Source organism: Desmodus rotundus, chromosome 5 (assembly GCF_022682495.2).
Source record: "Desmodus rotundus isolate HL8 chromosome 5, HLdesRot8A.1, whole genome shotgun sequence".
Lineage (NCBI taxonomy): Eukaryota > Metazoa > Chordata > Mammalia > Chiroptera > Phyllostomidae > Desmodus > Desmodus rotundus.
The window spans coordinates 21090749-21197981 of NC_071391.1; the positions used below are offsets into that span (position 1 = coordinate 21090749).

Here is a 107233-nt window from a genome sequence, read left to right on the forward strand (position 1 = left end):
CCCCAGTATATAGATGAGGAAGAGGCACGGGCCATCTCTTGTACTCACATCCTCTTGGGCCCACCATTCGTTCCAGCCGCGGCTGCAGCAACCAGCATGGCTATGGTGTAACCTACCTAAGCACACTCCGTTTGGGCTGCACTTCACTTCTCTCACTTTCTGCTGTTGCGGAGGAAAAAATTTGTTTCTCTGCCCTCTTAGGCTCTGTTCTGGGGACCTCAGAATTAAACTGACAAAGACAGATGAACAGAAGAGAAGTTTTACTTGCATGTGGAAGCTAACAAGGTAGTAAGTAGCTAAGATACCTAACTTACCATAGTAAGGGAAGGGAAGACGTAGAAAAGGCTTCTATGAATAAATAGATTTCCTAAGGAAAGATGAGTGGGCTTTAGGAGAATAAACAGGAGATCAGAGTGTTGGTGACGATGTTTGTTTAGGCAAGTGTGAGTGGTCTTCCTCTCTTCTCTTTTTTTTAAAAAAGATCTTATTTATTTCATTTTTAGAGAGAGGGGAAGGGAAGGAGAAAGAGAGTGTGAGAAACATCAATGTGTAGTTGCCTCTTGCACCCTCACTGTTTGAGTCTTCTAGGCCAACAACTAAAATAAACTAGGAGTGGAAAAGAATAAGATAGTTCATAAAGTTTGAAAATGTGAAACTTTTATCTGGTTTCTTTGAAATTTTGAAAGTCATTTCCATCAACAGTTAAATTTGGAAAGTTTTTCAAAATACTGGTTTTGGAATGATTTCCTTGAAATTATTTGATTTGGAATCTATTTTACATATAAGTGGTTTTTTAAGACAGTGCAAGCCTGTCTTAAAAGCTGGTTTGTTTTTTTTTTTTAAACCAGGCCACTTAGGCAAAATATTTTTGTAATATTTTTATACTATTTAAAAATTAAAGAATTTTTAATCCAAACAATTTAAAAACTCTTTAGAAACCAATTTATCTGCATACCAAGATTTCTGGATTAGTTTCACACTATTTAACTTCAAAACATTTAGTCGAAATAGCTTGGATCTAAGACAGATTTCAAAGCTGTATACTTCGAAAATGGCTCATCTAGATAACACGCAGTGATATATGGACCATTTTATTGCCTCAGAACGTTGGTTTCCCATCATTTTAATACGAGCTTCAGCAAAAACTTCACATTATTGCAAAATCAGCCACATATTTTTTAAATTAAAACAGCAACGTGCAAATGGATTGAAACGTTTTCTTTATCAATATGAAAACTGTTTTGCAAAACTGTCATCCCAGCCCCCTTCTTTCTGCCTGTTGGGTTAGGGTTATGTGGAGTGTGCCTCCCTGGGGAGAGCCAGCACTTTGTGGGTTTCCCTTGTGCTTATTTGTTCACCAGTGTTATTGCTTGTTATTCACACAACAATGCTGTGAGGCATATACTATTATTATCCCTTTAAAAAGGAACACCCAGCATCAAAGTAGGTTTCAAGTAACTTGCCAACAGTCTTAAAGTTACTAAAGGGCACAGAGGGTTTCGGGCCTCATCTGTTTGGCTCCACATCTCAAGCTCGTAACTGTGGTGTTTCCTGCCTGGTACCCAGTATTCATAACTTTAACTTACTGTGCCACGCTATCATGTCTGTGTATTTCCCTCTTTCTAGTCTCTTTCCAGTAGATCTCAACCAAACACTTGCCATGTACCTGCAATCCATTGCCAGATATATTGCATGTAATTTACCATCAATGACAAATGCTGATATGAGCTAATACTGATTTATGGCGAGACGGTAGAGTAGATTTGGGACTACCTGTGAAGTAATATCACTCCCACACATTTCTATTGATATATGATTCTTGAGTGGGGACAAGGACAAGCTCTCCCCAGCCCTGCCCCCCAGGCTAAACGAATTAAATGAGTGCTGGTAGAGGGAGGATGGGTCCTGGAGCATGACCCGGTTTCTTTGGACTAGGGTAGGGTTGCACCGAAGGAGGTTGCAGAAGTTTACGGGAGAGAGAACAGGAGGTGCTTTCATGGACCGGATGACAGAAAGCAAGGCTGGGGATGGTGGTGTGTCCCTTCACAGGGCACTCCCTACAGGGCTTGGAGACAGGCCACTCCGGAACATCATTTGTTTTCTTCATGAATCATTTGGCCCTGGTACATCAGAGGGAAAAAATGTCCTGGCTCCCAAATTGAGCCCTAATTAAAATAATTTGTCATGGACAGATACATCTTAACTGCCAGTTAGGGCTCATGTCCCAGAATTAAACCATTCTGACTTGGTATAAACCTGTTAAACTAAGTGAAGAATTAAGACAATTATACAAATGATTTCGTCTTCAAATATAGTTTTCCCTGAAAAATTCATCTAATTAAGGCAAAGCATTATTCTTTTACTTGAATTTTCCCAAACTGCTCTTGGGTTCTGTTCATAAATCTATTGTCTGTGGGAGGAAATGCTGCTGGGAGTGGAGGGGTGGATGAGAGTCTTGTGTAGTGAGGGAAATGCTAATTTAACAAATGAAATGGTTGGCTGCATTTCTGCACCCCAGGGGAGGAGCTATTGTGAAGGAAATCACTCTAATTGGCCTTGATGGACCTTTGGATTGAGAAAGGTAGACACCCCTCCCCCCACTGAACCTGAAATTTGGATGGGCAAGCCTAAGTAAATTGTGCTGGAGTTCAAATCATAAGAATTAGGGCTTGGGAAGCTGACAGCTGGAGCAGAGTGAAGACCGCCCTAGGGAAAAGGACCCAAAGATGGAAGAAACAGGAATTCCTCTGGAGGAATTCCCCACGGCAGAGGATGAAAAACAGATTTTAGGGAAGAAAGTCCAAATATCGATCTCTGACAATGTATGATTGTACATGTTTTTGTGTAGGAAATATAGAAAACAAAGTCCGACCATACAAAGGATCTAGAACGAATCTGAAATGTCCATTGGGAGCCAGACTGCCTTTGTTTAATGGACTTCTGGTCCAACACTTTGTGGCTGCATGATCTTGGGCAGGAGGGCCCCCTAACCTCCCTGTGCGCTGTGTGTCCCCAGCTACCAGAACGGGACAGCGATGGCCCCTGCCTCAGCGGTGTTGGGGGAAACTCAACTGAGTTAACATCTGAAAAGGGTTAGGAACAGTATTTAACCTCTAATAAGTACTTCCTAAGCATCATATTTATATTAGTATCAAATATTTCAGAGATGCTTCTCTCAAACCCTCCTTTTGTCCCCCAGCTGCTGCTCCTTCTCTTTGGTTTGTAGCAAAGTGCATTAGAGCTCTGTTTATCTTCTCTAATTCCTCCCCTCACGTTGTCTCTTGAGCCAGCGTTTCTCAAGCTTTCTTTTCGCGTTATTGTTCCCCAGAGGAATCTTTTTTGGCCTTTTTTTAAATGGCCACCTCTCACCCATGACATTTTAATACCACAGATGTACTGTATAGTTGTTTTTGTACTATCTATTTATCTATGTTTTATACATTAAAAAAGCAAGATTATTTTCATTCTCCAAGAATAGATTTTTCCCTTTCTTGGGAATATTATCAGCCCCACTGAGCATACATGTCTTAACTCCACTCCAGCCCTTCTTTTGCCTTCACTGCAAAACAATTCTTGAGTTCAAGGTCAGGTTGCTGACCTCCATGTTGCTAAATCCACAGTCAGTTCTCAGTTCCCATTTTATAGGACCTCTCACCAGCATCTGGCACAGCCGATCACTCCCTCCTCCTTGACACAGTCTCTTCCGTGGTTTGTGGCACACCCCATTCTCTTCGTTGTTCTCCTGTTCACTGGTTGCTCCTTCTCAGGTCCTTGCTGGTTTCTCTTTTTGCCTTCCTCTGAATGATGGAGGATCCCAGGGCTCAGCCCTTGACCCTCTTTTCTCTCTGTATTCATTCCCTTGGTGATCTCGTCAAATACCCTGGCTTTCAATTAAGCCCAGCACCAATGATTCCCTGCCTTCCCTAGTGGCCTGAGGGTTCCTGTGGGAACAAAGGTCAGATGATGTTCCTCCTTCACTCGGCACTCTCCCGTGGCCCCCATCCTGCTTGGAGAAAACCCAACATCCCAATCACTGCCTTCTGGGCCCTCCTTTCTGCCCCCATCCTCCTCATCCTCCTCTCCCTCTCCTTCCCTCAGCTGCAGCCACACTGGCCTCCTTGCTCTCCCTGACACACCAGTCATGCTACTGTCGCATGGCCTTTGCACCGACTGCTCCATGTTCCTGGAATGCTCTCCTTCCACGTGTCCTCGAGGCTCCCTCCCTCCCCTCCTGCCAGCCTTTGCCCAGATGCGCCCTTCTCTGGGGTCTTCATCTTGTCCACCGATTTGAGGCTACCCCTTCCCACCCTGCACTCCTGAGCTCCCTGCCCTGCTCTACTTTTCATAGCACGTCATTTACTTACTTTTTAGTTGGTTGTTTATTCGCCTGCCTGGACAAAACAGGTACACGAGGACAGCGACTTTTGTCTGTTTTGTTCCCCGACGTGTCCCAAGTATCTAGAACAATGCTCGGCACATGTTAGGTGCTTAAGCAGAAGTTGTGGGATGAACAAGAGTCTCCCTATCCCCTCTGACTCCAGGTCCTTCTGTGTCATTTATGCTTCCAAGGATGTTCTGGTCATATACAAATATGGGATTAAAATTACATAACCTTATTAACCAATGTCGTCCTGATAAGTTTAATTTGAAGAAGAAAAAATTAAGCCCATTCTTATATTTTGCTATGCTGTAATTCTGTTGCTTACAACCTTCCATTAAGCTACACACAACTTTAGTGGTACTTGCGAGACTGAAGGAGTGGCGTGTTCAGGGTGTGGCAAGTAGGACAGAGAGGTGACAAATATCAAAGACGTGAGTCATGAAATGGAGAAAAATAATTCAATAGAAAAACCAAATGAGGGTAAGAGGTGACCAGAAGAAACATAGGGTCGCAAAGAACCCTTGGCATCACGTGAGTAATAGTATATATTCTGGTTGCCGGCTCACCCACTGTTCTGTGCGAACGAGAAGTGAAAGAGCCGCCATCCGCCAAGGCTGGAAGACGCGGTGCTGGCCAGAGAGCAGCTGTCTTGAGGAGAACTGAAGAATTGCCCCGATGCTTTGTGCCATCGTGCTGGTTCAAACACAACGAGGGGCAACTTTCTCTTTTCTTTTTTTAAAATTCCTTTTAATAGACAATCTCAGTTCTGTGGCCAAAGGTGTGGGTAGAGGAGGATAGGAGATGGTGGGACTGGTTGAGATTCTTCAGTGTCTTGTCCTGCTGGTGCAGAGACAGGCCCCACTCCCCCTGCCTCACGCTGCCGCGGTTGAAAACATGAGGACTCGGACTGCAAGGCAGGGCTGGCCCTCTCTGTTGATTTTTCAGCCGCTCAAGTACGTTTCCTTCTGTCTGAAACGGCTGGGATTGCAGGTCTGGAACATGTATTAGTGGAGTAACGTCTGGGGAGAAAAGGACGGTAACATGGAAACACTGACTGCTATGGCAACAGTTGGAATAATAAACAACTTCCCCCCCCCAGGAAAATCATAGAATTTGGCCTTGTGGCCACAGTAAGAAGGTGAATAAGTTTTGCCCAAGTCAGATCTTGTATTTGGCTTGATTTTTTTCCCCTCCATTGAAGAGGATTGCTAAGTGACTTGGTTGGGCAAATCGAGGCAATTATACATCTTGCAAAACCTCGTATGCCTCTCCAGAAACATTTTAAAACAAAGGTAACTCAGATGTATCGTTTGAAAAGTCCAAATCACCCCTTCCCTTCTCATTCTTACTTCTCTGGAGTAACAACTACTATAGGAACGGTCATAAACTTCATACATACATATGTACATGCGTATATACATGCATACATATAAATGTATTGCTAATTGGTTTGTTTTTTTGGTTTGTTATGGAGCAGGTGAGGCTTGGTTCAATTTCCCCCTCATTACTTACTTCAAAGGAGCTCTAATGATACCCCTTTTCAATCCCTTGGAGGTGTCTTAGACGATCTCAAAGCTTTTTGTTCTCTGGCAGGAATTAAAAGTCCAGCCAATATACATAAACTTTAGTCTCTCATTTCATTCAGTTTCTTGCCCCACCAACCCTGACCTCAGCTCAATGCTGACGAGAAGGAACGGAGGTGGTGATAGGATCTGGTATTTCAAACTTCTTGCACCCCGATGTCCTTTGTGGCTATTGGCTCCTCCAGCGTGGGGAAGAGGGAATTAGAAGAAAAAGGCGCATTTGTACTTGACTGGCACTGTTGTAATCATGTGGCAGATGTCCAAGGGTTGGCTCTTCAGAGACCCCATGACCCTTACTGCACAGGGAAATCTCCCTTGATGAATTTATTGCTCCCCAAACCTGAGCCCTACCCCTGGGGTATACTCTGAGCCCTGCTTGACCCCCAACCCCATTCATCCTTTATTTGGCCCTCAGTACTGTCCTCAGATTTGGGCCAGAAGTGCAGCAGCCATGGACCTCACCCTGTAGAGGAACCCACTGTCACCCCATTTTATCCAAAACTCTGCACCTGGGTGAGAAATCACCAACTACATGAGGACATTCCCACCTGATGCTCAAGCAGCATCTTGGGTAATGAAATCCCAGAATTCCTTGCCTGAATGGCCTCAAATGCATTTCAAAGCCTCTGCAGGACCTTGTTCTCCAGGTTCAGCTGGGCTTCAGTGCAGGTGCACACATCGCAAGACCCAAGAAGTGGCCAAGAGGTGCTGGGAATGTGGATGGAACTCGTGTGCATGTTGGGGGAGGAATTCCAGGTGGGAAGTGAAGGGAGGCTTGGTGGGGCCAGTTCTCACTGTGCTTTGCATTCAGGAGTGAACACCAGGATGGTGATGATCCTCTCTTTGAATCCAGCTTCCCAGGTCATGACGGAAGCATATTTGTCAAGGTAAGATGACAGAACATGTTTTATTTAGCTTGATTTATACTTTAAAATATTTAGACATAGGGTATGTGAGCCTCCATTTGTACTCTTGGCCTGGGCCCTGGAATATTAAGGGTGGCCATGACGTAGCCCATAGGAAAACTCACATGTCCATGACAGGTCCAACCTTGGAAGTACAATTGCGTTCTGCTGCTGTCTCTTTTCCTCTCTCCATCACAGGTAGCTTCAGCCAGCCTCCCACCTCTACTCTTTTCCAGGCTAGAGGCAGGGTTTCTAGCTCCCTGTTCATACTTCTCATGCTTTGAGAGCTACCTTCTAGATTCTCCCAGAACACTCTTGTGCCGTAGTCAGCTAGCAACACCTGGTGGTGGGCTTGTGACTTGTTCTCAGGATGCATTAGGTCAAAGAGTGAGACATGGCCACTTCTGCTGGTGGATGAATCCAGATTCCTTGAGTGGTTCTCTGGGGCGGTGGGAAGTGAGGGCGGGGGAGCACCGCCCTCAGGTTGAAGAGGAGGAGAAAAAACATGGCTGTGCTCTTTGTTCCTGTGAATTCCACTCCAAAGATCTTCTCTAATGGATGGCAACCTGTTCGTATATGACCTGGAGGTGGGCGAAGGGGAGCGATAGTGAAGGGCCTGTTTGGGTGCCTCGTAGTAAGACCTGTGTGGATGTGTCTGGAACTTCTATTTAGAAGGTGTGTATGCCCTCCCCCTAGTTGTTTTCAGCTTTGGGCTTTAGCAGAAGTCAAAGGCAATAGGAAAAGTCCCATCTAGTAATATGTTACACATTCGTTATCTACTCACGGATAGCCCTAAACTTGGCTTTTGTGTCTGGATGACAGTTTACACATTTCTTCAACAGCGGCACAACATTCTACATGGTACATGTGGCTGTAACACAATTTATTTAACCATTCTCATATTGACAGTTGTTTACCTGGGGTTTTTATACATTGCAATGCTGCAGTGAAGAATCCTTTAATATCTATTCTTGTGCCCGTATGTAAATATGGAAGTGTGATTGTCGACCAAAGGGTTCACGCATTTTGATAGGAAACACATTTTGTGTTTTAATAAGCGGGACCAAGTTACCCTTCAAAAAATTGTAGCAATTTCTGCTCCTACTAAAAGTACAATATATGGGTGTGTCCTTTTCCCCACACCCTTGTCTACACTGAGTATTGTCAAATTATATCTCACTGCTACTTTAACCTGCATTTCCGAGATCACTAGTGAGGTTGAACATTGTTTCATACATTTGCTAGTCATCTGTAAATCTGTGCATTATGTTTATATCCTTTGATAATATTTCTTTTCTGATATTTAGAACTCTATGTTTCAGTCATAACTGCTTGACTATAAAATAGGTTGCAAATATTTTTCTCTATATTTAAATCTCAAGATACTTTTATCATCCATAGACAGATTGTTGAGGCCCAAGGATTATTCTGTCTTGAATTGACTTTAGATTAGTGTCTCTGTGAAGCAGAGTAATGAATTATATTAGTCAGACCAGTCCAACAGGGGTGTTTATGTTCAACTCATTAGTAATTAGCCCCAGCACCAAGCAAAAGAAGACAGGAACTTCTCCCCAAACTCATCAGGCTCCAGTGATGTCGTTGACCTTGGGTATGTTCCTTTCTTCCCCTGGGACTGTTATTCCTGTCTGGAAAATGTAGTGGCATCTCTGTGAAGATTTGCTCTTCCAGTCTTAATGTTTTAGAAATCTACATACAATGTGTGAAAACCTGAGTTTGCAGGAAAAAGCGGGTTCCGCCACAATGTGATCAGAGTCTATGCCTTATTGAGTGTCTGTGCAGCCCAAACCTTAAAGTCTTCCTCATTACTCACCCTGGAAGACAAGGATGTCCAAGGGGAGTGCTTACTTCTCTGTTCCACCAGCTTCACTGCCCGGTTCTCCCCAACCTGCCAATCCCAACACATCTCTGATTTCTCTATCGTGGCCTCTCCTTTTTGTTTCCTCCTTTCAAATAAACCCATGTTGATGGTTGCCTGGCTTTACATTTTGGTCCTTCTCTATATCACAGATTCACCCATTCTTTCTAAAACCATACATCAAAATTCACAGTTTTGTTCTCACCAGACTTGCAAAGGCTCAGTGAGTACCAGGTGTCCCATGGAGAGTAACTGGGCGCCATAGCCCTTGCCCTTGTTTTTCTGCTTGACCAAATGGTGGAGAGTGGCAGATGGTGGTCAAATGTACCTTAGCTCCAAAGGGCCGAGAATCAGTTCTGTAAGAAGGTGATGTGAACAGTGGCCTTTCTACTGGCTAGGGATTTGGTAGATAGGTCCTGGGGCCGTGTTGGAGAATCCATTTGCCACAGTTTTGCTAAGATGTGAGGAGTTGGACAATCAAATAGGTATTAGCAGCAGCCAACAGGTCTTGAAGCTGGACAAAGACTAGAAGAGGTCCTGGCAGATGCTCTGGCCCAGTCTTGAGCCATTATTCTCTAAAGTTCTCCCAATATTTGCAGGTCCAGGATATTCCTATCATTACCCAAGCATCAGACTATACTGCTTGGGGCCAAATGTCAGACTACACTTGGGGATGGGCAGTCAAGGTGATTGAACAGAGGGCTGAGCCTATTTTTCCTTATGCCATGCAGCTCCTTCTAATTCAACAACTAGGGAAGGACATCAGTTATTGAGAGAAGGGTTATATTGGTTAATTAGCTTCGTCAGAATGGCTGACACAGTTCTTAGCTGATACCACTGTCCGCTTTGACCAGGACTTCATTTTCTCTACTTTATAAGGGCCCATCTGGGAGAGAAAGATGAACCACTCAACCAAGAGTGACAACTGTGGGAGAGAAGCTCCCAGGTGGCAGAGATAATTTTCTAGCAGAACTTTCTCATTCAGGAAACCCACCCTAGGCTGCGGGCTCCTTGAGGGCAGGATCCATATCTCAGTCACCATTGTTTCCCGTGCACATTGGCGGCAACGTCTGGAGTGAACAGGAGAACCCAGGGCTATCCTTGCCCCCCCGCCCCCCCAGATATCCATGACATATGCTAGCAGGGCTGAGGGGCCCTATTTGTTGTGTGAAGTTCCGCAGCGATTGCCCCATTGTTTGGCACATACTCTCCTATTCTTTTTTTGGGGGGGTAGTTAGTTGTCTTTCTTGCATTTTTTTATTGTTGTTCAAGTACAGTTGTCTCCATTTTCCCCCTACCACTCCGCCTAACCCCAGACATCCTCACCTCCCACCCTCAATTGTACCACCCTTTGGTGTTGCCCATGTGTCTTTTATACATGTTCCTGACAACCCTTCCCCCCCTTTCCCCCCATTATCCCCTCCCACTTCCCCTCTGGCCACTGTCAGTTTGTTCTTAATTTCAATGTCTCTGGTTATAGTTTGCTTGCTTTGTTGTTTTGTTGATTATGTTCCACTTACAGATGAGATCACATGGTATTTGTCTTTCACCACCTGGCTTATTTCACTTAGCATAATACTCTGCATTTCCATCCATGCTGTCACAAAGGATAGGAACTCCTGCTTTCTTTCTGCCACATAGTATTCCATTGTGTAAATGTACCACAGTTTTTTGATCCATTCATTTACTGATGGGCATTTAGCTTGCTTCCAGCACTTGGCTATTGTACTATCCTATTCTTTTGTGTTTTAAGTGTCACTCTGTTTCTTCCTTTCTTTTTCATTTAACATGGTTTTTGAGATCTATCCCTATTTCTAGATGTAAATTATGATTTTTGACTGCTGTATAATATTTCATTGTATATTTATACCAAACTCTCTAGAGATGGATACCCAGGTTACCTACAACAACTCGACTCCAATTCCTATACACCACCTTGCTCAAAATATGTTCTTGCACTTTTTCCGAAAGGCAGTCTGTCTCTATTTGTTAGTGTTTGCTCTAATGATTTCAGGCATGAATTCATTGCTTTCTTAACTACTTTGTAACTTCTTCTCGAGCAGATAATCATGTATCTACCTCTCAGGGTGGTTGTGGGTATAGATGAACTCATGTGTGTGAAGTGCTTAGCACATTATCTGGCAAGCAGAAAATTCTCTGTAGATGATATCAGTTCTCCAGAGCCTAGAACACATTAGGACTTTAATAAATACCAATTACAATAATGAATGCTTAAGTACCTCTGGTGATTTGCAGTCTTCTTCCCCATAAAGCTAGGTCCCAGAATACTTGAAACGCGAGGCATGCAAGAGATAGTAATTATGATAGCCACCATTAATCCTCTCAAATTATTCCCCTTTTACAGATGATAAAACAAACTCAGAGAGGTTATGCATCTTACTTATGATCATTCAGCGTAGCTAGTGGTGAAATTGGGGCTTCAACCCTAACTTCCAAGCTTTTATTTTGAACTACTGTGTTATATTGCTACCCCCACTCCTCCAGAGGAAGTCTGTTTAGATTATTAGTATTTCAGCAACAATAGCTTTTGTTTCTCTGTGTGTGGATAACAAAGAATTGAAGATCTATTAAAATTTACTGAGACTTTTTTGCTAGGCCCTGCCAGGACCATTTTTAGGGTGCATTTGTATAAATTACTGAAAGATGCTCCCTTTGGGTGAATACAGCTGTGGGCACATGGCTGGGTCAGGAGAAGCCAGGCTGGATCCTGGCCTCTGCTTGTCCCCTAACCTGGGCACCTGTGTGCATTACACCAACTGCCCAAGTGCCTGCCGATCCCCTGAGAAGTTGCTCTGTGTTTCGTCAGTGCCAAGTCATTGACGCTTCCTCTTCACAACAGTCCTGTGGGCAAATACAATTCTACTTGACAGATGAAGAGAATGAGGTTCAGAGTTGTGACACTTCCAAGGCTACCTGGTCTCAAGGTACAGATCCAGTGTCCAGGTTGGAGTCCTTGGACTTCAAGTACAGAGACTGATCACATCGGAAAGGAAAATAAATTCAGGAATCATTGGGCAGGGTTGACAGCTACTGCTCAGTTGATCCTCCTTCTCTGATGTAGCAGCCTCCTGGGTGAGTGATGGATGTGGTCCTGCAGAACTCCAGAGGAAATAAAGTTCCAGGCAGGCTGAAGCCCTCTGCTGAGACATCGCCAGTGAGCTCGGGGCTGTGGCATGTGGCTGTTTGAAGGACATTATAAGCTCCTGGAATAGCTTCAGGTTTCAGTGCACATACTTCTTCTGCACAAGGGATTAGTAAATGTACCTGCACTTGCAGAGTGGCATGTGCTTAACCAAGGACCAAGAGATCCTGCCAGAGGCTGAGTGGAGCCGGGCAGGCTGCGGGTAGAGTGGCTGGCATGCTGGCCTCGGAGAAAGCCAAACAGGGTTGCCACCTGGCTTGGCACTACGAGCCAGCCTCTCCGAGCTTTGGTTTCCTCACCTTCTCCCTTATTCTTCTATGGCTTTTTAAAAATTCTTTGGGAACTGAGTTTATCACCTCCCTGAAGATTCTTCAATGTCCCGAAGTCAAACCAGGACCTCTGATTTTGCAATGTTCTATGAAATCATTGTCTCAAAGAGACGCCTGCACCCCCATATTCACTGGGTCATCACGCACAGCAGCCAAGGTGTGGAAGCGACTGAAGTGTCCCCTGACAGATGCATGGGTAAGGGACACGTGAGATATATGGAATATGTTTTATTCAGCTGTTAAAAAGAAGGAAATGCTGTCATTTGCGACAACATGGATGAACTTGGAGGGCGTTATGCTGAGTGAAATAAGCCAGACAGAGAAAGACAAATAACTTACAATATCACTTATGTGTGGAATCATTAAAAAAAAAAAAGATTGCCAAACTCATAGAAACAGAAAGGAGAAAGGGGCTAGGGGAGGAAGAAATAGGGAGAGACTGTAAACGGGCACAAACTTTCAGTTACAGGAGGAATGGTATCTGAGGATCTAAGGTCTATTATGGTGACTATAGTTGACTCTGTACTGTGTCACTGAAATTTGTTAAGGAAGAGAATAGAATTTAAATGTTCTCACCACCACCACTACCACCCCAAAGAAAGAAGGAAAAGAAAAAAAAGAAAGGTAAACATGAGGTGATACAGGTTAATTAACTCTGGGAGGAATTCTTTCATGACGTATATGTATATCAAATCATCAGGCTGTATACTTTAAATATCTTACAGTTTTGTCAATTATACCTGTAAAGCTGGGGAAATAAAAGAATGTTGTTCTAAAGCACTGGGGTTTGGGGTTTTTTTTCCTACCAGTGAAGGAGAGTATATTTGGATGAGCTATTTTCAAATAAATCTTTGTAGTAGGTATTCCTTCCCTCCAATGCTGGGCACTTTTTTCTCTCAAAAAACTGTGCTAGGTGATGGAAACATCAGACTAATATGTCCTACTTTGAGAGAGATTATATACAAAGGGAAGCAGACTAATAAATAAGCATTCATAACCTAGTATAATGAAAGTTAAAATAGGTACTACAATGCTCTGGGGGATTCAGCAAAGGCCTCCTGGAGGAAATAATATCTCACCTGAGCTGTGAAGGACAAGTAAAAAGTGGAATGGGAAGAGTTTCCGGAGGAAGGCACAATCTGTGCAAAGGCCTGGAGCAAACAAAGTCAGCTTGGGTGGAAAAGAGAAAAGGGTGGGGAACAAAAGACCCCACAGAGGTTTCACATATATTATATGTATGACCTCTGCATAACCAAATGTGAATATATATGCATTTGGGCCCTATTCTGGGGGCAATAGGAAGCCTGGAAGGAATTTGAACAAAGATTAACCTCTTTTGAAGTTGAGAAAAACTACTCTGGCCCAATGGAGAAGGGCATGAGGGTGGGGCAGAGTTGTGGGCAGAGTTCTGTTAGCTGCCCAACTGTGGGATTATTATTATTATTTTTATTTTATTGATTGACTTTTAGAGAGAGAGAGAGAAACATCAATTTGTTGTTCCACTTATTTACACATTCATTGGTTGATGCTCATGTGTTCCCTGACCCGGGATTGAGCCCACAACCTTGGCCTATAGGGACAATGCTGTAACCAACTGAAACTACCTGGCCAGGGCCTGTGTTTATTTTATTTAAGGAAAACTAAAAACCCAAGTCTAACCATGTTCATTAGAAGAAAAGCCCCCCCACCCCAGAGTAGCTACGTCTGAAATACCAGGAATCCAAGGCCCCCGAGGCAGTGGGAGCCCCCAGTTTTCCTGGCTCCTAGACCACTGCTCTTCTCCAAAGCTTCCCTTATCCCCTTCCCTTCCAAGAATCAGTCCTCACCTGTGCCCCACCCTGCAGCTAATCTTTCCTTCCAACATCCCCTCAGCCTCTGGACCAATCACACCTATTTTTCCTGTGCCCTTTAGTTTCCCTTCTGATTCTCCTCTGATCTCTTTACTTCCCCAGGAGCAGACACAGAGACAAATCTGTTGGCTTCTTGGCCAGGGAGCCTGGTCTGGTTCCTAGCTCTGGCCTGGCACTTCCCCTTGGCTCAGTGGGGCAGAGGCAGCAGCTGCACTTGAGCCAGCGACCGGGCAGAAGGGCAGGGAGAGATTTCGGGTTGCCGAACAGTCTTGCTTAGACTCGAAGAAGGAAAGAGAAACTGATTCTGTCTCTTTCATGGGTGGTGTGATACCTGTCTCAATGGTTCTCAACGCTGGCTGCCCGATAGAATCACCTTCAGGGGACTTAAAAAGAACAACCAAACACCTGGTTCCCACCTCTGAGATATTGATTTAATTGTCATGGGAAGAATGCGGGCATCGGTCATTTTAAAAGCTTCCCAGCTCATTCTAAGGCGCAGGAAGGATGCAGAAGCACAGCTCTCTCAGCCTCACATTCCACAGATAAGCTGACACTAGGTGGAGCGTCATCTCTGGCCAGTGTTTTTTGCTGGGCTTACCTTGGACAAATCATAGCCTCTCTGAGCCTCTTCTAGTCCCTCTTCTGTATGGGGAGATTAGTAGCATCTACTTCTTAGGATGGTTATAAACCTGCCAAGTCAAACGTTTTCACATAGTTAGTGCCCAACCATGAGCGCTGACTGGTTATTTTCTTACTATTATACTTTCAAGTTAGGTATTGCCCTCCCCCTCTGGCTCTTTTTCATGCCCAGCTACTGCAGTGTGAGTTAGACGATTGGATTCTAACACTCACCTGTGAGAGGAGATGTTCTAAATGAGGGAGAAACGTGCAGGGTCAAAATTCTTGCAAAATAATTAAATACCTAAGTTTGTCTACATGGGTCCCACCCCCTGCCCTCTCTCTGTGCCCTAAGGGTTTTAGACAGGATTTGGGGCCAGTGCAAGTCCTGTGGTACCAAGCACGCATCCCCAAGGAGAATGGAGAGAGAATTCTTCTGGATAATTTTTCTTTAATAGCTGGTTTCAATGCCATTATAAGACTTTCCATAGCTTTCCTGCCAAAGCATGTTCAATCGGTCTCTCGATGACTACCTCCCTCCGGCGGACCTCTGTGGTCTGTCCTTATGGGTAGATTCTCATCTCCTCCCCCCTCTGTCTTCCTTTGGGTGCTATCGAGGGGGCTAAGGAAGGCGGAAGTGTGAGTCCCCCTGCGGAACACTCAGTTCCGCAGAGAACTCAGTCGGCTTGTTCCTGGTGTCATGGATATGTTTTGCTGGGCACAGCAGAAATGTCAATAGAGGAAAGAACGGTCAGTACAAACACATCACTACTCCAGGAAAAATAGCTCGCAATACACCCTTTATAGTGAGTCTCTTGCAAAAGATTTGAGACTCGAATCTTTTTTTTCCTACGGCAGTGCTCCAGAACAGCTGAAATTCAGTTTCAGAGAGCCGTGACAGCTGATGGGAGCAGCCTACGCCTTTGCAGCAGTTGTGATAATGTTTTTTCTCTGAAGAGGTAGCTTTATTTTTTTTAATATATAATCTTTATTATATTTTTTCCATTACCAGTTAGTCTCCTTATACCCCCCTCCCCTTCCCACTCCCCAGCAATCATCACATTGTGGTCCAGGTCCATGCAAACGATAAAATTTTAACCCAGAGGGTACTGCGTTGCCTTTCCGTAGAGATGGGCTCTCCATTAAGACAGAAAACAAACACTGCTTTCAAATACGAGCCCTGAGTGGATCACACTGAAGGGTCCAACAGCAATGCAGTGTTTGGAAGTTCAGCTGTTTCAGGAAGTGGCACTTCATCCCAAAGAATTCGAAAATGCTATCACAGCACCTGGATGTCCTATGTGTTGAATCACTTCATCACTCAACAAATATCCGTTGAGCCACTGAGCATTGGTTTCTGCTGGTTTTCCGCAGATGCATCACAAGGGCACGGACTGCAGGCATTGGCCGGTGATGGAGCCGCTGCTCACACAGGCACCGCCGCAGAGCAGGACCCAGGCCGAGCAGCCTCATGTGTCCTGGGGAACTGAATGGCCAATTCACTATTTAAAGATGCTTCCTTGTAAAATGAAAGACTATCATAGCTCGATATTGATTATTAACAATTATCAAAAATCATGACTTCAACATTAATTTTTACTGTTTCCATTAAACTTTATTTAACGATGGTTCATCATTTTCCCTGAGCCAACCCGGCAATAGAGTTGGTGAGATAAAATATGCCGAGTTCTTAGTACAGTGTCAGGCATTTAAAAAGCAGATGAGAAATGAAGGTCATTTTATCATGGGAAAACTATAATTTCTCCAAAAGAGAAAAGTATTTTGGAAAAACAATTTTTAAAAAAGGGAACATGAATGATGCTAGTGTAATGTCTAGTCTGATTGTCTAGGAATCAGAGTGTCTGTGAAGTTCGGGTCTACGCATTCACCGACTGACTTTTTGATTGATTTCACCCTTTCTTGAATGACAAATAGTATTACCAGCAACTACCGTCATTATTATTGTTATAAATGTTAATATGGGTGTAACAGTGGCCATAATCGTAGTTGGCACCGGTTGTTTTGCTCACCCAGCATCCCAGTCCCCTGCATTTGGTAATATCTAGATTTTTCTTTGGGTCATTACTGCCCTCCCATGGGATTTAGTCTTGGTTGGGACGTCAAAGTGGACACCCATCTTTGGAGGGTGACTCAGAATTGGTGGAGCTGCTTCCTTCTGAGAGCAACCCCTTGAAGGCGCTGTCCCTAGTTCCTGTGACTTACCTGAGGCGTCTCCTGAGTCCTGCTTCCTGGTTCCTCCAAAGCTTGGCCGTTGAGCGTACCCTTTAATTCTGCCAACTCTCCCAGAGACACCCAGTGCGGTTTCTTGTTTCTTTACATGTTAGCCAGATATTGTTTGTTTTGCTTAGTAATCAAAGAATCCTAAGTAAATCTTTGGGAGGTAATATTAGTAATTGTGGCTGTGTTTGTTATTTTCATAATTTTCAAAGTCGTCGTAGGCATAACTAACAGTTACTTATTTGTTGTGTTCTGGGCAGTGTTCTAAGCATCCTCGTGAATAGCCTGTGAGGCAGCGGATATGCACCATCTCTACCCCCTTGTGCAGAGGAGAGCGCGGTGGCGTGGAGAGATCAAGTAACTTGGCCTAGAGCTAGTAAGTGATGGAGCCAAGTTCCAAACGCAGCATCTTCACCTCTGGCACTTACACCCTTGAACACTATACTGCTTCTCTATTAAGCGTCTGGGACAGGCTGTGCCTGGCAATCACTTTACATCAGCCGTCTCATTTAATTTCCACGAAAGTAATCCAGGTTCACTGTGGGTTCTGACTGCAGCCATCCAGATGAGACAACGGGGGCTCCAGTGGGTTAAATGTGTTGTGCGAGGTTGCTCAGCTACTTGCATTCCCGGGCAAAGCCATCAAGCCGAGAAAGGCCTGAGCCTGTCAGGAGAGGGATGAGGAAAAGGGCCAGGTCTGCCCGGATTTAACTTCACTCACTGTTAACAGAACAAAGAAACCTTAAAATATGTTGCAAATCAGGCCACCTTTGGAGGGTTCCCAGGAGGCTAAAGCATAAAGAGAAAACTTCCTTGTATTGAGGTATTGAGATAACTTTGAAACACTCATTTCTAAGCCAGCTGTATTTTTTTGTTTTTGTTTCCCCCCCCCCCCCTTCCTTTCTTCTTTGAGAATTCCAGGCCTGATTAGATCATGATCTGGACTTGAGTCAGCCAAGGGCCACGGTTTAAATCACTAGCTCCTGATGACCTTACAGGAACATCTTAACAAGATAAATCTATTTATTTTATACTGAGATAATGGAAAATAAAGCAATCCCTGCTCCTCTCTGGGAGAACTTGCTTGCCAAGTTGGTTTTCATGACATACTTTTATAGTTAATTTATCTTCTCTGAAGAATGAGATTTAAGAGCTAGATTATAGTTAGTCGTGCTTGTGCCAAAAACAATGGTGAAAGCCAAGAGCGTTGTCATAGACCCTGTCACCAGCATTGGCAGGTTGACGTGTTTCCAGGCATGGGAACAAAGACCCCCAAGGATTCCACTGAGTCTGGGGGAGCTTTCAGTGGCTGTATTTTCAGGGCGGTGTCGGGAAATGAGTGATGTGGAGGACCCTTGTGTGGCTGCTGTTTGGCCCGCAACCATGACACCAGATCCCATCAGCACTGGAGGCCCCCACCCCCAGACTCCTCAGCCAGGGGGGGGGGGTTGGAAATTTGAAATTTGTACCCTGGAGGTAGCTAGAGCCATTTGGAGAGGGTCGTCTGGCGGCTGGGGTGATTTTCCAGAGGAGGCTGATGGGGCTGACGTGGAGAGTGGGCAAGGTGATGGCAGGACAAGTGGTTCCTGGTCTGCACTTTTAAGCAATTATTTGTTGACCCCAACGACTTTTCACAGCTTTCCAAAGCATGGAAGGATGGGATTGCCATTGACTTAATGTCCCTGTGCTTCATTTTGTCTTCTGTAAAATGGAGATAATCCAGTGCCTAACTCCGGCTAGACGGGAGGATTACGTGAGACAATGCATGTACAGAGTGCTGGGCATAGGGTAAGTAGGGAATAAATGGCAGGCTCTTGTCACGTTCCCCCTCCCATCTGCTCCTGAGCTGGATCATTCCGGGTTCTCATCTATGGCCACTGGTCTGCCTTCATGGGGCTCATGGCCTGCTTAGATGACCTCTAAGTCCCTACTTGTGCTAACATTCTATTCCCCAGGTCCTTCCCTCTCATTTTACAGGTGGAGAAAGAGATTGGTGCTTCGGGAGAATAAGTGACTTGTTCAAAGTCACAGAATTAGCAAATCTATTACTATTCTTGTGTATTAGTTATCTATTGCCACATAACACATTACTCCAAAATATAGCATCTTGACACAACAAACATATTGCCTCGCATTTTCTGAGCGTCAGGGACCTGAGAGTGGCTTAGGTGTATGGTCTGGCTCACGGTCTTTTTTGACTGAGTTGTCGACCAGGGCTGCAGTCAACCAAAGGCTTGGCTGCGCTGGAGAATTTTCTTGCAAGCTCATGGCTGTGGGCGAGAGGACGCAGTTCATGTGAGGCTATCCACAGGCTGCTTGTGACATGTCTTGCCCCAGAGCAAGTGATCCATGAGAGTGCAGATGGAAGCAGCAGTGTCTTTTATATCCTAATTGCAGACATGATGGACCAACACTTCTCCCATGTGCCATTGGTCACACGGATCAACTCAGGTACACTGTCAGAGGTGGAGCTAATCACGGGCACAACTGTCAGGAGGTGGAGATCATGGAACACTGTCTTGGAAACTGCCTACCACTTAAGAATGGCTACTACAAAAGACTTACGGACAGAAATCCTTAACGTGGTCCAAGGGACCTGCTTTCCACTCCTGCCTCCACTTATTGTTTCTCTCTGGGTTCCAGTTTGCTCTGGTCTTTTTACAGTTCCTCACGTAGACCATGTTCCTTCCCAGCTTACCTTTGCAAGTGTTGCTTCCTCCACTTGGAGCACTAAAGTAGCACCCCAGTGTCTCATCACCTGGAACACTACTGTGACACTCCAGTGTCTCATCATTTTCTCTTTATCCTTTAATGCTCAACGCTGCCAACATGTCCTCCAGAAAGCTTTCCCTGATTTCCTAAACTAAGTCTGTATTGATAATACTCGAGTCATCAACTAATTAGTTGGTCTGACTTGTGCTGTCTGAGTTACCACCTGGGAGCACAGATGATGAGGCCAGGCCTAGATTCCAGGTTTCTTTACTTGGAATCCTGTGTCCACACTCTTTATAACCACTTTTTAACTCCTATCCCTAGGGGGAGAAAAATGGCTGTTATTGTACCTTGTCCTTTTACAAGGCTCTTTTCATTAGTTCTAAAAATAGGATCATGCTGATTTTCCAGCCTGAGCATCTAGCCTGTGTTTTTACTTCCAGGTCCTTCCATTAACCATGAGAAACTACTTCCTTTACAATATGTTGTTTTATTCCCTTTTCACTTTGATTCATATTTGTCATCAAGTACATAGTTTTAAAAGTCACCAGAAGCCCTCTTTGCCACAGGTTTTCTTTGGAGATCAGTCTTGCTTCTAGACTGTGCTCGGGGGAAGAGATGGGGAAGAGAATTCTCTGTTTATACCCGGGACTGTGGTTTGGCATCCTGGCTGAGCCACTTGGAGCAGAGCAGTTAGTTCTCTACCATTACACACAAAACATTCTCTCTCTCTCCCCTTTTATTTATTTGCTAGGATGATGGAAATTACAGAATCATATATACGTTTGTGTATGTGTATATGTTGGTGGGGCAGAAGGCCTGTCTCAGCTGAGCTGAGGATGGAATTCAAGTGTGCCTGTAGAAAGGTATGGGGACCACTAGGAGCGGGGCTCTGTCACCCTCTCTGGGAGGAAAAGGGCAGGGAGGACCCCATGAAGTCAGACACAGATTGCATCTGAGTCCTGTAATAAAGAGGCTTCTAAGGGAAAGAATGAAGAACTCTTTGTACAATAGACTTGTGACCCCTGGGTGCATAATCAGACAATTTTGGAGGTCTGGCTGACCTCATATGATTGTGAGTGAGGGAGGGGGTAATCACCTCACTTCCAGGTGGACCAGAACCTGTTGGCACTGGGAGGCCCAGCAGCTGTAGGAGTAGGGGCAGGTGCTGCATGGACATTGCCATTGAACTAGTATCAGCAGCAGCTCAGAGGCCACACAGTGTGCTCTCAGGGCCTTTAGATGCAGGAACCATGGGTGAGTAGGGTGGGAGAAGAGAAAACCCCAGTGTCTGCAACTGGATGCATTGTGCCTCTGTTAACTGACTGGCTTGTGAGCAGCTGGGAGACACCTCTAGGGGACAGCAGGTTACATGAGGCTGAGCTCTCATGGAGCACTGATGTCCTCTTGGATCCTGTGGACAAAAGCCAGTGATGTGTGAAAATGGCTATAATAGGTGACCTGTTTTTGGCTATAGACCAGGGAGACTCGGTTAATTCAGATTTGTATAGAATAAACCACTGAAGTTAGGGACTGAGAGAAACCTTAGAGATCACATAGTCCAACCCTTCACTTTGCTGAGGAGGAAGCAGAGAACCCAGGCAGAAGGGCAAGACTTCCCAGGGCAGACAGCTGAGACAGAGAACTGAGTTCTAGCCTCACTGTCTCTAGGTAACTAAGGGAGTTTGGGGAACTTACTTATACTTGATGCTTCCTTAAGAGCACTGAGATTTGGAGGCATGGGCTGATGCTAAGAGGCCAGTAGGCCTCTAGGTTGGGTGGGCTGCTACATGTGACTGGAGGGACAAAAGAAAGCCAGCAGGCCTGAAATGTCTCCCCAATGACACACCCTGGACTCAGGAATGCCCTCTCTCATGTCATTCCTTTGGTCTGAAAGCTTGGGCTCAGCCATGATGCTGACGCTTTTGTTAGCAGAATTGGGCCCCTGGGTAAGCAGGGGAGAGGAGTTAGAGAAGGGAGTGGAAGGTCTGCAGCACCTGTCAGAAACAGCAGATCTTGGGGAGGCCTAGGAGGGGAAGTTGTAAGGACGCCAGGGAAGGTGAGCAGATGCTCAAAGGGGGATGGGGTGGCAGCGGAGGATAGTGACAAGATTGGTCACTTCATATTTTAACTGGAGGCTCCTGGCCCACTTCCCATTGCCCCCTCCAGGCAGGATTCCTGGGTTTCAAATGGCCTGAGGTGCATGAGCCATGTGCTGGAAACTCCCCTGTCCCCGGTTAAGTGAAGTGCCAGTCTGACCTCAGGCTCAGGCATTTGAGCCTGATTTCATTGCATGCAAAAAAGGGGGAAGAAGACAGGACAGGGGAGAACAAAAGAAAGGGGGAAGAGAAAATGGGAGTGGGGAGAGGGTGAGAACAGAGGAGGGGGAGATGTACAGAGACGCACTGAGAGAAAGCAGGTGTGGGCTGTAAATTGCTCCCAGGGTGTAAGGAACCACAGACACCCACCTTCAAGACCTCCTGGGGCCGCTGTTCAATAGCAGCCAGCCTCCTGCTGCAGGTGGGCCTCTCACCTGACTCACATTAGAGCTCCTTGCCTCTGGAAACCAGCATGATTTATGGGTCCCTCTGGGCTTGTGGCCAGACAGCCACCCCTCACCCATCACATCCCAGCCGACCCCCAGTTACCCTTCTTCTTGCACGTGGTCCAGCAGGTGGATTTGAATTTCTAATGACTGCAGACACCTGTGTTTTCCTGAGGCGCTCACCATGGTGATGGAGAACAGACCCAGGCCAAACCCAAGAGGAAGAGCACACTGGAGGAAACAGGAGACACAGACTTGTTGGAGGCATGAAATATCACTGAAAGTGTGGACCCTGTTAGATTTCATTAACTGTTTACATTTCCCTGCCTGCATTCCACTGGTCACCTGCCCAGAAACACAATTGAAAACACAAACCTTAAATGAGATCAGATTTTCCAATGAAATATGATAAGAAAAAAGAGGGTCCAGAGCCAAATCACAGGTAAATGGGCCCAGTCCACCAGAGGGCCATTCATGAGCTGCCCGGTGTCAATGCGGCTCAGGCCCAGCCTGACTTATGGTTGTCCTGAGGCCCTGGGAGGCCCACTGTCAAGGAGTAACGTAGGTTTGCAGAGCCCAAGGGAAGTACGTGTGGGCTTGGATTTATGGGGGAGCCCCCGCCAGGTGCCTCCCAACCTCTAACTCCTTTGGAGAGTAGTGTACTTCTGGTTATGATTCTGTTGCAGCTTGTGGAAACTCGGGATGGAAAGTCTGAGGCCCCTGGTCAAGCCAGCAATGCAGAGGGAAGAAAAGACGTGGTTATAAGACCCAAATCCCTCAAGATGCAGCAATTCATGCTGCTCACCTCCAAGCTGCTTAGCAAAGAGTAACCCCTTCATTCCCAGGGAGCATGGTTTGAAAACCCTCTTGATCAAGTCAGGCCCAGTCTGTGATGCCAGCTCTCAAAGGCCAGCTCTTTCTGGCTGCTGCTGCTGCATCAGGGGAAAAGTGTCCTTGCTAAAAACCTCTCCTGTGGAGTCAACTGAAAGAACTTCCCCCTCTCTCAGTAAGGCATATAGGCTGGAATAGTATTGCTAGACACAGAATGTCCCTCTAAGTCCAGCCTATGACCTTAGAGGTGGTAACTTCTTTCCTTTAAGCTCTTACTTCCCAAACTATAATTTGTAGACCGGTATCATTGGTGTCATTGGGCCCACTAGCATCATTTGGGTTCCTGTTAGAAATACAACACCTCAGACCCCTGCCCCAGTCCTGCTGGATCAGAATAGTGCCATATCAGGGGCTCAGTACTGGGCCTTATTGCCTGCAGGCTATTTGGAGGTGGCAGTCACCGATTGGCATTCCAGGCTGTTGTGGAGTGGGACCTTTATTTCTGCTGGTGTGGCCCTTCTCTTCATGTGCCCATTGTGTCAGGTCTGGGTGGCTAAAGACAAATACTGGCTAATGTCACCCAGCTGAGTCACTTTTGTCTACTTAACTACCAAATGACTTTCCCATGGTGGATGCTGTCTTGTCTATCGTGACCACAGTTTTGGGTCATATTTGGTGCCCACACCCATATGCCCAGCCACATGCCTTTACTCCAGACCTCCTGGTCTCCACTCCTTTCGTCCTTTTCATTTCAGGCTCCTGATCAGCCAGTGAGGCCATTTGTCACTGTCCATGAGTTATATATGATCTCACTTCAGGCCACTTTTCCTTCCACACAAAGCAAATGACTTGGTACACCACTCAAAGCTCCGCCCATTGGAAAGACTTTCCCTTTGCTCTGTCGTTCAAGTCTGCTCTCTAATACGCCCACCATCCATTTTCAGCTTGTACTCATATTCCGAGATGTTCCATCTGGGATTTTTCTCCTTCAGCTAGCTGTATTGGTAATGCCCCCTCGCCATCTGGCCGTAGGTGCAAGCTGAGAGAGGGGCACTGGGCAACCATGGAGGATGGCATGGGAGTCTGGGATTCCTACTCATGAAGCTTGATTGTACTCTCTGGTCCTGCCTGGAATCCATTTGGATGTCCCAGTTTCATCTTAGGATGGCCTTCTATGGCCCCGTATAACTTTATGACTTGGAACATCTGGTTAGAAGTCAGCTCACGATGGGCAGTTATATATTCGTGGTCATCTGGTAACCCCAGAATTAAATATCCCATGTCCATGAGGGCCCAGTAATACTCTAGGGTATGTTCCTCAAAAAGAAAATGCTGCAGATGGCCTTGGTCCAGACCCAGGGGTCTGTGTTGTGATTCTCCCACTGGGGTTTGCTATAAGATCCTCACTGCATCTTTTCCCACCACTGACATCTCCTACACCAGTTGGTCTGGTGGGTCATACACTCAAAGCGGCAGAGCCAGTTGTACTGTGGACTGACTGCAGATACATTTCTTGCTCCAGGCACCATGCAAAGCTGGCTACCTTTCAGGTTTCCTGGTGTATAGGCTGGAATAGTATTGGTAGATACTGAATGTACTATCTCCAGAACCCAACTCAAGGAGGCCTGACAGACGTCATATTTCATTCTTGGTGTAGGGGTGAAAAATGTAGCAATTTTTCTTTTGCTTTGGGCAGTGTTTCTCAGCATGCCCCTGATCTCTGGACCCCGGAACACTTTTACAGTGTGCAACGCCTCTGCATCTCTATAGGCTTTATCTCCACCATCTGAAGCGAGTTGCTTTACCAAAGCCTCCAGTGTGCTAGCCATCTCTTACTGTCCCCAGTCTGTCACTGATACAATGACTCAGTGTGATGTCCTGCAGGATGTCCAGGGGGTCCAGATTTCTTCCGACTACACAGTGACAGCAGGAGAATTAACAAAGACCTGGGACAGTACTGTAAGTTACTGTCCATCCCACATGAATGTAAATGGTTTCTAATTCTCTTCTCCGATTGGAATGGAAAAGAACTCATTGCCTGTGCAATGTTTATCTGAGTCCTTGGTAATCTGCCCTAGCAAAGATACCATGACTGGCAAGACGGCCATATTGGAACTACTTCTTGGTTGTGCATGTGACATTCTATAGTCATTCTATAGTATCCATCTGGTTTTTTCAGGGACTTGACTGGTGAATTCAATTAAGATATGGAGATATGAAGGAGGCCACCACCACTGCCTCAGTAAGATTTTTAAGGGTGGCACTGCTCTCCCGCATCTCCTAGGAATGTGATATTGTTTTTGATTCACTGTGGTGGGAAGGGGAAGGCAGTTTGAAAGGTTTTATTCAGCCTTTCTATCATGGTGGGACAGGGATCTCATGTAGGAGTTCAACAGCTGAGAATGTCAATCTCAGTTATACATGTGGAGACCAGACTCACTGGACTCCCTGTAAGCTGACATTTGGCCAAGACTCAATTTATTAAGTTGCTTTCATATGCCCCTAACAAGTGGCCAGGATGTCATTTCAGGTCTCGGGGTGTCCATGTCATTTTAGCCTCTGCATCCAATAATCCTCAATGTGTATGGGCATCTCCTTCTCCTCAGTGGTTGTAGGTCTTTTTATGGAACTACTAAGGGAATCATTATAATATGTACTTGCCATGGCATTGCTGTGCTTCCTTCTGGGGACCCATCCACCTCTGTAGCCAATTAGTTCTGGGTATGAAAACTGGCTCAGGTCTAGGAATTGAGCAGGGCTCATGACTTACTGTTGGGGTTACCCTCAGCCTCAGCCTCCTGCACATCCATTCTTGCTCTTCTTGGTTGAATATATTAAGCAGCACCCTCCTTGTCTATCTGTCTGTTTTGTCCCTAGGGATACTGTGTTCTACTGACCATCCCCACAACTCCTTGTGGGTTAAGCCCCCTCGGTTGCCCGTTCAAGTTGCTGGTTGTAAGGGTAATTGTAGGGCCCCTTTTTATGGTGGTTCAATAGCATCAGCTGGACTCTGTTGCTTCAAGTCCTCATCATTCCCCTTGCTATTAGTAGGCCAAGTGCTGTGACATATTTCCTATAGTCAAACCTAGCCTGTAGAGGAAAGCCACCGCCAAATGTCATCAGTGATCAGTATATTCCTGATGGCCTTGATGAATAGTGCGTTCTCTGCGTCCTTCCATGGAACAGCATCTCTGATGGATCTTGTGTCCTCTCATAATATATCCAATCCAGCATGCCTACTTCCCTGAGCCATTTAATCCTACCATCTCTGTGATGTCTCAGGCATTACCACTTTGTTCAGCATGGGCTATTACTTTCTCCAGGTTTCTATGAGTTACCTAGCAGCAAATTTGTCCATACTCTGGGTTTCTTGCTAGGGTGTTGTATCTCATGTTCCTGAAGAATACTCCCAAGTAAATGCACTCTTGCCTAACCATTCTTATATTCTGTACTTCTTTACTAAGAACCCTCCAAATCCAATTCTGGTATTCCCCTGGCCCCTGCTGGTACGTGCTACTTAGTTCTTGCAGCTGCATTGGATATTGTCTCTTTCTTTCCTGATCAGACTCGTCACTTCCTAAACTGGCATTATGTTGGGATTTAACCAGAGTTACTGGCCTAGCAGCCAGGACAATCTGAGCAAAAGTCCTGAGGAGGACGCCTGTTCTCTTGCAGAGGAGAGGCCCACAGGAACGAGTTCTAGTCCCTAACAGGGACTGGTGAGCCATCTCTGCAGGCAAGGAGGATTCAGGGAAGTCAAAGGAACCACAATCTTTGGGGGCGTCCATCCAGATGACTCAATGGCATGCTCAGGAGTTCAAGTTTTCCCAGCCGGGGCACTGGTTTTAGTGCAGCAGACCTGCCTTGATGAAGTATTCAACACTCTTGGAAGCCCAGTGACTATAAATATCAGAACCTGAGTTTGCTCCTCCACTGTGTCCATGCTCCTACTGCAGGAGCAACCAAAGAGGACCACTGGCTTTCATACTTAGTTTTTAAGTCTGTCAATTGCCATCAGTTTCTGATCACCCCCTGTAAGCATCAATTGAATTTAGTAACCAACTATATCCTTCTGTTGTCCTGAAGTGTGTTGCTTCTCCATAATGTTCAAAGGCCTGAATCATCATACCAGCCAAGGCATTCCCCTCCACCAGGGTGTTCTCTTTAGTAGCTACCTATGGAATTTTTGTCCCCTGAGTTGCTACCTTGCTACACCCCTGTGACAAGGTAGTAAGGTTCCTTTTTCTTGAAGCCACATGAATTGGGTTTGTTGTTATGGACAGCTGAACACTTCCTCATTGTGATGGTGACATTTCTCACCATTAAGTCCTTACCAGGGGTATCCAACCTTTTGGCATCTCTGGGCCGCACTGGAAGAAGAGTTGTTTTGAGCCATACATTAAATACACAAGCACTAACAAAAACAGAAGAAAATTCATAATGTTTTAAGTAAATTGATGATTTTATGTTGGGCTGTATTTATAGCCATCCTGGGCTGCATGTGGCCCATGGGCCACAAGTTGGACACCCCGCTTGTGGCTGGCTCAGTTTTCATTTGGCTGCGTGATTACCAAGGTAGTTTTATTATCTCCTCTAACATAAGATTGCTCAAGTCAGAAGCAATTTGTATTAGTAATTTATTTCTGTGTAACACATTTAACACCTTAAAACACAATTTATCATCTCATCCACTTCTTGTGGGTCAGGAATCTGGGAGCAGCTAAGCTGGGTGGCTCTGGCCAGGGGACTCACATGACACTCTTGTCAAGCTGTAGGCTGGAGCCACAGCCATTGGAAGGGCTGGAGAGTCTGCTCCCAAGCTCATTTGTGGGACTGTTGTCAGAAACCTTCGTTTCCCTCCCATGTGGGACTCTCCCTAGGGCTGTGCACAGAGCATGGCAGCTGGCTTCTCCCAGAGCGAGTGATCTGAGAGAGAGAATAAGGGGGCCCCTCCAGCATGCCACCATGCACCTCCTAATATGCACATGGGACTGCTCTATCCCCCACATACACCATAATCACTGAGCCCACCCTTTGCACCTCCTCAGGGACTCTCACATCAAGCCACTTCTCTCCATCTTGTTGCATGCAGGATATAGAGAGAGCTGAGTCTGAGGCAGAAGTCAGACCCAGAAGCTGGTCCTCAAATTGGTTCCCATTGCCCAAAGAATCAAGTTCATGGTTTCAAGGCCTGCCTGCATTCCAGCCTCTGTATTACATGGCACTCCTCAACACTATCCTCTACTCTCGCTTCCCTGTTTTTCTTCAGGTCTGAAGTTCAGTGTCACTTCCTTGGGTAAGCTTTTCTGATCCTCAGACAAGATTGCTGCCTTCTGCCAACACAGGCTTCCATAGTGTTCTGTCCTCCCTGTGTTGTTCATCACTTTTGCTCAATGTCTCATTGCTATCTGGTCGGTCAATCCACAAGGTGAGGGACACATAGGTGTAATTCACAGCCACATCCGAGGACCTGAAAGGATGCCTGTTGGGAACCGTCCTGCCTGGTTTCAGAAGCTGTAACCCCCATGGCTAAGGCTGAGTCAGAGACCTTGGGACCATAAGCCACTAAGAACACAAAGCTTATCTCCCTGGCAGGGGCACCGCCACTGCCCACCTTACTTCACCCTGCTTGGCCACCAGTACATGACTGGTTAGTCAATGACGGGTAAGATTCCTCAAGGGAGGGACGACCTAAGACAGGCATTGTCACGAAGAGGCCCTCAGGGAAGAACTTGGCGGGCTATAAAAAAAGGGGGTGATGGACCCTCACCCCTCAGCTTTGACATAGCCTGAGTCCTCATTCTGTCTGCAGGAAGTCTCCTAACCTCTTGGCTGCTTTACTTCCCCTGCCTTCCTTAAGCCTGAAACAATGCTGGAGATGGGTGCCGCCCTGTGCTGGCAAGGGCAGATTCCCCGGGGTGATCATGCCTAAGAAAGAATGCATAAAATCCTGTGAAACCTGCCTTGCTAATACCCTCAATTTAAATGATAAGGATCCAGGCCTGAAAAGAGCTTGTTTCCCCAAAGTTTTATAGCCCTTTAGCTACCTGACCCTGACTCTAAATAAGCCCTCACAGTTCTTTGTTTGTTATCTATTGTTTGATCATTACTGCCTGACAATGACTGATCTTTAAGTGTATATACATACACATGCCCTGTATTCCTATGAAGATTAAACCCAATGAAAGCCCAATGAGGAAAAGGCTCCTGGTCCTTCTCCTTTGAGAGATCAGCCACCCTTCCTCCCCAAGCAGATCATATCTTGGTAGACTTATTTTCATCTGTGGCAGCTGGGGGGCCCTGCAGGTGGAGCCCCGCCCCACAGATGCCTTGCATATAGGGGATATGCAGTAAATTGTGTTGAGTAAGTGAATGAATGATTTTTACTTGTTACTCTTTGTACTTTCTCCTTTAGCACGTGCAAGGAGATTCCATAGGAGGAGGCCAGTTGCTTTATATATAAATCCTATTCTCTCAGTAAACAGGTGGCAGGATTGAACCAGACAGCCAGTGCAACGCAGGGAATTTTCTGGGTCCTGTGACAAGCACTTTCTCTTAACCAAGAAGATCCTCCGAGACTTTTTTCAAGGAGGCCTTATCCTTGGACCTTGTCCTCAAGAGTAAACATCCTGCTAAGTCAGTTTAGGCAGAGTCCTCCGTGGTTGTTGTCTGATTACCCTGGATACCCTATCAGATTCCATACCCCACCATCCCCTACGTGACTGATCGCCCTGGCCTGCCTTCAGCGAGAATCCTATCAAATCAGTTCAGTCAGAATGTCCCCTTCCCTTTAATGCTTCCTCTTAGTAATTTTCCACCTGCTGAGCCCCACCCTACTCCTTAACTGTAAATTCCCACTGTTTCCTGTTGTATTCAGAATTGAGCCCAGTCCCCTTCCCCTACTGCAGCACCCTGCTGCAGTGGTCCCTTGAATAATGTCTTCCTTACTGTCTTTAACAAGTGTCAGAATAAATTTTTTTAAACACCTGGACAGAGCCCACTCAGGACAGGCCTCTCAATTTGTCTTCAAAACAATGCATGCTCTTTACCTAGACCTCCAACTAGAAGCATAAATGTACAATGAAATATATTTTTCAGTTGTGCATTTGCTTCAGTATAGGAATATAACCTAACTTACATTTCCAGACCTGGGCAGAATGGTACCTATGAAGTTTCTTTTCAGTTAAACTTCTGAAGGTGTTACAGAGCAAGGCAGGGGGTGGTTCACGATAAATTATTACAGAAAGGATCCCCCTTTCTGTCTCTGAAGGTTCCTTCCCCCACGCCCACCTGCTAGGTTCGAAATGCCCGCCGCCAGAGGAAAGACGTCTCTCAATGCCAGAGACTGGTGAAAAGGAAAGGAATTGTTTATTTAAAAGTTACACAAACTTAACAGTAATGACTTAATGTCTTCAATAAGATACTAAAGTCCTCTAGAATACCCACAGATGCACAGTCCTTCCCTCTCCCTGTGCCCAGTCCGGGGTACCGTGTCTCAGGAAAAGAAGTAGAAGTCCGTGATTCAGGCTCCCGGCACCATCAGCTGGGTGGCTGCTGCAATCTCCAGTTAATCCAAAGCCATGTGGCACCTTCTCATGGCCCACCAGCAAGAGTCCTCTCTCCCCTTTCTCTATGGCTGCAAAGTCTCTCCTGCTGCCTAAGCCGCGTGGCAAAAAGAAGCATTCCAAAACCACGTGGTCCTCTCTACTCTCCTTCAGAACTGCGTGGTCCTTTTCCCCACTTCAGAACCACATGGACCTCTATCTATCTACTTGCTCCAGAACCTCGTGGTTCCCCCATTTACTTCAGAGCCGCATGGTCTCCTCTTCCTTCAGAGCCGCATGGTCTCCTCCCCATTTACTTTGGAGCCGTGTGGTCTACTCCTTCCTTCCCCAAAACCTTGTGGTCCTCCCGATTTACTTTGGAGCCGCGTGGTCTACTCCACTCTATGGCTGCCGGGCCTAGGTTTAAATCCCAGCGCCCATCTTCCTTTGCAGCCCCATTTCCGACTCCTCCTACAGTCAGCTACACCTGCCAGCATCCCCGTATTCTTCCAGCTTTACTGGGCTGCCATAGTAAGTCTGGGAAGGTGTGGCCCCATGGCATGGAGCCAATCATCTCCACGCTCTTAAGCAGGCCCTGTAACCAGGGGGAGTTGCTTCCCAGTCCCATCTTGAGTGGAAGTCACTCCCATCCCCCTGGCTCAAAGCAGGGCCACAGCTATTTAACATATCTATGAAACCAGTTAAAGGTTATAGATATGTTAAATGACTGCCAGGGGTTACCTACAAAGCTGTTGCTACTCAAAACAGCTCTGAATGGCCCTGTTCCATGTGTCCCATCCCCCCTGGCTCAGGCCTGTGGGGGTGAGGACATCCTATATACATTTTTCTAATATTTCCTGGACACCCTGAGTCCTGGACCTCATTACAAATCCCTTCTTGGGGCCCTCCTCTTGGCTGCACCCTGCTTCAAAGGGAGGAGTTTTTGAAAACTCTACGATTACCTAGTCATTGATAGTGACAATAATAGTCAACATTGATTGAGCTGAAATTATGTATGCCAGCCTCATTTTAATCTCACCAAAATTACAAGACAGCTACTACCTCCTTCCTGCAGTTGAGGAAACTGAGGCTCAGAGGGGCCAAAGAACATGCCCAAGTTCACACAGCCTTGATCCCTAGTGGGGTCTGTGGACCACAATGTCTTTCTTTGTGTCGCCGTACCCTGATGCCTTCTTCTGGAGTTACCCTACTTTTTGTTCCTTTTTCACCCAAAATGGCTCAACTGCATGTAACTCTTAACCTAGCCACTTGGATTGTTGTCAGATTTGTTTTTGCCAGTGTTCTTTGTAATGCTTTGCGGTTCATTCGCATAACTGACAGCACTTTTTATTAAATTGAAGTTTATAAATATACATATGGAAGTCAGGAGTGGGTTTCCCCATGTGAGTCAGGAGCACATTGACTATGAAGGAGGGAGGCTCACTGGCTTTCAGTAATTTGAATGAAGAATGACATAGAGCAAGAAGAATGTGTCCAGAGAAAGAACCACAGACGCACCTACCCCCTTGCCTGGCTCCCAGTGGAAAGAGAGTGGAGCTGAGCCAGATCTGGAGGCAGAACATTATTGCTTGTTGAGTAGGTGAACAGCCGGTATTTATTAGAGCTGGAGACTTCCACGGTGGGGCCAGTTACAGCAGGCTCTGGTGGAAGGGCCCTTTGTCTTTTCACAGACCTGTCCTCCATCGCTGGCCCCGGTTGCCTTGTGCTTTGTGTGTTGTGCAGCTGATGGAAACCAAACTTAATTGCCAGCAGCCTGGGATGCCTCTCTCAGATTTGCAGACCAGGTCCACCCCAGCTCTTTCCTCTGGCTCTCCCACTCTGTATGGTTGCTGCTCAGCTGCTGACCTGGAAAAGTTACAGCTTGGAGAATAGGGAGCTGTTGGTATTCACAAGACAACCTTCTCTGCTATTTCTTTCTGTGCATTCACATCCAAACAGCCTTCCTGGGGGCACTGAAAAGGTGCAGGTTTTGTTGGGGTATCTCCTCCTTTCATGAGAAAATGGGTGGGTATTGTGACTTGTTATTAAGTGGGTGGTCTGACTCCATCTACTATAGCCACTTGTGGATTTCTCAGTACTGATTTTAAGTAGATAACTCTTAATTCCAGGTATCATTCCCCGCTTCCTAGCACGGCTTTTACACCCAAAGCCTTTCTAGTGGTTTATTCCTCCCAGAAGTGGGTAGAGGGGAAGGGTAGGAGGAAAAATAACCATAATAAAAATAGCCAATGTTGAGTGAGTGCATAGTGTCCTTTAAGCACTGTTGGAGTTCTTTACTCCAAGCCTATGAGGTAGGTTCTATTCTTCTTCCCACTTAACAGATGAGAAAACTAAGGCCATCATAAGTGAAATAACCTGCCCAGGTGTGCACAGGTAGTAAGTAGTCCACCAAGATTCAACACAGGGCATGTGATCCAGAGCAAGTGCGCTTAAGGTAGAAAGAGAAAAATGTGGGGCGGGGGGGAGGGAATGTCTCCAAATATCTACTGTGCAGGTTACATACAGCCCAGACTCAACAATCCTATATAGTAAACTACTTTTGCCAAATTCAACAAATATTTGGTCAACTTTTCAATGTCAACTTATGAAGATAAGTGATTTTTTTTAAAGTTGGGAGTCTGCAGATCTCCCTAAAGAAGACGATGGCTCCCTCTTACTCCAAGAAAAAATAAATGCATGCAAAATTTTGCATATAATTTCCAGAGGTACAAATGCCCTCTAAAAACTCCGTCCAAACAGACTTCAGGAAAGCCAGGTGAAGAACCCCTGATTTAGAACAATACTAAACTCTATCAGTATGAAAAATTGAGTTGCCCGTGGTGGGAAGAGAGGAAGCTAAATGGGTGTAGGGCCGGACAGCCTCTGGCAAACTACTGACCTTTGCCATGTAAACTTCACAGTGGCTTCCCTCTTCCTCTATCAGCCCACGTATGGATATCCTCTCTGCCAGTCTTGGCCCCCTCCACCCCTCAGACTGGATACCAGGGTGACAGTTCTTCCTAAGACTTTGCTTTGGCCCCAACAACCCCTGTTCCTAAACTGCCAGACGCCCCTCGCCTCCACCTCATGCCCCTACCACCTCCCATTAACTACAGAATAAAATCCAGCCACCATGGGCCACACTCTTCCTCTTTTCTGCTCCCTGTCACATCCAAACTATACGTATTGTCTATATTCTTGGGTTGGCTTTTGTTCGTACATATAAACTAATAAGCACTTTAATGGTATATGTTGCCATGGATCCTTGGGGAAAGAATAAATGTAAATTGTAATATAAACATGTAAATACTCATTATTCCCTAGTGTACTGGCCAAATTTAGTCTTTCCTTCTAGAAAGTTTTCTCTATTCCCTCCATGGATTGAGATTCTACTTCTTTCTCAGTCCCCAGGTCAAGCTTCCCCAGCCCAGAGAAACCCCACTGCTGTCTCTGGGCCTGAGTGATAGAAGTGACCATTCACCTTTGGTTCTTCTTCTTCTGATTGTACAAACTGGGACCAAGCACAGGACCAAGCATGGCCCGAAGCCCCAGCTCTTCCCTGAGTTAGACCTGGGCGTGGGTCCTGCTCTGCCACTTCAGCCAAGTGACCTTGAGCAAGTCACTTAATCTCTGAGTCTTGGTTTCTGCATTCATACTATGTGGGCAATACCATCTATTGTACATGGTGACTGTAATGGTTAAAGAAAATGCCGTGTACACAGCATCCTAAGAAGCAGGAGAGCCAGGACCTAGGAGCATAGGAAAGTTAAGGGTGAGGAAGAAGACCTCCTCTAGAAGCACAGCCTCTAGACCCAGGCTGCCTGGGTTCCAACTGTGGCTCTGGCCTTTACTCACTGTGTGAATTTGGATGAACTATTGTTCCCTCAATGACTCAGTTTCCCTATGTGCTATGTGGAGATAATAAGCTTATTGTGAGGACTAAGTGAGTTAATACATGTAAGGTGTTGATGTAAGAAACATCCAAACCTGTAGAGAATTTTTATGAGTTTATTTGACCTAAGTTGATGACAATTGCCCAGATGCAAAATCTCAATAGATTGAGATAATGTTCCAGCAAACGACAGTTTTGCAGCTTATTGGAATCAAAGGAGGAGACATGAGGAGGGATACATGAAATCCATTGGTAGACTGAGGGGGTGAGAGAAAGCAAAGTGGGGAAATCCCTGGGACTGGGTAAGAAGTGAAACATGGAGACACATACTTTCACATTGGTGGGTACAGGATAGTTAACCCTTACAGCACAGAGATGGCACGTGGAGAACACGGTAACAACGAGGGTTCTGTGGCCTGAGCCCTGGTTTGGTGGGCGTGCCCCGAGTGGACTGGGAAAGATGACTCTGGCATTTTAAAGGTCTGCTATCTTAGATGCAAATAGACAAGAGACAGGCTCATTCAAGGCAAAGATTGACCTTTGCCAAGGAAACTACAGGCCTAGGATGTGACTACCCACCATGACTCACTTTTAGTTAGGAATTTTTAATTTCAGACTATCCTACGTGGTTACTTTCGGTCTCTGAATTTGTAACGCCCACCACGCAGGCCTCCCCTGAGCGTGTCAGGTTTATAGTGTGTGGCTCCTTTTCCACCTAGGAAGGTCCCTGAATGCCTGGGACAAAGAAGTTGGTTAAAAATGTCAGCAGTTGTCTTGTAAAGCATCCTTCCTCCTCACTTCAAATGTCACTTGATGTCTCTGTGCCTAGACAGACCACCCTCACAACAAAGGCAGTGTCGCATGTTCTTTTATCCCTGAGCCCAGTGCTCCACCAGGCATGTGCGCAGTTGCTATTAATGCTGCTGTGCTCACATGGCGGGCATCATGGGAAGATGAATTTTTCCAGCACCCTATAGATGCACAAGACGAGGTTTCCAAACTGTGATCACCCGGAGCAAATGCTCAAGGGAAGGAGAGCTTAGGGGGAAAGAGAGCTTGGGGAGAGCGGTGGGAGGGAGAGAGGGGTTGGCTCCCTTTCTCCTCCCATCACCAGCCCAAGACCTCTCTTAGCGGGCAGGGCAGCTATCTCCCCTTCCAGGATACTGCAGGGATGGGGGTGGGGGTGGGGGCAGAAGGGGTAAATATTTGTTAGCCTCCAGGGCTCACCTGAGCGGGCCCCACAGCTCCGCCTACCTCTGCCCCACCCAGCCCTCCAGGGGCCTGCCAGCCATCACCCTTCCCCCAACCTGGCCGGGGAGCCCAGCCTGACCTGTGCTGGCCTCCGCGCCCTGCCCGCAGCGGTCACTTCCAGCCACAGCCCGAGCTTTCCCGCGTGGCCACACCTCCCCAGGCCCCGCAAGGGTTAAGGCAGCAGAGAGGAGAGGTTTTGGGGCTGACGTCGTTGCTCTCGCTGAAGGTGGTTCCCTCAGATGAGGATGGGAGAGCCCAGTGAGCTGAAACCGGAGCTCCCGCTCAGCTGGAGCTTGGGGACGTCCCTGTAAGAGCCGCCCGCCCGACGACCTCCCTCGGTCCCTCCCCTGCAGCCACTCGGGGCACTGGCCACTGGAACGATGGAGCTGGGCTGGTGGACGCAGTTGGCACTCACTTTCCTGCAGCTCCTACTCGTCTCATCCTTGCCGAGAGGTACTGTGAGTGGCCGTCAGGGCTCCCCAGTAAAAGGGCATCTCCCTGCTGGGGTCTGGTGGAGAGTGGGACTGGTGCGGGGCTGGGGGGTAGGCGCTTCTTCCTAGTCACACTCTTGAGGGCTTGGTGGGTGGTACTGGAGCGCCTGCCTCTGTTCCTGAGACTGTGACTTGGTTTTGTCATCCCAACTGGTGACACTGAAACTGCCTCAGGAAAGGGTACCAGCTGCAGCTTTATTTATTTATTTTATTGTATGTTCTAGCTTTTTAGGGCATAAAATTACCTCCAGGAATCTCTCCAGTCTGAGTTACCTACTCTGACTTGCAAAAGCTAAGTTTCCCCTGGAAAGAGCCGGCTCAGAGGTGAGTGGGAAGGAGAGAAATGAATCAGAGAGCAGCAGGTCGTGCGGCAGGGGTGTTCCTGCTGGTGTCTTGCTTAGTGAGAAGTTATGGTCACGTCCCTTCAGAGCAGCTCCCAGCCTGGGAGATTTCCTCACTCAGCATATATCGTATATATATAGTTCCTTACTGGTAAGAATGAGAAAGAAGAAGAAAAAGCTGAGGTTAAAAGTGCAAGTTATTTCTGGGGATGCACAGTCTGTGTAGAAAGAGCTCTGGCTTCTGTGTTTTTCACATGTGATTTTTCTGAGCCACAAACCCATGTCAAGGGAGGCTGAGAGCAGGCATGGAGCTTCTGGGGGCCTCTTGATCCCGCTGAAGGCAGAAGCGAGGCAGGCACTGGTGAGCAGGGAAAGGGAAGCTTCTTAGGAGCGTCTGTCCTTACTATGGCTGTTGGGGTGAGGTGTCAGGAGGTAAGTTGTGACCTCATGGGGTCAGTCAGGTTGAAGTGTGCAGATATGACAGAACAGGGTAGCTTCGAATAGGAGCAGGGAGTGTGTGAGTGTTCGCTGGCGACCTGTCACCTGTGTTAATTACCTGTCACCTGGGCTCTACCTGAAAGGTGGGTGCTCCATTGTTGCAATTAGCTGGCAATTTTCCTGAGAGTAAACGAAAAAAGTCAACTCATGACAAAAACCCCATTTTAGTCGATACTTTCTCTTGGTGATTTATTCTCAAGCTGGAGGGAGGGTTTCATTTGAATTTTGTCTCCTCTGGAACAGCCCAAAGAGAATAGTGAAGAAAGAAGGGGCCCACGAGTGGGCCTGGTAACCATAAACCCAGCCACTCGCCCAGTGGTGGGGTAACGACTGTGCATGAAGGCCTCTACCTGCTCCATCTGTGCCATTTGGATCCTAACCTCCAGGCGCTGTGTGGCCCCAGGCCAGGTCCAGAAGAGCCCTGTTCCTTCTCAGAGGACCAGTTTCCTCACGGCTACATCAACACTTCCCTCCTTCTTTTTTTATAATGTGGCAGGTGAGGCATTTCAAACCCATAAAAGTTAAAAAAAAAAACAACACAAAACAAAGCTCAGCTGTCCCTCCCTCCCCCCAAGGATCTGAAAAACCCATTTGTTCCTAACTCGAGAAGCTCTTTTACCTTCTGCTGTGGAAAAGCATCAGGGAGGGTGTGTGGTTTCTTGGCAGCGGAGCTGCTGACAGCCACAGAGCAACTTCTCGTGTCTAGCAAGGACATCTCAGCTGTGGAGGGCTCACATTGAGAGGGAAGGTGGAGAAATGGCGTGGAGAAGGAAAATATTTCCTTAAGCAGTGAATGAGTCCACTCCCTGCTGGACTCTAAATCCTGCCCCGTCAGGAGAAGCTTGGAAGTGTCTCTCCTCTAATTGCTTTTCTAAAATGAGGACTTGATGAGATGTGAGCCTCTGCTGGGATGGCCTGGGAGATGGCTGTTGCTCATCGGCATGGGACACATGTTGGAGGATGAGACACCGAACATCAGGCCAAGCGATAACCCAACATAAACAGCATGTGAGGGAGAAACCCAACTCCACTGACTTCACCAAATAGCAGTAGCTCTGCCAGCAGGATTCTGCCCAAGAGGAAAAACTCATTTAAAATATGTGACTCTTGGGAATGAAACCTTAATATGGATAACTTCACAAGTGTTGCTTCCAATAGACATTAGCTTGTGGGGAATGAATGTAAAGGCAATAGGGGAAGATAATTTGAAGCACAGATATTCAGTGGGCAAGAGAAGGAGCTGAGAGAGGGGGGGTGTGGAAAGGAGGAAGGGGAGAAGGAGTGGCAAGAAAAATTAGAGGTTGGTTTCTAATGGGATGTGTTAGCAAATTCCAAGGAGAGAGCTATGAAAACTAGGCCTTCTTGGCAAGGGTGGACTTTTGTGGGGACCATGAAGAGGGTGTTTCCCTGATATATACTCTGAAAACTCCTGGCTTCTCCAACCGGAAAATAATTTAATTGTGGGATCATGGAGTTTAGAGCTGGGAGTGACTTCAGAGATCATTTAGTTTGAGTACTTTGTTTTTTTCTTAGAGAATTTTTATGAGTTTATTTTCAAATTCAGGGGACAATAAAATTAAGCACCTATAAGGATTTATGATGTGCCTTGTCTTCGAGCCCCATGCTTTGCATGCAGTAATTCTCAGTCCACCCTCATAAGGTGGTGCTGTTATCCTTCCTGTTCTACGTGAGGGTTAGAGAGGTCCTGTGACATGCTCAAGGTTCCACAGGCACAGTTCCTCCAAAAAATTAAACATTTGATCCAGCAACTTCACTTCTGGGTGTATACACAAGCAGGGACTGGAACAGATATTTGTACACTAGTGTCCACAGCAGCATCGTTCCCAGTGGCCGAAAGGTGACAACTCAAACTGTCCGTCCACGGACAAACAAGACATGGTATAAAAATGAGTGAAATTCTGACACATGCCACAACATGGATGAGCCTGAAGACATTATGCTGAGTGAAATAAGCTAGACACAAAAGGACAAGTAGTGTATGATTCCATTTACATGCAGTACCTAGAGTAGTCACATTCATAGACAGTAAATAGCACAGTGGTTGGGTTGGGAGGGAGGGGACGAGGCGTTATTTAATGGGCATTGAGTTTCAGTGTGGGATCACGAAAGGGCTCTGGAGAGGGATGGTGGCGTTGGTTGAATAAGCTACTGAACGGCACACTTAAAAGTGATTAAAATGGCAAATTTTATGTTATTCATAACATAACAATTCCCACAATAACAAAATAAAAAGAATACACAGCAGATTAGTGGAGCTGGGGGTGAGCCCAGACTGGAGCCCCAGCTCACCTGGTACCTGGCTGACTTATCTCACTAATGAAGGCTTTGGGACACGTGGGGGTCAGAGGGGAGAGTCCTTGGTAGGTCCAGTTTTGGTGGCGCTGTTGCTCTGTCTTGGCTGGCTGTGGCGAAGAGACACTGTAGAGCTGAAGGTCTGCTAATGGGCAGCCTTTGGGCCAAAAGGCCTGAAGAAATATTTAGTAGGACACAATGCTTACCAATGTTTTGAACCTGAATGCTTTGAGGCAGGCCACGTCCTCCCTATGGCTTGACGCCTCAGCTGCTTATCCCACTCATGTGTTGTCATCTAGTCCCCACTGACAGTTGAGGTTTTGACCTCTGTTCCTGAGAGGGAGGGGCAGAAATGGAAAGTGAAAGGGAGAAGGTGAAAAACTAGGTGCCGAATGGGGAGAAACGCAAGTGAGTAAAGCCCTTAAGGACTGAGTAGCTGATAGGACTCTTAAAAGTAGGAACATGAATATATTTTCCATGTATGTGTTATGGAATATGGTCTCACCTCTCTCTATGACATCCAAGTCTTTGGGAAAATGTTTTACTCTCACGAATGCCCTTGGGTATGAGCTTTTGTGGAAGCTGAGAATGGGTGTTATGTCTGTGTCTGTAAGTTATGGACAAAGCACCCTTGCACATGGTCATCTAGAAGCAGAGGTGACCTAGAGCATTTAAGTCCCTTGGAAATATCCAGAAGTCTCTTAGGGAGGGCATTGGAATGCCATTGGCATGGACTGCAGGTTTGACTTAAACTTATTTACATCTGGCTAGACAGAAATGGCCGAGATAATGATGTCTGAGGGACCTAGTGACTCGCCTTAAGTCAGAAAACTATTTCCATCTGCCCCACTCGGGGCAGCCAATCTCGGTGCAGAAGAAAACTTGTCTACCTGGCTCCCCTGAGACCAGCCCTTGAAGCTACATTTGATTTGGGGCATGTGCAAATTGGGAAATGTTCCATTTCAGTGATCAATGAGGGGAGGTTGTGCCCATTCCCCTCACATGTGGGAGGACTTGTCACCCCCACTCTGTGGATATGTGAAAGTCACAAGAGCCCAGATCCCTCTTCTCTTATTTCATTTTAAAGGAGAGGGAAATGCAGTGTTTACAGTTTCTAGTTCCTGAATTCTAGGGCAGAGGACCCAGAGGCCAGCAGGAGCTTTGAAAGCTACCAGGGCAGTGGCAGAAAGTCTATCAGATTCCAAGCCTGGTTTATGTTTAAGGAGTTCTGTTTGTCAGTCATCACATGTTCTAAGCCAAAGCATTCAGTTTATAATAGAGAGAAAGAAGCACAAATGTTGGAAGAACCAAACCTCATACCTGTAAACGAAACCACTCAAGGGAAGCAGAGAGTTGGCTGGAAATATTCCACTCACTTAATCAGTGGGACTTATTACTACTCACCACTCGACCCTACTCCTTTCATTTTTCCTTGTTGCAGAGATCAGTAAGACAGGTTCAGAGCCCATGTAGGTTGAGAGCAGAGTAGCAAGGGGTAGGCAGTAGACAGGGGTTGCACATCAAATTCTTCCCTCTTGGTGATGGAACATCAATGGTGGAAGCCTCTTTGGAGGGCACTCCCATTCTATCATACCTAAGGGACCTGATTGGAAATGATTTATTGAGTTTGTAGTAAATGCTGGGCATTCTCCTTTAGGCTATATATATATTTATTTAATCCTCACAATAAACTTAGGAGGTAAGTAGTAGTGTTATGATCCCTGGTTCTCACATGAGGAACTTTGGTGTGGAGCGGTTCAGTAATTGCCCAGGTCACATAGCTGAACATCATATCTTGAACTCAGATACTCTGCCTCCATAATTTATGCAAAAAAGAAGCTATGAAACACTACACAACACTGCCACAAAAGCAGTGGGTCCAACTAGAGTAGATCTACTGACTGTATTTTGCCCAAATCATGAGACCATTGTATTAGTAAAGAAATCCAATTATCCCTTGGACATTCCAAGTGCTGAAAATGGCCTAAGTAAGGTCATGTGCTCCTTGGAGACAGAGTGGATGTGGGAAAGGAGAGAGACACAGAGAGAAGTACCCACTCATGGAGCCCACAAGGAGCCATTCCCTAAAGGAACAGGGATGGTAAGAAGACCAAAAATCCAACCGGTTTCTGGGATCTCTGCCCACAGGATCATGCATCTCAGTCTGATTAGATGTGGGAGGTGAGGATTTCTTTGTCCCATGATCAACTTTTAAAATCACAATCGTATCTGAGGGTCAGAATTAAGGATGAGACATGTTTCAAGCCTGGCCCTGACGCTTCATAGCCCTGCATCATTCTGGGTTTATTCTGTCAAGATCATCAGTGTGTAGGACTCTTAGGCTGTGGAACAGAAGAAGCAGGCCTGGAGTCAGTAAGGGGAAGCATTTTTTTCTTTTTGCAGAACACAGTTGATGGATATTGCAGGAGATGGAGATATGATCCCTTTCCATTAATACTAAGATGAGTTTCAAACAATTCATTTCAACCTCCACCAGATCCTGATGTCCTGGGTCTTATGTCAAGTGGTTAAGGGAGGTGCCCAGCTTGGCTGAGCAGCAAATGAAGACACCTATTTCTGTCACTCTTCTGCCTTTGGACTCGGGAAAATGCCTCTATTCCTGCAGTGTAGACATCTTTACCACCCTCTCTGAGGTTCTGGCTGTCTCAGAGGGTTGAGTTAGTGGTTTGGCAGCAAGTATGTGTGCAAGTAGAAGTCTGGTCAGTTGGTTTGGTGATTGGAAAGCCAGGGCTGCTGCTGCCGCCAGAACAGAGTGAGGACCACATTCGAGTAACGTTAGTTTATGGGGTGAAGCAGCATGTGTCCTCATAAGGTGAATTCATGATCCATTAAAAGAAGATTTCCAGCCAGTGTAATGGAAAACCACTGCATGGGAGAGGGATGTGGGCCCACTTCACTGTAAATCAAATGAATTGTTTGAGGAATCTGAGGAACTGAAGCGTCAGTGTTTTCAAACCCGGTTCCATGTCCATTTACTTCATAGGATCCCTTTGAAGATGGTCAGTTAATGCCCCATATCATGGGAATTCCACTGCAGGAGTCAACAGTGATGGTGGAGAACACCTAACACATCCTAGGACAAGTCGCCTGAGCTTAGCTTCTAGCTGGTAACATCTACTCCCATATTTTCCAACACACCCTTGACTCACCTGGATGGAAGAGAAGGAAGGGCTTGGCTAGTGTAAAGAATCTTTGTTGCAGGGCTTCTTGGTCTGGCTTTCTGCCTCCCAGTGGGTGGTTGACTGTCTGCTTCTGAATGATGTTTGACCTCCCTTGTGTGCAAGCCTGGCTCTCCTGGCCAACTCACTGGCAGAACAGACCAAGTGAGCATCCCAAGCCTTTATGGAAATGAGACACAGACTGTAAACAACAAAAATATTCAGCAGTAATAGACCCAGTGGATTCCCTGTACTACAAATAGAGACTCCAGAAGGCCACAGCAAAGGGCATTTCTAACATCAGTCTTTGTCATGAACACCCTTACCCTGGGAATCACACATGCCTCACATCTCCACATTCATGTGTTTATTCAGCAAATGTTATCAGGCACCTACCAGGTGCCGGGCATGATCCTAGGTGCCAGAGATGCTGTAATGAATGAGACAAAGTCCTTTTCCTTAAGGCACTTGCAATCTGTTGCGAGAGCGTGTGGTCCAGCCTGGTATTTCTCAAAGTAGGTTTCATAGAATACAATCTTGGGAGATATTCAGCAAAGACAAACACACAAACCTAGGATGTTAGGATGCAAGAAGTCTGGGGGATCTGGAGATTATGCACAAGGTATATCACAGACTCTGCAAAGCCCTGTAATAAAGAAAGCTGGTATTTGCATTTCACGAAGTTGTTTGGCCACAGAACCTTTTTTCACATAACACCTTATACCATCCAGTGGAATTGGTGCCCCATGGAATATAGTTCGGAAAACTCTGGTCGCTTGCCCATAATGAATAAAACATTGAAGAATATCTCATTATTACTGAGGATAGAGTACGAAGAGAATTTGAAAAATCTGCAGAACCTTGGCTTCTCTTCAGACTTCTGCTGAGGGATGGGCAGGGAGTCTGGCGTTCTTGTCATTTGAGACTTGTTGAGACGTTGAGAGGACTATGGGGGTCACCCCCAATGTTGCTGTGAGAAAAGTCCTCACCAGCATTGGCCTGCAAGGTTCATCAAGATAACTCATTTCTTGTTTTCAAAATGTAAACTCATTGCTTAGAGTAAGGTGGTTGGTCTGGGATCCTTGGACAAACTGAGGCGTGAATCTGATTAGTGAACACCCATGGTGATGTGGCAATTCTGGGGAGTGTTAAGAATGGTGACTTCCTGACTAGACTGTATCTTTGGTGACAGTCACACTGTCTCCTCTTTAAAAATAAGGATACTATTTGAGCATTTTGCTAATCCTTGAGAACACTGAATTAAAGGTCCAATTCATCAACAATTACCTTCTTCCCTCCCTCCTTAACACACACACACACACACACACACACACGTCTCCAGTCCTTTGTTATTTATCCTTATTTTGCCAGTTCTGGTATGGCCCAGTCACTGTGACCTTGATTTGCACAACTGGGTAGTGGTCTGGGCTGTTTACATTGGAGCAGTATCCCTTGGAGATAGCATGTGAGTTTGAGCTGTTCACCGACTTCTTGTTTGTTGTTCCTAGGAACTACTTTATTCCTGCATTTGTTAAATATTGTTCTTGTTGTCATGCAACACAGCTTCTCCTTGGCCCTAGCATTGCTTGCCTACTTTCTCTGCCCAGACTTGTTTCAGATTGGATGACTATAGTGGCAATGAGTGAGGACTAAAATCGGCTGCTTCTGTAAAGGGTATTCTGCCTCAGTAGACTTAAGTAACCTCTGAGATTCTCAGCAAAGGTTCATCCTCACTTGCCATATTTATGGAAATAATCTTTGATATGGATGTGTTGATGTAGTTGTGTTCAAGTTCAAGTATAGATGTGCATAAAACTGTAGATGTGGAAGTGTATGTATTTTTGTGTATATGCTTGAATATATATACACATAAGGTATTAGTATTATGTTTTAAAATATAGGCCAGGGTTTGAATCCTGGCTCCATCACTTATGGCTGGTTTTCTTGGGCAAATTACTGGACCTCTTAAATGTGGACTTACTACCTTCCAACCTATAGACTGAGGATAATAGTGTCTTTAGTGTAGGTTTATTGCAGGTATTAAATAGATAGTCTATTTAAAATACTTCATGTAATGCCCTGCTGAAAGGGACTACTCAGGGCATTAAAGTCACCTACTCTCTTTTCTACCATTTTCCCCACTCACACAGGTTTCACGAGGAATTGAAAAGGGAAAATACTGGGTGTTCTGTGTATAGTGGAATAGAAGTTACATGGTCCTCACGAGGCCCACTTTAGCTCCGTCCACAGTCCTATCCCATTCATCTGTGACTGTCAGGAAAAACAAATTTCCTGAAGATTCACCATATGTTTCTCTCTTTGAAACTTGCTTTGTCTCCTTGGTTTATCATGCATCTATCTCCCAACTTCAGGGGAAATTCTTCCATGTGCTGTGCTTTAGTTTCTCTGTGTTTGAAGTAGGGCCCCTGGTAGAATCTTGTGGAGGCTGAAGAGATGCTGCCTTGCAGAGTAGGTGGTTCTGGGTCAATGATGTTGCCTCCCAAACGGGAGATGTTGCTCATGACCACCTGTTGTGATTCAAGTGTGGAGCCAGCCAGGAATCCTCATGCAAAAAGAAGTTTCCCCTTTTCTTGTTCTAGCTTGCAGAGCTGGAGGAGGTGACTATAATGAGGGCTAGCCTGTGTGGAAGTGTGCTGCCAGCTTAGGGCTCAGTGAACCATCAGAGACGCCATTATCAATGCATCACCCTTGCTCAACATCCCTCCACACTTTATATCTGCTGTTCACCAGCTGCCTTTGCTAGAAGGAAAGCCTGGCTTCGGCTTGGCATCAGGTAACCTGAATGTGAAGACAATAACACTAAGTCTGGAAGCTCTTGGCAAAGAGGTAAGTGTAGTTGACTAAGACTACCCTGGAGTACCCCTGACACACTGACTCAGAAAAAAGGTGTCGAAAGTGTGGAATATTGGGGAGCAGGCATGATAATTTGTTGAGTTCTTGGGTTGGGGGAAAACCAAATTGGATTTTTAGGATATAGCTAAAGTTTTATTATTTTTTAACTTAGCTGTTCTATTACTTTGGTTGATGTAATGTTTACTGAGTTCTATTGCCAAGTACTTCTAGATGCATTATTAAATTATCTTTTTAATAGCCAATGCTAATGAAAAAATAAGATCTATTGAGCTCATATTACAGCATTTGAAATAACCCAGAAGCAGCTGTCCTTCAAGCATTTCCAGTAACACAGTTGTTGAAGATAACGGCAAATGGAGGCTCCTCCACGATGCTAGAGTTTGGGTTTTGTTCCCTTTGGCTGTGGATGTGTAATTTCTATTTCTAGAAAAGAAGCAGCAGGAGGTGAGGTGTGTCCTATTTAAAGAAGTATTTCAAGAGAGGGCATTAGAAAAACGAGACTGGGAGGTCTGAAAGCAAAGGGGAGGAACCCAGAAAGCCATGATCAAGACGTGAGCAGACTGCTTGAAAACGGATGCCGTGCAAGTGTGGGTCCCCAGAGGATACATCATTACTCATCCTCTTCCCTCCCCTGGCCATTTGTGTCTCAGCCAAACATGTGATGGTTTTTATTCTGTAGAGAATCATGGTAATGTCTTGACAAATATGCAGTTTTTCTTCCAAAGCCCTTTATGGTCATGGCCTTCTTCAACTGTAGTAACATCAACACCTCCATCAATTTATGTTCATCCTCTTGAGGTGTGGGGAAAACACGGCACCAAGGTGTCTTGCCTACGATTGTCCAGCAGCATAAACGAGGGACAGATTCAAGATTAAAATTTGGGCGGTTTGATTCTCAAATGTGTCCACTTTGCCGGTAATGCATTCTTAACCTGAATAGTCAGAGGTGTGAACTCTCTAGAATCAAGGTGGTGTGTGGGAAGGAATAAGACGTTGGCCCCGGAAGGAGCTGGATTCTGATCTTTCTGCTTTTACTTGAAAGCTGTGTCACCCGGTGCAATTTATTTACCCTCTGTGTTCCTCAGTTTCTTCATCTTTTCAATGAAGCAGAGGATACTTCAAAGGGTGGCTCTGAGGCTTAAGTGAGCCAGTATGTGCTCACTAGGGGCTCAGATACACTCGCTGTGGGTGCTGGGGGCCCAGGAAGCAGAGGAGGGTGAATGAGAGCCACAGCATGGAGTGGTGAGCTCAATAAAGGGTGAGGCGGGAAAGGAGGTGACAAACTGAGTTTTGCCTCCCTCCCCTCCCCAGTGTACAAGAGCCTACAGGCCAGATTTCAAGGGAATCCATGCAATTTCCCTCACTCCCAAAGGATACCCAAAGGAGCACTGAGAAAGGCCTCAACTCTTCAGCTATCATGAGCTTGTTAACAAGAGGAGCTATGAAAAGGGGAAGACTGAGGTCACTGAGACCGGGACTCCAGCCAGGCTGTGACAGAAGGTCATGGGGTGATGGGATGGCTCTTAAAGGCTCAGGAGAAGATAAAGAATCACCAAGGGCCCCAGTAATTATTTCATCACCCCAAGCTGCCAATCATTCCTGCTTGGGATTTGCCTATCTCTCATTGGCCCTACAGAATGGGCGGTCAGGCCCTCAGGTGTCCAGGAACGGCCAGTTAGATATCAGCCAGGAAGTTCGGCTTGCACAGAGGAGGTGGCGGAGTGAGTGGGGATGAGCGAGGAGCCCAAGCTGCCTCTGTGTACATCTCTCTGATTCATATGTCTTTTTTTGCCCCTCACACTAGTCTCATTTATAAAATGTAGGACAGCAAAAAAAATGCAGCAGAAATTTTAATATGGTTAGATGGGAGGGCTGTGGGGTTTTGGGGGGATGCAAAGGCAGACTCTAACATCCAGGATGAGGGAACTCATGATAAAGGTGCTTTTCTTTGCCACCTTCTGGGGCAGTCTTGCCTGGGCCTTTAATCTGACAACTGAGGTTTCAGTCATGTATGGAACAGGCTGACCTTTGTTCTCAGGAAGAATCCTCTGAGTTTTCCAGACTGACCTTAGCAGCCATCATGTCAACATATGGCCTTAAAATATGACGTTGAATATGTGGATCTTGGAGACTAAGCTGAGGGGACACAACCACTCGCCCCGCCATTCTGTGGCACTGAGCTCCTGCTTTGGGGGACTGAGTGTTCTCCATGTTGTCAGCGACAGACGTGGTTCAGCATTGGAGAGCCTTGCAGCAAACTGCCAGGCTGCTGAGGGGCTGCTCTGAGTACCGATGACGTGATGACAGCCAGCTCACTCACTCATTTGTTCGGCACCAGCTGAACCTGCGCCAGTCGGTCAGCATTGTTGTCATCGCCTTGGCATTCCCATTGCTAAAACAGGACTAAGGTTAAGGGTCTTGCACTTTCCAAAGTGAATTCCAGAAGAACCAGGGCTGGACTGATGTGACTGGACTCTCCACTCCAGATAGGGGACGAGAGGATGGCTGCCCTGAGCATAGCTGTTGAAAGAAGGGCTTGAGCAAAGCTTATGATGCCAAAGTACTTGAACTTTCTTGATATTTGCTCAACCTGATGACAAAAAGAAGGGAGGGGAGCACTGGTACCCATAGAACAAAGATGAAGCAATTTATTGTTTTTCATTTTTTTTAAATTTTGTTGTTCACGGAGAGTTGTCTGCTTTTTCCCTCCACCACTCCCCCACCCCAGCCATCCCCACCTCCCTCCCCTGATTCCACCCCCTGTTGGTTTTGTCCATGTGTCCTTTATAGTTGTTCCTGAAAACTCTTCACCCTTTTCTCCCCATTATCCCCTCCCATTTCCCCCTCTGCTCACTGTCAGTTTGTTCTTTATTTCCAAGTCTCTTGTTCTGTTTTGTTCATTTGTTTGTTTTGTTGATTGGGTTCCACTTACAGGTGAGATCATATGGTATTTGTCCCTCACCACCTGGCTTATTTCCCTTAGCATAATGCTCTCCAGTTCCATCCATGCTGTTGCAAAAAGTAGGAGCTCTTTCTTTTTCTCTGCTTCATAGTATTCCATCATGTAAATGTACCATAGTTTTTTGATCCATTCATTTACTGACGGACACTTAGATTGCTTCCAGCACTTGGCTATTGTAAATTGTGCTGCTATGAACATTGGGGTGCATAGGTTCTTTTGGATTGGTGTTCCAGGGTTCTTAGGATATAATCCCAGCAGTGGAACTCACCTTTAAAGAAGACTCAATGTCAAGAGAATGTATCCATGATCTACATAAAGAAAGAAAGCAGTTTTTAAAACAAAAATACTGTTACCAGTTTTGAGAGGCGAGAAGACTATGTATACACATTAGTACTATCTACATGGGGATATATATAATATGTCTTTTGAAAGAAGACAATATGAAGGATAGACAACAATATTAAGGATGCTTCTGATTATTTTTTCCTTTACTTATGATTTTATTATTATTTTTATCTTTTAAAGTTTTCACAGGGAATCTTTTATATGAAAACATATTGTGTTTTATCAAGATAAAAACAAATATTTTATTCAGTGAAAGAATAAGGGATGAAGCAATGTGTATGGTGCCGAGAATGCTGTAAGCCTGATTTTGCGATGTGATTATAGGTGCTTGCTTGCCGCTTTATCCCAGGGCAGTGCTCCATGAGCTCTTTTTGCTTTATTTGCTTATAGTAGCACCCCATTATCCACAGTTACACTTTCAGCAGTTCTAATTACCCATGATCAACTGTGTTTCAAAAATATTAAATTGAAAGTTCCAGACATAAACCATTCATAAGTTTTAAATTGCGCACCATTCTGAATCTCGTGATGAAATCGTGTGCTCTCCAGCTGTGTCCTGTCCCAGATGCAAATCATCGCTTTGTCTCGCGTCTCCACACTATAAACACTACCTGGCCGTTAGTCACTCAGTAGCCATCCTGGTTATCAGGTCAACTGTCCTGGTATCACAGTACTTGTGGTCGAGTAATGCTTATTTTACTTAATAATGGCTCCAAAGTGCAAGAGTAGTGATGGTGCGAATACAAACACACCGAAGAGAAGCCGTACATTGCTTCTGTTAAGTGGAAAGGTTCATCTGTACAGGAGAAAGGATGGTATACATAGGCTTTGGAAATGTCTGTGGTTTCAGGCTTCCACCTGGGGTCTCAGGACACATCCCCTATGGATAAGGGGGGGCTACTCTATTTCCAGGGGAACCATGACCAGATAAAATTCATTTGCAGCTTGTGTGAGACTTTGTTTTTAAATGTGGAAGGCAAGTTCAGCTTGTTCAACCCCCGTAGCTGGCGGAGCTGGAGGCTGTCCAGGCCGCTTTCCCCCTCAGCAGCAGGCATCCTCACGAGGCCTGGAATTCGGTGGACAGCTCTTTCTCCCAGAATTAGTTCTCTACAAAATTTCCCTCAGCATTTCTCTTTGCTTCTTCCCTACTTAGCCCTTTTCCTCACTGGTAAAGTGAAGAGGTGGACTAGATGTTTTTAAGATAAAAGAAAATATATTACCCACCTTACCAGGTCATTTTGATGATTAAATTGCACAAACAATATATGTAAAAGCACTTTAGCTAAACAAGTGCTAAAGTACTTTAGCATACATGTATGAAAACCTTCAATAACTTCTACTGCTATTGGTGGTTTCTCTAAATCCTAGTCTCTGGAGCTGGTGTTTAGCACCATATTGAAAATTGTATGATTTGTACAGCTAACTCTAAATGACCAGTGTGCCTTTTCTGCAAATAGTTCTAATAAGTGGACAAAAGTCCAGGACATGGCTCTTGTCTGCTTATTGGGTTTTTAAGTCTCTTTAGCTGGTTAGTTATAAATATTTCTCATCGAATATTTCACTAATATATTTATTTCTTTCTCATATTATGGGGACATTTAGCTGTCTCAGTGGGGAGAAAGAAGGGGGTGTATTTGCTAGACCAGAGGAGAAAGAGCCAAGTCACAAAACCATTGAAACCCTCACCTCCTCCATCACTTCCACATGCCTGAGAAGTGGTCTCATCTCGGTGAATAAAGAAATTTCTCTCTGTGATTTTATCTGCCCCCCCAATCATGTGAGTCTTGTAGCCTCGATGCTAATGTCCCTCTATGACCTTTCATGTATTCTCATAGCATCCTAAGTTTTTCTTACCACCATTAGTGATTATGTGCTTTGGGGGTCATTTATCCCACATCTACTCCTCTGCAAAAAGTCTGAGCTCTGGGAAGCCAGGGATGGTATCTGTTTTTCTTACCGTTGCATCTGAGCACCCAGTGTTCTATCGGGGACGTAGTGGACAGTCAATAAGCACTTGTGGGATGAAAGAATGAATTCATCGATTCACCCACAATTTCAGCACAGTGCTTAGTGGGGAACCTGAGGAACAGAGAGGTTAAAGACTCTGTGGGTTGACCTTTCAATTGATCTGTTTTTCTTTTGTTGCTCATGCTTTTGGTGTCATACGCAAGAATCCGCCGCCAGATCCAAGATCCTGGAGGTTTACCCCTATGTTTTCCCCTGCTTTCCTTCACTTTTAACCTTCAGGTTCCTGTCTAGATTTTAGAAGTCACTCACTTCCTCCAGTCAACATCAGAAAAATGGGAAGCTCAGCTGAATAAGTCCTGTGTCTGCTGGAGGGGCTCAGAGCAGTAGCGGAAACAAAACAAACCTCAGTGGTGACAAGATCTCGGTGACCTATGCCAATCATTCCCCAATGCCAGTGTGAGGATCTTTGCTGCTCCACCAATGTTCATGGGGGGAAAAATAACCTTATTGTTCAAGTGGTTCCTTTCTATGATGCTACATTGTTCTTATGACCTGATGGTAATGCTTTCTTTAAATGGTTCTACATGGAAAATTAAGAATAATCAACTTTGTGTCGGATTTCCATGTTTACTGGTGGGAAATAGAAAACTCAGCTATGAAATTCAAGAGGTTAGAAACCACTACAGGTGCCGAGGTTCATTTAAGGGGCGACAAGGCATGTTGGAGATCCCTGCCTGGGGCTTTTAGAAAAGGCTTCAAGGGGAAACCAGATTCACTTTCTTCTTCAAACATCTGACCTATTTTCTGCTTCAATCATCATCTTTGTGCAAGATTTTTAGAAATGGAGAGTGGAGAAAGAAGAAGAGTCAAAGCTAAGTCTGTTTCTTATCCTGTGTTCCTCTGGGCAGCCTCCAACTGATTCCTCTTACAGGTTTTGCCAGATGGTTTTTCTTTTTCATTTACTTAAGGTACATTTTTTTTTTTTAGAAAAGAAATACAGAAATTTTACCCAGAAAGGAATACTTTTTTCTCATGGGAAAGAACACTCAGTTGAATTTGGGGACTGAATAAAGTTCTGCCAATGAGTTCACTCTTGTAAAACATTGAAATTCTCTCAAACATACTAATTAAGATAGTTTTTGTCTTTTCTGTTGGTTTTAGCTTTGAAGATACCATAAAAATGGCACGCTGAAAAATGGAGGAGCCAAGTTTGGAGGAAATGACATGGTCTCTACTTGGCAATCAGTCTTGCACTTGAATGGCCTAATCTAGAGACTGGCCTACAAACTTTTCTGATGGCTCGAATCTCTGGGATGTGCTGTACGGCTGTGCACTTGAGTAGTTCCTCCTGGGGTTCTTCAGTGCACCACCTATGCAGTTGTAAGCAATTGCCTGGTGCACCCCAGCAAAAATAGAAATGAGCGCAGGCCCTCAAAAGACGTATACTTGCTTATAAATTATATATGTATGTATGTGTGTCAGTCCACTTAGATTATATATTTATAAAACATGAATTCTTTTTTCATTAAAAAATAAAAATGAATAGCTGTTCTAACAAATTTTATCTATGAAGCAATGGATAGTGTTGAACACCCTTTGAGATAAGCCACCTCACTTTGGAGGCATTGGCCTACAAGAATGCAAACGGGTGGTTGACGAGTGGTGGCTGAGGCAGGGGTACATCAAGGGATGTTCAGGTAGGTGCCATGGCGGATGGAGGCTCAGAGTGGGCTGATGGACGCATCATCAAGATGGAGGTAGACTACAGCACCACGGTGGATCAGTGTCTGCCTGAGTGCGAGAAACTGGCCAAGGAAGGAAGACTTCAAGAAGTCATTGAAACCCTGCTCTCTTTGGGAAAACAGACCCGTACTGCTTCTGATATGGTGTCTACATCTCATATCTTAGTTGCAGTAGTGAAGATGTGCTATGAGGCTAAAGAATGGAATTTACTTCATGAAAATATTATGCTTTTGTCAAAAAGATGGAGTCAGTTAAAACAGGCTGTTGCAAAAATGGTTCAACAATGCTGTGCTTACGTTGAGGAAATCACAGACCTTCCAACCAAGCTTCAGTTAATTGACACCCTACGAATGGTTACTGAAGGAAAGATTTATGTTGAAATTGAGTGGGCTCAACTGACTAAAACATTAGCGACTATCCAAGGGCAAAATGGTGACGTCAAAGAGGCAGCCTCCACTTTACAAGAGTTACAGGTGGAAACCTATGGGTCAATGGACAAAAAAGAACGAGTGGAGGTTATTTTGGAGCAAATGAGGCTCTGCCTCAGTGTGAAGGATTATATTCGTGCACAGATCATCAGCAAGAAAATCAACACCAAATTTTTCCAGGAAGAAAATGCAGAGAAATTGAAGTTGAAATACTATAACTTAATGATTCAGCTGGATCAACATGAAGGGCCCTACTTGTCTATTTGTAAGCACTACAGAGCAATATATGATACTCCCTGTACACAGGCAGAAAGTGAAAAGTGGCATCAGGCTTTGAAAAGTGTTGTCCTCTATGTTATCTTGGCCCCTTTTGATAATGAACAGTCAGATTTGGTTCACCAGATAAGTGGTGACAAGAAGTTAGAAGAAATTTCTAAATATAAGGATCTTTTGAAGATTTTCACCACAATGGAGCTGATGCGTTGGTCCACACTTGTTGAAGACTATGGAATGGAATTAAGAAAAGGTTCTCTGGAAAGTCCTGCGACCGATGTTTTTGGTTACACAGAAGAAGGTGAAAAAGGGGGAAAGACTTGAAGAACAGAGTTGTTAAACATAATATTAGAATAATGGCCAAGTACTATACAATGTTGACAGTGAAGAGGATGGCACGACTTCTGGATCATCTGTTGATGAGTCAGAGGCTTTTCTCTAGAATCCTGTAGTGAACAAGACCATCTTTGCTAAAGTAGACAGGTTGGCCGGAATTATCAACTTCCAGAGACCCAAGGATCCAAATAACTTATTAAATGACTGGTCTCAGAAACGGAACTCACTGATGTCTCTCGTTAACAAAACTACACACCTCATAGCCAAAGAGGAGATGATACATGACCTACAATAAGGGTGTCAATGCTCTTAATGCTTTTAGAAAACAGTTCATATTGGAAGTCAATTAAAAAAAGAAAAAAAGACTGTTATGGTGTACATGGTGGGTTATTTTTTTCCTATTCTCAGCTCCTTTGTCTAAAACTTAAAATATAGTGAATATGTTTGAGGCCCCTTATGACTATTCAACTCCCTGATTTCATCGTTAACTTTTCATTTGCAGTTAGTACAAAGATATACATTTTTATTGTCTGAATTCTCAAAAAATTGTGTCATAACTTACCCAAATGTTTTCTATCACTGAAAACCTTTTTAGCTATTATTTGTTTTCATTCAGCTGACAACCATAATTATAATAAAAGCAATATATGCACATTTATTTTCTATGAAAAAAAAAGAATGCAAATGATCTTCTCTGTCACTTAGGGAGGGTGACACCCTCTGTCATTTGTAGGGCAAGGTTGCTTTTTAGTAGTAGAGTACTTATGGGTCTTACCCTTCCTGCAGGACCTTTGTCCTTACCTGCTGGTTTCTGTTTCAGAGTACATAGTCATTAATGAAGCCTGCCCTGGAGCCGAGTGGAATATCATGTGTCGGGAGTGCTGTGAATATGATCAGATTGAGTGCGTTTGCCCTGGAAAGAAGGAAGTCGTGGGTTATACCATCCCTTGCTGCAGGAATGAGGACAACGAGTGTGACTCATGCTTGATTCACCCAGGTGAGTGTCGAATGGGAGACCTCAGATTACTTTGTGTTTTCTGAGGTCATGAATGGGACCAGGCTAAACACTTGAATTCTGGTAGACAGCCATCAGGAGGTTATGATGCTGCGATTGTTAAAAGAATGGCATAATTCAACTCCTTCTAACTGGAGGAATTGGAGGAGTTAGTACCCTGTTGGGTGTCAAACTTGTAAAGCTGTGAACTCATTCACTCATTCTCTCATTGAACAAACAGACTGATTTCAAACTATACTACAAGGCTATAGTCATCAAAACAGCATGGTACTGGCATAGAGACCAACATAGAGATCAATGGAACAGAATAGCAAGCCCGGATTAAATGCATACCTTTATGGTAATTAGTATTTGACAAAGGAGGCTAGAAAAAATAATGGGGTAAAGATAGTCTGTTCAATAAATGATGTTGGGAAAATTGGACAGATATGTGCAAAACAAATGAAATGAGACCACCTCTTTACACCATACATAAGAATAAACTAAAAGTGTATTAAAGACTTAAAAAGTAAGGCTCAAAACCATAACAATCCTAGAAGAAAACATACAAAGTAAAATTTCCTTGGGCATGGGAAACAAAAGAAAAAAACAAATGGGACTACATCAAGCTAAAACAGTACTGCAAAGTAAACCATCAACAAAATAAAAAGGCAGCCCACTAAATGGGAGAACATATTTGCCAATCATATATCTGATAAGGGGTTAATATCCAAAATTTGTAAAGAACTCAACATCAAAAAACCAAACAATACAATTAAAAAATGGGCAGAAGACCCAAGTGGTGATGGGGGTTTGCATAAGGGGACTAAATGGTAATGGAAAAAGTGCAATAAAAAGAAGAAAGAAATTATGAAACAAGCTGGAACAAAAACAAAAAAGAAACAAAAAAGGACCCAAGTAGACATTTCTCTGAAGAAGACATACAGATGACCAACTGACATGTGAAAAGATGCCAAACATTACTCATTGTCGGAGAAATGCAAATTAAAACCCCAATGAGATGTTATCTCACACATGTCAGAATAGCTATGCTCAGTAAGTCAACAGAGAACAAGTGTTGGTGAGGATGCAGAGAAAGGGGAACCTAGTGCACCGTTGGTAGGAATGCAGATTGGTGAAGCCACTGTGGAAAAGTGTTGGGGTTTCCTCAAAAAATTAAAAATGGAACTGTCTTATGACCCAGTGATTCCACTTCTGGGAATATATCCAAAGAAACTCAAAACACTGATTAGAAAGAATACATGCACCCATATGTTCGTTATAGTGTTACTTACAATAGCCAAGATTTGGAAGTAGCCCAAGTGCCCATCAGTAAACGAGTGGATAAAAAAACTGTGGTACATTTACACAACGGAATACTAGGCAGCTGTAAAAAAGAAGAAAATCTTAGCTTTTGTGACAGCATGGATGGACCTGGAAAGTAATATGCTAAGTGAAATAAGCCAATCAGAGAAAGGCAAGTACCATATTATCTCACTTACATGTGGAATCTAATTAACAAAACAAACAAATAAATAGAATAGAAACATACTCATAGATAAGAGAACAGAGCGCCAGCTATTAGGGAAGGGGACATTGGGAGGCTTGTAGAAAAAGGTGAAGGGATTAAGCACAAAAATAAAACACCCCTCAAACTCATAGACACAGACAACAGTAGGGTGATTACCAGAGGGAATCACAAGATGCTTTGTGCTCTTCTTGAGCATTTTCCACCTGAGATCTAGAGGCAGCCACTTCTGCAAAGAACTCTGGTCTGAGAATGCGGTCTGGGCATGTGAGGTGTTCCTTGCTATTGGATTGTCCTCGTTACCAGATTCTTTTGGTTTTGTTTTCTTTTTACTGAGTGGAGCTAGGGAATATGTATTTTTTTAAAAAATGAATTTGTTGATATCCAAGTTCAAATTTAATTATATAAGTTGTTTACTTCTTAGATTTTATATTTGTATCTCTTTTCTCCTGTGGTGCACGTCCTGTTTTCTCATAATACTAAGCTAATCACTTATTTTCTTTATCTTACATTAGAGCATAATATAATTGTGCAAAATAACAAGAGCCCTATTAGTACTAATGATGAGACCACTGAATAAAGTTATGGTTTCTTTGTGGTTTTTATTGACCTTAGAGTATATCCCACTAGAAATATACAAAGTACTATGATTTAAAGCCAACTGATGTATAAGCATACCTTGTTTTATTGCACTTTGCTTTATTTCACTTCATAAATATTGCATTTTTTACAAATAGAAGGCAAAACCCTCCACCAGCAAAATGCTTATAACTCTCTTTATTGTGGTGGTCTGGAATCAAACCTGCAGTATCTCTGAGGTGTGTCTGCAGTTCTTTTCTCTGTAACATATGTCACCTACTCGATATACAGATAGATTTATTATTTCCACCTGTCTTCTATATCTTACAGCACAAGTAAATATATATATGTGTATATATATGTATATATACACACACTTATGTATTATTTCCTTCTTTCACAAAGGATAGCGTGCGATAAACAGTGCTAACTTTAACCTCTCTTTTTGCTCTTAACAGTATATGCTTGAACAAAGAAAAAGAACTCATGGACTTGGACAACAGTGTCGTGATTGCGGGGGGCGGGGGCAGGTAGAAGTGGAAGAGGGGATGGGGGGATAAATGGTAATGAAAAAATACAATACAAAATGAACTATTAAATGAAACAATGTGTGCTAGAGATCACTTACTGACAGTGTGAAGGCATCATCTTCATTTGTTGTTACAGTTACTCATGACTGTATTATGTGGATCAGCATAGTTTATGAACATTTGGGTTGTTTCCAGCTTTTTGCTAATGTCAGTAATGCCACAGCGAGTAGCCTGAGGCACATATCATTTAATAATTTTGCAGTGTGTCTTTGGGGTAGATTCCTAGAAGAGGGCTTGCCGGGTGAAAGCGTGACGATGCCGTTTTGCCAGCCTTTGCCGAGTTTCCCTCCATGCCTTTGGCATTCACAGCAGCCATGTATGAGGGGACTGTTTTCCCAGAGCCTTGCAACAGAGTGTGTCCTGTGGGATTTTGGCCAACTCCATGCATGAGAAATGGTATCTCAGCGCGGTTTGCGAAGTTTCTATTATTTCTGTCACTACAAATGACAACAATCTTCTCTGCGCTGGTGGCAGTGGTTGCAGGAGGGTCAAGGTCCAGGGGCACGGTGGCAGGGATGTGAATAGTGGCTTCCAGAATGTCCAGCAGCACCAGGGCCCTTGCTGGACCAAATTTTCTAGGTATTTCTGTGTGGCTCTAAGCTAGGTAGCTCTGAACTCAGTCCTCTGGCTCTTCTGGCAAATCTGTGAGTTCCTTAGGGTCTTTTTTAATAGAGCCTCATTCATTTTAATCACCAGGCTGGTTTTTGTGGCTAGCACGTAATGGCCTGGATGTTCCAGTGCCAAGAGAGTTGGCAGGATCGTTGTGGTTATACTCTGAGTCCATTTGCCTCCTCGGTGGCACAGCGGATAAGGGACGCAAAGAGAGGCAAGTGGCATATCAGTGAAGAGGGCCTTTAGAAGGCACAGTGACCCCACTGGGACCCAGTTATGGGCCACATGAATTTGAGGCATCAGATAACTAACTCTTCTGTGGTGGGAGAAGGGACTGGGAGAGGGAGGCACAACCTGGCTGGTATGCAAAGAGAGGGCCCCTAGTCTCTCTCCAACAGAAACCACACTGCATCTATTACCATAAGCCCACAAAACCTAACCTTGGCCAAAAGCAAAGGAGTATGCTGTCAGCGCAAGGAAACACTGATTATCTCAAACTATTGAGAGCCTGCATTAGCAATCCATCCATCCGCCCACCTATCCATCCACCTATCTATTCATTCCCTCTAATAATATTCATTGAATGCTTACTATGTGGCAGATACTGGAGCAGGCACTGAGGTTATAGTGTGGAACAACATGAAGTCTGAGGCTTTATTCTATTATAGGTAAACAGATAATAGGCCGTTAAAATTGAGCATGATACATGCAGCGGTAGCGATAACCCAGTGGAAGTGTGGGAAAGCATAATACTAACAATAGTTCATATTGTGGGGGTTCTTACTATGGGCCCTGCCCTTTACAGGGGTTCATTCAATTGTGGAAACAGCCCTGCAGGGCAGGTACTGTTTTGAGCCCAGTGTCGCCGATGAGGACAGCGAGGCGCCGAGAGCTGGAGCAATCTGCTGGAGGACACGCAGCCGCACAGAGGCAGAGCCAGAACTCAGCTGCCTGTGCTCAACAGGGTTGGACGACCTCCACCCTTCCTCACCATCCCTCAGCCCTCAAGAGGCCATGTGTTAAAAATGAGCCATGTCTGGGAGCTGCTCAGGCCTCTCCGGTGTGGCCTGCTGGTGGGGGCAGCCTGACACCTTCCAGGTGGAGCCCATGTTAGGCGTTAGGGTGGTTTCCAAAGGCATGCTGTGGTTGTAGAAGTATATAACACAAAGATATTCAACGAAATGGAAGATATTTACTTTTGTTAAATGAAAAACTAAGTTACAGAACCAGAGTATACAGTATATAGTATAAGCCTAATTAAAAAAAAAAGTGTGTTTGTATATATACAGATAAAGATTGTGACCTGTTTTCTCTGGGTGATGCTATTTTAGGTGGTTTTAATTTAATTCTTTCTGCTTTCTGAATATTCCACAATAAATATGTCGCACAATTATAAAGAGAAAGACTACACTATATTGACAGATTCACAATGACCTTTGCTGCAGGTTATTTCAGGTTACTTGAAAACATCAGCCACTAACTCGAGAGCTGGTTCTCTCCACCCTCCTCGAACTGAATTCTGGTGACTCGAGCGTTTCCTAAGAATGGACTTCGGCACCTGTCCAGGTCCAGGAGCCCCTTCATTGACACAAGGCCCTGAGAAGGTGCACAGTTCCTCTCTCGTGCAACCGATCATGCAGCCGGTGCTGACTCGAACACCCCTCTTCTTGGACATGTTTCAGGTTGTACCATCTTTGAAAACTGCAAGACCTGCCGCAATGGCTCGTGGGGGGGCACTCTGGATGACTTCTACGTGAAGGGGGTCTACTGCGCAGAGTGCCGGGCTGGCTGGTACGGAGGAGACTGCATGCGTGAGTACACTCCGAGGTCATTCGGCCTCTACTCTCCAGTACACAGAGTTTCGATGTGCCAGCTTGCTGCAGACTAAGGTTTCTTTTGCTGGATTGTCAGTTCTGGAAAGCTTGCGGCCTGGGGGCTTTCTAGGTAAGGCCATAAAAAAAAAAACACAATAAACCAAATATGTGCTTCTCCATCTGCTGGCTGTGGATGGTGGACATCTGCTTGGAATTGGCCACAGGAGGTTTGTATCTGCCCTTAAATCCTCCCCTTTCTCCTAAGCGAAGCCAAGTCGCTCTGCACACAGCCAGCCTCCTGCCCATTCCAGAAGCCGCCCCATATTACTATCCGCCAGCACACGGTGAATGAGGCATCAACTATGCTCAGTCTGTAATGCATTTTACATACGAATTTCTATTAGTCAATTTTTAAATCCTGAGTCAAATTCCCGGGACCCACATCAGATTGTCAGCATGCCACTCACTTGTCCCAGGAAAGAGTTTTTTTTCCCTTCTGCGTTCTACTTGATCTCCAAGGATGACTTCATCTTTATCAGGGTTCCCCTATGAGTGTTGACCGTCCTTTGAAAATGGAGTGGAAATGCAACCTCCCCCTCGGTCTGAGATTCCCCGCGGCGGCGCTCTGGTGGCGAATGTCCCTCTGAGGGTCCGGAGTGGGAGCAGTGTACCAACTGTTACTATTCGTTAAGCCTATTTCACACGCTCCCTGTTTGAGTCGGAAGCCGTCTGGATGGTCTTACAGTCTGAGCAGTTTTATTCCTATAATGATATTCCTGGTTCACAGAGGTGGAGGCTGGAGAGCTATTGGTATTCTTTGATCCAACCATAGCAAAGCGCCATGAATTTTAAGAGTCTTGGGGAAAGGGTGAGGTCTGTGGTCTGTAGCTGAAAAACTCAGTTACACCTGGAGGAAAGGAGTGCGTTGGTGCTTCAAGGTGAACCCAAGAGTTAGCTTATCCAGAATACAGATAGTGTATTTTGCCATGTATGTGTACTTTTTTGCCCAAATTTTCCAGCGGAAATAAAAATATGTATTATACAGTAATAATTCTGTATCTCTATAAATGCTTTTAATTCTTTTATTTATGCTTATGTGTTAAAAGTATAACTCTAGAAAGCAATAATGATATCCATATGCAAAATAGTACCCTGGAATACAATAATCAGTTTTGTTTTTAAATATAAATAAATAAAACATTGAATTAAAAAGTTGAAACAGAAGATTTTTTTCCTGAAAATTTGGGCCAAAAACATGAGTGTGCATTATACATGGCAAAATACGGTAAGTTTTAAAGTGCTGGTCTCAGGTGCAGATTTAAAACTTTAATGCCATTTTAGGTGGTTGCTAGAAAATCGAATGTAGTGCTTTGGTGGACTGTTTTCTAGGTAGATTAGCTGCAGGATTTCACCCCGGTCTCTCTTTGGCAGCTGTTCTCTGGAAGCATTGTGACATAGTGATCAAGGCCACAGGCTGTGGAGTAACACATGCCAGGGTTAACAGCGGCTTTGCCAGCCACTTGCCTGGTGGCCATGGCTCAGTCTCTGAACCTTGCCGATCTCAGGCTCCTCTTCCTCAAAGTGGGATAACGCCATCGCTCTCATGGCTGTTTCTAGAGTTAAAGGAGATGTGTGTGGGAAGCCCTTAGTGCTTCGCCTGGCATATAGCTCAAACTAATACAATACATGTATCATTGTTATTCTGTATGCTCCTTCAGTGCTAAGCAGATAGGTGGTCGAGAAATAAAACCACTTAAGACAGACATAATCAAAGCTATAAAGCACAGCTTTGAGGTTCACACCGACCATGGTAGTATATAAGACAGCTTCGGGGTTTCCTTCCTCTGGATATGGAGGGTGGAGAGGGATGTGTGGTGGGATTGGAGCCATAGGCGGGAGTCGGATGGTGCGTGGCCTTGTAGGTAGATAAAGTAGGTAAAGAGTTTAGATGTTATTCTGAGTGCATGGGAAGCCAAGGAAAACTTGTGAACTGGAGTATGGCATAGGCGGAATCATAGGTAAGAGGACAGTTAATCACTGGGAGTCAGGGGTAGGGGCGGTTTTAGACAAGAGTGGATACTTGAGCTATGCCGTTACTCAGGTGTGGGTAAACCAGGAAGATACCTAAGTCAGTGCAATTCTAGACCCCTTGTTCTTAACCACAGTACTATGAGACCTTCACTTCAAAAGCTCTATTTTCTCTGAAAAGTGGGAAGTGAGATCTCTGCTGAGTGCAGAGTGGAAGTGAGGCTGGAGAGAGAGTGCCAAAGGTTTGAAACAGCCATGGCAGGAATAGGGAAAGGCACCAGCTAGTGAGAAGTTAAAAAGCATGTCCAAGCAAGACTTGAGGACCCAGTTCAAGCTGGAACTTCTATGTGGGTGATGCTCTCCAGCGGCATGGTAGCAGAGTTGAACCAGTTACTTGGTTGATCGAAGAACTTGCTAAGACATGTTGTCCAGGTTGGGTAGGACATGAAACCAGAAAGAGCCTGGTAGAGAGAAAATAGGGATGAATGTCTCCATGTGGTAGAAAAGTAGGCTAAGTGGTTATAAAGCAGTGGCACACAGAGCTAGAAGGGGTATTGTGCAGAGAATAGAATTTCTAAGTTGAAACTTTCAGGGGCGGTGATGATAATATGTTCATATATAATAGTCAGTTTTTGCTGTGTAACAAGCAATCTCAAAAGGACAGATTTTTTTTTTTTCTTTAAGTCATGAGTCTGTGGGTTGGCTGGGGTTCGGCTGATTTTAGCTGGGCTGACCTGGGTTGGAATCCCAGCTTCAGGATCCAGGCCAAAGGGGGCAGCAACTGCTTTGGATATGTTCTTCCCGGGGGGATTTGCAGAAGCACAAGAGGCCAAATCAAACACACAGGCATGTTGGGGCCTCTGCTCACATCACATTCACTCATGTTCCAAAAGGAGTCACACATGGCTAAGCTCCAGCTCAGTCGACTGGGGAAGTATACTCCATCCCAAGGAGCAGGGGTACAAATATTTCCTAAACAACACTCCAATCAGTCTGTGTGAATAAGTGGGTTTGTCTGGGGGACAGGGTAGAGAAGGGGAAGAATGTTTGCATGCAGGAGGTCAGTGATAAATAGTAACAAGCACATAGTAATAAGACAGAAGGGCAACAGTTGCTCAAAGGAATCCTGTATGTGTGTTTCCAAACAGCACCCACTGGTTTAACCTCAGTGTAAGAGTTGGCTGTCTATGGCGTCTGAGTGGTTGGACTAGTCATGGTGTCCGTGGGTCAGACTGAGGTTTCGTCAAGGTCAGCCAAACTGGCTTATTGCTACTAGGCAAGCAGAACAGAGAGCCCAGGCTCTCATTCATCCATCTACCCATCCATTCAAAAAATATTTCTTGAATGGATGCCCTTAGGTGCTGGACACACAGCGATAAGTAGGACGGATCTCTCCCACCTTGGAGCTTGCAATTGAGACAGGAGAGACAAAAAAAACAACAACCACCAAAAACAAAACAAAAGAAACACAACAAAAGAATTGGAGCATGGTCATCAATGCCGTGAAACAAACAGAATAGTGGTCAGATTCTGTCTCCTGTGTTAGTTCAGTTATGCTTGTTCAATTCCATTAGGTTTGCTCTGAAAGCCTCATTCCACAGTCACAGCATGCATGTGCAGAGCATTTCTCTGCAGCACCGGGCTGGTCACCAGGGAACACAGGGAGCCCTCCATGCGTTTATAATCCATCTATGGAAACAGGGCTTGACCACAAGAGGACATCAATGTTATGTTATGATGATATTAAGTTCTTATCACCTATACCTCATATTGGCATGAAGTTAATGTGAGGGGAATTCAAAGGAGGAAGCAATTCATTTCACTCTTTGTTGACTGTCTGCCTGGTGCTGGGTGCTGCCTGCCTGCATTAAGGGGACGCCACACTTGAGTGGCCTTCTATGGCTATGGCACCAGGCTGGAGCCCCACGGCAGTGCAAGCATTTACCCAGTAGGTGGCGCCCAAGTGATCCTTTCAGACCCTGTCATTCTGAAGGAGGGCTTCTGGCTGAACACCATCTGTAGGCGGAGGCATTTTTCCCTGTGTGCCATACAGAGCCTTAGAAGAAAGGAGGAGTGACAGGCAAATGTCAGAAAGACTTTTACGTTTGAGTTATAGAGCACTCATTGGGAGCGCGGAGCAGACGTTATAGCACCTTCATTTGCTTGTGTCCTTTACAATGTTTATGTAATTAGGATTAACCCAACTTCTGACAAAGGACCTGAAGTTGCTGAGCCCAGGAGAAGACTCTTCCTGCCTAGGAAAGAATGGTTTAGTAAGCTCAGAGTATCCAGGCTAGGGAAAGGAGCCGATTCTTGTTTTCTTTTCCCCAACTTTTTATTTTGAAAAATTTCAAATCTACAGAGAGCTGAAAGAATCATACATTCACACACCTTTCACCTGGACATACCAATGGACATTTTCCCACATTCGACTTTCTCTATTGTGATGCACTACAGACTGATGAATTTATTTTCTTCCACATTTCATAACATTATCACCATTTTTCTTGTCAGTGCTAAAATTGTCCTAGACTTGGCCAGTGAAGTCCCCTCAAGCTGGCTTTACTGCGTCATTCTTGAAGTACACCCTAGCTTTCTGGTCCTGGAACCAGCCATTTCTCCATGAATCCTGGTTCCTTCCGTGGGGAAAGGTGCTTAGGAACTGCAGTCTGTGCGCTTGCTCCAAGAGTGACTGATATCTGAAGTCAAAATTAAGCCTTCCTCTCAACGCTTCTTAAACTGGAAAATCGACTTCTTAAGTGGAACCACTTTGCTGACCTCTCAAGTGGAGTTCACTGAACTTGGCCCTCAGACTGAGTTCCATAGCCACCAAAGGAGATGAGCATGAGAGGGACCCAAAGCCACGCTGTGTGCTACACTTCTCGCCAGCACCACAGTGATCCCCACCTTCCAGGTGCTGAAGGGTCTGAGGATAGAAGAAGGTTAGGAAATCAACCCAGATAAGGGAGGATTTACAGGGAGATATTTTAGGCCCTTAATACACTCTATCTTCTTAGGCATATTTTGGAAAGAGGCAGAAGAGCAGAGGAGGTGGCCATAAACCAGGCCTCCAAATATTTGTGGGCTAGAATATCAGAGAGGAGGGCGATTTGTGAGGCTGGTCCTTGAGCCACAACTGTGCGTGTGTGTGTGTGTGTGTGTGTGTGTGTGTGTGAGAGAGAGAGAGAGAGAGAGAGAGAGAGAGAAAGAGAGTGCAAGCATTCTTACAAAGCTGTGTGTCACTGATTAGTGGAGCTGTCCTCTCAGGGACCCAGGGAATCTCTACTCCTTCCATGACTGTGGACAAGGTTATTCAATCTGTGTAAGTCTCAGCTTCCGCATTTACCAAATGGGGATACTGATAGTGGCCTTCAGAGGATTTTTGTGAGGGTTAAGTGAAGTACTATCTATAAATCCTTTCATATGGAGCCTGGTACATAGTAAATACTCAATAAGTGGGTCTGATATTCTTATTATTACTAAACCAGGGCTGTAAAGTGAGCTCTTCTTTTTCTTTCTTTTCTTTTCTTTTTTCTTGAGAAGGAAATCATCGTAAGGCCAGAGAGGAAAAATAGTCAAGTAGGATTCCTTAAGTGACAAGAACATAGATACCAGACGTGAGGAGGTAATCATCCCAAGATGAGTATTGCATGGTAAATTGCATTTTGGATTTTATGTGCTGAAGCTTTTTGACCCTGGGGAATTAATGTTTGACTCTTTGCAGAAGGTTTAAAGCTGTCAAAGAACTAACTCATCAGTTATTGCTCCACTTCTGCTTAGGGTGTAGGACAGACCATTTGTTACAGAGGGGAGGGGCTTGAAAAATGGTTAGATTGGGCAGATGTTTGATTTTATCTTGCATAGCCATTTATTCAGTTGATTAATTGAGCACCTACTCAATGCATGTAAAGGCATGAACATGGCAGACAAGGTCCCTAGTCTCACAGAACTGTGTCATGGGGGAGGCAGCCAATTACGTAAAACAATCATTATAAAGCATCATATCGATTGGGATTATCAGCCGAATCGCAGAGTGAGCTCTGGAGTCACTCCTGGGCGTCTAATTGTTCCTGATGAAGACCTGTGCCCCTGATAAAAGCCGTTGCTTAGCACTTATTATGAACCAGGCATTGTTCTATGTCCCTTCACGCACTAACTCATTGATTCTCACCACAGCCATCTGCAGGCGAGGACACTCAGTCTCAACGGTAAGTACCTTTTCCTGCCGTCACGCCGCTTGTAAATGGCAGAGCCAAGATGCCGGTTCAGAAGCTGGGCCCCAGAGCCCCATCTCTCAGCCTCTACACTAACTCACCTCCCTACCCTGGGCGCTTGAGGTCCTCCCTCTGAGGGCCTGTCTGAGGGCTTCCAGCTCGGTGGGATGAACCGGGTCACGTGGAAGGTACGAGCTTCCCTCCAGTTCCTGGCCTGGTATGTGGGTCATTCCCATGTCATCGTCAGCCTTTGTTCTCTCATCCTTGTCTGGGCTCCTGGGCCTAACGGGTTCAGAGCTGTAGCCAATGACGTAATGACGCTCTCAGGAACCCTGGAGCCGCGGTCAGAACCTGGGCCGTCCTTGTCATTCTTGTGCCAAAACTGTCTCAGATCCAGACAAGACTCAAGAGAAATAACATTGGTTTCCATTTATTGAGTAATTTTTAGGTACAAGGCTCTGTGTATCTATCTTGTTTAATTCTTAGGACAAACAAATAAGAAAACAACAATAACAGCATGGTAGTAGGTGCTACTATTATTCTCATTTCCGAATGAGGAAGCCCCTTGGCTGAGGAAAGCGGGGCAGCTTGTCTGGGCTCACACAGCTAGTAAAGGCCGGCCTGAGGTTTGGACCAGTCTGGCTGTGCAGGCCGCCCCTAAACCACACAGTCCTGTCTGCCACGTCATCTTTGAAGGAGCAAAGAAAATGCAAATACCTCTCTGTGTCTGAATGGTTTTTTTAGTACTTTTTTTTTTCTTAACAAGAAAGATTCTTTTTCTTAACAGAGAAAAAAAAATTCCCAACTACTTCTTGGAAATATGTTGTGTCTCTCTCCTGCCCCCCTAATCATGCTGGAGATAACGAGACTTTTGTCTGAATCCTGGGGGTGTTCGGTTTTTGTTGGGAACCTTCCAGCTCTCTTACTAGTTTAGAAATTAATAAGATCTCCTTTCAGCTCTGCAGAAACACGGTCTATCCAGCTATCTCTCCTGTTTTGGCTTCTAGCAACAGGGAAGTGTGAGTAGGTGGGTTGGAGATGAGTCCAGGATTTGGGAGGCCAGGGGACAGTCTAGCTTTGTTGGCAAATTCCCCTACATGCACACACACATACAAACACTCCTCCTCCTTCCTCTCCTTTCCCTCTTCCTCCTCCTCCTCTTCCTCCTTCCCCTCCTCCTCCCCTGCAACAAGACATTGTCAGGGAATCTGAGCACGTCTTCCGGGCCCATTGCCTGCCCTGGCCTTTCAGACTCAGGACCACCTGCTTGGTTGGCCAGCAGTACTTCCTTGGCGGGGACACTCCGCTGTGTTCACTGTTCTGCCCTAGACAGAGAGGTGCACTTAGCACCCTGCACCCAGGCCCGCCAGCTCCCTTGGTAGGGACAGAAGTGGACAGAGAGCTGAAGGAGTCCCTTGATGTGGGGTGGGAGCGGAGCAGGGCTCCTTCCTCCTCTCCCCTGTGCCTAATACCCTTCCCCCAAGCACATTTCTGAGAAGTGGCCTCTTTGTCTCTGGTTGGTTGGAACTTGTCCCCTGTCTTAGTGCCGACTCTGCCCTCCCTCCAGAGTGAGAAAGAAAACATCATGAAGCATAACAGAGATGTTGCGTGTGTTTTGGAATCTTGGCTACTTCTGACAGATAGCCCCCCGGGAATACAGGAGCAAGTGGTCTAGCATCTCACATGGCCAGGGGCTGGCATCTGGGTGGGGTTGGGGGCGTCCAGCCCTCCACAGGCTGCATGAGATCCTGGGACAGGCCAACATTTCAATGGTCTTGCCAAGGAGACCTGACTGGGGATGGGCACCGGCTCCCCGGACATGAGGAGGGGCCCGGGGACACTGTGGTCTGGCTCCAGCTTCTGTATGCAAGGAAGCAGCATTTGCTGTTGGTTCTGACTTGAGGTTCCTGCAGCAGGTTTGCTGTGGGAGCTGAGATTTAACACCTTGCTGGCTGGGAAGCTTCCCGTCCCGAGGGGTGGAGGCTGTGCAGGAAGATTTTCTTTTTTTGTCCCTCACACCCAGAGTATCATTTCCGTAGCTGGGCAGCAGATGGGTGGATGGGGGCGATGAGGAGTGTGAGATGCGCAGGAAGAAGAAATGTGCTCTCCAAAAAAGTAGGGGGTGTGGTAAAGGTTCAGTGTATCTTTTTTGGGGAGTGGGGCAGAATAATCCTACTGCTTCAAAATGAAGTGGGAGAGGGCCGGGTCAGAAAGCCCCAAAGACACTTTAAAGTACCAGCTGAGACCTAGCATAGGTACTCGACAGGCTCAGGGTCAAATCCCTGCTCTTCCGCCAGCTAACAGTTACTGATTTTTCTGCTGAGGGCTTTCTGTGCATAATCTGATTCAAGTCTCACAAAACCTTATGAAGTAGGTACCAGTTTATTCCCATTTGACTGAAGTTTACTGAGGTTCTGAGAGATGAAGCAACTTACCCAAGGCCACACAACCAGTGAAGGTAGAGCTGAGTTGCAAACCAAGGGCAGTAGGATGCTGAAGTCTCTTGTTTTTAACCAAGGTTTTGTAGTTGAAAGAGTGATTTAGTCTTCTGACTTCCTGGCCATCTGGCCTTGGGGAAGTCACATAATTTCTCCCATCCTTACTGTTCCGCATCTGGGAAATGGGGAAATGAAAGTTGTTCTCCTTGGTTTCTCTTGGGGATTAAATGATAAAATGTTTATTACTCTTTCAGCTGGTGCCTGGCCTCTCATGATATCATCATTTATTCATTTGATACCTATTTATGGAGCACCTGTGATATGCCAGGTACCATTCTAGGTGTATAAGCTAGAAAAGGACCCAGCTCAACGAGATGGAGTAAACACATAAACTAGACAATTTCAAACAGTAATACATATTATGGAGAAGATAAAATATAGTAAGGACAGTGGCCATAGCCACGTGCAGGTCCATTTTAGCTGGGTGGTCAAGGAAGGCGTCTTTGAGGAAGTGACAGTTGGGGTTAAATTCCCAGAGGCAGGAGATGTGGAAGAACACGCACCTTTGAGGTGAAGGCCCAGATTTTGGAACAGCGAGGAAGCCTGTGCAGCTGGAAGAGCGTGAGCAGGGAGGTGAGTGGCAGTGGGGACCTGTGAGAGGGTGAGTCTGGGCAGTCAGTGAGGCAGGGCTGTGAACATTGTAGGAAGGTGTCTGCCTAGTGCACAGCCTTCAGAGGGTTGAGTCAAGAGAGTAATGTGATCTCAGTTGTTTGTTTCAAAGTTGGCTCTGGCAGCTGTGTGCAGAATCAGATGTTGGGGGACAAGGATGGGTACAGGGAAACCAGAGGGGAGGCTGAGATTGAAGACAGGATGGAGGCCGGGCCTAGACATGAGCCCCGGATGGAAAGTGGTGGATGATGCTTCCCATTGGTGGGTTGGTTGAGCAGGGCAGCAGCAATAATGACAATCCTGTAAAGAAATGACACGTGCAACCTGGCAGTAGTTTTCACAAAGGTGACAAGCCTCAGACTTCACAGCTGGTCAAAGTAGGGTTTGGGCTCTTTTCCTAACACTATGGAACATCACTGCCCTCATCTTGCCATGCAGCAGTGTCCGCTGATACTAATTTTTTTTTAGCAATGGGAATTTATGCTTCGGGGGGGCTTATTGAATATAATTGCGTAGCCACAGTTTATGTTGTCTGTTGTCAAACTGGATTTCTGTATGGAACGGTGGTAGGTAAACTTTTGCTGTAAAGAGGCAGATAATATTTTCACTTTTGTGGGTCATATTGTCTCTTGTTGCAACTACTCAACTCTGCTGTCATTAGTGTAAAAGCAACCATAGGCAATGCATAAAACAAGAGTGTGGCTCTGTTCCAATAAAACTTTATTTATAAAAACAGTCAGTAGGTGGGGTTTGGCCCACAGATCATAGATTGCCAACTGTTGTAGAAAATGTCATTTATTTACATGGCCCAGATACATGTTTTAAATAAAACCAATTCTTGACATTTCCCCCAAACTCCTTTGTAGGATGTACTTGGATGCATCTTACACACCTGCACTTTAGTATAAATTACATCAAATTTAATGTGATATAATTTAACGACAACTCAGTCTAGTGGTTTTCAAATCGTGGGGATTCCTTGTAGGTGTCTCGGGGGATGGGGGTGATAGTGAGAGTTGGGAGCTGTGAGTCTTTGCTTCTGCTTTAACCAAGAACCCCTCTTGAGGCCATGTTTTAGCTGGTGGTCTTCATAGGAGTTTGAGAAAAGGGGTTGGAAGCTAGAAGAATTGAAACCCACTAATCCAGTCCAACTGGCTGGAGATTGTGTCCGCCCTCCAGGATCATGCGTTAGAGACGCCCTTGTTACATTATTGCTCATAGAACAAACAGATTTTCTAACTAGATGCAGGGGGGTCAACAAAGAGTTACACTGGGGTTACATGTGTGGGGTAGAGAATGTTCAGGGAACACAGACCAAAGGGCCTTATGTAGCTATAGACTCTGGACAATAGCCATGAGGTCCTATACACTGCCGTGGGGAAGGTCTGCTTTCTGAGCTTTTTAAGGTAGAGACAGCAGGCTGGCATATGGCAGTCCTAGAGAAGGAGGATGACAGAGTGGCTTCTTTATAGTCGGACACAGTTAGGTTCAAATCTCTACTCTGTCACTCAGTAGCTAGGCTAGTTATTTCTTGAACTCCCTGGTTATACATTTTCCCAGCTTTAAAACTGGAACAACGCCGCTTCATTTCTCAAGCTGTTGGGTGGGTTGAATAAATTAACCTATGCACTTGACTAGCACATTGCTAGATGCTTCAGAAATAGTAATTTCCTTCTCTGTTCTGTTCTCAGGGTGTGGGATGCACTCAAATGCTCTTTGAGACCTTCTTCCCTCTCTCTCCTATTGACTCGAATCTCCATGCTCCAATCTTCTCTTCTCAGGATGTGGCCAGGTTCTGAGAGCTTCGAAGGGTCAGATTTTTTTGGAGAGCTACCCTCTAAATGCTCACTGCGAATGGACCATTCACGCCAAACCTGGGTATAACATCCAGCTAAGGTAAGGGGCCGCGGTCACAATTAGGGAGCCTGAGGTTATAAGGAAACAGAGTAACAGGACCAAGGGCTCTGGATCCTAGTGACCCAGGGGGCTAGCCATCAGCACTTTATCCTTAAAAGCAGAAAATATATCTCAGAGCCTTTTTCTTTACCTCTCATTGACTCAGTGGGATAAGACCTGGTCAAAACTATGGCGAATCAGATGCTTGTCATTCACCCCACTGTAACAGTTGACCCAAGGATAACATAATAAAGCAAAATACTGAGAGCCATCTACTCCTGCACAAATCTTTACCTAGTCTTCCTGTTCACACAGCACAGGGCTGGGTTCTGTGGGAGGGAAGTGAGGAACTAAAAGGCACAGGTCTGACTTTCGGGGAATTTATACCCCAGATTGGGGTGCATGCTTCTCATAGATCCTTTCACAGATGTTTTCAGAAAACAACAACCACCCCTGTAACCAATTAGCCAATTCTCTCACATGGGCAGAAGATAAGTTTTTCCTTCTCTGGAGCTTTGAGGTCCACATCAATGTTTAATTTATGCCCTAGTCCAAAGTATAGCCCTGGCTCTATTGTAACTATAGGTGAGTAGACAGGAGAGTTCTGTCTGGTGTGAACTGTTCACTGCTGCATCTTCACACCTGGACAGTACAGGGTGCACACTGTGGGCACTTGATAGATAGTTGCTGCATGAATAAATGTTGAAGGAACTGCTCTCTGTTTCCTGTGTATGTCCTCTTTCCTGGCAAACACCTCTCCTCATCCTCGCTAGGTGAGCAGAGTGGCCCACTGACCCCAGGGATTTCTAGGGAAATTGTCCACTTAGCTCTTCCCTTTTCCAACCAGCAAGGAGGTTGGTGATGGGAATCTCTAATTGTCTAGGGCACAGGCTTCTAATAAGTATTTTCTAGATCAATCAATGCACCCAGAGGTTGCCCCTTGCCAGCTGTGTCCCCAAACAGCTCTCTGTCCCTCAGAAGGGGTGACAATCCACTCCACATTGGAAGGATCCAACAAAACCAGTCCTTCTTAATTGTCCTCATCAAAACTGACGCATGGTAGCTGGTATCTCCACTCCCTGAAGACCTGGGGTTGGGAGCAGGGCTCATTAATTGGACTTTACTGAAGGAAGGTCAGCTCAAAGCACAAGGAAGGGACCACACTGTTCTGCTTAATGGGGTCTAGAGTGGGTCAGCGAGGAGTGACAAGGGCAGGACTTAAATGTCACATGTTAGTATTTCAGCAACTGAGGGACCAGGCTGACTGGTACCCTCAGGGGCTCTGAAGAGCTGCTTCAAGATCCAGGATGCAAAATAAAATCCTCCCCCAAACAAAGACCAAAATAGTGGAGGGCTTGAGAAGTACTTCATCTGCCTGAGAAAGGTCCTCGGGAGGCTTTGGGGTAGACAGACTCTCTCCCTCTAGTCAAACCTGGACCTGCTGGCCAGGGACAGTAGTAATGATGGAAATTCTCTGAAGCGTATGTACAACAATCAGCCCAAATGCTGAGCAGTCAGCCCTGCTGCCCACTTTCTATCACCTACCACAGCCAGGCTACCCCCAAATACTCTTCTCAGCTGTAAAATGATCTCAAGTCCATTCTCACCTGCCTCTACTGCTGCTGCCTTACTTCACACCTCCACCATCTCTCACCAGGATTTTCTCGAGGCCTCCTCTTTGACTTCCCCACTTCCACTCTTGCCAGCTCAGAGTGACTAGAGTGATCCTTTAAAATCCCATATCCAGTCATTAATTTGTTGCTAAAGCCTTCCCGTGCCTTCCTATCACGCTTGGAGTAAAGTCTGAATGCCTAACCATCCTCTGGCTCCCGTTCCCCTCGCTGACCTCAGTTCATACCACTCTCTCCTTTACTCACCACCTCGCAGCCTCCCTGACCTTCTTTCCATTCCTCAAACATGCCAAGCTCATTGCTGCCTCAGGGCCTTTGCACTCACAGACTCCCCGTGGCCTTCACTTGACTGGCTTTTCCATCATCTAAGTGGCTGCCCGGATATCTTGTCCACAGAGATGTCTTCCTTGACCATGTTGTGTAAAAAGCTTACCCTCCCCAGTTACCTGTTTTACACTTAGCAGGTTTATATTCTTCACAGCACTTAACATGCTCAGCAGTCATTGTGTTTTCTAGTTTCCTTGTTTATTGTCTGTCCCCCAAAGCAGGACTCCCCTCCAGGATGGAAGGCACTGTGTCTGGTTGGGTCACTTTCAGCACCTAGAACAGCGTCTGACACGGAGCAGACCTGTCACAAATGTGTTCAATGAGTGAACAAATGAATGAATGTGTGACTGTAAAATACAAGTTGTAGTGTCTCATATTTTGGTTTCTGCAAAAGCTGGATCTCTGTGGGGTGGTGGCCTTGTCCCTGCTCCTCCCCTTTGCAGACAAAGATACTGAAGCCCAGAGAAGGGACAGGTGGACCCACAGTGAGTTAGTGGTGGCATCCAGATGAGAAGCCAGGTCCTTAGATGTCAATCAAAGTATAATTAATAGGAATTACCCTCCCTTACAAATGGCAAGTGGTTAAAATATTGTAAAATAAGCAGTGATGGCACTTAGTTATTTGGTTTCTTTTTAGTAAGACCTTTAAGGGCATTCAAAGGATACTGATGGCCTCTCTGTGCTGGTGCTCTCTCATTTTCTGGCACTCGAGGTTTTTACCCGAAGTGGTAGGAATAGCCCTAGTCCCAACGCTTCAGGCACCAGTTCTGGGCTTGTCTGTCTATTCTCTCTTCTCCAGATTGTGAGGGAGAAGACACAGATGTACATTTTGGGAACCTGACTTGCAGGCATTCTGTGGGGAATCTTTTGAAAAATATCTTTTCCTCTCTTGTCCACACATGTTTCTTAGAAGTGGGAGCTTAGGCTCATTTCTGCTATTTTGATCTGATGCATCCCAGTATTTCCAAACGTACAACCCTTTTTAGGTAATCACAGGTTGATCAGATCTCCCTCAATTCTGAAGTTCTGGTGTTTTCTATTCTTTGGGGCAAGAATTGTTACCAGGAGCATACTTACCTTCCGACCTTTTCCTCTAACAGAAGAGTGTGCAGAGAGCTTTTTCCTTTACTTAGTCTTACAAGACAACATATATACGTTTCTCACTCTCTGATTGTAAAATTACAATCTAGTATCTACTCAGCCGTCTACTGAACAGTATCTGCTTTGCATCTCTGTACACCAGGCACGGCGTTGGGTGCAGTGGAGTAAGACAGAGCTGCACTCTGCCCTCAAGGAACTTGCAGTCTAGTGGGGGACATGGGCATATGTGTGCGCACACGCGTGCACTCACACATCAGGAAGATAAAAGTGAGAAATGAAGATTTGTGGACACGTTATGAAGGAAACAAGATCTCCTTTGGAAAGAGTTGTCTCTTTCAGGAGGGACTGTTTAAGCTGAGGCCTGAGGGTAGGAAGGACCAGCCTTGCTGACTGGGAAGAAAAGTGCCCCTGGACGGGGAGCCACACCTGCAAAGGTTCCCCGAATGGAATAGGGCGCCCCTTCACCGGGCATGCTCTGCGTGTGCACACAGTGTACATGCACGCCCACCCCCGACTAAAAAAATTTCATCTGACCTCGAGCCCTCCAGGACCCGATTCCTACCCGATCAGGCCAGTGGCACCCAATTTCCAGAGGCCTGTTCATCATTTGCCCTTGAACTTGCCCAGGGGTCTCAGGACTATCCGGAGCCCACTTGTGTCCTGCTGTCACCCTCTCTGCCCACAGGTTTGTCATGTTGAGCCTGGAGTTTGACTACATGTGCCAGTATGACTATGTGGAGGTCCGTGACGGGGACAACAGCGATGGCCAGATCATCAAGCGTTTCTGTGGCAATGAGCGGCCAGCTCCCATCAGAAGCATGGGCTCCTCACTCCACATCCTCTTCCATTCAGATGGCTCCAAGAATTTCGATGGCTTCCATGCCACTTTTGAGGAGATCACAGGTAAAGGCCATGGGGGCAAATGCAGCATTTAGCAACCATGCTCCACACTAACATTTCCTTTCTGTGAACCACTTCCCTCCCTGCTCAGCCTTGTTAAACCCTAGGGTGCTGGGTTCCCTGAAGAACCTGAACGTTGAGAAGGAGGAGAGAAATGGCAAAGTCCCCTGGCTGGTGTGGCTCAGTTGGTTGGAGTATTGTCCCATACACCAAAAGGTTTCAGGTTCAATTCCCAGTCAGGTCACGTACTAGAGGTAACTGATTGATGTTTCTCTCTCACACAGAGGTTTCTCTCTCTGTCTCCCTTCCTCTCTTCCCCAATTCCTCTCTCTCTAAAATTCAGTGGACATATTCTCAGGTGAGGATGAAAAAAAATCTGAAAAATCTAAGAAGTGTCAAGGTTTATTTCAGATATGTTCATGAGACCTAAATTAGGAATTATAATCTCCTTGTACAGATGCTGGGGCACAGAGAGGCAGGGGAATTTGTCCAAGGTCACACAGCTATGGGGATGGAACCAGAGATTTATATACCAGCCATTTGGCTCCAGAGCTCATACTGGGGTCCTGTCATGGTTAAGAGCATTAGCTTTGGATCTCTAGCAGATTAATCTGCATGACCTTGGGCAAGTTCTGTTACTTCTCTGGGCCTCAGTTCCCTAATCAGTGACTAAGGGAATAAACATAGATCCCACTCCATTCAGGCTCTGGGAGACAGAAGGGTGAAGAGCTGGGCATGGTGCATGGTGCATGGTGCATGGTGCATGGTGTCTGGGCCATAGGAAGCACTCAACAGCGGCTGTACTGCAGGTGTGCTCTGAGCCTCCCTTGTTATCTGTAAAATAGGTGTTCAGTGTTTCAAACCACCGTGGTAAATGCCACTTACTTTATGAGTAACTCTAAGCCTCACTATGCCTCCTGCCCTGTTCATGGTAGGAAGTAGGATTTGGCCAAAGTGAACAGCGTGTTCAATCCCAAGGAATCATCCCAGTTCTCCTTGTTCTGAGATTGTACTGCATTGGGTTTTGCAAAATAAGCTCAGGCTTAAAGTTCTATGTTTTAAGATACTGGATGTTAAAAAATGGAAATGGCACTTTGATCATTAAAGCTTCCTCATGGAATGTGTGATACAGAAGTTTCAGGAAAGGAGGTGGGTGGCAGAGGTGTCAGTCTGTCTTCAGCCCCGTCCTTTCTGTGAAACCAGCAGACCCCTCCCCTGCTCCCTACCTCTCCCTTAGAATGTTCCTATGTGAGCTGTGAGTGCCCAGCAACTGGTACTTATCACCTGCGTGCCTGCCTCCTTCCGAGGACATCCCCGGACGCTGTGCAGGACCTGGGCATGGCTGCCGGTTCTAGGGGCTTTGCTGCTATGAGCAGTTGGCCTGAGGCTGAATCCTCCTCCTTGTTGATGGTGCCCTGTGGGCTGAGGCTGAGCAGGTCACACTCAAGATACATCTGTGGGTATTTATGTCAGTCAGCAAGAGCTGGTCATCAAGGAAGCCAGTCCGGAGCAGAGGTGGCTCCCCAGCTTGTGACCCCATGGCTGAGGGGAGGGTCAGGAGAGCCTCTTCCCCCTCGAAAGTGGTCACCTCACCCTCCACTGGAGGACATTAGGAAACACTGGTCTGCATTGTCAAATAGACGGTAGCACTTTGCTCCTCAAACACCCCGTCTGTCTGCTGTACTCAAGTTATTCTCTCTGACTAAAGTCGCCTCTCCAAGTTTCCTCAAAAAATTAAAACTGGAACTGCCTTTTGATCCTAAGAATCCTGAAACACCAACTCAAAAGAATACATACACCCTTATGTTGGTAGCAGCATTATTTACAGTAGCCAAGATTCAGAAACAGCCTAAATGCCCATCAGTAGATGAGTGGATAAAAAAGCTGTGATCCATTTACATAATGGAATACTATACAGCAGTAAAAAAAAAGAAGAGACTCTTGCCTTTTGCAACTGCATGGATGGATCTGGAGACTGTTACACTAAGTGAACTAAGCCAGTCAGTGAAAGACAGACACCATATGATCTCACTTATATGTGGAATCTAAAGAACAAAATAACTTCATAAGAAAAATAGAATCATAGGCATAGAAAGTGGAACAGACAGACAGCTATAAGAGGGAAGTGGGAAGGTGGAGACTGGATGAAAGAAGGTGAAGGGATTAGCCAAAGAACATATATGCATGACCCTTGGACAGTGGCGGGGGGGGGGGTTGCCTGAGGGAGTGGGGAGCTGGATGGAGGGGGCAAAGGGGGAAAGTTGGGACAACTGCAATAGCATAAATAATAAAATATTAAACTTGAAAAAATAAAAACATTATAAAATAAAAACAAAAAAATAAGAATAAAGTCACCTGCCCACCTCTGCCTGCCAAATCCCGACTTTCAGGGTCATATCAGATTTTCCTCTTCTGCTAAACTTTTTCTTTTGTCCCAGTGGGCTGTGGCTTCGCCCCTTTTTGAACACTTCATAATACTTTCTTTTCTTTTTTGACCCTGAATTATGCTTCAGGTTATAGTCATTATATGATCTTTTTTCAAAAAGCTTGATCTGGTTAGTAGGCTCTTGGTTCATCTTTGCATCTCTCTGGTGTCTTAAACAGATCAGACACCTAACACAGGCTTGTTGAATGGGGTTGGGCAATATATTTCTACAAGTGAGGAAATGAACATAGGGTTGGGGGATACCAAGCTCACAAGTGCTCCCCAAAGTGTTCTTTATGGAGAAATGTTCCCCAAGGCTCTGTAAAATGCAGGTTCTCAGGTCAAATAAGCTCACGAAAGGTGGAACATTATACGCATTCTTAGACATTTGCACAGCATACAGGGGCATGGAATGTCCTGAGAAGTTCTGCAGAAGGGAAATCTGGTTAATATCATTTAATACTGGTAGTGTTTCCCCATCACATTTGAGCCCAGAACTTTCACCATCTAGGAGACTACTGTTTGCAGAGTGTGTCTTTGGGAATTCTTGAGTACACTTCCAACAGGGTCCTGAAGATCATCTACTACTTCCTTTCCTCCAGTACCCAGGATGCTGGGATTCCTTGAAAAGGATTATCTTAAACTACCCGAGGCTTCTTCTGTCCTCTGGAGTCCCTGTGCGAGGGTAAAAGGTACTTCTGCTTTAGTCACAGGTGTGCCTGTTTGTGTTGGGCTTGGGCTCTTCTGACTGTCGGTGTATTGAGCATCCTTCTGGGGCCTTTGAGAACATCAGATAACATCAGCATCATTTGACAGTTCACGTGTCCGTTTTTGGCATTCTCAAACAATGGTAGCATGCATTCAATAAAATGAGTGAAAAAATAGCAAGAAGACTTTAATGGACAAGTGAAGTCCTCTGGTCAGGACCCCAGGCTTGAAGAAATGGACACCATAGAGTGGCACTGAGAAAAATTGCCTTTTCTCTTACAGCATGTTCCTCGTCCCCTTGTTTCCATGATGGCACTTGCGTCCTTGATCAAACAGGATCTTACAAGTGTGCCTGCCTGGCAGGTTTCACTGGGCAGCGCTGTGAAAATCGTGAGTATGCCTGGGGTGTGGGAGTTAAAGTGTCACGTGGGGCTGGCATGGAGAGGGCTTTGGGAGCTTTCTGGGTATGTTGTTTCTTGGTGTCTGGGCTGGTCTCTTCAAGGTGGCACGTAATGTGGACACTCGCATTCACTGGATCTCAGGAAGGCTGGGCTGCCTCTGAATCAGGATGTCTGGAACCACCCAGGTTTGCCCACTGACATTTCCAGCCCTCGCCTGCTGCACGTATCTCTGAAAAACATATGCCTGCATTGGCCCAAACAATCCAGAGCTCAAAACCAATGTGGAAGGGTCAATAGTCCAAGCAACTGTCATCAGCTCTCCTGTGGCTCAGAGTCTGAACTCGTCCGTCCTGAGATCTCATTTGCGGTTGTGCTCCAGGATGCTCTCCCCAGACTCCAGTGTGGCGTGGTGCAGTCTGAGCCCTGCACTGAAGATGGTGATTATGTGGGGTGATAATGAGCCCCAGTTCCCGGGGACAGCCCCAGTTTATGTATCTTGTCTGGGCATAATTATTGATAGCATGCTCTTTAGTAATCAAAAGTATCCCCTCCCTGGCCAGTGTGGCTCAGTTGGTTGAAGTGTCATCCTGTAGACTGAAAGGTCATGGGTTTGATTCCTGGTCAGGGCATACACCCAGGTTGTGGGTTCAATTGTCACTTGGGGTGTGAACGAGAAGGCAACCAGTTGATCTTTCTCTGTTTCTGTCTCTCCCCTTCTCCTTGTCTTCCTCCCTCCCTCCCCATCTCTCTAAAAGCAATGAAAAAATGTCCTTGGGTAAGGATTAAAAAGTGTCCTGAATTGGATGCCAAACTACATGATTATCCTATAATTATGGAATGAAGGTTAAGTGAGTCATAGACAAACCAATCAATATTTACTGAGGGACTATTATGTACCCTATGAAAATGCAGAGAAAGCATTCCCTGTTTTTCTGTGAAGGAGCTTATCCTGAATTAGAGAGATAAGCTCCATGCTTCTCTGGAATGAGATGGGGTTGGGGGAAGTGGTATAGATCAGAGAAGTCAGAGAGGAAAGAAACCCTCTAACTATGAAACTTCACTGGGATAAATCTCATCAGGCAAGTGCCCCATCACTTCTTGCCTGGCCATCTCTGACTGTCCCATTGAATCACCCAAGTTCTCCAGTTTCTGTAGACAGAATCAAAAAAACAGAACGCTAGTAGCCCTCATTCACCTGGGGTCATCAAACAGCAGGAGTAAGAGGAAACTAACTCAAAGGAATGACTCACTCCAAAGCAATAGGAGTTTCTAATTTGTGTTCTTGAAAGGCAGGGCATGATTCTTCTCTGATATTAGAGTCAAACTTTTGCCATAGGAGATAAACTATATATCTGCTGAGTTTAAACATGTATCTGCCAGGGGCACTGCCCTTGGGAAGAGTCAGTGCTGACCACTGCCTGCGGCGGCACCAGGACTGTGCATCCCGGAGGTGCGGTACCCAGCACTGTGCCACTGGCAGAGAGGAATTCAAACACTGTGGCCAGAAATCACTTTTCAAGCCTGAGCCAAGTCTGGTAACCAAGCTCCTGTGTATGACATGTGTCCTAACAGAAGTGTAAGACCTAAAACAGGTGTCACGGACTGCAACTATCAACATGGAATGAGGTATGCAGAAGAAGAATCAAAATTTGGGGGAAAGCAAAGGAAGATGGAGGATGACCTAGGCAGGTTTCCCTGAAGGAGATGCTGAGGTGTGAATGTGTATACAGATGATGTAAAGACATGCCCCCAGGACAGGCTGGTAAGGGAATGAGGAAGCTGGGCTGGAGAGAGAAAGAAGCCAAGCAAAGGCTTGATTTCAGGCAAAATCGCAGCCTCTGTGTTAACTGGAAGTGAGGAATGGAATGTAATATAATATAGTTACATCTCAGAGTATGTCCTGGCTTTAAAGCAAGAGAGCTATGCTTTCATACCCCCACTGCAATCAGTGATTGGCTAAGGGCTGGCCCTGGCAAATAGAGGAACACGCCTCACGTTCTATGCTCGTGGACCAAGTGGTTGCAGTAGCCTTTGAGCAGTCGAAGAGATGGTAGGTGCAGGCCATGGGGGGTAAAACAATACAGCCTTGGTTGGCGGGGGGCATGGAAAGAGGCCCATAGAAAGAGTGAAAAGGCATCCCAGGGCAGAGCACCAAGAGTGTCTGCTACAATCACTTCTAACTGGCACGCACAGGCATTTTGCTGTCACCTATAAGGGGCCCGGTCTGACAGCATTCTATCAAGTTGATACATCTTTCAACTGAGTTCATGAATGTTCCTTGCAAACAAATGCAGACGGAAGCCATGGTTGCAAATAATGTGTCCTTGCGTGTGCCATGCCGTTCTACTCAAAGCAGCCCTTGCTTGGGTTTGGCATGGTGGCCCTGAGTGTGATTGTGCCGGATGCTTAGAGAATGGTGCTCCCCTTCGTGGTTCCTGCCTCGTTTGGGCCCGTTGTGTTGTGTGTGAGGCAGAGAAGAGAAGGGCTGTCTTCTCTTTGTTTCGAGAATTTGTCTTTGATTCCAGAGTCTTGACAATGGCAAATCCTGAGGTTTGGTGGTGGGTTGGGGGCAAAAAAGAGAAGGCTTAATTTCCTGATGAAGTAACTGCACAATATTGACAAACAAAAGGTAAACTTGGATAAAAAGTAAAACGTCGCCAAATAAGCTAATGTGTCTTTAAGAGCTGGGTCTTTAATTAGGGAGGAAAAATTAATTGGTCCAAAAGTTTTGAGTAAAATGTTTATGAATAGTTTATGAGCCAAAAAGGGACTTCTCGGCGTTGTTGTTCTTTCCAGAAAAACAAAACAAACCGAACATAATGAAAAAAAAAGTCATTATGAACAGGTTCATACCTTGATTCACAAACTGTCAAAACATCAGTATACATGGAAAGAGAATTCTTCCTGCTACTTTTGAAAACATTGTTCAAAACCCATGATTCCCTTGGTCCCCTGTACTTGTAACTGGGCGAAGATATTGGTGGTGAATAGTTACATCATTCGCTGGCATCAATGTGGGGACCAAATGTTTGATTATTTTCTATAAGATTTAGATTTTTATTCCTTCTAGGAAATTCAGCATGAGTTCAACTAAATCAATGAAGGAGACATCAGAAACCTTGTCTGTGGCACTTTACCTTTAGTTTCTGAACAAACCGTAATCATTTTTTTCCAGAGCAGTCTATCACCTAGAAAAACAAAAAATGAAAATTAAAAAGCTGTATTGTTTTTCTCATGGGTTTATCAATGAACTGAAAATATCTCCCTGAAGGTAACGCTTTCAAGATTAATAAGCATGCTAGGATTTTCCAAACTCTGAAATACATTTTTTTGATTTTTGCTTTTAAATAGCTTTAAAAGAACCAAAGTAAGTATTAGTGAGAACTCCATCTTTTATTTGTGAAGTACCAAATCTGATCAGGGAATCCACTTCGTAGCCACTGTTTTAGTGCTCTGTCCTCCTGTAGTCCTTGTGGAAAGACAGATGCCGCTTTGGGCAGATGAAGGACTGGAAGCAGAGGGTGCCAGCGACTGGTGCCCATCCAATTCAGAGCTGGAGGCTAGCATCTCCCATTTCCCATGCTGTTCACAGTCTCTCAGACGTGATTCTCACGACAGGGCTCGGTGAGACTTGATGTGATCACTTGTGGCGTCTGGTTGTACCATCGCGTCTCATTGTCAAGTCCTCTCTAAGGACTTGTCTCTTCTTTCCAAAGAAAATTATAATTATATGTGTATGCCTGTGAGTGGGAGAGGGATGGAAATAGATATTCTACTTAATTATAGAAGCAGTATATACTTGTAACATCTTACATCTCGCTAAGCAGTAGAGAGATGCAAGATAAAAAGAGAACATTGCTTTTCCGGACCAATCCTGGTTCCTATCAGTGAACGACTGAGTGGGCACCCTTCCAGACTTTTTTCTATGGCGTGCAAACATAATTTGTCTATGAATCATTATTTTAAACCATTGGGTCTCAACTGGGGGAAATTTTGTCCCCTACTCCCACTTGCAGGGGACCTTGGGCACTGTCCAGAAACATTGTTGGTGGTCCTGATTGCAGGGGAGGGTGCTACTGGCATTTTGCGTGGAAAGGCCAGGGGTGCTGCAGAGATCCTGCAATGCCCCGGGCAGCCCCCCCACCACCAAGAGTTCATCCAGTCCAAACGTCAGTTGTGCCACGGTTGGGAACCCCTGTTATAAACAAAAGTGGATTAAAGCACACGAACAATTTTTCGACTTGTTTTCAGGGCCTGTGTCATGGCTATTTTTTCCAGGTCAGTCCATGCTGGTCCACCTCACTTGAAAAAAATAATAGCTGCATATTCCGTTGTGTGGATGTAGGTACGGTCATATGTTCATCCAGCTCCTTAAGGTAAAGTTGTGACTGTGGTTAATTTTTCACTGTTGTGAAGAGGGCTGCAGTGAATGGCTGTCCTAACGTCTATTTCTTGACTCACATGTAGAGGTATTTTTGTAAGATAAATTCTAGATGCTGAGCTGTTAGTTCAGAGGATGTGGATATTTAAACACTTGAGAGCTGTTGCCAAAAGGCTCAGTGAAAAGTTTGACCAGTTTTTAGAATGAGCTGTTATTAACGCCAGTCCTCAAAATAAGAATCAGGACTTGGCATTTCAGAAACTGGGGTCAGACTGGACATGGATTGATTTTCAAAAGAATCCCGTGGGTCTGGGGGCAGATTTCTCCTTGGGACTTCCTGGGGTAGCAGATGAAAGATAAGAAACAATGTTCAGTTGGTGAGAGGGAGTGAGAGCCCCCAATACAATATTTAAGTGCTGCTGTGTTCAGGCTCCCCTTGTTTCCCAAGAAAGAACAACTTTCCCCTGCTCCCAGGTGACCTTCTCTGAGAGGAAAAAAAAAGGTCGGGGGAAGAGTGGCTCCCCCTTCAGCTTTGGGGCCAAGCCAGCCTCCTGCCAGCACCCTCAGTGACCCCAGCCTCCTTGGGCCACTATGTAAGAAACTGGGGCCCCCTTTTCCCTCTGAAGTTTCCTGTTTCTTTGTATGGGACACAAGGACAAAAATAAGTTCTTGAGTAAATGGTCAGAATCTTGTTTTGAAAAAGTGGAGAGTGAGGGATTCATTGCCCTGCTCCAATTTCCACGTTGCCTTTGTTCCTCTGGCCCAGTTGAAGATGCTGGGGTTCCCCCCTGCATCCTAATGAAGCGTGGTGAAATGGGCCACGTCCTGGGGCACAATGCTCACACTGCGGGCTCTGACGTGCCTTTGAACACAACAAATCAGCTTCCACCAATTAAAGAGAAATGGTGAAACTGGATTCATTCGGGTTTTGGAGGATCGGAAGGTTTCCCACTTGCCTATCCCAAGAGCTGGGAAGAAAAGAGCCCAGGATGAGAGACGCACTTTATACTTTAGCTTCAAAGGGGCGACCCATGCTTCTCATCAAAATAAGCTGTCAGGAACCTTGGGGTTTTCATGGAAACCCTAACACTGGTGCAGTGAGAATGTGCTGAGATCCACCCCTCCCCCACAATGAGTCACAGATAAATAATACGCTGGGAGTCTCGGTGGGTTTCATACGCATTGTTCTAGGGTCTCTCAGCTAAGGCGTTGTAGAAATAGAATTGACTACTGGCTTTTTGTTCTGGAGTCCCATCTTACCCTTAGTGTATGGAAGACAGGTGCACCTTTGCTTGTAGAGAGGTGGTACACTCCAGTGGGGGAAGAGCTTGGACCTGTGGTCAGAAAGACCTTGGTTTGACTCTGGGCCTGTGGTTTACTAGCCAGGTGACCTTGAACTAGTCATTTAACTCCCAAGAATCTCAGTTACCCCATTTATAATGTTCAGGAAAATAATGCCAAATACTCTCAGAATGTTGGTGGAGAAGGACGTGACCCACAGGAGGTACTGAGTTGAGTAATAGAAGCCATTATTTTTATTGCCACTCGGCCCATTATGGCCATTTAAAAAGTTTGGCAGAAAGCAGGGGATTCTCCAGGGAAGGGGTTAGGGCAACGGCACTAGTTTCTACAAACTACACGATTATGACACACTTTCCTCAGGGTTCCTTCCAGAGTTTAAGAAGGTTATTCCACACTTCCTAAGTTTCCTCTGTGAGCTGTTCTTCCCAAATCATCGCCAGACACAGCATTGCTACCATTGCACCTGCAAGAAGGATCTGGTTCTAAAAGGGGAGGTAGGCACTACCAATGTCATTGTCATAAAGGAATCCTGGATCCCAAGAGAGGACACCCATGTTGAGCATGATGGGTGGGGTACCTCTGTAGCCAGGACAGCCCAGCGAGGGGACTGTTAGAAAGGATAAATGGAATAATGGTAGGAAGAGCTGGCAACTCCAGAACGTGCTACCCAAGCATCATGTTGTATGGCCAGCCTTCATTCTTTTCTCAATTTTTTTTTAAGTAGTCACTCATTGAGCATATGGTGGGCTGTATGTCAGTGCCCTAGTGGTCATAGAGGAGACTGGGACTCCAGAGCATCATTTACATATTTTATTAGAGGGACATGGCCAAAAAGAGAATGAGCAATGTGGATTGTGAGGTTGTGGTGGGGATAGGGATAACTCCTGGAAAATCCATGGTTGTTACCCACCAGTAATTGATGACTCAGAGACTTCAGGGACCGGAGGAGCCCCAGGAAGATCACCAGCTAGTGGACAGCTAATCTCTTACACACCGCCTTCCACCTGAGCCTCCTATCTACTCTCCCTTCCTAACATGGAAATGAATCTCTGACATCCTTCTTGGTGTATTTAGAGGGATGCCATCCCATTTGAACAGGAAAAGTTGTCATTAAGTGCAGTAGAAGCTCTGGTTATTAAGGTGTTTGTTTTTATAATTCAAGGGAAACTTCCTTTTCATTTGGATCATTCCTTGTTGGGTGAACCTGAGTCTACATAGACCAAGCAACATGGTAGCATTAACTCTGCTGGACTCCATGGGCCTGTGGCCTCTTACCTAAAGAATTGCTACATCTCATTCAAGGAAGATGCTTGGGGGTCGGCATACAAAGGGTGCATTTTGCTAGTCGGCAACTGTTTCAGTTGTGACAGCATTCCAGCCAAATAATAAGAGGACAGGCAATCAACTCTCCTGCCCTACTGTCTCCAAGAGCTGGGGGATGGAGCTCCCATCAGTGCGGAAAGGGCTAGGCCCACCATTCTGTTATTAACAATGTGCTTCCACTTGCCTGCTGCTTGTCAAGTCCCTCTTAGCTTTTTCTTTGGTGGATGAGGTCACTGAGGCAGGACTTAATGCAGGAGGCAGATTTTATTTTGGTTCTAGATTAAGAGCTAATCCATTATTACTAGAATGGGCTGTACGCCCACCAAGGGAAGAGGGTGCGAAGAGTAGAATGTAAGTAAAGCACAATTAACTTTTGATGGAAATAAACATCCCTGCCACCAGGGACCCTAAGTCTGACTCCGGCCCCTTGACAAAGGCTAAGGAGCCCCCATTTTCCTTAAAGGCTCCTGCCTGGTGGGGCATTTGCTCCTTGCCCCTCACCCTGATTCAGAAGATAAAAGCTTCCTCTTTGTAAAACTTAAAAGCATTTCTGTCAGCCAAATATTAAAAACAACAGCAATTGGAGTTATTATTATCTCTGTTCTCACTATCGCCAGGCTCGGTGCTTTGTGTGACATTGTCTTGTTTAATTATCACAACGTCCCCAGGGGTGAGGTACTGTTATCCTCTCTGCTTTACAGATTCATCCAGCCAAAGCTTTTGAGTGTCTGTTAGGTACCAGAAGAAATAAGGCAGGCCTATACGGTATTGATATTTTTTCTCCTACTTGGCAGACCCAAAAACCAATTCCAATCTTGGCTCCTGAAGCATGGAGGAGAATGTCACATGCCAAATAGTTCCCAGCAACAACTTCCGCTAGTAAGGCCTTCAGTGATGGTGATGGTGAGAATTACTAACCTCTTAGGACTCCAATGTGCTTGGCAGCTCAGGACTCTTCCGAAAGGTCATTGTCTTTATTCCCAAGGCCAGAGAGAGCAGAAGTGCTCAGTGTGGGCTGTTTTCATGGTGAGCATTTCTTGTATTTTGAAGGTTGACTGTGAATACCATGGGGATATTTCCCAGTAGTTTTGTGTTATTACCCACCCCCCCACACCCCCCGAGCTCACTCAGAAACCTTCTGAGATTTGAGGGCACCCCAAGAAGGCTGTAACCAAGCAGATCTACTAGGTAAAGGACAGCGAAATTTCTAGCAGTTACCTAGGTTGTCATCTCTACCAAATGAAGATGTGATGGGGTGATTTTGAACCAAAGTAAAATGACTGGGGGTTTCTGTCTCTTAGGCACAGGTAGTTTCAGTTGTTCAATTAACTAGGCCATCCAAACACCGGAAAAGCGGTATCCGAAAGGCACAGTGAACCGGGGGCCAAGGACAATACCGATTAAGATCAAATTGCTAACTGTGAGCCTCAGCCTCCAAATTGCTGCCGGATGAATAAATAGCAGTGTGTGCAATCCAGGCATAATTTCTCATGGATACTGTCTCTTTGACGCCCGCTGAGGGCTGGATAACAGCAGGGGGCAGAATGCCATCGGCTGGAAAGGGATAAAAAGGGTTTTCAGTGGAGATTACATCACCAGTTGCTGTCATTATTCCTGGTTGGGGAAGACCCTTGTGGGAGTAAAAGATAATTGGATTTGGTCCAGAGGCACCAAACTCAAATGGAAACTGAACGGGAAGAAATGAGGAAGAGAGAAAGCCCTTCCTGGGGTTTGGTCTCATGATAAATCAGGTTCATGGAATGAACAAAGCCCCAGTGAGTAAGTTAATGCCTTTTCCAAACTCGACGGAAATTCTGTCACAATTTGTTTCCTTGATCTGGGTGATGAGTGAGAGTGGGTGGACACCGAGAGCATGTGAAGAATTGAGAGTCACATGCCTCCCGCTCCCAGCTTCCAGCCAGCTAGATAGTGGGGCAATGAGTTTTGTTGACTCGATCTGTTTTCTTTGCTCACATTCTCAGATAATCTTATAGCTCTGACTGCAGCTCCTATTAAAGAGATATAGTACTCTGACTTCATTTTTCCCCCTCTGGTGTCTCTCTGGGTACCATAAATGTTTCACTAGTATAAAATTTTAGAAAAGAAATGTATGTTTTTAGTGCAACTTTGTAAATGACATCAAACTATTTCTCAAAGCAAGCAGGTATAAATAACAGTAATTAAAGGAGAACAAAATAATTTCGGAGCACGGCAAGAATGAGCAAACAAGAATACTAGACAGGATGAGAGAGTTAAATTGAGCTTCAAATTTTGCACTAGATGAAGTGGTCAGCCTCAAATATTTCTGATTCAGAGCTTCCTGGCAGCAAAGGCAAAAAGAGAAGTGCTTTAGATGCTTTAGGTACTAATTGTGTATTGAAGGAACATGAACACAACAAGTTCATTTGGAAATGCAAATATTATCCATTTTATTATAACTCCTTTCCTCTCCTTGTCTAAAATGGGTTGCTGGAAAAATGTTTTCTACTTCAGTTTTGTAAATAACAAATATTTAGTCTGATTTTATAACAAATATTTCTAAAAACTGGATCCTTTCACCTTCCCTGAAAAGAAAAAAAGGCTTCATTATGCTTACACCACTACTGTGCATGCTGCCCCACTGGCCCCAACCCTACGCTCCAGCAACTCCGCCAAAGGGCTCTTTGTACCTCTCAGAGCCCACTGGCTCATGTATGTGGGCAGGCTGGAGGCGCTGAGGAGTTATTGTTTATTCATCATTTTTCAATAACAGGTTGATGACTGTTGGTAGCTAATAACTCATATCCCTTGCTCCTTGAGTAGGATGACTCTGTGGCAGGTTCTATACTGTCTCCCAGAGTTTCCCAAAGGCACTGAACTTCAGTTGCCTCCTGTGATAACTTCCTTGTTAGTGTGAACTTGCCTGTCTTCCTTTCCCTACACAATGTTTGGTCTGTCCTGGGATATGCACCTAAAAAAACTACCTGCACTCAAACCTCATATCCCAGCCTGCTTCTGGGGGAACCCAACCCTCAGCCACTCCATGCAAGTAGTGCTTTGAGGAGCTAACTTAATGGAGGGCTAGAGCTCAGGTTCGCTAGATCACCATTGGGTTGCATCTTTAAAATATTACCTAAGCCCTTGATCAATGCTGAATAATTTCTATTTCAGGGTTGCATTGTCTGAAGGGTGCTCAAAATATGATTTTCTGTATTATCGATTAAAAAATCCAGTGTTAGATCAAAGAATTGATATCTCACACACCACACACACACACACACAAGCACACACACTCTTCTCTGTGCATAAGAGCCAGCCCAATTCTTTGCAGGGTGGGGCGGTAGAAGTGAGTGGAGACTCCAGTGCTGTTTATGGAGAGAGGCTCCAATGTCTCCCAAAGGACTTGGACTCTTCCGAGGGACTCAGTCCAACTTTGCCATCGAGCATTTTTCAGACAGGGGTTAGAATGTGGCTGCTCCTGTCACAGGGAAGGGTCACTGGGCCTTTGCTAACCATCTCATATTTCGTAATTGTGCCCTTGACGGACTGGTCACACTGCATTAACTTCAACATGTGCCCTGGTTAAGCAGTAATCTCTGCGTCCACAGCGCTGTCCAGTACCACAGGGAGAACACAAATGTGATGAAACAGGGAGCTCGGAGTCTAACAGATCTCCAGTGGTTCTTCTTAGCAGGGACACCTAAATTAGGCCTGGTTCCAGGCTCCCTCCTGCAGATCAAGAGGTTTTCTTTCAGAAAACACAGCAGGCTAAGTGGTATCAACCCAGCTCTATCGATTGTACCTGATGAAATCTTTGTTGCAACTCAGACTATAGTTAACTGCCGGGGTTGGGTGATATTTTCTGAGATGCCCTCTCCATTTAAATTCATTTAAGGCCCCATGATTATCTTTACTTTATTCCTTGGTTAGGGTCCTAAGTTCTGGTGTAATTTTAGAAGTACATTTAAGGAAGGCACTAATCACTTAGGATGATTGATGCTAATGAAAAAAAATACATTTACATGTACACAACATCTGTATGTACTCCCCTGATGACTTGGGGAATAAATAATTGGACGGAACGCCCAATCCATATTTTTATAAGCACTTAAGTGAAGCTCAGGAGAACTTTGAGATGTCTCAAGGCTTAACCGTCATCATTTCTATTTCTGGATTTAAACTGAAAATTTCTGTGTTAACATTACAGAAAAAACATCTGTCAATGCCTTATCCTTCTGGGCACAGAGATGCTCTCATTAAATATAAGGTACAAGAAAATCAGTGAAATCAGTAGCTCACAACATTTCATAGTCTTTCTCTATAGAAGCACAGGCTGGACTTCCAAAAGGCAAAGCAGTGACCAGATTCTTTGGTTCCTGGGGGCTTTTGTAGATCTTGTCTCCAAATGTAAGCTGACAGCTTTGAGAATGAAGCAAAAGGAAAAGACAAGGGCTCATAGGAGTCTGGTATATCCAGTTAACATTCTAGATTCATTTAGAAAAAGATATTTTGTAACCGAGGGCATTGTTGGTGGGCAGTGATATAATGGAAGAAGAGGTCTGTTATCTTGCCACTGCTGGCAGCTGCCCCCTGAGTTTGTGGCCATTCGGGGGAGAGTGAGGTGAGTCCACCCCCGGGGTTAGGGATGAAGAGTGTAGACTTCCTTTTGCCACATTCAATATAATTGACCTGACTCAAGGGCACAGAAAAAGTGATATTTGTGGGCAGTGAAGGGCCACTTTTCCTAAAAATGCCTGCACATTTCCCCGACATGCTCCCGGATGTCTCCATCATCATGTGGTTTTCTTGTCAGTGTTCCAGACCTGGTCATCTCAGCTACCTTGCACTGAGCATGAATCTTAGTGTACCAGTCAGCTAGGAGAGCAAAGGATATACTAACTTTACTTGATTTAAATCTAATTCTAGGGCCCATAGTTCAGAATCATAAGAAATTCAGTCTCAGTCATTGTTGGGGCCTCCTCTGTGTCCCAGGGTTGTACAAAGTCCATGGCTTTACTCAGACTGCAGCAAATCATTAGGGAGAATCCGCTGATGGTGGATTCTAAGTCCACACTGTGTAGCCTGGTGAAGTCCATTGTTTCAGAGCTCTGGATCCCTACAGGTAGAACAGCTCTCCTTGTGTGCAGCTGGCCTGGAGCCTGAGCGTATCTGTGGAGGCCAGGGGCCCTCTGATGAGCTCCAGCCTCTCTAGTTGCCCGATGACCTGGGTTAAGGTTCGTTTCCTGCAAATAGATTCTGATTCAAGCGTTTGGGTCCAAGTGATTTATTAAGGGAAGTACTCCTAGGACCAACCAGTACGGCACTTGGGGAAGCAAGAGAGGAAAGAAGAAGAAATCAAGCAAGAGAGACTTCAGCTGAACTCCCAGCCTCAGCCCAATCCTATGGGGGTGCTGGGGAGTTAAATAACACCCAGAGGAACAGGAGTTGGACTTCAGTACTTTCACATCCATCAGTCATTGGCTATGACAACGTGCCTGGTGAGCGAGGGGATAAAAATGCAGGCAATTTTCAGCTCTTCATGTGAACGACATGGTGCCCACACCTGAGGGCTGGCTCGCAGCAATAAAGCTCACACGTAGAAGTCGAGTCGGTAAAAGGATACGAAGGGACTTGGGTGCAGCGTGCCGAAAGCATGACTGCATTGAATGGAGACTGTTTTATACGAGCGAGTCTGTGTCTTCGAAGAAATGATTAAAGAGAGACTAGGAAGGCTAATAGAGTGATTGGTACCCAAAGTCAGGAATTAAAGGTTGGATTCTTCAGGGAACTTGCTCTGTGTCCTCAGGCAAGTAGCATTCCGTATTGTGCTACAATCCATTTGAGAAAAATATGTTTGTTATCCATCCAATAGAATATTTTCAGGATATATCTAATATCCTGTTCAGTGCTCAAAACAGCTGGTGATGCTATTTAAGTAGCTGTCCATCATGAATTAGAGAACAGAAATACCTTTGTAATGAATATTGGCCAGTGTTTAGATGCAACGTTATATTTGCACATCAAGAGAAATTTGTTGTATCTCTGAATTAATATTGTGTTCTAGTACTTTTAACAATTACTTTCAACACATTTATATTCCTGAAGATGAAATATAAAATCTAAATTCATTTTATATGTGCACTCTTATTTTTAATCAGTTCTACTTTCTGGGCACAACAAAAATAAGAAATAGTCTAGTTTAATTGCCCAAGCTTTAGGGAACAAAGGAGATAATACAGAAACACTAAAAAATAAGAACCCTTGTATGCTGGTCATAAAATCTAGGTGAAATGTTTATTTTGTCCAGGCCTGCCCAGCTCCCACACTTTGAGAAAGAAGAGAACATGAGCCAGATGTGGTGTCAAATTTCTTTACCTAGAGAATGAAATATTTTTTCATTTAAGAATAAATCATTTAAAAAGGGAATGATATGACTAATACATGCATTTTTTATTTTAAGTTTTCTCTTGGTAATTCCATTGAGTGCCACTGTTTGCAGGCTCCATATCACTGCCTTTTCCATTCAATGAAACATGAAAAGACCCAATTCTAAAATGCAATGCTTCAGACTTTTAAACTCTCCTTTTCTTTTATTCTCTCTCTAGTCGTTGAAGAAAGAAACTGCTCGGACCCAGGGGGCCCCGTCAGTGGGTACAAGAAAATCACAGGAGGCCCTGGGCTCATCAGCGGGCGCTATGCAAAAATTGGCACTGTCGTCTCCTTCTTTTGTAACAGCTCCTATGTTCTTAGTGGCAATGAAAACAGAACGTGCCAGCAGAATGGAGAGTGGTCAGGGAAGCAGCCCATCTGCATCAAAGGTAACCACAAATATTTCTGAAGTCTATTGAAATAGAGATAGAGGTGCTGGACCTTTTGGTAGCTCCCATACATGTTTTTGAGCCCATGGAAAAAGTACCTTTCTCTCTTAAGTTCTCACTGGAACGATACGTTTATTAATCTTAGGTTGGAAACCATCCCTGAAACCATTTGCTTCTGTTTTGCACTGCCCCAAACCCGCTCATCCTAATCACAACATCCCAATGTGATCAAGGAAAGTGATGTAGTTATCAGAGCAGTTTAGGGAAGATGGCGGAGCTGAGTTTTCATATGCAAACCCAAGGGTGGGATTGAAGCAATCAACACGCATTTTTATAGCTACGTTTATGTACTCTCTGTGTCACATAAATTTGTGCAGGAAATAAAAGGACAAAATAGACACATCATTGCTGCCTGCCTAGGTGGACAGAGTTTTGAGATGTTAAAATGTTTAAAAACGTCTTTAAAAAACAGGAAACCCTTGAACACTCAAGGCAGAGCTCTAGGAAGAGAGGAGTAGTGTACGTTCAGAGAAAGGAGTGATCCTATTACCAGAAGCATGGGCAACTTCACGAAGCAGGTAGGGCTGGAGCCAGTCTGGGAGGCCGAGGAGGATTTGCCGAGGTGAAGAGGGGCTGGGACGACAGTCCAGTCAGAAGACCAAGGAGAGGAAGAGAGGTGTAGGCAGAAGGGAAAGAATCATGTCAAGTCGAAGTGAGGCAGTCTGAGAATCTGGGAGGTAAGTGAATAAAAAGGTGGTTTGGGACAAGAAGAAATGGGATGCTCTATGGAGAAGTCTGGCCCTTACCCTCTGGCAGTGGGGAAGTGCGGTTTCTCACTATTTGCTCCAGGTCAACAACCCCTCTCTTTGGGGGGCAGGTCACAATTATCTGGTTGTTTCCAGAGAAGAAAAGCGTGTCCTTGGCCTAGATTATCCGGATAATTGCCTCAATCCTCCACTTTCCCTTCTGGGTATTTATCCACAACACTAATCATGAGAAAGGGAATGAAAGGGAATGGTTTATGAAAGGAATAAATCACTTTAGACTTTAGCCAGAAGCGACTTTCATCCCCACCAGCACAAAGTCTGATTCTTGATTTCGTTTAGTATGGAAGTGGTGTTACATATGTCCTTGGAGATGTCTGTCAACTCTTCTCTTGCAAGTTGTTAATACAACTAAAGTGCTCTAGGTTGCTAATTAGATGAATGTTGGCTGCTTGATTGAGAAAGTGGGATGGGTAGGATTTATTTTTACTTGTAAAGAAAAAATAAAAGACTTCAAAATGAAATGGGCTTTGAGTTGCCTTCAAATGATTGTTAGGAGCTTTAGTTGCAGAGAATGAACTTGGAGGAATCGGTTACCCGAGACTTACTGATTGACTGCTGTCTGCTTTTAAATGAGAACCTGTGATTCCCTCTGTTAGGCTAGATTTCAGAACCTTCACTTCAACTTTTTATTCCATTTTTTACCAAGTTTGCTAATACCGTTGATGTGTTGGGTAGTCCTAGTCTATTAGCTGCCATTGCTCCAAAAAACACGGGTGGAGCAGCACTGGGCAACTGTGCCCCTGGGCTCTTCAGAGGCAGTGTCCATGTGGCTGAAAGGCAGCGTGCTCTTTTGCTAAAGGAGCCGCCCATGCTTGGCTGACACGCCTCACACCTCGGAGAGCCTGGAGAATGTGCGCCCGGTGTCCAGGAAGGGTGGCCAGGTATGAATCTGAACTGAATGATGCGAACGGTTCAAATGGAAAAGAACTGATCCAGCATTGCCTCTTGTTTCCTAGCCTGCCGAGAACCAAAGATCTCCGACCTGGTGAGACGGAGAGTTCTTCCAATGCAGGTTCAGTCAAGGTGAGGTGGACACACCTGAACTCCGCTTTAAAGGTGAAGGTGAAAGAACATTCCCTTCCCACCCCTTTTCCTGCTTGTGTTTGGCCAGTCAGCCTGGGGTTTCTTAGGGACACTCGGTGCTGACTGTCCATGAAAGAATAGGGCATGTTAGATGGCTTATTAAAAAGCTGCCTTTAGCCAAGAGGTAGCAGCTGTTGGAAGATGTACAGATTTCTCTGGATCGTGGGAAAGTAGGTGGCTGGTGGGAAGCAAGACTTTAAGATGATCTTTGATGAACTTGATTTCAGTACTTTACTCCTCCTGAGATTTCTATGTATTTATTATGGCAGCTTCTAGGGAGATGGCATTCCTGCCAGATTCAGCCAGCTGTGGCTCAGGAAGATGTTCTTGGTAGTAACCAACCAGGTGAGGCAGGCTGGTGGAGCCCAGGAGCTAGAGATAAATCCCCAGCCCTGAGGAGGGCTGTGAGCCCTCAGGTACACCCTCCCAGCCTTACTCCCGGACAGACAGAGGGGGCCACCCTGTGGGGACAGGATAGACCCATTTCTAGTTCTCCTTCCCTTGTTATGTAGGAGATACTTTTCTCATCTCATCTCCCAGCATTCTCTCCTCTCTCACTTCTCCACTCCAGCCGCACAGACCACCTTGCTTGTCCTGTATCCCTCCAAGCACAGTTCTGCTACAGAAACTTCTGTCTGGATACTGCTGCCACTGAATTGGAATGAGGCTTAGTGCCGTGCTTCCTTCAGTTCTCTGCTCAGTTTTTACCTAGGAGAGAGACCTTCCCTGATGTCTTTCAAAAAGTAGCAACCTCACCTCCTCCACCCTGACTGCTGAGCTGACTTCTTTACCCAGCGCGCTCTGGCCTTTACTATGCTTCACCTTGTAGCATCCTGTAGGCTAAGACATCTTAGCCTGTTGTCTTACATACAGTTTTTTGAATAATTTGTTCCATCTTCTCCCAACCCCACCAAAAAATGTAAAAGTTACTGTGCAAGAACATTATTTTTGCTCATGCTAAAGTTCCAGCGTCTGCCCCATAGTGAGCACCTGATAAATACTGGTTGAATGACTGCATTGAATGGACAAACAAGGGTTCGAGACCTGGTTTATCTCTCTTTAGTGCTGGGTATTCTTGGGCAAGTTCCTGAACTTGCTGAGCTTTTCGTTTCCTCTTTTGGAAAATAAGGATAATCATAATCTGTCTCTGGGGACTGTTGTAAGGATTAAATGCAACACTAACTCTGAGTGTTTGTGATGTGCCCATTGCTCTTCTGAGTGCTTTGTATGTATTAGCTTATTTAATGCTCACTACAGCCTCTGAAGTAGGTCTTCTTATTATTATTGTTTTATTACAGATCTTATTATCATTTTTATTACCTATGGGTGAACTGAGGCTCAGATAAATTAGTAACTTGTCCAAAGTCACACTGCTAGGAGAAATGGCAAGGCCAGGATGCAAATCCAGGGTTTTGAGGGTCTGAAGTCTTCAGGGTCTGCTCCCTGATGTACTAACCTTTAAGTCTTTGTAAAGGCCTTAGCAAAATACCTTACCCTTATGAACACCTGTCAGTAATAGCTATTGCTTTTGGAAATAGTAACAAATATCCTCTTTGATTAAAATCCTGGAACTGGCCCCGCAAATGACCCGAAATGTCCTTCCATCAGGATATTCATCAGTCTCTCACCCTTCCTCCGGCTGTTTCGTTCCATTTCTGTCTTTCCCTTCTCACGCAAGGCCTTTCCTCGGGAGTGGCAGAGGAATCCAAATGCCACCCCCTTTTCTGATCTTGTGATTCACCTGGGCTGGGCTCTCACTAAGTGGGAGAAGCCTGATACACCTGTTCTTCCCAAGGAGACATCTTACAAAGGAGGCCTGGAGCTGTTAAAAAGACCCCCGGCCTTGCATTTTAAAGTAATTGTTAGTGGGAGGTTAGGTGCCAGGGTGCCAGCTGTTGCATGTAGATGAGGAAGTGAACCTAAAACTTGGTTTTAAGGATCTTTCTGGAAGACAGGCTGCTGGAGCGGGGATATGCCTAGCTCCAGCAGCCTTACCGAGGATCCCCAAAGACAGTGTAGACCTTCAACAGATGGGCCAAAAGATGAGCTTGTTAGCAAGTCCAGAAGCTCCAAACTGCAGACCTGGTTCGGAACATGAGCTGAAGATTTGTTGGATGACATCAGTGTGGATGGAATATTTGCTCTGAGCAAAGCACTGTAGAGACACACGAAATAGGTTGCTTAAGATGATACCACCCTGGTGCGGCAGAGGCACCAGGGTGGGAATCACGCCTGCTCAGTGCTGCCTTGGGTACCATCTGGGCTTCCTGTGCGCCCTCAGGCACTCCCACTTACCTTTCTGGGCTTCCTTCCTCCATTCATTAAACAGGATGAGAACACTGGTTCCTGAAGGAATTCTAACTTTTCAGTTAACAGTTATTATGCACCAATATAAAGTGAACACAAGCTGCATGATGTGCGAACATCTCCCCTGAGAATCCCTGAGTGGTCTCTGGGGGCTTCAACTTCAGGGCTCATTTGAAAAATCTTTTGGCATTTACACACAACACTCCATATTTTTCCCAGTCAATGTGCCCTGAGAGAAAGTTCTATTCTCTGAGGTGTGCTAATTATATCATCTAATTGCTAAATCAAACTACTGTATCAACACAGTTTAGTTCAAGTCAATCTCTGATATTGCCCCATTATGATAATGGTTAGAAAAAAAGACGCCTGGATTTCTTTCATTCAAATTAACTTCCTTTCCTGTTTAATTTCACAATTAATTTGTGTGTGTGTGTGTGTGTGTGCATGTATAGTGTTCCTTTGGATAGCAGCTATTATGTCAGATATTATCCTCTTTGGTTAAGATCCTAGGCAGCTGGAGACATGCCAGAAATGGAAATGGAGAATAAAAGGAGGTTGAAGTGTGCACGATAATTTGCTCAATGGAACAGGTGGAGTATGTGTGTGTGTATGAGAGAGAGAGAGGGGTGAGGGGAGAGAGGAAGGGAGAAAGAGAGACAGAGAATAAGATATCCATTGTTTTCTTCTTTAACCAAACATCTACATGGGGACTGGCCTGGAGCTAAAAAGGCCGTGATGACTGTCTTGCTTTGCTGTCTCTCTCGGCCCACGTGCCCCGATGCAGGGAGACACCATTACACCAGCTGTACTCATCAGCCTTCAGCAAGCAGAAACTGCAGGGTGCCCCTACCAAGAAGCCAGTCCTTCCCTTTGGAGACCTGCCCACTGGGTACCAGCACCTGCACACCCAGCTCCAGTATGAGTGCATCTCGCCGTTCTACCGCCGTCTGGGCAGCAGCCGGAGGACGTGTCTGAGAACCGGGAAGTGGAGTGGGCGAGCCCCCTCCTGCATCCCTAGTGAGTCCAGGCTTATCCTCAGCTGCAGCAGCTTACAGCCAACATGGCTGCCTACCAAAAGTCATTAACCCTTTTTTGGGGGAAAATTCCTTGCCCAAAGGAATGGTAATCCAATACTTTCTCTAGCTTGGTGATGTCTGAAATGCCACAGTTAGAGAGCTTCCTTCCTTTGGCTTAAATGTATTACCCAGCAGAAATTAACTCATTAAATCTTAGATAATTTTGGTGGGGAGGATGACATACTTTCTTGTGGATAATTCTATTCAATTTACTTGGAGAAAAGGGAGAACATAGTCATTGAACACCAGGTGGGGGAGGGGTTAAAGGTGCCAGGTAGCTTCTAGTCATGTCACCTTTGTTGCTCTGCCTGAAGACTGTTACCCAGTTTTCACCCTCATTATCCAATGGTATAATGAGGGCATTGTTATTAGGGTAATTATGTAATGAGGTATTAATTGAAGGTTATTATGATGATTACCGAGTTAATACATGGAAGCGTCTGGAATAGGGTCTTGCACATACTAAGCTACCTTCCCCATCCTTGTAATCAAGGGAAAGCAGTTTGGCTTAGTTCATGGTGGTCATCTTTATAATGATAGTCATAATAATATTTTGAGTGTAACTGTTTTTGTACATCATCTCACCCTATGAGATGATTGCTATTCCTCTATTCATTTTGCAAGCAAGAAGTCTGAAGCTGTAAGAAATTAGGCAGCTTGCCCAGTAAGTCCCTGGGATTGGAGGCCTCCAAGTTTAACTCTAGACTCCATAGCCAACGCAATCAAGGTGATTGATTAACACTTAATGAAGTGAAAAGAAAAACAGGTTACCCTGCATTTTTGCCATGTATAATGTGCACCCATGTTTTTGGCCCAAACTTTCAGGAAAAAAATCTCTCATTTTAGTTTTTTAATTCAATTTTTTATTTATATATAAAAATGATCATATTCCAGGGTATTATTTTGCATATGGATATCGTTATTGCTTTCTAGAGTTACAGTTTTAACACATAAGCATGAATGAAAGAATTTAAAACATTTGTATAGATATAGAATCAGTACTACCCATGTATAATGCACATCCTTATTTTTCCCTCAAAAATTTGGGCAAAAACTTGTGCACTATACACAGCAAAACATGGTAGATGCTTAGTGGACATGACATACCAGTGAGCTTGTGCTGTCTTGGTTGTGTGACATATTCCCCTCTGGATGGGAAGGTCTGAGTTGATCTTACTGAGCCAGTGCTTTCTCCATAGTCTGTGGGAAAACCGAGAACGCCACTGCTCCGAAGACCCAGGGGCTGCGCTGGCCGTGGCAGGCGGCCATCTACAGAAGGGCCAGTGGGGCGCATGGAGGCAGCCTGCACCAGGAGGAGTGGTTCCTGGTCTGCAGCGGTGCCCTGGTGAATGAGCGCACCGTGGTGGTGGCTGCCCACTGCGTAACTGACCTGGGGAAGGTCATCATGGTGAAGACAGCAGACCTCAAGGTCGTCCTGGGAAAATTCTACCGGGATGACGACCGGGATGAGAAGACCATCCAGAGCTTGCGGGTGAGAGAGGGCTGCCGCATGGAAACTGGGTCTCTGGCTCAGCAAATGCCCAGCATCGGGACAGTAGTGACTGTGTCAGCCCTGTCACTTTAACATGTCAGCACCCAACACAGTGCCTGGCACATAGCAGGTCCCCACTGTTTCATATTGACACCTACAAGAAAGGGGGCATCTAGAAAGACTACAGTCTTTTTCCCTCCCCACAGTTGTTCTAAAAACAAGATAGCAACAAATAGCTCTCATTGTGGTCCTCAAAAGTGAATCACCTATTATTGTGTTCAGGGCACTGCACTAGGGAGGCTTTGAGGACACAGGGAAATGTTATCCAAGATATCCCTAATCAATTTAAAATATTCTTGTCTCTTTCCATGCCTGCCTCCTTCCCCCATCTCTTCTATCTACCTACCCTCCTGTCGATCCATCTATCCATCCACCCATCCATCCATCCATCCATCCATCCATTGTTGAGCTCACAGTATGCTATTCACTGGCAATGGATACAGAACTAAAAAAGGTGTGGTTTTTGCCCTGAAAGTCCACAGGCTGTCAGTGGGAAAGACAGAGTAGTGTATGGTGATTGCTTCAATTCAAGAGCAGCCCTGAGGAAACGCACCCAAATATAGGTGAAATAATAGAACATATACACAAAGTGTTACAAGGTATCACAGATGTAAGCTCCTAGAGGCCCCCAACAAAGAAAGTGATCAGCAAGGATTGGGACAGTCAGGGAAGACTTTGTGGAAAAGTCTTGTGGAACATTCTGTCTTACGGGGTTGAAGATAAATGAAATGTTTAGAGTGGACCAGGGATTGGAAATTGGGAGCCAGTAGGGGTTTGTGTTTAGATAGTGCTAACGTATCACTTTTAAATCAGTTATTCACCAACATTTAAAACTCAGGTTTCAGATGAAGATCTGGACTGTATTCCCTGGCAAAGTTAGAATGCTGGCTCCATTACTGCATGGCAGAGATCATCTGGAGCGAGGTGGCAATTGCCCACTTTAGACCGAGTGTACGCTCTCATTCTCCGCCACCTCTCCTGCCCACTCCACTTAGTTAACACCATCTGCCAAGCCCCAGCAGGCATTTCAGTTTGCAACCCTGGAAACAGAGCAGTTGCCTTCTGTGATGCCATAGCATAGTGTCTCCAAATAATGGCAGCTGTCTCAGACATTTTCTCCCGATAAGTCAGCCCTAGTGCTTGCCTGCTCTTGTCCACTGTGGAGTTGGCTGCTCACCATTGCTGTCCGTTCCTTGCATATGTAGATTTCTGCAATCATTCTGCACCCCAACTATGACCCCATCCTGCTGGATGCTGACATCGCCGTCCTGAAGCTCCTGGACAAGGCTCGCATCAGCACCCGCGTCCAGCCCATCTGCCTCGCGGCCACGCGGGACCTCAGCACCTCCTTCCAGGAGTCCCGCATCACCGTGGCTGGGTGGAACGTCCTGGCAGATGTGAGGAGCCCTGGCTTCAAGAACGACGTGCTGCGCTCAGGGGTGGTCAGGGTGGTGGACTCGCTGGCGTGTGAGGAGCAGCATGAAGACCACGGCATCCCAGTGAGCGTCACGGACAACATGTTCTGTGCCAGCCGGGACCCTGCCGCCCCTTCGGACATCTGCACAGCAGAGACCGGGGGCATCGGAGCTGTGTCCTTCCCGGGGCAGGCGTCCCCTGAGCCGCGCTGGCATCTGGCGGGGCTGGTCAGCTGGAGCTACGACAAAACATGCAGCCACGGCCTGTACACGGCCTTCACCAATGTGCTGCCTTTTAAGGACTGGATTGAGAGAAACATGAAATGAGCCTCAGGCCCACTGAGAAGCTTGTCTGTGTGTCTGTCCGTGCCTATGTTGCGTGCGGCAGTGTGGGCCTGGGGTGTGACTCTGCCCTTGAATTTGGCTGAGCCGGGGCTTCTGATTTCAAGGACAGATCTAGCGACAGGTGGGGAGAGCTCACTTTTCTGGTGGGCCCCTGCCTCCCTACTGCTTGGACCATTTGGAAAACACCTGCTTGCAAGAACTGAGTTTCTTCAAAAAACACTATGAATAGCAAAGAAAACATCCCCATTCAGCTGACCTGGTGGGCTTTCCCACCTGCCCTTCAGTGGTATAAATGTCACGGTCAGCTCCGGTCGAGAGAAGGCTGACAGGGAGGCCTGGGCTTCATGAGGTGTCTTCCAAGGCTCCAGCCAGACCAAGTTCCAAAGAGCTGCCCGCGGACAGTACAGGATGGCCGAGCCTGGGTGTGACATTGATGTTGGTGTTTGTGCCCACTGCCACAGTTCAGTGTGGCCCTGCCCCCTCCTCCTTTGTTGTACACATTTTAATAAAACACGGGTTGGCTTCTGACCTACAGAACGAGTGTGCTACGGCTTTGACTCCTTCATGCTGCTTCTCTCAGCTACGTGTCAGGGCCAACGGCTGCATGACAGCCCTTTAAAATAGATCCTAAAGGTGTAATTGCCAACAATGCATATGGGAGAGCTGGTGCCATCTTTTCAGTCCCAGCCCTTGGAGTTTGCGGGGTCATGGGTGGGGAGAGGAGGGGCATGGCTGCCATCAGATAGGTACAGAGGGAAATAGCAGGAATTAGATTATTTCTAGTGTTCCCTCCAGTTCTCATGCTCTAGGTCTGGCACAGACCCCTGTTTGAACCTCCATAAATCTTTGTGACATGTTTTCATAGCGTCTGAATTGGAGTCCCCTGTTTACTCCACTAGATTGAGATACACCAAGAAACTGTGGCCTCACTCTTTTCTATACCTTCAGTGATTTTCCCTTAAAGCCCCACCCCTGGCTCCCAATGGGCAGTGGAGATAAAGAATGAACTCAGTCATGCCCTGGCCAGGTGGTTCATTTGGTTGGAGCGTCATTTTGTACACCAAAAGGTTGCAGGTTCGATTCTAGGTCAAGGCACATGCCTGGGTTGTGGGTTTGACCCCTGGTGGGGGTGCATATGGGAGGCAACTGATCGATGTTTCTCTCTCACATCAATGTTTTTCTTTTTCTCTATCCCTTCCTCCCACTCTGAAATCAATAAACATATCCTCAGGTGAGGACTAAAAAAATAAATGAATAGAAAATAAATGACCTCAACCCCCCAATCCCTGAAATGATCTTTTCAGTAACATTCTTTTTGGGGGGACTCACGTCTTCATCTTTTCTCCCCTGCTCCCCTCACCAGCTTCTTCCTCTCCAAGCTGCTGCCCGGAGGCCTGTGTGACTTTCAGCACGGGGATAAAGTAGGACTCCCGAGTCCCTGCCACTCTTGGATGTGTGTGATGAGTCTTTCCCGTTCCTGTGTGTTTTGCTGACATTGACATTGGGTGCTAGGGTCTATAACTACTGCAACTCGTGCTGTGTTCTCTCTGCTTCCCTGGGGCTCAGCGGTCCTCCCTGCTGACTTGGTTGGCTTCTCCTCAGCTCTGGCTGGCACTGGTTCTCCCGAGATGTGGGGGTGACATCCCTTTGACCCTGGTTTGGATCACTCAGCCTCATCGCCACAGTGATGGCCTTCTCTGGCAGCTACCCAGACAGACTTCGGTGACCTCCTCTTCCTCCCTCGGGGGCCTATGGGAGCCTCTCGTTTTTGCCTGTACCCCATGAGGGCTGAGAAGCCAGGGTCAGTGCAGGGCACCGGGGAGACATTCACTTCCGGTAGGAACTTTATTCTTCCTCAACCTATCGGAGAAATTTGATCTCAAAATCTTTAGTCCTAAGACTGGAGGTCAGAACACATTTGTCTCCCAGTCTGCCTCTTCATCTCTGTGTCTTTATATAATTCTGCACCAGAAGAGAATTTCTGGTACTTTCTGTGTTTGTCAGGTGTTCTTGGAGCCCTGTATAAGTCACATTGTACTCCTTTTACTCCTTCCCCACATCCTTATGGCTAAATCCAGCAATTTTCAACCCTTTTCATCTCGTGGCAGACATAAACTACTAAAATTCTGTGGCACACTAAAAATGTATATATTTTTACCAATCTGACAAAAAATAGGTATAATTTTGATTCATTCATACTGAATGGTTATTGTTATGTTGGCTGTTGTCATTTTTTTAATTTGGCAATCTAAGGGAAAATAGGTCAGTGTTCCTGCCTAAATAGTCAGGTAGTGTATGTTTTAAAATTCTTGCAGCACACTGGTTGAAAATCACTGGCTTAACCTAATAGAAGTGTGTCAATTATCCATTTCTGAGTAATAAACGTCCAGCACTGAGTGGGTTAAAACAAGAAAAGTTCATTCTCTCCCAGTTTCAGTGGGTCAGGAGTTGGGGACCTGAGGTTGACGTGAGGTTGCAGTCACCTTAGGCCTTGATTGGAGCTGGAGCATTAGATTCTACCAATATTTATCAGGTTATTCCAAGGGTCTTTTTCTTTCTTTTTTTAACCCTAGAAAGTTGGATCTTGAGAGGCATAATGGAAGTCTGATCAAGGAGATCTAAGTTCAAATTCCTGTCTTTCAGCCTCTTTTCTACGTGGTCAGGGGCAAGACACCTAACAGTTTCATCATCTGTTAGGTGGGCATGGTAACGTCTGTCTTTTGTGGTCGCTGTGATGATTGAGAGAGATGTTGTGTGAAGCCTGGACACAGTACCTGGTGTATAGGTGCTGCCTAGATTACCCGGCAGGGGCAGGGCCGTGCAGCAGGGCACAGCGCCACCACACCTGCATCTGTAGGCACGTCTCACATGGGTGCCAAGCTCATCCTCCCCATTCTCTAACTCTCTCCTGACCCCTCCCCTGGACCACGTGCTCCCTACTTTCCCCACATACTATATTACAAGAGTCATATAGAATAAGGGATTACAATGACCACATACACTGTAGGCCCTGGGGAGACATCTGTGAGAGGCTGTTGCCTTTGCATCTGATGTTGAACCCAAAATCAACTGGTCCAGCAGTTGGGAAGGAAATCTGAATATGAAGTTGGCAGAGCAAGGACAAAGTGGAACCCCAAGGTCAAACGGGAACCCCAACCTCAGTGATGGGAGTGACCTGCAGGAGACCCCAGTAGTTACAGACCCCAGCACCCAATGTGGTTGCTGTGGTTCTGTTGATGATCAGTACTGTCACCGACTGCTAATACCAGTCAAGACCATCCTGAGACTGCGATGGATTGCGACTCAAAGAAGACCACTTTATATCTTGTTATGAATAGACAAAAGCAAGGTCACTATACAAAGCGCAAAAATACCAGATATTACCCTCTTCTGGTTAATACAAGTGACTGCTGCTTCTTGACCAAATACAGCTTTAATTTCCAACAATTCTTCCTTTCTCCAGATATGACCAAGATACCTGATTATAGAATTACCCCCTGCTTCGTATGCTTGGGCTGCTTCCTGACAGCATCCAATCCAGAGTAAAGCCCCACTTCTTAAACCCTCCAATCACCTAATAGAAGCCAAAATTCTACAATAGGTTCTTTCTAATACTCTCTTAATGAGACACCATGGTTCTTCTTGATATGTACATTTGCCTTCATTTCAAGAAGCAATAAATCCAAATTGTTCAATTTTAGATGTGTTTCTGGTGGTCTTTGGCTGGAGGACATTGAAAAAGTATGTATACACATATATGTATATAAATATATAGTTTTTATTATATGGTACATAAAATTTAAGTAAAGTCTATATGATTTAGGCAAGACTCTCACTTTCATTAGGAGTGGCCAGGTTTACACATTAAGTAGACTTTTAAGAATAACTGAGCAATCAACTCACACTGTATTCTCTTACAGCAACTCCAACAGGAATTGAGAAGAAGGGACCATCCAAGTAGGCCAGTGTTTTCAGTTAACTTGTCATTCATAGGATAGAACTTCAATTGAGGCGTTGGAGTGGTGGATAGGAAGGAAGTAGGATATTGTTAAGTAAAGAAAGACCTTGGAAAGTATGTAAGATTAAGCATGGAGGAAGATGGTTTGGAGAAGGGCCTATTGATTCCCAAGATGAACCCTTTATTAAAACAACAGTTCAAGTTGTCCAGTCAAGGCAAGGCCAGTAAAGGTGATGCCATTGGTGGTGGATCTCAAATGATAAGATTAATAATTTGACTTCTTATTACAAACATCAAGTTCACTTTGATGTCTCCAGGAGAGTGAAAGGATAGAAGCGGAATTCTAGAAAGGCCCATTAGGTTGGCTGTGCCAGACTGAGGCAGTGGTTAGAAGACCCAGCCTGAGCTCAAATCCCAGCTCTGTCACTAACACGCTGTCGCCTTGAGCATGACACTCAATCGCTCTCCTGCAGTTGCCTCTTCTGTAAACAGGAGTGAAATGGCCTGAGGATTCAGTGAGATAATACATATATGAGTTAAGTACGTAGTTAAGTGTGTAGACCAGCGTCTGACCCACTACACTCTATAAATATTGGCCACTATTATGGTGATGGTTGTCACTTTTCTCAGGACAAGGAGACTGGAGATCGGGAAATGAGTTATGTAAAACCTTATGAGGAGCAGAGGGAGGAAGAGAAGTTCTAGAATGCTGTTGAGTTCCAAGCATGTGGAAGAAATTTGGCCTTCCATGGAGTAGGGTTGGTAATATGGGCAGAAAGCAACGGGTCCTTGGTTTAGAGGAACCGAGAAGGCTGACAGCAAGGAGCAATAGGATTGTGTAAGTGGGAGTTATTTTGATAAATTTCTGAGACAAAATGCCACGGTGATGTTTTCTTACGTTTCCCATTTCTGTGTGTGCGCATGTATGTTGGGTGTTGTGTACCAGCTGGACTTACTAAAAGGCACCAGGCTCATCAAGACAAGCACAAAATTGCAGTCATCTTACCCTCTCCTTTTCTCCTTTCTGTAATACACATTGTCCTCCAGAGTTTCAGGTATGGCTTTTGACTATAAATCTTTATAGTTCTTTCGGATTTAAGAATTCTCATGCTGTCAAATGTGCCACCTACTCAAAACTTAATGAATGGGCATTCTCCATCTACCCTGTATATCAGGATATTAGTAAAAAAAAAAAAGCTCTTCCATCCTGAATCCAATCAAGCATTGTGATTTCATTGACTTTCTACTTGGCTATCATTTATTCATCAACAAAATATTTTACAGTGCTTACTGTGTGGCAAGGACCAAAATATTAAAGGTGGACAAAATAGGCTTGGTGCTGGCCCTCAGCCTCATTCTCCCAGATATACACACATAGTTGGAGGTCAGGATGAGCACTGGGGAGGAGAGTACAGCATGCTGTAAGACTGTACAGCAGGGGTAACTGATTTAATCTAGAAGCGACGAGGTGAACTGTTTGCTTCCCTGAGGGAGTGGTGGCCAAGGTGAGAAGGAGTTGACTGCCGGACAGAGAGTAGTCATTCCAGATGGAGAGATGAGCACGTGCAAAGATGCAGAGAGGGAGGGCTCCTGGCATATTTGGGGGATGTCTAGAAACCAGAAAGTTTGCAGTGAAAGTGTAAGGAGGGGAGCGGGGTGATATGAGGCTGCAAATGGACTCCCGTGGTGCACAGCCACTTGAGAAGCTGGGAGAGCAAGGGGAGAGGCCATGGCTAGGGCCCTACTGAATGTGTCAAATGCCATAAATTCCTGCATTTACACTAGGACTTATTGCTGAGGTCATCAGCTCATCAGGTATAGCCTTTGGCTTTGACTTAGGGTCTTTGTTGTTTCTAACCTGGACATGAATGAAGACCTTGAGTCTCACTGCACTCACACAGGGGCATGTAGTTCTAACAGAGAATTATCTGAAATGAGGATGAACTAAAAGAAAGCTGACGGCCAATGTAAGATGCAAAGAAGTGAGATACTTGTATCTTCACTCCTGTCTTATTTTTTCTTCTTTAGCATCCTGTGAAAATACTGAGTGAAATAGTTTGGATCCCTTGGGCTTGGAGAAGTTTATCTTTTCAGAGCTGTTGGAAAGATGAGTACATTTTGGAGTGGTTGGGTAGCAATTTGTGGTCTCTTTTTGCTTTTCTTGGCAGCAAGACTTGCTTTCCCTGGCAGGGCTTGGCCCGGATGTGCTGTTGAGGCCCAGCATTTTAAGGAGATGGCCTCAATGGCCGAGTTTGTTAGGGCTCACTTCCCATTTGTATTCCAATTCAACGAGTGGCTTGTGGGCTAGGTTTGATGGAAAGCTTTGTCAACAACAAGGAGAAAAAGTCAGATAAAAATAGGAAAGAGCTTTTTCAGGTAAAGAATAATATTGGAAGTTAAATTCTCAGAGGAAAAAAAAAGTGTTATATTCTCAAACTTATGGATTCTAGGAAAAGGTAGCTCCAAACCCAAGAGAAAGCATGTTATTCACCCTTACTGGGAAAGGGGACCAGCGTGTAACAAATCAAACAGTATCCAGGTGC

At 45.3% G+C, this 107233-nt stretch overlaps 1 protein-coding gene, 1 long non-coding RNA gene and 1 pseudogene across 5 annotated transcripts; 2 read left to right on the forward strand and 1 right to left on the reverse strand.

Annotated features, from left to right (window-relative positions):
• Positions 1-3182: 3182 nt before the first annotated feature.
• Positions 3183-15573, reverse strand: LOC123479570 (uncharacterized). 2 transcript variants are annotated; one of them, XR_006655221.2, is made up of 5 exons: positions 15239-15573; positions 14940-14956; positions 14686-14776; positions 4365-5400; positions 3183-3941 (listed from the first exon to the last, which is right to left on the reverse strand). It is a non-coding gene; the product is annotated as an uncharacterized lncRNA (long non-coding RNA). The 2 variants fall into 2 exon arrangements; XR_006655220.2 differs by having other exon boundaries at positions 14940-15573.
• Positions 15574-35794: 20221 nt separating this feature from the next.
• Positions 35795-101261, forward strand: PAMR1 (peptidase domain containing associated with muscle regeneration 1). Of its 3 annotated transcripts, XM_045194096.2 has the most exons (12): positions 35795-36171; positions 36434-36533; positions 54290-54466; positions 59455-59583; positions 70717-70831; positions 74576-74793; positions 78206-78313; positions 91915-92127; positions 93911-93977; positions 97129-97361; positions 98620-98912; positions 100178-101261. In XM_045194096.2, the coding sequence occupies exons 3-12, from the start codon at positions 54337-54339 to the stop codon at positions 100712-100714; spliced, it is 2043 nt and encodes a 680-aa protein (XP_045050031.2). In that variant the 5' UTR covers positions 35795-36171; positions 36434-36533; positions 54290-54336; the 3' UTR covers positions 100715-101261. The 3 variants fall into 3 exon arrangements, with proteins under 3 accessions (XP_045050031.2, XP_024414607.2, XP_045050032.2); XM_024558839.3 differs by lacking the exon at positions 36434-36533; XM_045194097.3 differs by lacking the exons at positions 35795-36171; positions 36434-36533 and adding an exon at positions 45191-45387.
• Positions 52323-53871, forward strand: LOC112303299 (26S proteasome non-ATPase regulatory subunit 12 pseudogene; annotated as a pseudogene).
• Positions 101262-107233: the final 5972 nt, after the last annotated feature.

Bases quoted from the DNA above. Each gene is read 5' to 3' on its own strand.
- PAMR1 (XM_024558839.3), top strand. From the start codon at position 36,099: ATGGAGCTGGGCTGGTGGACGCAGTTGGCACTCACTTTCCTGCAGCTC. The intron at 59,584-70,716 runs GTGAGTACACTC...TTCTCTTCTCAG, and splicing joins GTACGGAGGAGACTGCATGC to GATGTGGCCAGGTTCTGAGA. The intron at 98,913-100,177 runs GTGAGAGAGGGC...TTGCATATGTAG, and splicing joins AGACCATCCAGAGCTTGCGG to ATTTCTGCAATCATTCTGCA.